General features: G+C 43.2%; 4 protein-coding genes, 2 long non-coding RNA genes and 1 pseudogene across 9 annotated transcripts; 4 read left to right on the top strand and 3 right to left on the bottom strand.

The window, feature by feature from the left end:
- The first annotated feature begins 1159 nt into the window (after positions 1-1159).
- Positions 1160-24214, top strand: Fbp1 (fructose-bisphosphatase 1). 2 transcript variants are annotated; one of them, XM_087589769.1, is made up of 7 exons: positions 1160-1552; positions 13795-13957; positions 16403-16495; positions 17840-17980; positions 20101-20238; positions 21744-21863; positions 23801-24214. In XM_087589769.1, the coding sequence occupies exons 2-7, from the start codon at positions 13877-13879 to the stop codon at positions 24065-24067; spliced, it is 840 nt and encodes a 279-aa protein (XP_087445895.1). In that variant the 5' UTR covers positions 1160-1552; positions 13795-13876; the 3' UTR covers positions 24068-24214. The 2 variants fall into 2 exon arrangements, with proteins under 2 accessions (XP_087445895.1, NP_036690.2); NM_012558.3 differs by lacking the exon at positions 1160-1552 and adding an exon at positions 2177-2562.
- LOC147999928 (uncharacterized) lies at positions 18391-21834 on the bottom strand. Its single transcript, XR_015641385.1, has 2 exons — positions 21345-21834; positions 18391-19140 (listed from the first exon to the last, which is right to left on the bottom strand). It is a non-coding gene; the product is annotated as an uncharacterized LOC147999928 (long non-coding RNA).
- Positions 24215-30478: 6264 nt separating the features above from the next.
- On the top strand, positions 30479-47843 carry Fbp2 (fructose-bisphosphatase 2). Its single transcript, NM_053716.2, has 7 exons — positions 30479-30710; positions 32217-32379; positions 34316-34408; positions 38295-38435; positions 43454-43591; positions 45032-45151; positions 47454-47843. The coding sequence occupies exons 1-7, from the start codon at positions 30541-30543 to the stop codon at positions 47646-47648; spliced, it is 1020 nt and encodes a 339-aa protein (NP_446168.1). The 5' UTR covers positions 30479-30540; the 3' UTR covers positions 47649-47843.
- On the bottom strand, positions 37870-59342 carry LOC134482657 (uncharacterized). Its single transcript, XR_015641386.1, has 7 exons — positions 59284-59342; positions 52946-53049; positions 50101-50355; positions 48646-48785; positions 40001-40144; positions 38267-38534; positions 37870-38133 (listed from the first exon to the last, which is right to left on the bottom strand). It is a non-coding gene; the product is annotated as an uncharacterized LOC134482657 (long non-coding RNA).
- Positions 59343-63258: 3916 nt separating this feature from the next.
- On the top strand, positions 63259-84147 carry Zfp715-ps1 (zinc finger protein 715, pseudogene 1). Its single transcript, XM_087591772.1, is given in 5 exon segments — positions 63259-63378; positions 80819-80942; positions 81137-81197; positions 82422-83931; positions 83933-84147. Coding segments are annotated over 5 exon segments (1893 nt in total). The 5' UTR covers positions 63259-63300; the 3' UTR covers positions 84053-84147.
- Positions 84148-85985: 1838 nt separating this feature from the next.
- On the bottom strand, positions 85986-86367 carry Atp6v1g1-ps1 (ATPase H+ transporting V1 subunit G1, pseudogene 1; annotated as a pseudogene).
- On the top strand, positions 86227-130628 carry LOC147999929 (zinc finger protein 431-like). Of its 3 annotated transcripts, XM_087591776.1 has the most exons (5): positions 86227-86426; positions 94637-94793; positions 114730-114853; positions 115054-115114; positions 116352-118859. In XM_087591776.1, exons 2-5 carry the CDS (start codon positions 94677-94679, stop codon positions 116446-116448), a joined length of 399 nt encoding a protein of 132 aa, XP_087447902.1. In that variant the 5' UTR covers positions 86227-86426; positions 94637-94676; the 3' UTR covers positions 116449-118859. The 3 variants fall into 3 exon arrangements, with proteins under 3 accessions (XP_087447902.1, XP_087447899.1, XP_087447900.1); XM_087591773.1 differs by lacking the exons at positions 86227-86426; positions 116352-118859 and adding an exon at positions 128850-130628 and having other exon boundaries at positions 94583-94793; XM_087591774.1 differs by lacking the exons at positions 86227-86426; positions 94637-94793; positions 116352-118859 and adding an exon at positions 128829-130628 and having other exon boundaries at positions 114592-114853.
- The last annotated feature ends 8003 nt before the right edge of the window (positions 130629-138631 follow it).

Consider the following 138631-nt stretch of genomic DNA (forward strand, 5'->3'; position numbering starts at 1 on the left):
AACCTTGAGAGAAGTAGCTGGAGCCTGGGAGAGGTTGGAGAAGTAGAGCTCAGGCTGACATGTGAAGAGGAACCCAGCCGTGATCAGGGAGAAATTGAGTCCCTGGAGCTGTATGGCAATGCCTGTGGCTGGACATGTAATTTGATGGGGGAAAGAGTAGCTGAGAGTATGAAGAGCATAGGACAGCCACAGGATATAGACAGCCAGGCCTCTCTGTTGGTGATGACAGTGTGTTCTGCAGATACCACCCAGTTCCTCGAGGAGAACAACAACTTCTTCTATAGCTTCTGAGACTGCTGGGTTAAATAGTGCTGAAACTTTGAAGGCAGAGACTGTCACCCCTCCTGTGTCAGGTCCCTACCTAGCGCAACCTACAGAGGATGACATATGAACCTGGTGTGTAGTAGCACCTTGACCTCCCCCGCGTCCCCCAGTGAAGCCAGCTGAGAAGGGTCATCTCAACTTCAGGGATCTCTGTGGTCTTTGTTGAGCTCATTCTTGCTACTGTATTATGGCTCAACATCCTCCATCCCACCCTGATGTGACCATCAGACTGTTCAATATTGTCTTTGGGGATGAGAGGGTAATTTCTTAAGAAAATGAGTCACTGGAGTACAGGGCGGGGCAGGTAGGCAGAGAAGAGGAATTTGAGAAAAAGGGGATGGTAGGGGAGGGCATGCCATGCCAAGAGGGTGTGTCCAGAGAGGGTGGTCCTGAGTGGAAGTGCCAAGAAGCAGTGGGCCCAGGGCAGGATAGGGCAGGAAGCTTCAGGCCCACCCCCTATGAAGAATAACTGAGATTGACAAGTAGTTTGAGGGCAATCAGACAGGGGACACAAACAGGCTAGATGGAAGGCATGCTGCTAGCTCTCCCAGCTTCCGCTCTTGACAGTCTGCCCCTACATCATATAGAATAAAGCAAGTCATCACTTTCCAGCTTGAAATTCTTTAAGCACTATGACTAGAACCCACAAGTGTCCTTGTACGGTTTGTGAGATCTGTCATAATATTACCCTTCTCTCGTTTTTTTTCTTTCCTGGTGTCTGTGTGCCTGCAGGGTACACAGGTGATGTCATAGGACAACCTTGGGTGCTGTTCCTTGGGCACCGACAAACCTGATTTTGAGAGACGTTCTCTGATAAGCTCAGTGCTAGCTGATTGCAGTAGCCTGGCTGGCTAACCAGTTACACAGACAGGTCCTCTTTGACTCCTGCCGGGGCATCCTTCAGTTTTTTGCTCAAATATTACTTTCCCAGTGAACCTTTCCCTGATGCCCCCACCTACCCACCCTCAATTTATTCTTCCCAGCATTCTCTGTTTACCTTTCTGTTTTCGTGTTCCCCTCTGCCAACGTGGAAACAGGAAACCGATCCGTGGTTTGTTTTTGTTTCTTTTTGTTATCTGTCTGTTAAACTCTACACTCAAGGAGGGCAGGAATTTGTCCTCTTTGAGCTCTGGGCTCAAAGAAAGCAGGTGCTCTGGCAAGCACAGTAAGGACTCAGTAATTGTTCTACAAATCAGCCTCTGACTTGTGACAGCTAGAACAGGAACAGGTAAGAATGCTGGCTGTGGAACTGCCTGATCTCAGAGAACAGCTTTGTGTGTGTGTGTGTGTGCCCGCAATAGTTTTCTCGGCGGAACACACACTTGTTGGAAACTAAGGTTCTCAACAGTTCTCCAACTTTAGGAACTCGGAGGAGGCAACCATTAAGGAGGATTCAGAGTGGATGGGGATGGGAGAATCCATTTCTCAGGAGGTGGGTCAGATGAGACTGATGGTGCAGGGAGGTAATGGGAGAGCAGTGGGTAGGGACTGAAACCAGGCCACCAAGGGCTCAAGTGCTGCTTTCCCTGAACTAGTAGTCACTCAACCTCCCTGAATTTGCTCGGAATTTTAAGCAGGTGGCTGGGTGGGATGTGGCGGGGGTGGGGGGTAGGGGGTGGAGGGGTGGGGGATAGGGGCGGTGGGGGTGGGGTATAAGAGGGGGAGTCCATCACGCCATTCTCTCTGGCAGATTATAGCGGGGATTGGGGGGGTATTGAAGGAGATCATCATAGAGGTAGGCCAGAGGCAAGGTGGGCAGTGGGGCAACTGAGGAGGAAGTAGCTATGTCATCTAGGGGAGGGTGCATGGAATGGAGGGAGGGAGAGGCTAGGAGGACCTTGGCCCGCGGGCAGAAAGGCAGTTGGTGGAGGAAGGGCGCAAAGGGGGTGTTTCCTGGGACAGGGGGCGGAGACCTGGAGATTATAGGCTCCCCCAGGACTCAAGTTCACTGAGCTTCTGCAGACACTGTATAGCGTTCAGTCCTCCTGCTGTGACTATCACCTGGGGGACTCACCTGCCTGCACCTTTAGCCAGCACCTACAGACAGTACCTGTGCCAGACCCCAGCAATGGTGGACCATGCGCCCTTCGAAACGGATATCAGCACCCTGACCCGCTTCGTCCTGGAGGAGGGCAGGAAGGCTGGGGGCACGGGCGAGATGACCCAGCTGCTGAATTCGCTCTGCACCGCGATCAAAGCCATCTCGTCAGCGGTGCGCCAGGCCGGCATCGCTCAGCTGTGAGTTAGGCCTCTGGCTGCTGCATCTTGTTCATTAGAGCACCTGGGGTCTGCTTCTCTGGACCCCTGCTGGTAGCCAGTGTGCCCATCTGACACCTAAGATTCCGGTTTCCTGCTCTGCTGCGCACCAGCCCTCATTCCCCTTTCTCCTGGTGCACAACTGTCCCATCTCTTCTGGTTTCAACTCTCCTTTTCGCTCCTCCCAGCTTCACGGTAAAAGTGAGTGACTTACCAGCTGCTCACCTGGGCCTCAGAGAGAAAGTGCTAGCACCGGCACCTTTCACCCCATTTCTCTTTTAACCGCTGTTACTCTCTTTTGGAATTGCAGTCCTAAACTCAGTTTCTAATCCGGTATCATCCTTAACCTAGACTAGTCCCATTGAGAGTATCACATCACTTGTCAGTCTGGGAGGAAGTTGATGCCCAGCGATGTAAGCTGTCTATACAGCGGGCGCTCCCTCTTTCTGGAGCCGGCTGTAGATCACCCCCTGAGCATCAAAGCCTCTCCTTATTTGCATTAATGATAGGAGCAGATCTTGCCCAGTTAATGAAGAGCTCAAAGACAGAGCAGAAGTAGTAGACTGCTTTTTTATAAAGCCGAGGATCCAATCTCCTTCCCCTGAACCATTTGGGGACTTTGTTATGCAGACCCTCCTTAGGGGGCAATAAGGGCCTTTCCAATAAGTTCCCTTGTGGTAGGTTATGCTGATGATGACGATGATGATGATGAATTTTATTATTTTGTTTTGAGACAGGATCTCACTATGTAGATCCTACTGTTCTGGAACTCACTATAGGTAGACCACGCTGGCCTTGAGCACACAGAGATCTGCTTGCCTCTGCCTCCTGAGTGAGGATTAAAGGCATGAAGCACTACACCTAGCATGGTGGGTGATTTTAATGCTCTGATCTGCAGTTTGTACTGTAGGTAGGAGCAAATGAAGAAACATGGAGTCTCAGAACACCTTCATTTTATAAACTACACAACACTTTTTTTTTTTAAACTTTGTTCTGGCCTGAGCACATGTTTGGGACCTAACTGGTTTTCACACAACTGGACGGAACCTGGGTTTTCACATTATCTGTATACTTTCTTAATATTTATCATATTTTTTAAATATTCCCTATGAACAACGAAGAACTGATATGTGAGGTTTGTTGCTAACTTGAACCTATCATCCTCTGAAATGGATTTTTAAATGCTCCTCCAACAGCATGTCCTGTGTTATCTAGGTATGCATTTATTACTGGAAAACCTCTGGTTCTACTGTGTGGCTTGGCTGAGATAATTCTTAAGCATAGAATACCTGGTGACGTTTACTTTTAGATGCCAAGCAGGACTGGGCCTTGCTAGAGAGAGCTAGGAACAGGTATGTTAGAGGTGTGACTCCCTCACTGTTCTTGAGGAGTTGCACCCACTGACAAAAACACCAAGACATTTCAAAGATAAGAAGGAGAACAAGCCCCCCCCCCCGCCATGTCAAATTCCTGGCTACCCACTGTTAATTTTTCTTGGTTATTTTTTCAGATGCTTTTTTATGCAAACAAAACAGGACTATACTTATCTTGTTTTTCTCCAGCTACATAATGACCATTCTGTGCCACCAGGATGTGACAACCTACCACTTTCTTTTAACCTGCTGCATGGTGTTTCCCTGAGCAGATGCCTTATTAGTAATGGAACCCTTCTGCCACTTTGGGGCTTTTAAGTCCTCACTACTATGGCTAGTACAGTGGTAGAACAGGTGTTGATGCTGGCTGGCTATGTGAGTAACTAAGGAAAGAAGTTGGGTTCTTGTGAGACAGGAAGCATCTGACTATTCGCAGGGTGATACCGCAGTCGGACAACTAGCAGCCAGATGAGATCTCAAGTCGGGCCTTTCAATTAGGCTCATTCAGGCTTTGATGTGTTGGATGGAGAGCCAGTGTGCCTGTAAAGAGCTTATTAAGGCTGCCAGTTGGCCTTAGAAGAGCATTCACCCAGAGGGATGGGATGGTTGAAGATCTGCAAGAACCCCGCCAAGACTGGTCTCCTCCCTGATGTCGCACAGGGAAATCAGCAGAGGTGTAATTATGGGTCACGCTGCTCCTCTACCTGGGTCAACCACAATGTTGCCGCTGTAGTCGTTTCCACTGCTCCATATGATGTGACATTGTATGATGTATGATATATGGTATATGATTGATGTAATAATATAATAGTATAAGTATATAATATGATATCTTGAAGCGGCATCTCAGCCCAGGTCAAGTTCTGGGGAAGGGAAGGCTAGGAGTGTGGAATTGGAGAAGACATGGAAAATGGGTGAAAAAGATGAATTGAGCAAAGCTTTTGTAGCAGAGAGAGCAGGGGTATGGCAAAGGTAAGGTATAGATTGGATCTGAAAGGCTATGAGGGTTGCTCTCAAAGAGATGGCTCTATCTAACAAATGAGACTAGAATCATGCCACCCCAAACCAAGGAAATACAAAACTGAGAACGGAATCAAGGAAATGTTGACTTCTAAAGGCTTGGGAGCAATAAGGGGATGTAGCACTTTGGAAGCCTTGGCTAGGCTATCGTAGAAATAAACAGTCATAGTCTAGGGGCATCAAGGCCCCTTGGCATCTTTAGGACTAGGTTTAGAAAAGCAGGGAGATGCAGAACCGAAGAGACCTTCTCAAAGACAAGGAGCTAGGCTTAAATTCCTGGAGCTGCCATTTAATTTAGGTGGTGACATGGGTGGATGGATGGTGAAGCATCTGAGGGCCTCAGTTTCCCCTATGGTAAGATAGGGACAGCTGCTCTTCAACCTAAGAGCTGTTGTGGAGATGAAGGAGCTTCCTAATCACATCCAGATGTCGTCATTGCGTTTCTGGCAACGTACTTATTTCTGTTGTAATCTGTTTGTGCTTCGCTTTGCATTCTATATGCAGCCACCACATGCATATCCGCTGGAATATATTTCAGGTTACAACATCTGGAAAAGTGCGTGCGTGCGTACGTGCGTGCGTACGTGCGCGCATGCGTGTATGGAGGTCAGGGCCAAACCTTTGTTGTTGTTTCCCCAAGGCTGTCTGCCTTGTTTATTGAGACGGCGTTTCTCATTGTCCTGGGGTTTACTTACTGGTTAGGTGAGGCAAGCTGCCCAGTGAGCTCCTGGGATCTGCCTGACTCTGCCTCCCCAGCACTGAGATCACAACTGTGTGCAATCATGCTCTGCTTTTTAAAATGGGTTCTAGGAACTGAGTTCAGACACTTTGCTCATGTGTCAAACACGTTACCAATTGAGCTCTCTTTCCAGTTTCCCAGAAACATTTTCTTTTTCTTTTTCTTTTTCTTTTCTTTTCTTTCCTTTCCTTTTCTTTTCTTTTCTTTTCTTTTCAAGACATGGTCTTCTCCCTCGTTTGACAGGGGAATAAGGAAAAACAGCAGTTTGGGACTGCACATCAACTGATGTGAGCTTATGCTTGTGTGCACACTGGCAGAATTTATGGCACGAAACTGCAGAGAAGAACAGCAGATTCCCATGTTGTTTCTTGGCTTATCTGCACCATACAATACCAGCGTGCAGTAACTCTCATTCTGGGGCAGGATCAGAGCTGGTCCCATACCCTGACATCTGTCCATCGCCAACCTGCACGAACAAAAGCCAGGGTTGGGGTTGTGATCTTGGAAAGAGCTTGACTGACACCTCTTCCACGTATTTTTCAAATAACCCCAGGATTTTCCCCACTGGGTGAATGGTTGGTCATTTGCCACAGGATCAATGAATAACAGGGTGGAGGTAGGTTCACCTAGGACCTCAGTGATAAAGTTTAAACCATAATCATCCTCCCTTTGCCCTTGGTTAGGTGTTCTGAAAACCAGTGTGGGCAACTTGTGTGCTGCCAAAGATGCTTACAGCTCTGGTATAGACACCAGAAGGAGGGAAATAGCCTGCCGGTCAGAAAGTCTAGAGTGTTATATAGGGCTTGTCCAACCAGCAGTCCTGGTTTTAGTCCTGCTGTTCAAGGAAGCTAAGGTTGCAGCTCAGTGGTAAGGTGCTTGTTTAGCATGGAGGCTGAGAAATTCAAGGTCACTCTGGAATACAGAGCGAGCCTAGGCAATCCCCAACCCAACTCCCAGCTCTGATGACCTGGGCTGCTCTCAGCTAAGAAGCTTCTCTATGTAGCAATTGTGGAGAGACACAGAACCGGGTAAACTGCCGAGAGTGCTCAGCCACAAACAAAGCATCTGTATTCTCTTACCTCCAAGGGTCAGGGAAAATTCCGGAAGAGAAGGCAGGCAGAAGGTAAGAGCCCCAAGATGGGGAGGAACGCTGTGAAGAGCTAGGGTCTGGACATGACTTGGTTATAGAAATAATGAACCAGCAGCACCTGTGGTTCCCTCCAGAAGACCCAGCACAGGACCAAGCAAAATTGCAGCCTAGATCTGTTGCCCAGCCCCTCACTGAGGAGCTGTGGGCAGTGGATATCTGCTAGGGGAGAGAGACTTATTCTATTTGGAGAATGTGGGACTGTAAAATTCCCATGATCTGGGGGATGGCCCCACATCTGTGTACATGTGAGTACAGCACTAACTGAATTAGAAGATAGTAATAGTAGTCGTAGTAGTAGAAGTAATAATGATTAATAATAATAATGATAATAATAGTAATAATAATGACATGAAGTCAGAAGGATCATTTTGGGGGATATGGAGACAACTGTAGATATGTTTGTATTTTGTTGGACACATGTATGAGATTCTCAAAAATAAAAAAAAAATTTTTAAATATCAAAGCTGTTCAAGGCCTCCGTTCTTCTGGCTCCTGCCACGATAGAAATCATTCGAGAACCTTGCATAAAATACTAATACTTGACCCAAGCTTTCAAAGATTTAAATATATTGAGCAAATTAACCCACGCGCTAAGGAATTTGATTTTCTACTAATTAATTAAAGTAGTTTATATCTTTAAAAACTTGAGTAAAATGTGGAGTTTGACAGTAAAAGCAAGAGTTGAGATTTACAAAGCATTTTTTTTAAAGATTCATCTACTTATTATATATAAGTACACTGTAGCTGTCTTCAGACACACTAGAAGAGGCATCAGATCTCATTACAGATGGTTGTGAGCCACCGTGTGGTTGCTGGGATTTGAACTCAGGACCTCTGGAAGAGCTGTCAGTGCTCTTAACCACTAAGCCATCTCTCCAGCTCTATGAAGCATTTCTTAATGCTGATTTTAGTCCATGGACTCCGGGAAGAGAATGCTTGTTTCCAGAGGCCTAAGAGCAGGCCCTGGTCTAAGGCTCTTGACAACACACTTTCCTCACTGTAACTGCTTGAGCTGAAGGCCAGATAATTGCAACAGAGCCATAATGAAGTGTCGCAGGACCTCATAGGAGCTGTTTTCTTCCTCATGCCATTCACTTGTGATGACAGTCCTATGTCGGCTGGCCTCTTAGAAGTTGTCTGCCAGCGTGGTTTAGAATGGGTCTCTCACCCACCCAGCAACAGACACTTGCTTAGTGGCTGCTCTGGGGATGTGTTAAGCACAACCTTGGCTGTCATTTTTAGGGAGTCAGATGAGCAAAGGGACACATCTGTAGACCAGGTGTGTCAAGCTCCCTGTTTCTGGCTGAGCTTACAAGGATGAGCTTAGCCAGGGAGTTTTAGACAAATTGACGGCGATCACACACTTGGTAGAAGGAACATAGAGAAGCTGAACCTAGGTCTTTGTGACGCTGACTTTTTTCTAGGACCTCGCCTGCTTCTTAGCACGAATGTGCTAATGTTGACGGAACCAGAGATGAGTGGGACGATAATAGTTCTTAAATGTCTGTCTAGACAGGGGTATTATTTAGAGCCTTTGGCCCCTATCAACTAATTGCCCACCCTCCCATGTACCGTGAAGCTGATGTCTGTATCCCCGTGTTATAGTTGAAGGACAAGATACCAGAGGCGTGAAGTGACTTACGCAGGACTGCCAAGCAAGTAGTGGAACTGGGTTTGCAATCTTGGTTGTCTAGAGTTCCAGCCTGTGGCTTTGAATGTCACCTCCTGTGCTGCACATTGCTTTTGCTGGTAGAGTTAGGGATATGAGCTGAAGGGAACGCTCTGTCATCCAGTCTCCAGAACTGTAAATTCTCAGATGTGCCCCTTCTGCATAAGGTCGGTTCCTTTAATGGATTCCCTCAGCATTTACCTTGCAACCACGAACGAAGCCCCGGTTCTAGCATCCCATCTCGCCAGAAACAAAGCAGACTGCCACCTCCCCAGGAAGAGACCTGCATGGACAGAGTAGTTCTTAGGCTGGCCCAGCCATTCAAGACCAGACACAGATTTCAAAATAGAAATGTTGTGTTATGTTGGTGATCGTTATCTTTCCTAGTCTCGAGAGAGTCCTAATTCTGACTGGGCTGTATGCAAATGCACTAGGGCTTGCACTCAGAGCCTTCTGCTTGCTAAAGCGCTCTAAAACTGAGCACAGGCCCAGGCCTTGTTAGAAACCTTTGAATACAGCTACAATCCACACATATCCAAATGCAGATTTAATGAGCTTGACACCCCTGGTTCAGGGTTGAGTGTTCTGGGTCCTGGTATGTGGCAGGTTGGCTGTGACTGGGTTGGGCAATGGCATTCTATTTGCCCACATTAGTAGCCAGTGGTGCTCAAGCCTGGGCAGGCACCCCTACCCTTTTGCATTCTGTCTACTACTTCCCAGGGAGGCTTCAAGCGATTGCCTCTTTCATATCCACTGTGTTTTGACATTTCTCCTATGAGACTCAACAAAAGAGAGCTGGGGAGCAGCTTGAGATGTTGCCTTTGTTTTCTGAAGTAGCTGCCATTAGGATAAGCTTCCCCTGCAGCTGGAGGGAGTCATGGCTCATGGAAGCAGCTGGTATTGACTCTGGGGTTGGGGATGGGGCTGCAGAAGGGGCTGGGCGGAGACACATCTGCCTGGCTGAGGCCCTTGCTGTCTTCATTCTCTGGGCTCAGGTGTCTCTCACTGGTAGCAGGGCCCAGCTCGCCTCAGGAAAAGCTTCTCTGGTCAGGAAAACTTCATTTTTTTTCCACCTTGTTCTGGTCCCAGAGAACCAAAGTGAGCCAGGTGGTGTGTAAGGGGCTTCATCCCACCGAGGGCAGCTGGTGACATCCCGTCCCTGTTCACAGATGCTGGTGTGGAAGCTCCCTGCAGAATTGGGAGGGGATGGCCCTCTGTCCCACTCCCAAGTCCTCCTGAAGTCTGCCTGATGCTTGAGAGGTCACAGCCAATTCTTTCTCTAAGCCCTGGTTCAGTGGGTCAAACAGGCTCCAAGAGCCACATGTTTTGTGGAGACCCCTGCTACTCTATCCCTCAAGGCTTGAGGAAGGAAGACCAATCCCCCGCAGAGGCTGATGGTTTCTGGGGGAGGAAGTGTGGGTGCAGATCTGGAATTGTGTTGAGAAGATACACCCCACCTGTGTGATGAATAACTTTTTTCTTTTCCCAATAATTCTTTTTACTTTTACATCCCCATCACGGCCTCCCTCCCTCTTCTCCTCCCAATCCCACCCTTACAGGTTCCTTCCCCTATTGCTCCCTCCCCTCCTAAGAAGTGGGAGACCCCCTTTGGTACCACTCCATCCTGGAACATCCAGTTCTAGTAGAACTAGACACATCCTCTCCCACTGAGGCCCAACTATGCAGTCCAGGTAGAGGAAAGGGGATCCAGTGGAGGGAACAGAGATCAAGACAGCCCCCACTCTACTTGTTAGGGGTCCCACATGAACACCAAGTTGCACATTTGCTACAAATGTGTAGGGGAGCTATGTCCTGTTCCTTGGTTGGTGGTTCAGTCTGTGAGCCCCCATTGGCCCAGGTTGGTTGACTCTGTGGGTCTTCTTGTGGTGTCCTTGTCCCCTCTGACTTGCTCATTTCTATCCCCGACTCTTCTACAAGACTCCCTGAGCTCCATCTGATGGTTGGCTGTGGGTCTCTGTATCTGTTTCCATCAGCTGTCAAATGAAGACTCTCAGAAGGCAGTTATGCTAGGCTCCTGTCGGCAAGCATAGCGGATTATCATTAATAGTGTCATTAATAGAGACCCCACGTACTCTCTCATATGGATTGGGTCTCAAGTTGAGGCAGTCATTGGTCAACTGTTTCCTTAACCTTTGCTCCATCTTTATCCCTTGTAGGCAAGACAAATTTTGGGTTGAAGGTTTTACGGGTGGATTGCTGTCCCTCTCCCTCCTCCAGAAGTCCTGCCTGGCTACAGGAGGTGGCCATTTCAGTCTGCATCCCCTCTGGTAGAAATTTCAGCTATCTCTCCTCCCCAATTAGCTCCTCGGTCCCAGGCCTCCAAATAGTCCCAGAGATGCCTCCCACTGATTTCCATTCTCACTTTCAGCCCTCTCCTGCCCCACTTTTCCCACATCTGAATGAGGGATGATTTTCATTGTCAGCCTGACTGGATCTAGAAACGTAGGTGATTGGTGAGGTTTGTTTCTGAGCGTTTGGGGGAGGGCATTTCAGAAAGGTTAACTCAAGAGGATGGCACCGTCCTGTGGCCCAGGGCCTAGGTGGACAGAAACAAATCCAGCTAAGACCTGGTGCTCTTCTGCTCCCTTTTCTCTTGACCTGTAGTGCAAAGTCACACGTTTCTGCTGCCAGGATGTTCTGTCCTGGCTATGGCACATGGTACCAAGCAGTCATAGGCTGGACTTTCTTCTTAATCTATTTCTTGCAGGAGTTTGGTTACAACGACTAACGAGTAGCTGATATAGTGTGCTCTTCAGTTCTTTACTTCCTTGAGGGCTCATTAGTGTGTGTTTGCGTGTGTTCACACACGTGTCTGGCATGGGTGTAGAAGACAGAACAACTCACAGAAGTCAATTCTTTCCTCAGGTTGTCAGTGTTGGCAAAAGCTACCTTTTTCTGCTGAGCCGTCTTGCTGCCCCTTGAGAGTATTTTTGTTTTAGAATCATCTATTTATTTAGTGTATGTGAGAACTCTGTCACTGTCTTTAGACACACATCCCATTACAAATGGTTGTGAATCATCCAGGAATTGAACTCGGGACCTCTGGAAGAACAGTCAGTGCTCTTAACTGCTGAGCCCTCTCTCCAACCCCCCTTGAGAGTACTTTTAAGGGATTATTTTTTTTCCTCTGTCAAACCAACAAAAGCCTTGATTTCTGGCCTTTCACTGGCCAGTTGTTCCTCCACAGCAGCCTTTCTGTGGCTCTTAGAGTGTGACCAGGACTGCTTTACTCTGACCTCACATCACTGGCTCGAGTAAAGATGTGCACAGTAGAAAGGAACAGAGACCTGACTCACTCAGGCACTGGGCCCTGAGGCAAAACTTAGGTCACCTGTGACCCACACATTGCTCCCGTTACCAAGGTAGTGTTATTGGCTGGCAACTGAAAATGTTCACTCCTGAGCCCAGTGTCTAGCTTCAAGACATGTCACTGTGTTTTCTTATGGGGTATCTAAGCACCTGGGCTTCCCTGAGCAAGCCTTCACACGTCATGTCCTACAGAAGTTGTACAGTGCACCTATGAGTTTAGAGGTTTCTGAAAGAGGCAGACCCTCACTGGAGATGAAAAAGAGCTCTGATGGAGGAGCAGTGTCGTCTAGTGGCCACTGCACTAAGGTGAATGGGAGTCCTGGAGGTGTTGGGTGACACTGGTACCTTGGCGGCACAGACCCTGTTGAGTGTTAATTGGGCTGAAAGAGTCTTTTCATGAACAGGCAGCATGTCTCTGTGACTCTTGACTTCCTGTACACTGGCTTCTCTGTGACCCCAGGGTCAAGCCCTCTAAGATCCTGGAGCAAGTGTGGAGTATGAGCTTGACCGATGAAGCCACCTCTGCTGACACCACTGTAACCTCTCATAGCCCAGGGCAGGGTGACAGTCCCAGGGCTCCCGTTATTTACGGTCTGCCCACACATTGAAGCTGAATGCTCAGAAAAATGAGCTGAGTGGCCACTGTCTTTACCACATCTCAGGATCTGGTCATCACGGGAGAAAGACGTCAAAAGTTTTAAAAAGCTATTTCTACGGATGTTTATACAGCACACAGCCCCTTTCTGGAAAAACGGACTATCTCTCCTGAATTGATTATGTAACTTTGCTTTGTAGTCATTGCTGATTGGTGAATTCAGGCTTCTTCAGGGATTTGGGGTATCTTCTCTTTCAAACACAAAAACCAACCAACCAACCAACCAACCAACCAACCAACCAACCACTCTAAATTTCATGCACTTGGAAGTCCAGCATTGAGTGCCTTTCTGACCATCTAAATTAATTACCCACCTGCTACCTGACATCCATAGCTGCTCTCTCACCATCGCACTCATTTGGAAACAGCCATTTTCTGATTTGTCTTTTCTCACAGCAATATTAAGCTCCCTGGGGCCAGGGGTCTGGTCTGCCCTGTTCAGCAATGCTGCCCTAGCACAGTAGGTTCCCAGAAAGTTATTTGTAGTATTTAAGAAGACTCCCCACAAACTCACCTTGCTGCAGTGTAAGTTTCAAGGGATCATGTGCCAGGAGCCTAGCCCTCAGTATGCCGGTTGTGTCTAGCAGTGGTGGTACCTTTAAGAGGTGGGGCCCAGTGGGAGATGGAAAGCTGGCCCCTCCCCCTCGTGCTGGCTTCTTGCCTCACCAGCCAGGGCTCCTTTTCCCAGGCACTCTATTGTCATCCACCACAAAAGGGTTCTTATCAAAGCTGGTGTTTGTAGCTTCCGTCTCTCGTCTCTCGTCTCTCTCACTGGAAGCTCAATACCGGTTCAGGTTCTCCACACAGTTGTGACAAACTGCAGGAAGGTGCCTGTCTGCAGTGCCCCAAAACCTTTGCCTGCCCCAACTCTTAAGGCTCCTCAGAATCAGATCTCCCATCTGTATTCCTGAGGTGCCAAGGGCTGCGCTGAGTCCGTCCCCCCCCCCCGTGTGTGTGTGTGTGTGTGTGTGTGTGTGTGTGTGTGTGTGTGTGTTTTCTAATGGCAGCCTCACTCGCAAGATGCCATTCCTTCTGTGCACACCGGGAAGAGAGGGAGACTCAGAGACCAGAGATTCACAGAGCTGAGGTTTGCACGTGGTGGGGGTGAGGCGAGGCGAGGCGAGGCGAGGCTGTCATTGGCATCTTTAGGCTCCATCTTCTCCTGTCAGTACCGTTCCCCTTCTGATTTAGCAGTGGCCTTGATGGCGGCAACTTTAATCTAGAGGGAGAAAAGCTGTCCTCATGGGGCTCATCTTCTGTGGTTTTTCTTCCCTCTAGCTATGGCATCGCTGGCTCAACCAATGTGACTGGGGATCAAGTGAAGAAGCTGGACATACTTTCCAATGACCTGGTGATCAATATGCTGAAGTCGTCCTATGCTACCTGTGTCCTTGTGTCGGAAGAAGATACACACGCCATCATAATAGAGCCCGAGAAGAGGGTGGGTCTGTGTTTACACCCCTGAAGGCTTGCATGTGGCCATTTTCCTCCTCGGCACTGTGGAAGATCTCATTCACTTTTCTAAGCTACCATTACCAAGCTCCCTTTCTGTTCTGTCTTCCCACCATCCCATCCCAAACCTCTCCTCTGAACGTGGTCCCAGAGGCTCCATTGATCCTGCCCTCCCCATTTCTCCAGGGTGTGTCTGCGTCACTGCCGTGTTTAGGGATCGTAAAAGCCTGGTTCATCATGACCAATCTCCAGCCTTCGTGTTAGACCCACCGCCAAGCTGAGCTGCCTCCATTTTTTTTTTTTTTTCCATCCCTGGCTCAGGTACTGGGATTCTCTGGTGCTCAGATTGCTTTGTGAGGGCAGAGAACAAGCAATAATCTGTACATCCCAGCCTCTAGCTCCACACCAGCATATTGTAGGACTCAATGATAAACCATTGGGGGAAGATGGAGCAACTGCTCGGGATGTGTTCAACACCGCACTCCTGGGGGAATTTGAGAGTGGCATGCTACAGGGTAGGTTTATTCGGCTTCTATTCCAACAGTAGCTAGTCCTACTTACCGTCTTTCCTCATCCAGGTGAACTGAGGGCATGGAAGAGTAGAACTGGGAAAGAAAATCTAAATGCCCAGCTCGTCTTGACCTTAGTGAGAGGCAAGAAGCCAGCCTAAAGTGACCTGCTCTACAGCCCTTGTAAAGCATGACTACATGCCACAGAAGTCCCCCATCTTCTCCGAAGTGTTGGTCAATTCTCCAGCACTGCCCCTCTCCCCCATCCCCTCCACCCCTGGTGATATGCCATCATGGTGGCTGCTGTCTCATTTTCCAGTCTACAGTTTCCTGCACCTGTAGAAATGCTTTGTTAAGAACAGGCAATGGGAGAGTCCCCTGACTCTGGCAGCACACTGAACACCCCTCCACATCTAAAGACGCCGAGTCGGAGATGGGAATTTCCCAGTGATGAGCTGGTAAACTGGCTCATCACTGGGAAATGTTCGGTCTTGGCCTGCAAGCACGCTGTCACTGTAGTGTCCCTGACAGAGCTTGGAAGAGCCTGTTCAATGAGCTCTCGTGAGCTGAAGCTGGTCAGCCCGGGTGCCACAGATGCTGGGCTGACACCATAGCAGAGGGCCACTTCCTACTTCCTCCAGGAGTCATGGCAGGGATTTTGTTGAGAAATCTGTGCACGACAGTGTAGAATATCTGTAGAGAGAGTCAGCAAAAAAGCCGATGGCCAATGAGCTGAGGCGGGAAATAGGAGGGGGGACACTGGCAGGAAGAGAGGATTCCGGGGAATAGTAAGAGATAAAAGAGAGACACAGGGAGAGCCAAGAGAGATGAGACAGGAGACAGACCCAGGAGACATAGACCAGCAGATAAATGAACCTAGGGAGATGAGAAGGAATAAGTGGACTGGGTAATTAACCACGTGGTAGATATCGAATAGTTTAAATGGGTTAAATAAGTCATGAGCTCATCAGGGAATGAACCAAAGCTTATGGCCAAGGCATTTAATAATAACTAACCTCAGAGTCTGTGAAGGAACAATGGATAGAATACGTTTACAAATAGTGCTGAAAGTGAGACGCCATTTGTAATAATTTAATAATCGTTTTTTTTCTCTTTCAATTTCTGCTCCGGGATGACAACTCTGAGATTAAATATTTATTAACAAATACCCAGGCTATAAGCTTTAGCTCCTTCCTGGCTAGCTGATAACTTATTTAACCGTTTAAACTATTTTATGTCTACAACTTGGTTGGGTTAACTATCCTTCAGTCCTGGCCCACTTTTTGCTTCTCATCTCTTCAGCGTCCCCCTCAGCGTCTCTCTGAACTCATCTACCTGCTGGTTTATGTCCGTCTCCTCAGTCCTCCTCCTGTCTTGCCTCCTTCGTCTCTCCCCTCAGCTCTCTTTTACTTCTTACTATTTCCTAAAATCCCCTCTTCCTGCCAGTGTCCCACCTCCTGTTTCCTGCCTCAGTTCATTGGCCATTGGCTTCTCTATTGACTGGTGAGGCTTGTAATAGTCTCTCTACAAGTAGCTTCTACCACACATGAGTGACAACGATGTCTTCTTACAAGCCTAAGTACTAAGAATGGCTTCCAGCGCCTTGAGGCCTTAGAAGTAAGAGAAACAAATGACTAATTCTGTTTTGCTTTTTTTTTCCTTTGGAGCTGCCAGGACACTCTCAAACCAAATATGATTCAGTTATATCAGTGGCATAGGAAACAATGATTTAATTATCTGTTTTCTATCACTCCCTACTTTCTGTTCTAAATGATACGTTATCTCCCTGTCTGTCTGTCATCTGTCCATCCATCTTCGCATACTCCCAAACAGAATATAAATAGATAAGACCACTTTCCCCGCCTTGTCCTTTAAGTCCACTCAATACCTACGCACCGTGCTTGCCTTCTGTTTTCTTTGTCCAGGGCAAATATGTTGTCTGTTTTGATCCCCTCGATGGCTCATCCAACATCGACTGCCTCGCGTCCATCGGAACCATCTTTGGCATTTACAGAAAGGTAAAGTGAACTAAGGTGAAATGCACACAGCCCCTGGCTTTGACCAAAAAATAAGCATAGAGCATAAAGCTGTGTGGCTTGAACAGATGTGCAGCAAAATCTTATGACCTTGCATGTACTGTGCAAGAAAGGTCCACAGAGCTGCTGAGATACAGTGGTAGAATGCTGGTGGACCGAGAGGCCATTGCGCACTCTCAGCTATCTCTCTTTCACAAAAGACAGGGCAGATATTGTGACAACCTCCCCAAACCAGCCCAACCAGTCCCACTGTTTTCTTCTTTAAGCCGAAAGCTTCCCCCACCCCTGAGCTCTTTTCATAGGATACCGAGAACAAAGCCAAACAAGTCTTCTCACTTGGGACGACCCACCTCTCTTAGTTTAGTCTTGCTCTAGTAACTGGCAATATCCTTAAAAAGTATTTGGTTCCCATAACCGAGAATGGAACCGTAAAGGGAATGGTTGTCTGCCCTTGTGAGAGAAAAGCCCCAGGGAAACCAACCATCCAAACCACAAAAGAAAAAAAGAAAAAAGAAAAAAGGAAAACAAATTTTCTTTTCTTCCCCTGCCCGCCCCCCTCCCCCCAAGCCTCTGGTAACCTCCGTTCCCTCTCGGGTTCTGTGAGACCAGCTTTATAATGCCCTGTCCCCAGCACCTAGCTTGTCCTCTGACAACGCCAGAGAGATGCTACAAACTATGTTTCTGAGAATCTCTTTGCCATGGGAGTAACTGACCACACTGCTCAGTGAGCGTATACTTCAACTGACAACAGCTCACAGAATCGATTTTCTCATGAGACGCTCAGCCCAGCAGCCCTTGTGCTAATCTGTTTAAATAAAGATAGAAAAGGTAGGCGAAAGGTGCTGGGGCCTGTAATCAGGTTACATTCGTGGGGCTGGTGATAATGGGCGTTGCTTTTGGAAGCGGTAACAGAGACACGAGGGAAAATCAAATTAGAAAGATGTTAAGATGGAAAGAAAGATCCCGATGCCGGAAGCCAGGGCCCTTCAGGAAGCCCACTGCAATCAGAGAGCTGCTGGTGTGTGGAGAAAAGCAACACCTGGGACATCAGTGGCTTTCAAGGAAGCAAATGGTTCTCAACCTATATAGGTCTCAACCCCCTTAGAGGTTGCATATAGGGTATTTATATTACGATTTAGTACTGTAGAAAAAGCTATGAAACAGCAACGGAAATAATTTCATGGCTGGGGGGGGGGCGGTTCACGTTTAACGGGTGGTAGCATTAGGAAGGTTGAGAACCATTGCATTAGACGGCTGGACTGGAAAAAGAAAAAGGACCCCACGAAGCAAAGTGGAAACGTGCCTTTGTTTTCTCTTTTGCTTTAGACATCTGCTAATGAGCCTTCGGAGAAAGATGCTCTGCAGCCAGGCAGGAACCTGGTGGCAGCAGGCTATGCACTCTATGGCAGCGCCACCATGTTGGTCCTGGCCATGAATTGTGGCGTCAACTGCTTCATGCTGGACCCGGTGAGACATCCCTTAGACCGAGTACTTAGCTAGTAGCTTTGAGCTTGGACCTGGTTGGTGTGTGTGTGTGTGTGTGTGTGTGTGTGTGTGTGTGTGCGCGCGCGCGCGCGCGCGCGTGCCACCTAACCTGGGCCCGGAGAACTGACCCCAAGTCCTCTGGAAGAGCAGGAAGTGCCGAACCATCTCTTCAGCTCTCTCCTCTTTCTCCCCCCACCCCACCCCATCCCAAACAAAACAAAACACAACCAAAAACAACAAAAACCACGCACACAAGGTACAAAGCACAGCATGGCGTCCTCTGTGAGAGGCCTGGGAGAGATTTGCTCGGGGTGTGGCAAAGTGCTGTAAATCAGAGCATGATCTCTACCTTTGATCTGTGCATGCTTAACAAAACTGCACTTTCACCTTCCTGGGGGCAGGAACATTTAATTAATCAACTAATACCGGAGAGGAGGGGTGGCCACACGAATCAAAATCTCGGCATAAGTCCCCAGGGGAAAGCAGGGCAGGTCCAGATGGAACTTTAATCTGAGAGAAGGGCACAGCTTCTGAAAGCAGTGATGACTGCCAAAGTGTCACCTGTCCAGCTTGTCCAGTCCTCTGGATGAGCTCCCGGTGCCCCCGCTCTCACTTTTGAATAGACAGACATTTGGGGGAAAATTCAGTCTCTTGACTGCCGACTGCATCCGGGCTTGTGAATGGCTGGGTTTCTCCCTCCCCAGACACAGATGTTTTTGCTGGATCAGTGCAGCCGCTGGAATGCTCCCTTGCTGATTGCCAGGGATAGTTTCGATTTGCACCCTTTTGCTCGCTCTCTTTGGCCTGATGGAGGCAAGACTACTCCGGGGAGACGGCTAAGTGCCTCTCCCTTTCCTCGTGTCTCCCCTGCCAGGACTGCTAGGCTGAGACCCACCTGTGGCTACAAGTGGGTTTCTAGCAGGCTTCGGCTTTCGTTGAGCTTTTATAGCTCCTGTCTCTCTATGTGGGAGACTCTCCTTCACCTTCTGGGTACTCAGGCTGGGTACCAAGATGGCTGCCTGGGGAGCACGGGGGCCCGAGCTCTGCTGGTAGTTCCGGTTGCTTGCTGTGAGATGGTTTCCTTTTTCAGATGTTTTAGGTAGAGATATTTATTTTGTCTTCCTGACTATACAGAAGTATTCCTGTAAGTTCGTGGCCCAAATTTTTAGAAATAGAAACCAGAAGGCACAAAAGTAAAAATGTGAAGACTCACTTGCAGTGATGCACTCTGTGACCTTGGTTAATTCTTCCTCCTCCTCCCCCTCCTCCCCCTCCTCCCCCTCCTCCCCCTCCTCCCCCTCCTCCCCCTCCTCCCCCTCCTCCCTCTCCTCCCCCCCTTCCTCCCCCTCCTCTTCTTCTCTAGCCCTCTCTAGCCTTAGCACCAACCCACTTTTCTATTTCACATACTTCTTCCATTCCTGTGTCTTAGTGGGTTTTCCATTTTCATTTTTTGACAACTTCATACACATATATAATGATTTCGATCAGTTTCATCCCCTAGATTCTCTCTCTCCCTTGCTAGCCAGTCCTCTCCTACTTTCATGTCACGTTTTGTGTGTGTGTGTGTGTGTGTGTGTGTGAGAGAGAGAGAGAGAGAGAGAGAGAGAGAGAGAGAGAGCACTTAAATAGGATTGCTTGTATGGGCACAGGGCATGGGCAAGGGCTGTTTATTGGGAAATGGGCAACTTATCAATGACCATGACAATGAAGAAAATGACCGTAGGAACATTAACTGACAATTGTCCTTCATGGAGGGGTGGGACCTCATGAGTCCCTCCCCCATCTATGATGTTGGAGGCAGGGTCTCAAAAAGTAGTCCAGGTTGACCCTAAACCCCTAATCCTCTTGCCTCAACCTCTCTGGTATTGGGATAAGAGTTGTGCTCCCCAGTGTCTGGCCTTGTGGAAATCATTTGCACTGTTAAATCCTGTATTACCCTGTGGACATTGGCACTCTCTGACTCTCTCCGTTCTTCTTCTCACCACGGGAGCCTTTGGCTGCAGTCACTATGCCCTGGGATAAGGTGTGGTCATGTCCCATGTTTTGTTCATGCTGAGGGGAGCTTGCTGGTCATCTGTCTACCTTTCTCCCTTGTTTCAAAGTCCATTGGAGAATTCATTTTGGTGGACAGGGATGTGAAGATCAAGAAGAAAGGTAACATCTACAGCATTAATGAGGGCTATGCTAAGGACTTTGACCCTGCCATCAATGAGTATATCCAGAGGAAAAAGTTCCCTCCGGTGAGTGAGACAGCAGGTGGGACTGGTATGGTGTTCGGTCCTGGGAGGAGAGTCCTTGAGAGCAAAAGGAATGCCATTGGGAAGGGTCTGAACTTCACCTGGGACTCCCTCTTTATGAGAAAATCTGCTGATGTGAATTTTATCATGGTGATGAGAGACAGAGAGGTGGGAACCATCGAGCCTTAGAAGCTGAGGCTGAAAGCTTCCTCAGAGATATTAAAACCCGAGTATGATTTCGCTTTTGTCCCCCAGCGTATCAAAATCTGGACAATATCATCAACCAGATGACTTCCTTTACAACAATAAAACATTCCCATTTTGGGGGCCCCTGGCACCCAAGCACTCACTATGTGATGTTTGTACCTTTGGGCCTATGCCTTTTGGTGGATTTCTGTTTGTTGTATCAAGATGGTCAGTGTCAGGCAGGAAGGACAGCTCAATGGGTAAACTGTGTGCTTCACAGTCATGGGGGCAAGAGATTTGTCCCCCAGATCTAGTTTTCAGGAGGCCTGCCAATACCAGTGTGGGGAGGGAGAGATGGGATCTCCTGAGTGAGCAGTAAGCTAGGAACACCAAATCACCAAGCTTTGGATTTGTGTGGAAAAAGCCCGTCTCAATATCTAAAGTGGAGAACGATGAAGAAAGATACCAGACATCAATCTCTTGCTTCCACATGCATTTACATTCCCATAATCCCCTGCACATACAAACATGCATACACAACTGCATGCACACCACCAAACACACGCGCGCGCGCGCACACACACACGCACACATGCACACAGACACAGAGAGACAGACACACAGAGAGAGACAGACAGACGGATGGACAGACATTTGGTGGGCAATGTCTACATTGGTATCTCACTACAGAGGTTACTAATTAAGTAATATGAAGACAAAAATTGGCTGATTGTCCAGGAGCTCTACAGGGGTGTCTGATTCTGTCTTACCATTGATGCTCTGTACTGAGGATGCATTTCACATGCTAACATGGCATTCAGGGTCTAGCCCCAGGCTTCCTCTCTAGTATAGGATTCTCTTCTTTCACAAGCCCAATCCCCGCACAAGTGCATGCCAGCAGGCCCTGTGGCAGCAGCCCTTACCTCTCTGCTGTTAAGTCCTGGCTTGTTACACAAGAGTCTTCTCCCACAGAACATACAGCTTTTCACCTGCCCAGTTCTTTAGCTTGACAAAAGTCCTTGTCAACCTTCAAGTTAAAATTTTCATATGGCCTGTTCCAACCCCATAGCCGGAACCAACCACACTCTCCTTGGAAGCTACTGCTAGAATGTGACCTGCTGGGAGATATTCAGTAGGCGTTGTCCCCATAATCTCTCTCCTTCTCTGGAATGGGATTGTCATTTCATGTCTTATCCCAGCTCGAAGTGAGCACTTGTAAGATCCTTGGTGAGTGGCTGTGGTACAGAGTAAGCATCAGGACAGGAGGAGTTTGCCTTTTTATCTTCCACAGCCCTAAGATTTTGCTCTTGTTACCCTTGTAGGATAATTCAGCTCCCTATGGTGCCCGGTATGTGGGGTCCATGGTGGCTGATGTTCACCGCACTCTGGTGTATGGAGGGATCTTCTTATACCCTGCCAACAAGAAAAATCCATCTGGAAAGGTATGATCATCCCCCAAGGAAGTGAGAGAGAGGGTGGATTTCGTTTCCAGCCTGGGAGGATGATTTCATTAGGAAAAAAGGTCATGGAGCTGATGAACACTCCAGTGGTTGCTAAGAGGTCTGTGACAGTCTCTAGATGTGAGACAAGCCCAGATTATATCAACTAATGTCCCATGAGGGCCCTGCCAAAGGCGATGGCAAAAGAGAATTAATGGAGATCCAGCAGGGGACTAAACGTGCTCAGAGCTTCCAGGGGCACGGGTTTGGCTTGGCTAGAACAAGTTCCATTCATAGAGGGAAATGAAATAGTCCTGTCTCATTACCAAGACAGAAAGTCAAATATGTGTTGCAGAGAGGGGTGTGCCTTGACAGCTCCCAAAAGGCCTAAAATAGATGTAGCTAATGAGCTTGGCACTTGCTACTTGGAAAGTAATGTTGTCTGATGAGGGGACAAAGCTGTGGGGAAAACCCAAAGCTTCCAGGTGGATTTTTCTACTGACTACACTGGCCACGTTATGGCCCAGTTCCCAGCAATTAACAAGGCTATTGTGCCTTCTAATGCTGGCTAGGCGGAGATCCTTTGCTTCTTCACACAAGGTGACAAAAATGCTTCCTTTTCGGATATTCTGTCCTCTTTGCTACCCCCCTCCTGTCTATGTCTGTTTCTCTCCCTCTCCCTCTCCCTCTCCCTCCCCCTCTCCCTCTCCCTCTCCCTCTCCCTCTCCCCCTCCCCTCCCCCTCTCCCTCTCCCTCTCCCCCTCCCCTCCCCTCCCCCTCCCCCTCTCCCTCTCCCTCTCCCTCTCCCTCTCCCTCTCCAGTTGTCTGTGGCCCAGAGTGGTTTGGAATTTTCTATGTAGCCAAGGGTGTTTGAACTCCTGATCCTCCTGCTTCTACCTCCTGAGGGCTGGGTGGTGTGAACCACCACGCTAGGTTTTACACAGTCCTAGGGATCAAATTCAGGGCGAGACAGGCACTCTTAGCAACTGAGCTACATCCCCCCGCACATCTTTCTTTGTATGAAAGAAGAAGCAGGAGGAACAGTGCCCTCAAGATGTCAGGAACTGAGGTTGCAGGTCTGACAGATCTGCTCGGGCTCGTGCATGGTGTGAACGCTTCATTGAAAGTCACAGCCCAGCCCAGAAGTGTATGGCCGGCCTCCTCTCTATCATAAAAGGAAAGTGACTTACTTTCCTTTTCTTCGGTAGAAATGTGGAGATCCCCACCCCGTCCCCCTCTCCCCGCCCTTTTCAGGCTTTTAAGCTCTCATTCCCATATGGAAGCAGACTCAGGAAGCACCGGCACAGTCCGTCTGCTCCATCGACCAAATGCTTGAAAACGTACTCAATAAAAAGAAATTAATATTCAAAAGCAAACACCAAGATATATGGCAGACAAAATCCCAACCTCGGAGCATTAGGAGGTTTTCAAGAGGAGCGCACAGGGCTGGAGACAATAGCCCACTGTTTGGAGGGGCCAGCCTGCCTTCCAGATGTCCGCAGCCAGACACCACTGTGGATTTTAAAAACGCTTTTAGAACAGACAGAGCTCCATCCAACACACACGGAATCACTCATTAAGTCTAGTCTCTGGCTGTAAAGAGTTGGGAACTGTTAGTACTGCCAAAATGTCACTCTGTCCCAAATCCAGGTGGTCTGCCTCATGTTTGCCTCAGGTGGCCGGCTAGGCTCTGGCTCCATGAATGGTTTTATTCAACCAAATATGGGAACTTTCCCAATTCAAAAGCAGAGAGAGAGAGAGAGAGAGAGAGAGAGAGAGAGAGAGAGAGAGAGAGAGAGAGAGGAGAGAGAGAGAGAGAGGTGTTATCATGGAAACTCCCACCAGCTCCTAGGCAGGTCTTTACATTAGAACAAGCTCCCCAACCCTGATGGTACTGCCTTCTGGCTTGAAGATCTTTGGCCTCTGGTCTTGTCTTCCAGCTGCGGCTGCTGTACGAGTGCAATCCCATCGCTTACGTCATGGAGAAGGCCGGTGGACTTGCCACGACGGGGAATGAAGACATATTAGACATCGTCCCCACTGAGATCCACCAGAAGGCACCAGTTATCATGGGGTCCACCGAAGACGTGCAGGAGTTCCTGGAGATCTACAATAAGGACAAAGCCAAATCAAGGCCGTCCCTGCCCCTGCCCCAGAGCAGAGCTCGAGAGTCACCGGTCCATTCTATCTGTGACGAACTTTTCTAGAAACAAACCCAACAGCGCGGATAGTTTCAGGGCCGAATGCCTTGCAATGCCCAAGGTTGCCTCGCCTAGATGCTATAATGCCACTGTATCAGGTACTATATATTTCGAATAGGTGAAGGAGAAATAAACATATTCTTCCTTCATAAATTATTTTTCAGTGCTTTGTGTCAACATAACTAATATGAGACAACTCGTTTACTCCCCACAATGGCAGCTGTGCTGGAACTCCGGGTTGGGTCCATTTTATCCGTGATTACATGGAGATCTGAAGGTCAATGAAACCTGCTGAAGGTTTCCAGCCAGTAGGTGGCAGGCAGGGCTGGGAGATGAACCCAGGCATCCTGGTCACTTATGTCATAAACTGAGTCAATGTCTCATCTTTTACATGCAGTCTTTTTCAGTTCTCGCTGTTTCCGCAAGAATGGCATGGAATAACAAAGCCATATAATCTCCAGGGAGGGTCAAGCTGTCATGATGCAAATGCTTGCCCATAAGAACTAAATTTAATGAAATAGATTGTGTGCCAAGTGGGCACTTTTTGAGTTAGGGGGCTTTCCTAAGAGGACCTGCCACAGCTGTTCCTATGTAGAGGGAGTGGGGTAAGAGATACACCTGGCTTGGTGTGTGGTCTATTCTGCACACAGTTCATCCCTTTCTGGGTCAGAAGTTCCAGATTATGGTAAGTTACATCAGATGTTAGAAACCCTGTACCTTTGTGAGATTTCTCTCTCTCTCTCTCTCTCTCTCTCTCTCTCTCTCTCTCTCTCTGTGTGTGTGTGTGTGTGTGTGTGTGTGTGTGTTCATGTGCAGTGTGCACCCATATCTCTATGTACATGTGGAGAGTAGAGGACCACCTCAGATGTTGTTTCTTTTTCCTCGGGTGCCATTTTTTAAAATTTTTCATTTCATTTTTTTTTTAAATAATGGATTCTGTAACTTGAACTGAGGTCCCCACGCTTCCAAGGCAAGTGCTTGACTGACTTGAGTTATCTCTTCATCCTCCACTTGTCTTTCAACCTGCTTGCAGCACCTGAGGAGGGCGCAGCATCCAGAAACACACACCCCAGTACCACGATGAAACCAAGAAGAGCCAACCAAAGATTCCCTTCCTCTGCTTTTCCCTGTGCGTCCCACCTGGCTTCTTTTGATTGGGAGGTGGGTTCAGTTAAGGGAATGTTTTCAAGAACGCTTGTTTGTATTCCCTGAGTGCATCTAAGTTCTTCGCTATATGTAGGCCCGAACCAGGGACAGGATCCAGAGCAACAACAGCATAAACAACAGCTCTCTGATAAGTCTTCAATACAACCTTGAAGGTTTTTAGATGCAGTCCCTATCACATTCCCTATCACATAAAGATGTATGAGACTTAGTTTCTACAGTGTGGCTTTGCCCTGATGTGGGAGACCCTCCTACTTTCAACATCTCCCCGGCAAATAGCCCTTGAAACCTCCCCCTCACACGAAGGCTGCCAGGTCTTTCCGCTGACTTCTTCAGCATCAGCAGAAGCAGGAAGTGGCAAGCGGCTCCATTTGGTTTGCTTTCAGAGTTTTCATAGATGTGCCTCTTCCAACTTAAATCACATAGCAAACCAAGCAGAGGGCGTATCCATTGTGCACGCAGGAGGGCATCCCTCTGATATGACTGGAAGCCATTCCTGCTCTGACTTTGCCAACAAGGGCCGATTACACTCAGTGCACATGTGACTGAGCATTGGATGGAACAGGTCAGGCACGGTGGAGATTCTCAAAACCCTTGGAGTAATTGCAGCCTGACCCACCCCCCCAGCCTCAGGTTTGGGAATCATTTCCAGATGCCTGTAGTTGGTACATCTCAAGGGCATGCTCACATTCAAATCTCTGGGACTGGCCAATATGACCTTATCTGGGTGAAGGGTCACAATGGATGTGATTAAGCTGACAATTTTGAGATGAGCTCATCCCTCCCCATGGGAGGGCCCTAGAAACACAAGTGACAGAATGAGCGCATGAGTATATGTGAGCGCGCGCGCACACACACACACCACACACACACACACACACACACACACACACACACACACACACACACAGAGAGAGAGAGAGAGAGAGAGAGAGAGAGAGAGAGAGAGAGAGAGAGAGAGAGAGAGAGAATAGTTACTGGAGGAGCTTACATGATGTGGCTATCTCCAACAACAGAAAGGCTAATGATTGAGTTCTCTGAGACTGGATGTCTTTTTTTAAACATGTATTTCTTATATATAAGTACACCATAGCTGTCTTCAGATCTCATGAGCCACCATGTGGTTGCTGGGATTTGAACTCAGGACCTCTGGAAGAGTAGTCAATGCTTTTAAACACTGAGCCATCTCTCCAGCCCCCAAGATTGAATGTCTTTTTGTTTTTAAACTATTCTTTTTTTTTAAAGGTTTATTTATTTATATACATGATTCAGACATACCAGAAGAGGGCATCAGATTCCATTACAGATGGTTGTGAGCCACCCTGTGGTTGCTGGGAATTGAACTCAGGACCTCTGGAAGAGCAGTCTGTGCTCTTAACCGCTGAGCCATCTCTCCAGCCCAAGATCGAATGTCTTAACAGTCCCAATCTGGTGCTAAAACCCCAGGGAGGTCCTAGAGAACTGTAAGTCTATGTTGGTGTTCCTAATAAGTATGTCCTAACACCAGCAAAGGCATGGCTCAGCATGACTGATGAACTTGCCAAAACCTTCCTCCTTCCATGTCTTATTTATATGGTTGGCCACCAGAAGGTATGGTCTGGATATTGGGTGGGATTTCTGACCTCAAATGATTCAGATTTAGGGTAGGCCTCCTACCTCCAATGATCCAAGAAAAATCCCCAAATGCTTGGGGTTTAGTTAATTCCAGATGTAGTAGATGACTGCAATTAGCCACCTCACCAGATGGCAGTGACCAGAGTGATGTCACAAGCCATGGCAACCAGGGAATATACCAGAAGCCAGAGGAGGCAAGGAAGGACACTCCCCAGAGCTTTCAGAAGAAGCATGGACACCTTGGTTCTGGGCTTTGTGCCTCCAAAATGATAAGAAAAATTTCTGGATTGTTGGATGTGGTTGTGTGTAATGGTGTATGTGTATGGGCGTGGGCACATGTGTTCCGGTGTGGGTATATGTGTTATGTACACATATGGAGACCACAGGTTGGTGCTCAGTGTCTTCCTTAGGTGCTCCCCGTCTTATTTTTTTTGAGACAAGGCTTTTCCCACTGAACCTAGAGCTTGCTGACAGTGAGGCTGGCTGGCCAAGGAGTTCCTGGAATCCTGCCTTTGTTTCTAGAGTGCTGGGATTGCAGGCCACACATCTGGCTTTTACAAGGACACTGCGGTTGACCCGTTTACTGAGCCATCTCCCCAGTTGTGCATTCCATCTTTTAAATAACCTGGTTTGCGACTCAGTTTGGCAGGCCTGGGAAGCGTCTTCCCAGCTTGTATCACAAAGCCCCTGGTGACAGCCCAGAGCACTCCTCCTCTACATGGCTCTTCAGAGGGAACCTCTTTATACCGATGCTACTTTTGGTTTCCATGAAGCATTGAGATGAGGAAGGGTCCCCGTGACTTCGCATATAGTGGTGGGAAGGCAGAGATAGCTGTGAACTGGAAAAAGGGACACAGGACATGTCACTAATGTGTCAGCCGTCCCCAAACACCTATGAGAGGCAGCCCTCACCCACCTCATCTCCTGTGTCTCCAAGAAGCTTCTTTTGCCTCTATGTGAGTGCCACCTGGTTGAGAGACTGCTCACAGACTGAGCAGGTATCCCAAAGGTGTCACACGCAAGGGTTCTGGAATCATGTAACAGGATTAGATGAAGCAGTTTTGCCAACAGGAAGGGCCCTCAGACAATGTTACAGAAACATATTTCTATGTCCAGGTCTCTGGTGGGTGGCCTTGCCCAACAAGCAAGCCTTAACTGTTTCAGGATCTGTTTGTCCTGATGCACTCAGACTTGTGTTTTTTTCATGGAACACAACCAGGTCCTCAATAACTCTGTCACTAATGTGTCAGCAGTCCTGAAATACCTGGGAGGGAGGGGCAGCTGTCACCCAGCATCTGGACTGTTACCAGGGCCACTCTATAAGTTTCCACTCTGTCAAGCACCCTGGAAGAACTTTGGCATTTGCAGAAAGGCCAGCAGCTGCTGTCTTGGGCCACTTGGGCAACTTGAACTTCTACCCTTTAAATACGGCTTTGGGTATAGGTCAGAACTTGACATTAGACATTTTTCTTTAGTTTTGACACAGGGTCTCTCATTGAACCCAGAGCTTACTGATTCGACTAGGCTAGCTGGCTGGCCAACAAGACTCTGCTGCCCCGTCTCTCGCCCAGAGCTGAAATCACATGCATGTTCCAATGTGTCTGGGTTTTAACCTAAGTGCTGAGGAATCCGAACTCAGATCCTCAGATTTTCATGGCAAGCACTTCGACAGTTAATCCAGTCATTCAACCTCAGAATGGGCTTTCAAAGGGACCTTTTAACACCCGAAAGGATGTAACAGCCACAGCCTGGAAAACCCACAGTCCAAGAGAAAAAACGAAACACATTCATGTACAGAATGCTCTGGGTTTTCTATGACTTATAGCTAAACAAAACAAAAGCAAAGAACAAAATCATTTTTTTTAAATGTAAAAGTGTTCTGTCTGCAGGCCAGAAGAGGGCATCAGATGCCTTTTATAGATGGTTCGTTGTGAGCCACCATGTAGTTGCGGGGAATTGTCCTTTGGGACAGCAGCCAGTGCTCTGAACTGCTGATTCATCTCACCAGCCCCACTAAACAATTTTAATTGAAATAATTATCAAGGGAAGATAGAAAGTTGTAAGGCAATGTGCACACCCTCAGTTTTGTTGATTGAATTATTTGATACAGAGTCTTGATATATTATTGTCCGGAATTGGGATTCTCTTGACTCAGCTCTCCAAGTGGGGATACATGAAATTATTTATATGTATACTTATTTATAGTTCTAGGTACATTGAAGAACTGGAAGGATATAGGTTTCTAAGACACTGAGTTTGATAACAGTCCCATCAGCTGATTTCTAATACTTAGAGGCACTCTACTAGTTGTTATCTAAATTCACGAGGAAATCAAGGCTTTAAGAGTTTAGCAAATTTTTCAAATTATCCATATAACAGGTAGCCAGCTTAGGCCCGGGAGCCAGGTCTGTCTGCAGTCAGAGAAAGTTAGGATATCACAGAAACAGAACATGGCCAGCTCAAAGCAGTTAATTCTAGGACACTTTTTTTTTTAAAAAAAATTATTTATTATATATAAGTACACTATAGCTGTCTTCAGACAAAGCAGAAGAGGGTATCAGCTCCCATTACAGATGGCTGTGAGCCACCATGTGGTTGCTGGGATTTGAACTCAGGACCTCTGGAAGAGCAGTCAGTGCTCTTAACCACTGAGCCATCGCTCCAGCCCCTAGGACACTTTTTAAAAAGTGTTTCTTTAAACATTTTTATTAGACTATTTCGTGTGTCTGAGAGCTCTCCTACATGTATGCATGTGCACCACTTACATGCTCACTGTCTTGGAGGTCAGAATAGGGTGTTGGATCTCCTAGGACTAGAGTAAAAGCTGGTGCTAGGAACCAAACCCAGGCCCTCTGCAAGAGCAGCCAGTGAGAGCAGCCAGCTGAGGCCGTTTCTTTTCAGATAGAATTTTTTTTTTTTTTTTTTTTTTTTGGAGCTGGGGACCGAACCCAGGGCCTTGCGCTTGCTAGGCAAATGCTCTACCGCTGAGCCAAATCCCCAACCCCAGATAAAGAATTTTTAAAATAAAAATAAAATTCCAGAGAAACTGACAAACCAACCCTGGGAGTATACAGTTCGCTAGGAATGCAATATTTATTTCCCGCATCCCTCTAGTTAAACATGCTTAATAGAAATAAACATGAAAGGACTCTTGTTACAGTTATCCTAGCATTGCCATTAGTTCGTTACATGACCTATGCCCCAGATAAAGTATCTGCCAATATGCCATCTGAGAGTCACAACCATGCAGAAGGAGGCCCAGCAGCAGCTATTTGCAGAAAACCCTCTTGCTTCCGATAACAGGATTTTGTGGGTCATTTTTATTAGCTAGTCTTCTCTCACTGTGACTGATGCTGGCTTTTTAGGATCTTAAAAGAAAAACAAAACAAAACAAACAAAAAAACCCCAAAAAACAAAAACCAGCAAAACCCAGAATAGAGATTGAGGCCAGCCCTTCTCTGTAGCGCTGCTCTATTTATAGCCTCCTTAATGCCCAGAGTCCAGGGAAGTTTCCTTGAGGGTTTGTCCAGCTATCTGAGTCACGTGGCTCTTTTCCCTTGAACCTTGGCACAATCAAGTGTAGGTGTGTCCTCAAAGTGTAGGTGTGTCTTCAACGTGTAGGCGGCTGTAAGGCTGCTGCCTTGAGAGAGCAAGGATTCCTACGAGGAGGAAAGGGAGGCTTTGAAGTTTCACTTGCCACAATGACGGACAGAAGCCCCTTTGAGACAGACATGCTGACCCTGACCCGTTACGTTATGGAAAAGGGGCGACAGGCCAAAGGGACCGGAGAACTCACCCAGCTGCTCAACTCGATGCTGACTGCCATCAAAGCCATCTCTTCCGCTGTGCGAAAGGCCGGCCTGGCCAACCTGTAAGTCCTGGAGAGCATGCGCGGGCAACCCAAACCAGGATGTGGAAGCCACAGACAGGTGCTTGCGGTTGAAACTGGTTCCAAAGCTATTTTGCTTTTTGTGTCCTGAGGATACTGCATTTAAATTCTTTATGCCTGCTTTGATAAAGCAGCCTTTGGCATGTTTTGCCAGGAAACGGCAACTGCTTAGCAATGTAGAGAAAAGTCTGACTACGGGTTACTACGGATTATAATGGTAACACTGTAGCTTGTTGCCTCAAAACATGTATTGAATTCTCATTACTTATATTTGCACAGATAGATTTGTACAGGGACTTTAAAATGGGTTTTGATGCCCTTTTTTCTCCATACAAGTGTGTTCAGTTGCCATGACCCGGCTGTCATGAAGAGAACCTGGTTCAGTTTTCTTCATCTTCATGTTTGTGCTTGGGAATCTGGACAGACTGGGCTGGGGCAGGCAGAGCAGAGCACCTTTACCTGGTTCCCTTTTGCAGAATGGGGCCACATTCATGCCGGAGTTGCCGGTGGCCACAGCCGGGAGTCCAGTTTTAAGGCACAATGAAATCACCTCCTTTGGGCTTCCATTTGGATTGTGGTATTTCCAGTGAAGGGCCTCTTTTAAGTTGAAGAGGCATACATGATTTGGGGGGTGGGGTGGGGAGAACCCCCAAAGATGAGCCAACAGGGTCCATCCACCTACTTAAAAAAACGTTTATTCTCAACCGTGTGGTGCCTTAATTCCCGAACTCTGACAGCGTTGATTTGATAATTGCAATAATAAAACCATCAACAGAGCTTACTATGTGAGTGTTTAGGGACAGGTAGCAGGGTCCAAGTTAAAGATGATGGGCTCTTTCCCCTGCCTGTGCTTTTCCTTAACTGTGCGATTACCTCATTTGGCAAGAACCGCCAAGCGTTCGATGCCTTTAAGAACATGCTTCCAGAATGTGAGGTGCCTGCGTGTGTGACGATCATCCCTGAGTAACATTAGACAGCATCTTTGCTGCTCCTGTGTTCCAGCTCCGCTATAATTAGGGTGGTTCCCTCAGGACTTTTGCCCACACTTTTACCCCTCCCCCATGCAGGCCTCTCGGCTCCACAGCAACTGTCTTGGCAAAGCCCCTTGTGTATCAGCCACAATCTGCTTCTCGTGGTTCAGCATCCGACTGAGGGCCAACAGGGACTTAGAGAATTAAGTGCTTTATTTAACTGATGTCTGATTTTAGGGGCTCCCCCATTCCCTCTAGCTGCCAGTGCCAAGCAGGAGTCTACATATTAGTGAGGCCGAATCTGGTCAACCTCCTTGAAAGACCAAGGAGATATGACAGTATCCCCCAGGTGTAAAGGAAGTAATGTTGAGTATCACTGCTTCGAGCCATAGTTCACCCCCTACATATTTATAATTTGGAGATGGGAGAGAAGGGTAAGTGTACTGTTGGTTTGGGCTCTGCACATTCTTTGCTGGTGTTAAGACTCCTTTGGTGACTTATGTACCTGTCTTCTTAGGTATGGGATTGCGGGAAGCGTGAATGTGACAGGGGATGAGGTGAAGAAACTGGATGTGCTGTCCAATTCCCTGGTGATCAACATGCTTCAGTCCTCCTACAGCACCTGTGTGCTTGTCTCAGAAGAGAATAAAGAGGCTGTGATCACAGCCAAGGAGAGGAGGGTGAGTCTAAGGCAGGCTGCATTACCTCTGATGAGCAGTAGATGGTGCTACTGGGCTGAGAGAACAGGCTAATTTGCTTAGACTTTTTTTTTTTTTTCTGGGATTGTCTTCTATTTTGGGACATTTGTTTTCTGGAAAAAAGGCATCTCACTTCTTTCGTTGGAAATCTTACGTGGTCTCGTGTCCTTTGGGGTATGTGTCATCTAGCGCATCACTAAACAGGCCTTGGCATCATTTGGATGAACTTGGACTTGTAGAGTCCAGAGATAAGGAAGGTTAATTTGGGGGAAAGTCTTCTTTTGGACAAGAGCTGTAGAATGCAGTCTCTGATTCAGCGTCCCCTCCTGCCCCCATGATTTCTTATCTATGGCCTTCACTACACATGTCCTGAAGAGGGCTGCAACTCCTTGGATGGGGTGGCTCTTCCCAGGTGGATTAGCCTGGTAAAAAGACTAATCCAGGGAACACTTCATGATAATCCTGTGGCCTTGGCAGAGTTTGCTAGCGCACGGAGAGGGTTTACATCCAGCAGATTCACAATGACTTATTAAAGACCGAAGTTTGCTGGTGGCCAAAAATTCAGCCAACCTTCAGTCACAATATTGTTCTGGTTAGTTTTTGTCAACTTGACCCAAACTGGAGTCACCTGGGAAGAGTCACACTTGAGGAACGACCTCTATCAGATTAGCCTGGGAGCAGGTTCATTGCATTTTCTTAATTTATGATTGACGTGAGAGGGCCCAGCCGACAGTGGGATGTACCGTCTCTGGGAAGGTGGTCCTGAGTTGTATAGGACAGCAGGCTGAGCAAGCCGTGAGGACTGCAAGCCAGTAAACAGCACTCCTCCACGTCTCTGCTTCAGTTCCCGTCTTGGTTTCCTACCTGGGATCTCCTCATTAATGACTTGTGACCTTGGAGGTGTAAATTAAAATAAACTCTTTCCCCACAAAGATGGTTTTGACCAGAGTGTTTTATCACAGCAAGAAAGAATGGAAAAGCAAGCGCTGTGCTGTGAGCTGAGCTCCTGGTCCCTTGTCCTACTCATTGGGAATTGGGGATGGGGCTGTTTCTTTGTAATTCGCAGGACTGAAAATATATAGAGAAATCAAGTTTATTAAAAGCCCTTTACACCTGTCTGACACAAACCAATCACATCTGTTATCGTTGGCTTTAAACTTCAACTAGAGTGGCTCTCACCCTTCTCCACCTTCACTGACTGCATACTAGTTCTTATATATTTGGTTGTGAGCCTAGCCTTTAATGGCTGAGCCATCTCTCCAGCCCTGCATACTAGTTCTTGAATGTATTCTAGGCCACCTTCTAGGCCAGGAGACTCAAGTATCTTCTTGTCTAGCATTCTTCTACCCAATTCTCTGTGCTCCTGCTTTTCTTTCTTTCTTTTATTGGATTTTTTACATTTACATTTCAAATGTTATCCCCTTTTCCCTGTTTCTTGTCCATACCTCCCACCCCATTCCTCCTCCCCTTCTTCTATGAGTGTGTTCCCCCACCCAACCACCCACCCTTTCCCACCTTCCCACCCTGACATTCCCCTACACTGGGAGGTCCAGCCTTAGCAGTGCCTGATTTTCTTAATCCCAGTCAGGTCTATCATTAGGGTTAGCCTTGCCTGCTTTCTATACACTCACCTGCTTAGGTCATGTACACAGCGTTTGCCTGTGGATTGTGTTTCTGAGTTCCACCACCTGAGCCTTGAGGCAAGTGATTGCTACTGTATTTTTCGGCATACACAAGACACACAACAGATACCTGTTGAGCTATGTCCATAAGCAATGGCTTTTGGCATTGCAGAGTGGAAGGCCCATGGGTCTAAATCTCTTGTTGGGACAGACATCAGTCACACGCAGCTCTAATATAAAACAATTGTGCCAGTAGGTAGGTGTGCTGACTGGGTGCTTTTCTCTCTGTGATTTAGGGGAAATATGTGGTTTGCTTTGACCCACTGGATGGATCTTCAAACATTGACTGCCTGGCTTCCATTGGAACTATATTTGCTATCTACAGAAAGGTGAGTAGACAGGCTGGCATCCTACGATTTACTTCCTAGTCTGAAAACAGAGCCTGGAGGCTTATCTTTCCCTCCACTCACAGGACAAAGAACTTGAGGAAACTCCAGAAACACCATTCCCTTCCCCCTACCTTGTGCTCCTCACTGGGAATCTCCACCTACCTTTTTCCTGGCATTCCCCTAGGAAAGCAAAATGGCAGGGTTCCCACTGGGACCTCGTTCTGATTGGGTGGATGGAACTGAACACCCTTCACCCAAAATGCTAAGGAGCAGAACTGTTGGGATTTCAGATTTTGAAATTTTTGCAAACGCGTAACAAGTCGTCTTGGAGATGAGCACAAATCTCACTTGTGTTACTCACAGACCTTGTGCCCTTCACCTACACGTAACTTATACAATTTATGTTTTAGAGTACTCTAGCCTGCAACCCAGGGCCGGGTATAAAACTTGACCTGCATGAGCACATATTAGTACTTAAACAGTTTCAGATATTAGAGGATTTTATTTATTTATTTGTTTGTCTAATTATTTATTTATTTTAAGCAGTATGTTGCTAGGTCACTCTAGCTGGCCCCGGATTTACAATATTCTTGCCTTATGACCCTTGATGCTGGTGCCACTATGACCAGTAGTAGATATACTCCACTTTCACTAGGCTCTAAGCACACTCGTTCTCTGCTTCCTAGTGAGACTCAATGCTTACTGTCAGTTTTCTGTTGCTGCTGTGTAATTTAAGCCTCTTGGGGGTTTAAAACGCCTGTTGATTGTCTGTTCACTTAATCAGAGAAGGCTTGGAATACCTATTGATTGTCTGTACACTAAATCAGAGGAGAATTTCCAACTTTGTCTGCTTAGATAGACCAGCTAATCTGATCTCTTGAGTATCTAGAAGCCGAAGGGAGGAGTGGGAAGAGCTTGCTTCCAGGTGAGTTTAGGTTAGTATGAGTCTAGGTTGATGGTGGAGTTCAGTTTCATTTTGTGGTACACTGGAAGTATTTCTCTCTTTGCTAGAGAGAAGCTCTAGCTGGAAGCTGCTTGTTGTACTAGGTCTGTGACTTCTTCAGTTTCAAAGCTCACAAGTGTCCCGTGGCTTTCTCTCAGAGTCTCTAAGATAGCCCCTCCTTACAGTGCTTCAGTCTCCTTGAGGTGCCCTTGAGAGCCAAGTGAGTTCAAGCTTTCATTTGATTAGACTGAACTAATATTATCAGAACATCCCAGGGTCATCTCTTCTTAAATCTGTAACCCCTGGCAAAGTTGGTTTTGTTCAGTAATGCAACATGCAGATTTGGGGGCTACTGTAAATTTGGGGCTTTTCTGTTGACCCCACAAAGTTAACAACAGAGGATATCACAAGGGTTGCCCAGTGACCATCTGGCATGATCATAAATTCCACACCAGATTTCACAATCCAGACAACGCTGACCTGTACTCAAGTAATGGAGTCTGCAGACATGTCTTGCTTGTGTCCTTTCTAGACCACAAACTCCCAAGGGAGCAGGAGTCAATCACATGGGACAAGAATAGGATTGAGTGGGCTGGAGAGATGGCTCAGTGGTTAAGAGCACTGACTGTTCTTCCAGAGGTCCTGAGTTCAATTCCCAGCAACCACATGGTGGCTCACAACCATCTGTAATGAGATCTGATGCCTTCTTCTGGTGTGTCTGCAGACATCTGCAGTGTACTCATATACATAAAATAAATAAATATTTTTTTAAAAAAGAATAGGATTGTGTTTCAAGAGTAAGTGATACTGAGAAGAGGCAAAGGGGCTTTGTTTCTAAGAAGAAAGAAAGCAGGCAGTACAGTTTGAGGAGAGTCACCCACTTGTATACTCAGGTGGTTTTCTGTATAGGTTTCTTGGATGTGAATCTTCTCTGCATCCTACTTCTGGTGCTTTTCTATTGCTGTGACAAAACACAATCCAAAAGCAGCTTAGAAGGAAAGGGATCATTTCACCTTACACTTTACAGCCCATCACTGAGGGAAGTTAAGGTAGGAACTCAAGGCAGGACCCTGAGATAGAAAATAAAGTATAGACCATAGGGTAATACTGCTTATTGGCTGAGGAACAGTAGAAGCATAAAGAAGAATTAACTCAGTGTAGATCACTGAGTCAGTAATGGCGGAATAACACTTAAGTGGGTTCCCCAGCTCTATTCTTGCATACTTTAACATCTGAAGACCAATTACGTTGGGAAAAAAAGGAATATTATTATTCATGGCATGTAGCCATCATTTTAAAATAAAGCACAGACTCGGATGGCCAGTCTAAATAGCCATGGATCTCCTCCGATTATATTTCTAAAGAAAAGGCAGACTTTAAATACACTAACGAAGGTGTGCTAGACATCAAAGACATGTTTGATTCTACCACCAGGAATCTGGAATAGCAAATCATAAAGTCAGAATGTTGACGCTGGGGTTTGGGCTATAGTCAGTAAGCAAAGGGTATTAGTTACAAGCATGAAGGCCTGACTGTGTGGACCCTCATAAAAATGTCAGGTATGGTGGAATGCACTTGAAATCCTAGAGTTGGTGCAGTGGAGACAGGAAGATGCTTAGGGTTTGCTAGCCAATCAGTGTACAGTGTAGCCTAATTGGTGAGCTACAAGCCAATGAGAGATGTTATCTCATAGGAGGTGGATAGGGTCCATGAGGACAAACCTCAGATGTCCTCTGGCCTTTACACACACACACACACACACACACACACACACACACACACACACACACACGCTCATGCTGTAAATACAAAATAGTGGGGGAAATGCTGAGGAAGAAATACTCATAGCTTCTAAGTTTCTATCAACCAAAATATTTCAGCTCTGCATGATGTGGGAGTTTTTCAATTACTGACGCTCCAAACTCTTCATATGTAACACGGAGATAATAATGCTGTCTACCTTATAGGCCTGCTGAGTAGAGACCATTGTAGCGAGTTAGGGACGTGGCTGGCTTGTGGCAATTACATGGGAAGGGGTGACTTGAACATCTTATAGTGCTCCTGACAGGACTCAAGGACAGATATTCCCATAGAGACACAAGAGCAGCCTTGGTTCTGGCTCTCAGTCTGAGCTGTTCACGAGCTGGTAACTCACTTCCTTTGGATGCACTCTGCAGATCAGAATTGTTCCCAAGTTATCCCATTTTGTCCACGGTGCAGCATCCCATAACCACCAACATGAAGAACTTTTCAGAATATATAGTTTAAACATGAGATGGCTGTGTTATCTTTTTGCTATAATAAAAGTAACCTGATAGAATACTTTACAGGAAGGAAGGCCTTGCCTTGGCTGCAGATTTGAGAGGATTTAGTCTATGGTTGCTTGGCCCCATGCACTTGGACAGACATTATGCTGGGAATGTATGCTGGAGGAGAGTCTTCATATGATGGAGGACAGGAACCAGAGAGAGACATAGAGAGTGGAAAGAGACAGCCATCAAAGACATAACGCAGTGGCCTCTGTGCCTCTCTTCTGATGTCTTTAATGAAAGGTAGGCTGCAAACACACTAAAATGATGTGCTGTCCAATACTGTAAAGTTTCCAGAATGTCCCCAAACAGTTCCATGAGCTGAGGACCAAGCCTCTACCTTACACACGAGCCTTTGAAGCTAAGGACGCCTCATACTCAATTCAGAACAGCAGCCAAGTAGGTGGAGATTAAAGAGCATATCTCATCTTTCCTTTCGAGAACTAGGGTTGATGATGCTGACTGGCTGAGACCTGTGAAAAGCAATTGCAGCAGGTGAAACAGGGAAGGGCTACAGGCTTTTTGAAAAATTTCCCACTCCATTTAGGAGCTCTGAGGGGCAACTCCTGGTGAAGAAAGGGCTCTACAGGAATAATAATAACGCACCGAGTGCATTTCTTCTTATCTTCCACAGACCACAGAGGATGAGCCTTCCGAGAAGGATGCCTTGCAGCCTGGACGCAATATCGTGGCTGCAGGTTATGCACTGTATGGTAGTGCAACCCTGGTGGCTCTTTCTACAGGGCAAGGAGTGGATCTCTTCATGCTGGACCCGGTAGGCACTGAATATAGTGTTGTTTGTTCTTGAGGGCTCTGTGGGCACCTGTGTTTGAATTCCAGTTCCATGGGATAATTTCCCATTCATTCTGAGTACCTGTTTTTGGAGTTAGAGAACGTTATCACGAACAATCTGAAGGACCTCATGCAATGTTTTGTATAAGTAAATTATTTTGACAGAAACATAAAAACAGAAAATTGTTTGTATCCAGTGGGTCCCATGTAATGTCCTGGATGTATAAATTGTGTTAAATATATCTCTTCAGACGTTTATAATTTCTTTTTGGTGAAAACATTCAGCCTTCTTTTGTATAGCTTCTGGAATAGAGTTTCTTTTCTACAGAACCATTCACCCTGTTTACATGTTTACAGAGCATCAAGAGGTAACATTCCCAGACCAATGTCCAGATGAGACCATCGATCCTTAGAGCAGTATCTTTCCTTAGCCTCTATAAGATGATAGGTTCTATACTCTGGCCTCCCAGCCCAGTTCTGTCATGACTGAACACATGAAGTATGGCCTGTGCACATGAAAGGAGTTTTTACATTACTCACAGTATTAGTTAAAGTAGGGCCCATATGACTAGTGGTTTCCCTTGTGGACTGCAAGGTCCTGGAGAATTTCCACACATGTGCAGGAATTCCACAATAGGGAGAGTGGGTGGAAAATGGTTCCTTCCAATACCGTGTTATTCTCCACACTGTTCATGATGACAGAGTATCCAGCAGTAGGAAAGGAAGGGGCATGGTAACTGGACAGATGGGAACTGTGTCAGCATAGTCCTGACCAAAGGAAGGAAGAGCTGAATAAAGGCAGCCATTTTTAAAAGGAAGGATAAGCTTTTATGAGATGGGCAGATTAAAACAGAGAGAAAAAAAAGTATTTTCCAAATTACAGAATTTCTCCTTTAAATGACAGGAACTCCATCTATCAGTTGCTTTGTTGAAGAGACTGAGTTTTTATGAAAATCCTAAATTATGACCAAAGACTGCTTCAGAGAATTTGCTTTAGTGGGGAGCTCTGCATTTCACTTTAATTCAGGTTTGCAAATATTTATTGAACACCTTCAGTACTCTGAAGTGCCACTCTAGATGGCAGTGATAAAGGCTCCCAGATGAAAATCCCAGAGTCAACTGACAAGGCAACTGTATGGCTCACCCAGTGACATTTTAGACATAAAAGTTTCACATTATTGATCCCGCAGAACCCAGCCCACCCACTGCACCACTTTGCTAATGTCCTGGCTTCTCCTTATTTCTGAAGGAGAAGAAAAGTCCTGAGAAATTCTGTGGTTCACAAACATGACCTCTGGGCAAAATCCTTTTGAAAATTCCTCTACAAGTTAGACAGGAGGCACCTGTTCTAAGCCATTTCCACACACTCATGTCTAAGCGGGCCTACATGGGACTCTCCATCATTCTTGTTCGTTCCAGTCTTCTGAAAAGGCAGGCAAGGCACAGTGAGTGATTGACAGAAAGGATCCTGTTCAGGTCATGTTAGTTACTGGCTGGATTCTAAATCCCTACCCCCCCCCCCCCACCTATTGACTATAAGCCAGATACCTTCAATCATATTCTGAAGAAGTTCTGGAGGCCAAAGGGCACACAGAGCCAACTCTGGGATGCATAGGCAGTCTTCTGCTCTTGCAGTCATGACAGCCTGAACAGAGGTCAGCGTTAGGTCAGCATGAGACCTTGCCTCTGTATCTGAAAGAGATATAGACCATAACACAATCTTCCCAGATCTTTCTTTGAACCACACCGCCATGCTGCTGAAAATAAATTTGTTCAATGAGAAGTATATGAAGCTTTTGAACTCTTTGGGCTGGGGTCCTCAAAATGAAGGAGCTTTGGCAGTTATCCTAGATGGGAATTTTCTCCAGAGTAACCAACAGGTTCTGTGGCAAAGTTTGCGGAAGAGTGCTCTCTGGTGGGTTGGCCAGATTTTGCCAGATGCAAGGATTCAAAAGCTGATAACCTGATTTTGTTGGATTGTGTATCTTTTGTTCAGGCAGAGGGATTCATGTATGTTAACAAACTCTCAACTGAGGAAACAAACTCCAGCCTCAGGGACTTTATTTGTAAGTGGGAGATAGTATGTCTAAGTTGAAAGGGCCTATTGGCTAATAACCAGGTGCTCTTGTTGAAGTGTGTGGCAGGTCATGTGGCCATTAGTCACCATTGGTGACCGAACAGTCAGAATGCAGGAGCATAATTTCTGTAGCTAACTCCTACTACAAGGAATAACATTCCAAGGCCTGAGGGTTCCTGTCTCCAGCTCAGCTTGGATAGACAAAAGCTTTCCATGGGCCAGACTAAAGCAGGACATGGCCTTGTGTACAGCCTGGCTGGTGGATATTCTTGTTTAGATTGCTATGCAAGTGCTAAGCCATGTACTGATGAGCAAGAGAGAAGTGACTTAGCCTCAGTCAAGCAAAAGGTGGTGATGTATTGTTGGGAGAGCTGAGGACCCAAGCCAGACATGAATAGGGCTAGAGAAACTTGAAGCAGGAAGGTTAGGAGTGGATTTGAATTTTGTCTGGCCAAGTCCTGAGCAAGAGACACTGGCTATGTGTTTCTTGCTCAGTTTCAAGGGCTAGGAAGAAATATTCCAACTCTTGGGATATGTCACATCCATGACCTTGGGCTAAAGTGGCTAAAATCAGAGACTTCCTAGACTGGCATTTAAAGATAACACATTTATTTTGAGATGGGTTTTCACTATATAGCCCAGGCTGCCCTCAAAATCATGGTCCTCCTGTCTAAGTCTTCTGAGCACTGGGATTCCTCAGTCCAGCTAGCACCAGCACACCTGGCAGAAGAATACTTCTCTATATAAAGTTAGGGATCTCTTAAAGTATCTTAAAGTTATCTCTTAAAGAAACAAGGGGCTGGATAGATGGCTCAGTAAAGTACTTGCTTTGCAAACATGAAAACTTGAGTTCCGGTCCCTAGCTCCCCTATAAAATATAGATGCAGAGGCACAGGCATCTGTGATCCCCATATAACATCTCTATGATTGTGAGGTGGACACGGAATCTCTGGAAGCTCATGAAGCCAATTAGCCTGGCAGACACAGCAGTGAGCAGGAGAGAATTCATCTCCAGCAACATAGTAGGCAAGGACTGACACCTCAGGTTGCCCTCTGACTTCCATGTTTTGTGGCACATGTGTGTCCACACATACACAAGGTTGCATATACATGAACACACTTGCAAACACACTCAGCTGTGCACATACATGAATATACCCATACACAAACACACAGATATGCACATATATGAACACTCCTGTACACAGGTTCACATATAAATGCATATACACAAACACGCAGGTGCACACACATGCCCAGAAGTGCTCATATAGTTATGCACACATACACACATACACACAGGTGTGTACTCACACAGGAACACACAGGTGGGTACATAAAAACACACATACGGGTTGGGGATTTAGCTCAGTGGTAGAGCACTTGCCTAGCAAGCGTAAGGCCCTGGGTTCGATCCCCAGCTCCGAAAAAAAGAAAAAAGAAAAAAAAACACACATCACTTGAATACACAGGTGTGCAAACACACATACACACAAACTTGTGAACATACATACAGATGAACACACAGGTATACATGCACATGAACACACAGGTATACATACACATGAACACACATGTATACATACACACAAACACCCCTACACATACATGAGTGCACACACACACACACACACACACACACACACACACACACACACACACAAATAAAGGAGTTGAACTAAACATCAGGCTCTCCCAAAATAAAGATGCCCACAGTGACTGGCTGATGTCAGGAACCAAAGACTACCAGGAGTACACATTACTTACAGTAAAAAGAAGTTGGATTTCTTTGCAAGGGGAGAGTGTTATGAAAGGGAGCTGGGTGGGTTTGTTATAGCACTTGGTGATTCTTAGGAGTATTTGAGGAGGAATAGATCAGTTCTGGTTGAGATGCTGTCTAGATGTGGCTGAAACTAGGGACTGGGTATCTTATCTAGCATCTTGCAGGCAGGAACACTGAGGACACAGACAGACTCACTGAGAAGGAAGCAGTTTCACTGCTCATTGGCAAGGGAGAGGAATGGGTACATGCTCTGCTGTTGCTGACTTTCTAGTCTCTGTCCATTTCAGACATGGTTGTCTACATATTTGGGAAGTAAAGCTCATACTCCTTGGGCAGCTTCTAGCCTGACCATCGGCTGTGAACCTTTACCTCAGTAGTTCAGGCTGTCACCAGCATTAATACAGGTCTGGTCTCCAGGTCCTGGAGACGGTGATGTTTAAGGCAATGCCTGCCTTACCAGACCTTAGGGAGTCAATAACCAGAACTAGGTAGACAGTTGTTTGAGGGATGTTCTGCAGGGACTTCGGGACATTGGGCACAGGTTAATAATTAATAATTATGAGGGTTCTTCTTGTTTTGCCACGTATCCCCCTTTTGTGGGGTGAACCCAGTAATGGATTGGAGGCATTTCTTCTTCTTTTTTTTTTTTTCCAGGTAGAAGTGTCCAGGAAACCAGGAAATAGTAATGGATTTTAAGACAGAACCATTAACATAAAATAATTAAACTGTGAACTGATAGTAAAACTGTGTGTCTCTTTTATCTATGTAGCTTCTTTCTCTCACTGTTGGCTCCCTGGCGTCATTAAACTGGGGAAGAGACTCTGGGGACTAGGTTTACTAGGTTGCTTAGAAACGGCATTGAAAACATGGAGGAAAGGAAGAAGATCGTGGCCTCTTTCCCTTGATTTGTTTTATTCTTTATTCTATTACTGCTTGGGCCTCTGCGAAGATGGCCTATCACCTTGTTCTTCTTATGACTTGGAAGAATATAAAGAAACCACATGGTGTTCCAGACGACTGCAGGGAAGCCCCAGGTCCTTCTAGCAGGCTGCAGTCTTTTAATAGCTTACTGTTGTATGATGTGCGACTGGCTTCTGTTCCCTGGCATGGATCATCTTCCTGAATTCCCTTGTCTCTCCAGGCTCTTGGAGAATTCGTGCTAGTGGAAAAAGATATCCGGATTAAGAAGAAAGGGAAAATTTTTAGCCTCAATGAGGGCTATGCCAAGTATTTTGATGCTGCTACCGCTGAGTATGTACAGAAAAAGAAGTTCCCTGAGGTGAGTGAAGACAACCTGGGCTAGTGGCAGGGGGCAGGCTGTCTCTGTGGTGTGCTATGCATGTGACTTCTTTGTCTCTTTAAAGGGGTTCATGTCACTGTTTACAACGCTCATCTGCATGAGTCTGATGGACTCTGTCCTTCTTCATCAATGATCAATCTTCTTTGCATCTGGGAGTGACATATTAAAATGAACACTGCCCGATTCAGTCCCTCTAGGAATTTGTCAGAAGCCACATTTTCAGAATTCATAACTCCAGCCAGAAGCACTCTCAGGTCATGTTTGCTAAGCTGTAATCTATAGATGTTGAAATACCAGTTACTCTGCTTTAAGATGGGATATGATCATATCATTCAGTTTACAAGCTATCTTATCGTGATCTTGCTGTTAACCATAGGTCATCCGATGTTGTCATTATTGTTTGTGATGCTGGGACTCCAAGTCAGATCCTTGCATATATTCTGAAAAAGCAGTGAAGGACTGAGCTGCTCCCTGCCTCCACACCTTCTCACAGTATAGAGAAGAATGGAGAGAAAAGTGTCTACCTGCTCAACAACAAAGTCTTTCTTTGTCTCTCTGTGTGTATTTATAGAGGTGAGAGTGTGTGTGTGGGGTAGTTGTGACAGAAGATACCTTAGTCACAGTTCCTTGGGTGTTATTTATCTGTTTTTCACCAGTCTGGAGCTTGCCAAGGAGGCGAAGCTGGCTGACCAGTGATTTCCAAGGAATCTACCAATCTTTATCTCTATGGTACTAGGATTTCCAGCATGTATCTCTATACCTCACTTTTGTATGTGGGTTTGGGGGATTGAACTTCTGGATGTAAACACTTTCCTAACTTAGCTATGTTCCCTGCCCTACAGGGTCTTAAGTTTTTGAATAATTCTGTTTTAAATTATAATGTGTGTGTGTGTGTGTGTGTGTGTGTGTGTGTGTGTGTGTGTGTGTGTGTGTGTACTGGAGCTGTTTTTAGACACGCCAGACCAGAAGAGGTCATCAGATTCCATTACAGGTGGTTATGAGCCACCATGTGGTTGCTGGGAATTGAACTGAGGACCTCTGGAAGAGCAGTCAATGCTCTTAACCACTGAGCCATCTCTCTAGCCCTGAATAATCCTTAAAAATAGTTATTTTATTTTATGTTAACGAATTTTTTGTCTACACATGTGTCTGTATATCACTTGCATGATTTGTGCCAATGGAGGATAACAAATAGCGTCAGATCCCCTGGAACTGGAGTTGCAGATCTTGTGTGCTGCCATCTGGGTGCTAGGAATGGAACTCAGGTCCTCTGGAAGAGCATGCAGTGCACTTAACCATTGAGCCATCTCTCCACTCCAAGGAGTGCAAAGGCCATGCCAATTTGTCCTCTAACCCCACACTGGTGCAAGCTAGCTGCTGAACCTGGTGGTTCTGATCTCTTCCCCTTTTGCCCTTTAGGATGGCAGTGCACCTTACGGGGCAAGGTACGTGGGTTCCATGGTGGCTGATGTGCATCGCACCCTGGTCTATGGAGGAATCTTCATGTACCCAGCCAACCAGAAGAGTCCTAATGGCAAGGTAACTGTCTGTGTCCACCGGCTGCCATCATAGTGAGCTACGGAGATTCTTCTGCTCCTGGCATGCTATATGGCTACTGAGCTGCTTCTGGGCATGTGTGTCCTTCAGATCGCAGAGCAAGAGAAATAAGATCTCTGTTCCTTTCAGTGAGTTTTGAAACTGTGGTAGCTTTGGAGAAGAAAAGGCTGATACGATTATGACTGACAAGTTTTGCAGGCCTCTCCTCTGGTTTCATGCCCATTGTTTACTACAGTTACCTGCTCATCTCTCTGTAGTCATGTGGTCATCTCTCTGTAGTCATGTGCTCATCTCTCTCTCTCTGCAGTCACATGCTCAACCATCTTTCTATAGTCACATGCTCATCTCTCTGCAGTCACATGCTCATCTCTCTCTCTCTGCAGTCACATGCTCATCTCTGTAGTTACACGCTCATCACTCTGCAATCAGATGCTCATCTCTCTCTGTAGTCAGGTGTCATCTCTTACTTTCTCTAAAGTTGAAGGCTCTCACTCGCTTTTGTAGGCTGTGTCTGATTTTTATCAGCACTGGTTAACCTGGGACCATTGACCCTAGGGAATCAATCCATCTCCCAAAGACAAATATTTTGTAAGCGTGACTTTTGCAACTGTTTTGGAGGGTTTGCATGTGCCCTGAGCTCCACAAGAATTCAGAAAAAGGTGTCTATTCAGAGCCCTTTCCATGACTCTAGAAGAGTAGCTTCTAGAAAAGTCAGCAACAACTTTATGACACAATATTGAAAATAGCCACTATCAAGTGGGAGCCTCATGATCCAAATTCTTATATCATGGCGACAACGTCCTGCCAACGCAGATGTATCTGTGTTTTGGCCAGCTACAGAGATCATAGGTAGATCCTCATGCCAACAGAAACCATGCATTGTCATCTAAGCTGACTTTTGAGATTTTCACTATTTGAGTGCCAGATTCAAATGAAAGATAAGAAATTTATCACTGCCCGTGAGTCTGAATGAAGACTGTCACACACAGGTTTGTGTATTGGGCACCTCTCTTTGTCAGTGTTTAGCTCACATTTACCAACCTGCTGACCTCATGACCACAGAGAAGTCTGCACAAAGAGGGCCACAGGAAAGAAAAGCACAGCAGAGGATCAAGTGGGATTGTGCAGACAATGTAGTGCTCTTGAATAAACTCACACTTGCCACCTGCTTAATTCCAGCAGGTAGAACACAGACATGTTTATTAGAATGACTGTAAATGAACCTGAAAATGTCCACATGTAGTCACATAAATGTGTCCTGAAGACACAGGCAATTCTATGTAGAGATGTGTCCACTGCATCACGACTGTTATCCAGACCCTTGATTCCTGGTCTCCACATTATAGCTCTGTGACCACATGATTGTATGCATGAGTGTGTGTGTGTGTGTGTGTGTGTGTGCGCGCACGCACTCACACACTCACATCCTTATTTTCTATGCTCGACTCATATGGCTGTGATAGATCTTAAATGTTCCCCCGCCGAAGAAAGAGACCACATGATTCAAAGCACTGTGAATTTTTTCCGATGAAGGCTACTTGTGTACAACCAAGGTATCTGAGGTCCTCACCCTCAAAGTCACATTATGTGTTAATGTTGAGCTTTTAAAATAGATCTGAATTGACAAACTGGTTATAGTTAGACTTACAGCCCAACGTCCAAATCCTCCCTGTCAAGACTTCAAGACAGAGAAAGGGAGGAACAAAAGAGCAAACCCTAGAAGTACCTAAGATAAAGATCCTCTGGCTGAACTGTCAGGACAGAGTCCTTCCTATGGATGATAAGGGACAAAATTAGCTCCCAAGTGTGCTCATGTGTGTTAGGTCTTTTGTCAGGTGCCTACTACTGTGAGGGTCTCTGGTGAAGGCATCCTAAGTGATTGGCTGATGTGTTAGTCATTTCCTCTAGAGTCTGAACCTGCTGTGTCTTCAATGTCTCTGGCTCTTCAGCCTTGACTGAAGACATTTTGTTTGTTGTATCCTTGAGACAGCAGCAGCGCAACACCAATAATAAATAAATAAATGCCAGAAAACAAATGAAAAAACCATGCATGTCACATAGGCACAGTTACATTGCTTCAGCTCCACCCGGTCAGTGGTGCCTCCTGAGAGGTTACTAGCCCATGGCATCCAGAGGTGGGTAACAGGCCATGCCTATGCTCACACTCAGGATTCACACAGATAGCTCAACAGTTCACCCTGCTCTCAGTATTTAGGAGCATGCCTTTCAGGGTATCTGACCACTTGAACAATGTATATGCCTGTCCCCTTTTCTTGTTCCACAGCTCCGGCTCCTGTATGAATGCAATCCTGTAGCCTATATCATTGAGCAGGCAGGAGGCATGGCAACCACAGGCACCCAGCCGGTACTGGATGTAAAGCCTGAGAGCATTCACCAGCGAGTCCCCCTCATTCTGGGGTCCCCGGAAGATGTGCAAGAATATCTCAGCTGTGTGCAAAGAAACCAGGCAGGCAGGTAGTGATCCTGAACTCATGAGCCCACTTCCCTTTGTCTTTGACAAATGAAAAACTAGATGAATGGAGATGGGGGTAAAGACAAGCATGCCACGCTCAACAGGTTACCTTCAGAACAGCGCTTAGCTGGCAAGCACAGGGTTAGAAGCCAGAGGTAAAGATATGATTGAAGGGCTAAAATAAAAATATGAATGTGAAAAGAATTCTTTTCTTGGGTCTTCTGTCATGAACAACAACCTAAGTGGGTAATATAGGCCAGGGACTCCCTCTCCTCTAGCTCAGAGCTAGTAGCTACCCATCACATTGCCCCAGGGAAAAGGCACACGACCAATCAAGAAGTGTCTGAAGTTTAACTTAGGTTAAACTTCCTCTGACCACAAACATGATGGCATGTACAGAGGAGGATGCTCCCCTTTATAGACCATCCTCTGCTCTGTGGGAAATGGCAGCTAAATCACTGAAGGGCGCTGGGTAGAATGACAGCTGAGGCACTGAGGTGAAAGGCTCTAAGCACCTCACAGTGATCTATTGCCATCAACAATGAAAAAAGTATTTTGGATGAGTTTATTGACATAATATAGACTCCAGATAAGACTTAAAAGGCGGATCCATTGTTATCAATACTGCTGCTAGAGCAGTGGCTCTCAACCTTCTAACACCTCCACCCTTTCCTCATGTTGTAGTAACCCTCAATCATAAAGTTATTTTAATTACTATTTCAAAATTATAATTTTGCTACTGTTATGAATCATAATGTAACTATGTGATATGTAGGATATCTGATATGTGACTCCTGTGAGACATTCGATCCCTCTGAAGGGATCAAGACCCACAGGTTAAGAACCACCATGCAAGTGGAAACTTCACATACAGCTGCTGCATATACCACTTGTAATCTCCATGGAGCTAAACACTTTAAATTTGTACAAGGAGGACCTCAAGGTGCTATGTTATGTGACATCACAATTATTTTTATGAATCGCTAGGGGGAAATATGCTTACCTCTACTGTAGAACTGGAAGAAATCTTGGCTACAGACAATAGAAGCAGACACAGGTCCCACTGTAGCATGGCATGCACCAGGGCACCCTCATTCTCTGGGATTTACACAAAGTCTGTGATATTAGCAGAGAATTCTCAGGCTTTTAAATGTAAAGGGAGAAGAGAGAGACTGAATTACTTCCACCTATCTCTTGGTGAGCACGAGTTAGAGCTACAACGTCCTGCACTTTGTAGAGCACACCAAAGTCTAGGCTGCTACAAACCATCCCAGGAAGTGAAATGAACTGGGAAACTTGGAACTGAAAATCAAGTTTCATGTCTTCAAGGACACCCATGGATCTTCTAGTCTGTAGAAATTTTCATATGAAGAATCTGTGCTATATGTGGAAAGGTTTGCGTGTTCTCTGTGTGCAGAGAAGCAGAAACAGCTACATGGAACCATCACATCAGAAAGCTGTGCACCGACTGACAATGAGACACTGATAGCACACAGTGATTCTACCTTCCAATGTGAGTTCTGAAGACCATGGATTTTCTGCAATTGCCCCCTTCCCATAACATGAGATGGAATGGCAACATAGACATTGCAGTTACCATTTCTTCATAAGAACAAGACTCCTCAGTGTCCAGGCCTCTGCTGACCTTCATATACAGGAAGGCTGGCCAATCATGCTGCCAGTGCAGCCCAGGTTTCCCTAAGGTTGGAAGCAGTCTAGTAGGTCCTGTAAGCTTGCTAGTATTTCAGAACACTTCTAAGGCACCTGCTACACTGAAAGCCCAACAAGAGCAACAGTTAACAGAGAGAGAGAGAGAGAGAGAGAGAGAGAGAGAGAGAGAGAGAGAGAGAGAGAGAGAGAGAGAGAGGTTTTGTGTATAGAACCTATGGTAGGTATTTAAGCACAGCAGTTTGTCAAAGCAAAGATGCCAATTTTTTCCTGGCTTTCCCAGCGGGCACTGGATGAAAAGACAAGACATGTCACACCTGATCCTTCACAGGAGTCACATAGCTTTCTGTTCTCTAGTCCAGAGCTGGGAACATCATCCAGAAGGTTTCTGGAAAACTCCTTTTCTTGTTTCTGGCTTGTTAGGGAATTCATCACTTTCCTGAATCCTGTACTAGGTTCAGAAGCATAGACTTGACAACCAGAAGCACAGAGTTAAGCCATCCCTGTAATACTCACCAAGTCACCAAAAATGTTCATCTCCATGGTAATGCCATGCTTTCTGTGGCCACTTTTCTCCACTGAACAACTCAATCATGTTTCTGTCTTCTACCACCTGCTTTGTTACAAGCTGGCCTTTAGAACCTATGGTAAACTCCCAAAGCATGGCATGGGTAAAATTATTCCTCTGGAGATGTGGACCAATATTTACTGACCCCAGATAGGGAACCAATGTATGGATATGACAGAAGTCCAGTTTGGTGAACTATGAAGTTCTGCTTGGGTTACTTACAAAAGCAGAAATGATCCAAAGGCAGCTGTATCACTCAAAGTCTACCCAATGTAGGTGACGGCTCAGGAAAGCTGGAATCCTGCAACTCGGCACAAGCAAGCAGCTCAGCAGGTTGGAGAGTGCTGCTTTAAGGCAGCTCATCTCATCTCAGAGTGTTGCCTAGAAGTCCTTACTGTAGGACATGTTTTACCTTCCTTTAGAACGTCCCATGTCTTAATGATCTCACCAGGATGGATGGTGTTATCTCAGAGGCAGCTATAACACAACAAGAGACAATGCAGGAATTTGGTTCAAATTATAGTTGGATGAAGATTAATCCTAGAAGAGTTAATCCTCAAACCAGTGTGTCTAGTTCTTCTTTGGCTTTGCTGGTATATTAGGCTGTCCAAATTTTGATAGCTGGAAAGTGGAAGTTCCAACCCATCAAGTCTCCTTGAGGACAAGGAATGAATTGGAGGGCTGCCTTAGTCACACCAGTTCACACTCTACCCATTCTCCTTTCTTTTTGCCTCTTCTCTTTTTTTCATTTTGTTTCTTTTTTCTTCCTTCCTTCCTTTCTTTGAATCATCAAAGAAAGTTTATCAGTTCTTTAGGACCATCTGACATGGTGTATCCTGAAGATTGGAGTAAACTTGATTCTGAGAATCTAAAGAAGAGAGGCTGATAGTTTGTTGTGTGATGACTTAGGCTCAGATGGCAGGGAATGTTGGGCAAAGAATGAAAATCGAAGCTACATTATCCTATCACTGGACCTATTTTGTGGGGGTCCAGGGAAAGAGTTTAAAGTGCCTTATGTATACTTTCATGGCTCTCACTCAGGAAAGGCACTATCAAACGACAGAACTAAAGGGGACACCTTAGGGATTTTGGATGATGCTAGTTTGTGTTCCAGCTCTCTTTCCAAATATAATATAATGGGCAGTACGCCTGAGAAGAACTATCTTATCCCATGCAGTGATGCTCCAAGCTAACTCCATGTTTTCCCATTACACCAATGAATCAGGAAAAAGGTAAGTCAGGCTGAGTGTGAACAAGCAATGGAGTTTTCCAACACCACCTATATAGAACAGAAGAGGGATCTTTCAATCATTCCCTCTCATATAGACCAGAAAAGGTAGCAGCTCCTGGGACTTGAGTTACAGGTGGTTGTGAGCTGCCCAAAGTGAGTTCTGGGAATAAAACTTGGATCCTCTAGAAGAACAGTAGGTCTCCCTAACCATTTAGCTATCTCTGAACCTCTTGATAAGCAGTTTGGTTGTTTGAGACAGGGTCTTTCTATGTAGTCCTGAAAGTCATGGAACTTGCTGTGTAGACAAGGATGGTTTCAAACTCATAGATATTTTCTTGTCTTAGTCTCCCACATGCTGAGATTAAAAGTGTGTGCCACCACACCTGGCTATAAGAAAGTTAGGTTCTTCTTGTTAGAATATCTTGGGCCATTTCAGATGCTGGGGCTAAAATGAGACTCTTAGGATATTGTAGAATTGGGGCAACATGCACACATGTGGCACACATGGATATACATTTAAATAAAAAAAACAAAAGTAAGTCTTTAAAAAGAAACCTGCATGTCAAATAAAATAGTCACTTAGATCCTACATAAGTTACCCCAACCAAAACCAATACCCACTCAAGATGATTTCCAAGTCATGGCTACCACCTATAACTGAAAGTTTTCTAAAACATGTCCTGTTGATCCCTTACCACTACCTATGAAACACCTGGATTCTTCCATAAGTTGAGCATAGTGGAAACATCCAGACATCGATGATACAAGACCTTACCCTTATCCACTCCTCTGCACTCTCTGGTGGGGAATCTTTTCTATCCTTTCTCAGCTCCCTCAGTCTAAGTGGCATAGAGCATCAGAGATGAAATATGCTTGCCTTTTGCCATTCTTCACACCCACCCACTTAGTACTTACTTGCTTTTGAGGGTCCCAGGAGTACATTTGGAAAGTTCTACTTCAAGGGTCCAGGACCATCCCAAATTTAGGCTAGACCATTATGAAAACATCTTACATTTGCAATTTGCTAGAGAACTGAACAAAACCCTAACAGACCCACTTCTCCTATAAAGAGCCATTCTGTGATAAGAACACGAAATATAAATATGTAGCTGTACTATAAAAAGCCCAAAAAACAGTGCCATCAGAGTCCCAACCTCTCTGTTCTCACAAAGCTTCTAGATTCCTCCCCTACAAGATCCCAGATAACTCCGCATAAACACAATGTTTGTCACATATCTTGACTTCCAGGGCAGGATAATTATCCTTATCTTGATTTAACTAAAGTAGCTCCCCCAAGAACAAAGAGATAGCTTTTATCATTCTTGGGACCAGTGGCTTTTGTCAAATGTGGGATCCTGACTCCACATGGGAGAACCTGTATGTGAGGCCACCAAGATCCCACATTCACAGCTTCTCAACTTAACTCAAATAAAGTAGGCTTTTGAAGAAGCCTCAACATTGGACTCCTCAAATCTTAAAAAGGCCTTCTTTTATTTGAAGAATAAAAGCAAGGCCTGGCTCTTGGCATTTTGACTTAATGTCTGTGATTGAACTGAAACTCTGGCTTACTCTTCACTGGGCAACAGTTGCAGTTGCTATGACACTGCAGGTTGAAGAAATTTGTAAAGTATCTTTGGGGTTGTCATCTAAAAACATTCACATTTTAAAAGGTAAAGGCTGTACCCATTAAAAGGAAGCTAATGTTGCTTAGAATGATATTAACAATACTTCAGGCAACTGTTCTAGGCAACCCAGATGTAGCTATTAAAATGTGTGGAGCCCTAAATCCCACATTACTTATGCCCACTGAAGCTCGTTCTAATGTAGAACACTTACTTGTGTACTGAGACCATCTGCTTCACTTGTGCCTGATAGTGGGATTTAAGCGGCCAACCCGGGACAATCCAGAAGAGACCTGGTTTGCCGATGGGAGTTGTTACCTTTAAATGAAGAACAAGACGTGGTAGCACAGTGGTCAGCCAAAGAGCAGCATTTGATGTGGAGTCAATAGTCAATATCCCCTTCTTCATTGGCCAAGAAGGCTAAACTAATATACCAAGCAAGGGGACTTATTTGGGGGAAGAAAAAAAGGGTTAGCATCTGGACTTCTTCAAAGCATGCTTTCATGGTTTTCAAGCTACCACCAGGAAAGAGGAGGGTGGTTAAGTGCCGAGAGTGCACTCATAAACTATAAGCAAATCATCAAAAATCTATTGGGAGCTATCCAACTCTCCTCTTGAGTAACATTCAGATACTGCAAGAGTCACCAGAAGACATATGTGAGATTGGCCAAGAAAACTGGTTAGTAATTATAGGAAGTATGGTAGTCTTACAGACTCAAGAATTTTAATAGAAAGAAAATTATTTACAGTCAAACTATAGAACTCACAAGGGTTCTGGGAAAAGAAGCAAAGAAGACTGATCTCTGTAGTGAGTCGAGTGTTATGCCCTCAGATTGTAGAATAGAAAATAAATAATACATGACATCCCACTGAGAAAGAGAGGCCTACCTCTGAAATGGCAATTTGACCGTTCCTACGATAAGGGCTGACCATCACAGTAAGAAGTGTTCTGTCAACTAGTGACCTGTCCCATTCCTTGAACCAACACAGAGAAGAGACACCTGCCCAGGTAAGGACTGTCAAATAGACTCTGTTTACAAGTCCTCTTGCACCAGGGTCAGGTGTCTGTTTGTGAACCACATCCTAGCTGGATAGAAGCTGCCCTCATCAGTACTGAGAATGCCAGAGAAGTGGCAACAGCTGTCCTGGAGCAAATTCTCCCACTTGTTATGCAGCAGAAATGGACCATCATTTACATAAGTTATCCAGTATAGATTGATGGTCCTTGGAAAAATACCTATGAGTTTACAGGCTGCAGTCCTGATTCAAAGGGCATCATCAAAAGGACAAAATTATTACATACATTATAGCCAAAGTTTGCTGAGGAACCTCAGGAAAAAAAATGACTAGAGCTGTAAACCATCAACCCATAAGAATCTGAACCTCAGGTTGGAGAGATGCCTTAGGGGTTAAGAGCTCTGACTGCTCTTCCAGAGGTCCTGAGTTCAATTCCCAGCAACCACATGGTGCCTCACAACCATCTGTAGTGGGATCTGATGCCCTCTTCTGGTGTGTCTGAAGACAGCTACAGTATACTTACATACATAAAATTAAAAAATCTGAACATCTCGAAAATTTATAAATAAGTGTAACTATATAAGTTACATAGAAATCACTGCCTCTTGCTATATTTGGTCTTGTACTGTGGCTGGTCAGATGACCCAGTGTGTAACAAAGCTATTCCAAAATGTCCCCTAGGACATGGAAACAAGGTTATACCGGTACAAGGATGGAGCCTAAGCATTGTGGACCCAGGTCGCTGGGTCCTTTTTAAAACACAGAAAGAAGGAATACAGACAAATGGGATCCTGAATAGAAGGAGCCTTCCAGGTTGTATTGAACACTATTACTGCTGTCTGACTGATAGAAATTGACAGCTGAGTTCATATCTCCAGGATAGCCAAAGGGCTGTGAACCCAAGGACACTGCTTATGGTCCTAGAGAAGATTGTCTACAGTGGCAAGCTAATGTAAGGCTCATATTTCTTTTCCAAAGCCCCAGTGACTACTGACTCAGATGCTGATAGCCGGATCAAGGAAATATTACAGACAGCAGGCAAGAAAAAAAACAAAACAAAAAAAGACAAAACACAACCCAAGCACAACCCCCGCTTCTGGTAAGTCTAGCACAAGCCAGACCTGGTTATTCAAGCCTGTAATCCTAGTTTCTCAGGAGATGGCATCATGAGGATTGCATCTGCAAGGCACAGGTCAAGAGTGATTTCACAATGGAGACTCATTTTAAAATATGAAATTAATGTAGAGATACTGCTCACTGAGAGACTACTGGCCATGAATGTAGTAGGGTCTGAGTTCAATTCCCAGTACTAAAATATTAAGAGGAAGGGAGGGGGGGAAGGATGGAAGGGGAGACAATTCAACTGTATTTTTTTTCACTCATCCTGTGGGAAAGTAAACTATAATAACACTAGTGGAAAACGGGTTAGTTGTTCTTCAAAGACTTCTTCATATGATCTATCCTGACATATAGACACTGAGGACAAAACAATGTGATCTTTAATGTGCACTCAAAGCACACATATTCTAGCAGCATTGACCCTACTGGCCACACACTGTAGCAAATGTTCATCAACGGAAGCGTGCATAAACAAAATTTATACTGTGAAATGTCTTAGCAACAATTGGAGATCCTAAAATACTACAATATGAATGCTGGTAAAAACAACATGTGAGATCAGCAACCCAGACATAAAGTTACCTACTTTATGAGCTTTGTTATATGACCCTTTTAGAATAGGGCAACCCATCAGACAGAACACAAATAATGGAACCGAAGGAAGAAAACTGCCAAGAAGAGACATAGAATCTGTTTTGAAGCAAGTGACTATTCTGGAACTAGCTAGCCTTATGTAGAAGCAGAACTTAGCAAATATGGCATAAACATTGATATACTCTCCTTGATATGAGAACTATCTTCTGTCTATCTCTGTAAGAATATGATGAGGATACATATGGAAACAAAAAGTCCAGGTGTGGGCGCACAGATCTTTAATCTCAGTACTTAGGAGGCAGAGGCAAACAGACCCCTGAGGATTTCAGGACAACATGCTTTACATAGTATGCTTCAGGACAGACAGTTCTATATAGACATTGTCTCAAAAGAAAAAAAAACTAAGATGACTAAAACAAACAAAACAAAAATAAACCAAACAAACGTCAAGAAAACAAACAACCCAATGAGTCATAGAACTAAACAGAGAGTTCTGAGAAGATTAAATCATTCCAAGAAACATTTCTTAAGTGTTCAGTGTTGTACATCAGAGGAGAAATATAAAACTATTTTGAGATTTCATCTTATCCTAGTCAGACTGGGCCATTGAAAAAATTTTATCACAAATATTGGTCCATACCTTTGGGGAAGGGGGAACAGTTGTGAAGAAAAAAAAAAAAAAACAAGATCATGACTTTAAAAGGTAAAGGATGGTCCCCAGCTCCAAAAAAAAAAAAAAAAAAAAAAAGGTAAAGGATGGAGCTTGAAACAATAATTTTGAATGGATTAACACATACCACGAGATGCATGGTTTCATTCACGTGCAGATGTTGACTTTGAATTTTCCATATATGTACTTCACTTGGAATAGCTACAGAATTCTGGAAACTGCAAGGATTCCTTTGGGGAAGGCTTTCAAATAGGGTAGAAGAATGCAGTGATATAAAGGCTTAAAGGGGATAATGGGATAGGAAGAGGTAAATTGGGCGGTAGCTGGGAGAACATAGTACAACAGGGACATAGAAAGATCAATAACAATACAGACATTTGAAAAAGTTATAAAGGAATCAACTATAGTAGAAGCTTTAAAGTATACACACGTGTATAGAGTTAAAGTGAACTTACTCTATAGCAGGGAGACAATATTCCCACTAGACATCACAGGCTAACAAAAATTCCAGTGTTGGGAATGGGTTATTGTCATACCTATGGTCTGCCTCTCTGCCGGGAGTACCCAGGAACTATTGACACACAGTTGGCAATAGAGGTCTGCAGTCTACATTTTGTCTCAAGGCATCTGTGCCCTAGGCAGGAGGGGGAAAGACAGAGCCCTGGAGGAACAGGACCTAACCTGATTGGGAGCTGGTACCAGAGGAATTGAAGGGGAGAAAGCCTTTTTTTTGAGAATCTTAGGTGTAACTCTTTTAGGCGAAGGTCTTCTCAATGGTGGTCTCCAATGAAGCAGCTCTCTGAGATGATCTTTGCCTGTTTACATTGCTTTACTTGGTGGTGGATGTAAATGCCTACACTTTTTTTTGGGTTGAACCAGAGAGTATATATGTCTTCCAGGGAAAGAATACCCAGGAAGGGAAGGCCATTGGCTGAAGGATCAAGGCTATCTAGACACCTCACTAGTGTGTAGAACTCCAGGTATTATGTATGCTACATGACTGAGTGCCCAAGTACAGAGACAGGCAGGAATAGGCTGGACTCCTGCTTTCTCAAATCTCTGGGATTCCAAGGTCCGAGCTCACTCAACCTTGCCTGCTCTTGTGCTTGTCAGGTAGTACGGTCCCACATTCCCTGCAGGTTGTCCTTTTGGAGTTTTGGTAGTAAAGTCTCATAGACCTGCAAATACTAAAGGCTATCGCCTTTTTTGGTTATAAAGAAAAGGCACGAGACTGGTTCCGCGCTTATCGCTCCGCACTTTCTCTTCCACGTGTACCGCCCTGTGCTTTCTCTCCTGCTTCTTCCTCCCTTCTAAAACCTCTGTTCTCCCGGCTATCTCTCTGAGCTGTTCCAATGTGGCACCTTGCCAGCTGTTTTGCTTTCACTCACAGTTCCCTTGGCAGGTTGTTACCACGCCGCCAGGCATACACATCCCAACGCTTGGTGCGTCCTGCCCCCACACATTCTCTTGGACTTAACTAAGTCGCCATCACTGCTACCTACACCCATGGCACAAGTGTACATCCACACACACAGTTAAAACATTTTTACATGGAGGAAATGAACAAGGCAAAGAAAATAAGCCAATTTTCATAAAATACAAAACGATTTTCCAGTTTAGAATATTATTATAAAATTTTAGTATTGCTGTTTGTAAGAACCATGAGGGTTCCTTTTTAAACCTTACTTTAACCTTTCATTTTTGGTTCGAAAATGAGTCATTTAGTAACATCTCATCTGGATTTACAGGGGCTTATGAAAGATCCCCGAAGAGATACCCTTTCTAAAGTCTCGGGAAATCGCGGACCCCAGACACAGAGAGACCTTTTTGGATGTAATAAGCAAAGGCGAGGTTTATTACGGAGACCTATTACAGAGATCTCCGGGCTGACACGTATCCCGTGCAGGAGACAGAGGTGTCGACCACGAAACTCAAAAGTCAGAGGGTTATATAGAGAAGGCTAGGGGGTTTTGGCGTGGTTACATATAATTGGCTCATTCAAACATAGCAGTAAGAACAAAGCAGAAAGAGTACGTGTTAGAAGTCCGGGGCTTATCAGGGTCTGGAGGACACCTAGTTGAAATATGGCCCTGAGTGAGCTGGGGGGAGATGTCTTCCTGCCAGACGTCCCATGAATCAGTCCCATTAACTCAGGCTGGTTCCTGCATTCCTTTTCCTAATCTTTATGGCTTGCCAGTCCTGCCTGGACAGTGTTTCCTGTGCTCCTTTATCTTTATGGCCTGCTAGTTCTGGCTGTAGGGCTTAGCCCTCGGTCTGTGGCCTTTTGGGGTTTATTCTTTTAATTTTGTATCTGTGGCCTTTTGGGGTTTATTCTTTTAATTTTGTATCTGTGGCCTTTTGGGTTTTATTCTTTTAATTTTGTATCTCCAAACCTAGAATTCGTCATAATTCTCCTTTCACTTACCTGTAATCCCAACACCTTGGAGGCAGTGGTAGGTCACTTTCTGAGTTTTAGGCCAGAGTGAATTCCTGGACAAATCATGCTATGTGGAGATATTGTGTCTCAAAACTTCCAAAAAGAAAGAGCATACCTCAATTTATTGAAAATTTCCAAATACAGTCTGACCGGCCTCTAGACTCACTTAGCAGCAGTCAAGAATACATGTCAAGTATAACCCTGGTGTGATTTATGCTTCTTGAAAAGAGGGAAAAGGAATATACAGGCACTAAGATTGACTTGTCTGAATGAAATCGTATCCTTCTTCCTTGATGCTTGCAAAAAGTTCACTTAGGTACTCTGAGAGGTAGTAACTGTAGGTGACATCAGGGTTGTTATCAGGGGACCCTGGACCTCAAACAGAAGTCACTCTAAGACTGGGGAAATCAGGCATTTTGAAAGAACCATGGAGTATGGATGTAACTATCTGGGGGTTGGGAGTTTGAAGGTCAAAGAAATAGGATGAATAGGCCAGAGTGGAAGACTTGAGGTAGACCTGAGAACCAGCTTGCTCCTGTTGTACTCTCGGTATCCACTCAGCTGTGGTGGGTCAGTCCTGTCCAATTCTTCCCCTCTTTTCTATCCTTGGCAGCTACAAGGAGCTGTCAGTGATTAACACCAGGCATACCCCACATGGCAGTCTCCAATTATATTGAAGCTTGTCAGTCCGAACCCCATCGTCCCTGTAACCTGCCTGTAGGGAGCAGCGCGGCGAAGTAAAGATGGCGCCAACAGCCAGCCCGGTCCGAATGTGAATAACTTACCGTGCATGCGCAGGCTTGTCCCCTGTCAGGGCAGCTGTATGCTAATGAGGTGAATCTGGCGCCCTCCTGTGGTGAACAACAGTACTGCGCATGCCTGGGGTTTTGCACCTGACATCAGTCTGGCTGGGGCGGTACTATGCTAATGAAGTTCATGCCGCACCAATCCCTGGAGGACAAGTAGTGGGGTGACTCGTGCCCCACCAATCCCTGAAAGATAATTAGCATACTGTTGTGTATATAAGGCGAGCGGCTTTGCTGCTCGGCGGTAACATTTGAAGCTGTAACACTTGGAGCTGTAACACTTAAGGCTGGCTGCTGCCGCCGCCACCTCCCTGTATCAAGAATGAAGGTGTCCTGCAGTAAAGGCTGCTGAGAAGAATCCAACCGTGTTGCGTCTTCCTTGCCGGCCGAGGTGGGCTTGACACCTGCCCACCTGGTAGGAATAGGATCTTCAAAGCAGAATTTGTACTGTAACAGTGGGACCACGAAGGCTGAATTTTACCTGGAATCATGCTCCTGATAAGGGTTTCTATGTTTAATAAATATTTAATCATTGTCTGAATTCCTTTTCAGTACAGAAAGGAGCTAAAATTTGGGAAGGTATTTATAAGAGAAAGAGAATTCATCATATGGATTGGTTAGATTACTTACATGTGCATATATCTTGCCTTTAACATAAGCATGTTAGGGAACCAAGGATTGTTACATTATAACTTCATCGCTGTTCCAAATTAGTCACACAGAATAAATATGCTAATGTTTCATTTTCATTAACAACTTCCTCCTTTCTGTTTATTCCTGTTGTTTTATTTTAAAGAATAGCCTCACTATGAATCTCTGACTGGCCTGAATACATGTGCTTCTGTGCTAGAACATCAGAGAATTCTACCCACCCCTGCTCCAGAGCACCTGCATTATAGGCGAACTTGTCACAGCTAGATGGGTCAGTTCTTTTGAGTCTATCTGGTTAGGGTAGCTAAGACACAGACTGTGGTCTTAAGTCTAGCAATAGATGTCTACCATGAAATGCAGCCCTTCAACCTTCAACTCCACTGTCTTTCAAATTAGGAGCAATATTGTTTTGCTTTATTATAATATTTGTTATAAGTCACCAAAGGACTAGGGCAGAGTTCTGTCCTTAGTCTACAGATCATGAAACCCAGACTCAGAGCGCTATGTCATTACTGAATAGATATGTGGACCTGCTCATTTTGTTCATGCTGTGATTCTAATGACTCAGTAAATGAAGTGGAAGCCATCGATATGGTAGTTTCAGGATTTCAGAGCCATCCAGGGTGAAAGTGGTCAACTGGATTTGGTGCTAGGTAGGCCCAGAGAGTCAAGGCCGACTGTGATTGGCTCAGGTCAATATTTTATAGTCTTCCCTGAAGCTCCAGAAGTTCAGGGTCATGGCACTAGTAAGTGTTAGTTGAGGTATTTACCACCCTCAGTTTTCTTGATAATGTTTCCTGTTTGAGACACCCTGGTTACTTCAGGGCCAGGCTACTGCAAGTGGGAAAATCATCCTCAGGCCAGGATGAGATCCCTAATGGCATATCCAATGAAAAGCGTTTATCCCTGAAACTATGTGCACACCAAACAGAACTGCACACAGCCGGTATTATTCATTTATTTGGGCATACTTTTGCACACATGCTTAACAAGGAAGAAATTGGAAAGGAATAATTTGGGAATGGATAAGGAAAGGGGAAAGTAATACAATATATTTTGGTTAAGACGTATGTCTTAGGGTTTTCTAGAGTCACAGAACTTATGGGTAGTCTCTATATAGCAAGAGAATTGGTTGATGGCTTACAGTCTGTAGTCCAACTCCCCAACAATGATTAGCAGCAGCTGTGAATAAAAGCCCAAGGGTCTAGGGGTAGCTCAGTCCCACAAGGCAGGCAGGTAAAAAAGAGAGAGACTCTACCTTCTTCCAATGTCCTGATGTAAGTCTCCAGCAGGTGTATCCCAAATTAAAGGTGTGTATCACCACACCTGGATCTGGGACTTGTTTTGCCCCAGATGACTTGGAACTCTTGAGATCTTCTTGCCTTAAGCTCCTAGGATTCATAGCCACTTTGCCTCAAGATCTCCATACCAAGTTCCAGGTCAGAAACTTATATCTTCCAGCCTCAAGATAAGGACCAAAGGTGAGCCTTCCAATTCTGGATGGGAGTTCATTCCAGATATAGTCAAGTTGACAACCAGGAATAGCCACTACAATGTATAAAAATAAAATTTAGGGCAGGAGGCCCATTCCCAAAACTCCGTGGTTACTATCTCTGTAAAGGATCTGCTTCCCCCTGCTGGTCTAAGCATATACTGTGCACATGGGGGCAAAATACCCATACATATAAAAAAAATTCAAAAAGAATACCTTAAAACACTGGAATTCTCTGCAGTGAAGTCGTGGTCATGAGAAAGAGAGCAGTCAGGGCTAGTCGAAATGTAATTCTTTATGTCCTGCATTGAGGCATCTATTGCCTTCCTCTGAACCAGCTTGCTCAGGAGGAAAAGCTACTTTACCTTGAGGTTAGAATAGCTCAGCACAGGTGTTCAGGTAAGAACAGTAACCATTGCAGTGTCATGTGACTGTTCTTTGATGTATTCTGTATTTGTGTTCTGTGTCCTTTGTATATGGGAGGGTTGTGGCATTGAAACATCTTTTAAGTCTGTCTTTTTGATCAAAACATTAAGGACTAGTATGAGATAGTTTTGCTGTGTAAATGTCCATCTATCTCAGTGACTAAACTTGCAAGATCCTATTCCCATTTAAATTGTTCAAAGCATCACCTAGAGCCCAAACTTAAAAGAGTCTTATGGATGACAGCACACGTGGAACTCAAACTCTGTCCTAGGATGCCTCTTCTTTGGGCATCAGCCAGAGGTGAATGAGTGATCTCTCCCTGGGAAAGGATGTTAATTCTACACCAGCTGTACATCCAGCCTTTTAGAACATTGTTTCTGAGACAAGCGTTCCCATGGCGAGTCACAGAGCCCTCATTCCACTATGTTATTTCCCACGTCAGTAACATTGCTGTCCTACTGATAACACCAGCTGAATCTTAAGTTAACATCTGTACCACCACTGTGTTTTAAAAGTTCACATTTGAGTCATATAATCAACTGTTTATTGCATCCAGAGGGAAAGGATTTGCATGAGGGGCATAGCCTCTGCATTCAGACCAGAATAGGAGGAAGGTTACTGGGTACACTATGGGGGGGGGGGGGTAGGCAATCAGCTGCTGGAGTAGCCATAAGGAAAAAGAACCTGATCGTGGCAGGGTAATGATTTAGTAATTTTACAGAATTTATTAATTCATGTTGGGTGAATGAAAACAGACTAGATCAGTGGGTGTAGGATTTGTGATGTCAGTTAAGCCCATGAATATTCAAATTGCACTCAGGTTACTGTCCTGGGGAGATATATGGAGTCCTCATTGACATAGTGAAGTCAGCTCAGAAATTAGAAACACAGGCCTTCATTGGCTGTAGCTGTTTGGGTTAAGTTACGGGTCTCAGCAGCCAACAATCCAGATAGAGGCAAGGTCAAACTATATACTTCACTCTGCTCCAAGCTGAATACTCCAAGGTATCCCTCTTGATTGAGGAGGAGCAGCAACAGTAGCAAGATCGGGAGGAAGAAACTCCTGCTGAGTGCTGGAAGGCAGAAAGATAGGTTATTGGAAGACACGCTAACGAGATACTGAAATAAAAATCTTGCAGCTCTCAGAAGGGTAAGCTCCTGGACTAGAATTCTGGGCCAGGAAACGCTATGCTGTGTGCCTTCAGCGCACTCTAATCCTACGGGATGGGTTGATGTCACTCAAGATTCACTGGCCAATCAGGGCCTCCAGGCAGGCCCTCCACTAGTAGAAGAGGAGTGTACTTCCTGCTGCCCTGTTTCCAGCTGCCGATTTACCGGAGTTGCTTAGCGGGCTTGAATGATTGGCCTGATGTGTTTTGATGTCGGCTGCCGGGTGTCTTATGGACGTGCTGGCAATCTACTAAGTCGGGACATGGTGAGTAGGTGACCACTGCCCAAAACCAGAAGGAGCGGGCGGGACTCGGTGTGGTGGGATGCAGGGGGCCAACCCTGGCTGTTCTTTCTTTTTGGTTTCTTTTGAGGCAGCGGAGGGGAAGAATGTCCTCGGGGGCAAGACTTGGTCTTGCGAGATATTTAGGGTTGCCGTTTTACCTATTTTAAGTCTAAGGCGCTTTGCAGCTGTAGCTGACGTTCCTGAGTTCCTCAGAGGCCAGACTGTAAACTGCAATCTCTGGTGTGTAGCCCCTCACCTTAAAACAGCAGGGGGTTAAGTAGCCTTTCTTCTATCTCCAGGGAACTGGGCTGCTCTAACTTCCAGCCTGGTAGTTGAAGTCACAGGGAGAAAAGTGACACACTTTGAAAGGTGACTTTAATGTTTATTTCCAAGTTTTTCTCAAACGTTGTCTACTAAAAGGGAATCGGGTAATTGAGTAAAGGATTGATTGCTAGATCCTTTCCCTCAAGTCCAGATGCACTCACTTGATAGGCTTGGGGGAAGTTTGGAGCAGTAAACTTCTATGAGCCAGGAGAAGAGAGACACCCTCAGAGAAGAAAGACTTTTATACAGGCAAATATGGATAAACTCACCTAAGTTCTATACAAAATCGTATGTTTTGGGGAGGTTGGCTTGATCAATGCATATTGAATTTCCAACTGGAGGGTACCCCTTTGCAGCTGTGTCCAATCCACTTGCACAATTATTTCAGCTCAGTGGGTTGAGGAGAATGCCGTCTCTTCCAGCTGTGTGTTATGTTACATATCTAGCACCTAACATTGCACATAGGGTCCAGGTCAAAGCCATTCTCTCTGCCAGGGAATGGCCTTTACTTATTCCAAATTGGTACGGATATGTGGGGATTTTCTTATTATTAATAATGTTTTTCTTTTGAAAGAGTCAACGATTGATTTCACGTTTTATATTTCATTTCTTATTTATTAATTCGTTCATTTTTATTGGTTATTGGATATATTTACATTTCAAATGTTAGACCCCTTCCTGGTTTCCCCTCTGTAAACCCCCTATTATATCCCTGTCCCGCACCCCCACCAACTCCTGCCTCACCTCCCTAGCATTCCCCTACATTGGGGCAGCGTCTCCACAGGACCAAGGGCCTTCCCTGCTCCCATCGATGTCAGATAAGGCCATCCTCTGGTATGTGAACAGCTGGGGCCATGGATCCCTCCAGGTGTTCTCTTTGGTTGGTGGTTTATCCCTGGTAGCTCTAGGGGAATCTGGGTGGTGATAATGTTGTTCTTGCTATGGGGTTGCAAACCCCTTCAGCTTCTTCAGTCTTTCCCCTAAGTCCTCTCTGCTGTCCTAGTGCTCACTCAGTCCGATGGTTGGCTGTGAGCATCCACATCTGTATTGGTCAGGCTCTGGCTGAGCCCCTCAGGGAGCAGCCATAGCAGGCTCCTGTCAGCTCATGCTTCTTGGCATCAGCAATAGTGTCTGGGTTTGGTGTCTGCAGATAACATGGATCAGCATGGGGGGGGGGCAGTCTCTGGATGGCCTTTCTTTCAGTCTCTGCTCCATTCTCTGTCCCTGCATTTCCCTTAGACAGGAACAATTGTGTGTTAATATTTTTGAGATGTGTGTGTGACCCAGACTCACCTGGGTCTGCATATGGTCTCTACAGGTTCTCTTTCCCCTTTGTTGGGTATTTCAGCTAATGCCATCCCAGTTGTGTGCTGGGAGCCTCTTGCTTTCCTAGCATTTAGGGCTTTCTAGTGGCTACTCCCAGTTCCTCATTCCCCACTGCTACATACTTCCCTTCCATTTCCTGACCCTCTGTACTTCTTTCCTGTCTCTCCCCACAACTAATGCTCTCCACCCCTTGCCCAGCTTTTCCCTCTCCCTATTTCTAACTCCTGTAATTATTTTGTTCTGTCTTCTAAGTAGGACTGAAGCATCCACCTTTTGGTCTTCCTTCTTGCATTTCATATGGTCTATGAGTTGAATCGTGGGTATTCAGAGCTTTTTGTCTAACCTCTATTTATCACGGAGTACATACCATATTTATTCTTTTATGACTGGGTTACCTCACTCAGGAAGATATTTTCTAGGTCCATCCATTTGCCTGTGAGTTTCATGATGTCATTGTTTTTAATAGCCGAGTAGTACTCCATTGTGTAGATGTACCGCATTTTCTGTATCAATTCTTCTGTTGAGGGACATCTGGGTTCTTTCCAGCTTCTGGCTATTATCAATAAGGCTGCTGTGAACATAGTGGAGCATGTCTCTTTGTTATATGTTGGAACATCTTTTGGGTATATGCCCAAGAGTGATATAGCTGGGTCCGCAAGGACTACTATGTCCAATTTTCTGAGGAACAGTCAGACTGATTTCCAGAGTGTTTGTACCAGCTTGCAAACCCACCAACAATGGAGGAGTGTTCTTTCCTGCCCCAGTGTTTGGATTTTTAATACTTAAATGACTGATTTGGTTTGGGGTTCTCACAATTTTCTCATATATTATTGTCTCTGCCTCCTAATTTGCTTATTGTCAGCATTTCAGACCACATGATCATTTGATGGAACTGCAGTTTCGAGTTGAATGCCTCCGAGCCATTCAAGATTCCTCATTTGTTTAGCTCTGTACCCCAAAAGGAAGTTGATAACATCGCTGCTTTGAGAATATTTAACATTAGGAATGAACAGTGCCCTTGTTGTGACGTCAAAAGATAATTTCTAAGAAATGATGGTCTGGTTCCTAGGACTTGAGACCACTGCATTCCACATTTTTGGTTTGCCTCCTACATTTTACTAATTGTTTAGAAATTGATAGAGAGGAGGTGATGGGGAGCACTCTTGAGAGAAAGATCAGTAGCAATTGACAGTAAGAAATAAACAGATTAGAGGGCAGCTTGAGTTATTTTTGTGGTGGCTATGAAGTCTGTGTTTTTTTAAAATTTTTCACACATACAATCATAGGTAATAATGGTCAAGTTGACATTATGCCTGGCAGAGTCTCCTTAAGTGTTTGATGAAAGCCTGACTATATTTTGTGCTTTTGTTCATGGCTTTTTCTTTCCATTCCCTCATTATATCAGCAAGACTGCACACAGTTTTGATTATTGTATCTTTGTGTCTTACTGTGTCTGTGTGTTTTCTATTTCTTTATTATCCTATTGATTACTCTGAATTCTATAATGTAGCACATACCCTGGAATCAGCTTCCCCATCATAAATTGTTGGAATGTTTTTATAAATACATTTTTTAAAAGAATTATTTATTTTATGTCTATGCGTACACTGTAGCTGTCTTCAGATAAACCAGTAGAGGGCATCAGATCCCAATACAGATGGTAGTGAGCCACCCTGTGGTTGCTGGGAATTGAATTCAGTCTACCTGGAAAAGCAGTCAGTGCTCTTAACCACCGAACCATCTTACCAGTGCCAATTGTTTGATATTTTAATTTATAGTATTTTTAAACCTGAGTTGCTGTCTCCATCGTGTCTGAGATTCAATCAGTGAGCTCTTTGGTCTTCGTGTTGCCATGTGCCTACATTGCTGTCATAGACTCTAATCCTTTAGAAGAGCAAGTCCAATTCAATGCTTTCAATAATGATTCCTCTTGGCCATGGCCTATTTTATGATATCAGTGAAAATTAACCATACAGTATGGTTGTGTGGATGATCGGAACACAGTAAATTTCCCCTTCCAACTACACAAACCAGGGAGGATTTTCTTCTACATTAGCTGTAGAGCGGTTAGCATCAGTGCAAATTCCTTAAGGTTGGAGTGATCCCAAGATTGACAAGACTAGGCTGCCGTGAGGAATAATCCTGTTAAGAACATTCTCCTTTACTAATAATGAGACCAACATCAAATGACTTCTCAGCTCTCTCTTCTGTAGAAGATTCCGATGCTAGGAATATTTGTTGAAAGGCGCTTGCTTAAACACAGACTGCTATCTAGTATACTTTTAATATGTGTTATACATTATAGTGTGCTCATCAAATCAAAGTCAGCTGGGGTTCTAAATCAGACCATGTCTCAAACAAAGGAAATAATCAGAACTGTATTTGTGTTAGGCTAGCATGTTTCGGTTTTTCTTTCTTTTACTAATTAATTTTAATGGTAAAATTTGATTCCAAGTTAAAAGTTACCTTTTCTTTTTTTTTTTGACTTGTTCTTCATGTACATTGTTGTGATCTGCATATCATACATGGTTTCCAGTGTTCTTGGTATATTCTAATGACAGGGTGATAGTGAACTAAGTTACTAACTGAAAAAGATTCTATTTTTGTAAGCACATGCTATGTACCTAGGCCTTGAGCTTAAGTATAAAAGCCATCCCCTGCTTTTTAATAAACTGATTTATTTCTTTTATCTATTCAGTTTACATTCTGCACACTGCCCTCCTCCCGGTTACACCCTCCCATAATTGTTCCCCTAGCTGCCTCTCCTTTTCTCCCCTGAGTCGATGGGCCACATTGCATTACGCAGATCTTCTATTTCGTAGGACTAGTGTAACTACAGTATCTTGGTTTCACACTAAGTTCAATGTTTTACTCAGATTCTTGATAGCCTGTGTAGACCCAAAACTGGGCCAGTCAGACTCTCATCAGTCATCTAAAATTGATTACCTCACTGTTCATTCCTAATATTAAGTATTGTCAAAGAAGGGAAGTTATCAACTTCCTTTTGTTCTGTCCCTTTCTGGACTGTGACTACACCACTTTCAAAGTTCCTGGAGTAGAATCCTGGGCATTGTAACTCTCTATTCTGTGTGCCTTCTGCCCACTCTAACCCTAAGGAAGGGGCTCATGTCACTCAAGAATCACTCGCCAATCAGGTCATCCAGGCAGACTGATGAGAGCAATAGGAGGGTTCTTCCTAGTACTTTCTGCCATGCCGGACATTCAGCTCTCAGGTGAGCCTGTGCTTGCTACTCCTGACATGAAAAAGCAGGGGGATGAGCTGTTGAAGCTGGGGTAGTGGGCCCTTCCTTTGACTGGGTGGGAACTAGTGGTTAGATGTGAGCATCTGTAGCGTTCCTTGTGGTCTTAGTCACTTGATGCACTGAACCGTTGCATCTGAGTTCATTATGGGAGATGTGTCTAGATGAATCCCTTGGACCAATGTCTTGTGTGTAGAAATATCCTTGGCAGGAGGCTGAATTTGGAGAAGCCTAGATTCTCTGGTATGTTCTAGAAGTTGTGCCCTTGACATTTAACATTAAATGTAAGTTTCGTTTAGAGTTAATTTTGTGGAGGTTGTAAACCCCATCTCATGTGCTGGGTAGCACTCTGATATTAAGCTGTGATGAAAAGAGTATAGAATCTTTGATGTAAAGGATTTTCCAATGCCTGGGAAATAGTGAATCACACTGAGTAGAGTTTACCTCGGAGAGACTGCCTCCCTCAGGTACGTAGCAGGGTAACCAAGCATCTTAGAGATTAGGATGTTAGGATACACATGGTTTTTCACCCGGATTGTCAGAAAATATGGCTTCAGAAGGTAACACAGGAGACAGCCCTGATTAACCAACAGCACTAGGCCCATCCCCAGATCACAGAGCAGCCCTTTAACAAGCAGCTTCATGGAGCATTGCAGGGTCACAACCACCACTAAGGCCTGGTGTGCCATAAAGGATCGCTTTTCTTCTTGAGAAAAGCATAGATCTGCCAGGTGGGCAGGACACCAGGTGACACCATTTGAAAAGGAAAAACACTGTTGTGGTGAGGACTGGCCTTATTGAGCAAGGCTTTCCCTGAGGACTTCGTGGATAGAGAATTACATAGCTCCTTCTCAAACTCAGCCACATCTTAGAGCCTGTAAGGGCCTGGGGCCTAGGACCTAGGGCCTAGGACCTGGAGCCTTTCCCTGAGGCATTGATGTGTGTATTGAAAAAGCAGAGCTCGTTGTCTAAAGCCAGGCATATTCTTGAGAGGTGTTAATGGTCTGCAGACAGGTCTGTGGAAAGGGGTCGGCTCTGATCCTGAGATTCCAAAAATTGCTACCACATGGGGCTGAAGACATCAGTTCCAAACCAGTACAGGCAAGGTCTTTAATGTTAATGAGATGGCCCTGTACTCTGTGAGCAACATTGTTTGATCAGATCCCTCCTTAATTTGTCCTTTGTATGGTTGATTCTGCTGACTTCATGGAAGTCTCCCATTTCTTTCCATTTCCCTTGTAGGTAGTATAAATGCTGCTGTTGTTCTTAAGAAGCTTCCTTAGCAGAAGCCATAGCTCCTTGCTACCCTACCCCAGCTTTTATACTTTCTATCTCCTACTTTTTCTATCTTTTGTATCCTCTGAAGCCTTCCACTTAGGATTCTGTCCCTGAAGAATGGCCTACTCTTTCAGAGTATTGGTGTAGTTAAGAATGATTGGTGAAATATATTTGCTATGTAAATCTCCTAACTGCCACGTGGCTAAAACAAGCAGTCACCACTCTATCCTTAAATTGTTCAGAATCAAACTTAGGGTGTCTGTGAATTGTTGTCTTTATACAGGTGAGGGCTAAATGAGTCCATTTGTGCATTTGGGAAAGTGAGTCTTTTGTTTATTTTCTGGGGAGTACGGCTTTACCCTTGAGTGTGCCACTGTCTTTCCTCTTCTAAGCAATTTGGGCCCTTTCTTCTGTTGTATATTCTAAATGAGCCCATCCCTTAGTCTAATCCCGGATCACAGCAGGTGTTTCTTGCTGGCCCAAAACCGGGATAGGCTCTTGTATAACCATTTCTGGAGCCACCTGATCTGCCTGGTTATTGTCCAGTGCCACTGAGTCTCTTCCCATCTGATGTCCTGGGCAATGAATGCTCATACTTGTTTCCTTCATCATGTCATCCAAGAGATCCAAGATTTTGGCTTCTTTTTCTACCTTGGTATATAGCCCGGTGGACGGGAGCTGTGGCAAAGGCATCTGTGCTGATGTGCTGAGGGATAAAATGCTAAAGAATGGAAAGTTCCTGCCTATTTGAAGGCCGATTGCTTGGGTGGGATCTTGTGGTCTTTTCTGGATGTCTTGAGGCAAAGTCAGCTGCAAGTCATTGAGATGCTCCTCATTAAAGTTGAAAAGTTGTAAAGTTTTAACTCCCTATAGACTGGACTTGAATCACCCACCTACCACCCACCCCCAAGAAATGAAGTGTTTTAGCCTGCCAAGGGTGTACTGGGGGGAGAGCCTTCTTTTATAACAATTAGATGTCTGAGAACTGTCATGGTGGGCACTTTCTTTGTACTCTAGCTTTATCTCTTGGCTTACAATAGATTCTTGGAAGCAGAAGGGTAAGAAAGAGCAGAACACAGATGAAACAAGATTTGAGGAAAGGGAGCAAAGGAGCTGACTTGGGTTTGATGTTTTCAGGAGAAAGGTAGACTAGGTAGAAGGGCATACACAGAAAGAGATTTCTGAGTGTCTTGCAGTTTAGTTCTACATTCAAGCTTGTCAATATATATGTTACATATAGTTAAAAAAATGAAGTTAGCTCACTAGGGTAGCATGTCTTTACCAAACCTCCCACAGCATTTGTCATTATTGGGAATATATATCAGAAAATGTAAAAAGGTAAAGGCTAGAGAAAGTGACTTATTTTAATTCAATTGTATAAAATCAATTTTAAATGAAAATATGGTAAATACAGAGATGGCTTAGTTATGAGCATTGGATATTGTTATAGATGACACAGGTTGCATTCTCTAAAACCATGTGGCATTAAACCAGCTGCTGTAACTGTAGTCCCAAGGGATCTAATGCCTTCTTCTGACCACTGCAGGTGCTGCACACAAACAAGTGCCAGGAAAGCACTCATATACATAAAATAAAAATAAGGTATAAAAAATGGCGTCTTCCACTGGATGGTTTTGGCTCATTGGTCAAAGATCAAGTGACTATAAGTGTGTGGGTTTACTTCTGCGTCTTCCATTCTATCCATTCCTGCCTGTCTGTTCTCATCACTCTTGCTCTGTAATACTGCTTGAGGTCAGGGATGATGATTCCCCCCAAAATTGTTTTATTGTTAGAAATAGTTTTTGCTAGCATAGGTTTTTTTGTTATTCCAAATGAATTTGCAAATTGCTCTACCTATCTCTTCAAGTTGGAATGTTGATGGGGATTGCACAAATCTGTAGTTTGCTTTTTGCAAGATGGCCATCTTTACTAAATTAATCTTGCCAATTAATCTATGCCAGTCCATGAGCATAGATCTTTCCAAATTCTGAGATCTTCTTCAGTTTCTTACTTCAGACTTGAAGTTCTTGTCATACAGACGTTTCACTCGCTCGCTTAGTGTCACACTGAGGAATCTTATATTATTTGTGACTACTGCGAAGGGTGTTATTTCCCTAATTTCTTTCTCAGTCTGTTTACCCTTTGAGTAGAGGAAGGCTACTGATTTGTTTGAGGTAACTTTATACCCAGCCACTTTGCTGAAGCTATTTATCAGGTTTTGTAGTTCTCTGGTGGGTTTTTTGGCGTCACTTAAGTATATCATCATATCTTCTGCAAATAATGATATTTTGACTTCTTCCTTTCCAATTTCTAATCCTCTGATCTCCTTTTTTTTTTTTTGTCTCATTGCTCTGGCTAGGACTCGAAGTACTATATACAATAGGTAGGGAGAGATAAGGCAGCTTTGTCTAGTCCCTGATTTTAGTGGGATTGCTTCAAGTTTCCATTTAGTTTTATGTTGGCTACTGGTTTGCTGTATATTGCTTTTACTGTGTTTAGGTATGGGCCTTGAACTCCTGATCTTTCCAAGACTTTAACATGAAAGGGTGTTGAATTTTGTCAAATGTATTCTAAGCATCTAATGAGATGATCTTTAGGTTGTTGTTGGTTTGTTTTTTGGTTTTGTTTTGTTTTGTTTTGTTTTGAGTTTGTATATATAGTGATTTATATCCAATGGGAAAAAAGAGAGCATTTTCAACAAAATGCTGGTTCAAATGGCAGTCAGCATGTAGAAGAATGCAAACCAGTCCACTTTTATCTTCTTGTAAAATGCTCCAGTTGAAATGGATCAAGGAGGTCCACATAAAACAAGATACACTGAAACTAATAGAAGAGAAAGTTGGGAAGAGCTCGAACACATGGGCACAGGGAGATATTTCCTGAACAAAACACCAGTGGCTTATGCTCTAGATCAACATTTGATAAATGGGACCTCATAATATTGCAAAGCTTATGTAAGGCAAAGAGCACTGTTAATAGGACAAAACGGCAACCAACAGATTGGGAAAAGATCTTTACCAGACCTACATCCCATAGAGGGCTAACATATAACATATAAAAGAACTCAAGAAGGTAAACTCCAGAAATCAAATAACCCTATTAAAAAGTGGGGTACAGAGCTAAACAAAGATTGCTCAACTGAGGAATATCAAATGGCCGAGAAAGCACCTAAAGAAATGTTCGGCATCCTTAGTTATCAAGGAAATGCAAATCAAAACAACCCTGAGATTCTACCTCATACCAGTCAGGATGGCTAAGATCGAAAACTCAGGTGACAGCACATGTCTTCGAGGCTGTAGAAAAAGAGGAACACTCCTCCATTGCTGGTGGGATTGCAAGCTGGGACAACCACTCTGGAAATCAGTCTGTGGTTCCTCAGAAAACTGGACATAGTATTCCCTGAGTACCCAGCTATACCACTTCTGTGTCTTTACCAAAAAGATTTTCCAACATATAACAAACACACATGCTCCACTATGTTCATAGCAGCCTCATTTATAATAGCCAGAAGTTGAAAAGAACCCAGATGTCTTCCACAGAGGAATGGATACAGAAAATGTGGTATACTTACACAATTGAGTATAACTCAGATTATTAAAACAATGACTTCGTGAAATACTTAAGCAAATGGATGGAACTAGAAAATATCATCCTGAGTGAGGTAACCCAACCACAAAGGAACACACATGGTATGCACAAACTGATAAGTAGATATTAGCCCAAAAACTCAGAATACCCACAATGCAATTCACTGACTATCTGAAGCTCAAGAAGGAGGAAGACCAAAGTGTGGATGCTTCAGTATTTCTTAGAAGGGGGAACAAAATACACACAGGAGGAAATAAGGAGACAAAGTGTGGAGCAGAGACTGAAGGAAAGGCCATCCAGAGACTGACCCACCTGGGGATCCATCCCATATACAGTCACCAAACTCAGACACTATTGCAGATGCTAAGAAGTGCTTGCTTACAGGAGCATGATATAGCTTTCTCCTGAGAGGCTCGGCCATAGCTTGACAAATATAGAGTTGGAGGCTCACAGCCAACTACTGGACTGGGTTCGGGGTCCCCAATGGAGGAGTTAAAGAAAGGATTGGAGGAGCTGAAGGGGTTTGCATCCCCACAGGAAGAACAACAATATCAATGGAGCAGACCCCCCCCAGAGCTTCCAGGGACTAAACATCCAACAAAAGAGTACACATGGAGTGACCCTTTGCTTCAGCTACATATGTAGCAGAGAATGGCCTTGTTGGACATCAGTGGGAGGAGTGGCACTTGGGCCTGTGAAGGCTCGATGATTCAGTGTAGGGCAATGCCACAAAGGCAGGTGAGAGTGGGTGGGTTTTTCAGAGCACCCTCAGAGAAGCAGGGGAGGGGCTATGTGATAGGGGATTTCTGAAAGGGAAAACAGGAAAGGTGATAACATATGAAGTGTAAATAAAGATAATATCCAGTAAAAGAAGAGAAAAGAAAAAAAAAGAAAAAGAAAAGGAACCTTCTACAGAAGATTCCTTGAGACACAGAGCATTCAGGATGAGGATACATGCACTTCAGGTCAAATGACTGCAGTCAGTTACTTAAACTGAAACAGGTGAGCACTCTAAGGGATTTTTCTTATTGGAATATTTACTATGGGAACCCATCCCCCTTTTTTAGTGGAGCTTATGAGTTGGCAAGAAAAATCTTTATCTAGGCCATTTCTTCTGGTGGAAACTTACATATATAAGGATAATGAAGATGGTAAGTATTTTTCTGTTTCTTCCTGCCACACTCTGGTAAGAGAGATCACTTCATTTTTCTAGCATTAGAGATTCTATATTAGGAAATCTGGGATATGCTGAAGACCAGCTGAGTCATAAAGACACGACTGTATTCTTCAACTTGCCATTGTTGCAGTCATTGTCTTACTCGTGGACAACATTCCATGAGACATTTCTCTATATCCACTTCATCCATACATAGAGAGAGCCATGCTTTGGGTTCTGTTCATCTGGAAAACCTCTGCTAATGCAGATATGTGTTTTCACCTCCCACTGAGGAATATGTGCTGGCTACCAATAGTGCTCCACTGTGATTGGCATCCACTTCCTGCTTTTCTCCCAGGGTTGTCTAGAGTCTCATATTGAAAGAGCAAGATAAACGCCATTTCTGGAGAATCATTTTGAAAGGGAAAGATAAACCCCATTTATCTCCACTGAGGCAACTCTTTTGTATCCATTTGTATGACCCGGCCTAATTTAAAAAACAGCCATGGGGCCGGGGATTTAGCTCAGTGGTAGAGCGCTTACCTAGGAAGCGCAAGGCCCTGGGTTCGGTCCCCAGCTCCGAAAAAAAGAATCAAAAAAAAAAAAAAAAAAAAAAAACCAGCCATAAAGCACCAGCTTAAGAAGTAGAGCCTAATTAATATAGAGAAAGTCCTGAGACACCAGCTCTAGGAACAGACCATAAAACCTAGAACAAATTCATAAAACCATACCCCCAGAGACCAGCCAGGGGATAACCACAAAAGATGGGAAATATTCTTTCTCAGGATAGACCATCTGCACTGGGCAGCCCTATTGCATTATATGGTTAGAAGTTCATGACAAAGGCATGCAGACCACTGACAACCTGTGGCTCCAGAGCGTCATTTGTCTGGGGTTGCTATTTCAAATCATGATTGACCCCTGAATGGTGATTGTTTCTGCACAATAACCCTCTTTGTTTTTGTATACTATCAGAGTCTGGGGTCTTCAACAATTTTCAGACCCTTACATCGTATAGAAGATGAATATTAGCTACAATTTTCCTTATGCAAATGTGAAATTACAGAAACAAACATCATATTTTGTGTCCTAAAAGATCTCTTTAATTATTAATATCCTTGGAACCATTCTGCCAAGGGGTCATGTAGTGAATATTGGACTTTAGAAGCTATCCATCTTGATTCAAGAGGGTTTAGCATGAGTGGAGGAGGAGGGGCAGAAAGATGGTGGTAGAAAAGAAGAGGAAGTGGAAAAAGAATAAGAAGAGGAACAAAAATGACAAGGAGTAGGAGAAAAAGAAGATGAGGAAGAGGAGGAGAAGAAATACACCAGGAAGAGGAGGAGCAGCACTAGGAAGAGGAAGATGAGGACAAGGAGTAGAAAAAGGAGGGGGAATAAATTCCTGCTTAGTGCTGGAAGACAGAAAGGTCGGCTATTGGAGGACAGACAAATGGGATACTGAAACACAAATCTTGCAGATCTAAAAAGGGTCATCTCCTAGAGTACACTGATGGGCCAGAAAACTTGCTACTCCATGTCTTCAGCACACTCTAATCCTAGTGGAGGTGCTCATGTCACTCAAGATTCATTGGCCAATCAGAACCTCTAAGAAGACCCTCCAATCAGGAGAAAAGGAGTGTTCTTCCAGGTTCTTTGGTTCGTGGTACAAGTTCCACTCCATTGCTGAGCAGGCTTGAATGGTTGGTGTGACGTGCTTTGAACTCTGCTGCTGAGTGCCTTACCGGAGTGCCAACCCTGAACTACCAAGTCCAATCATGGTGAGCATGTAACCACTGCCCCTAACCTGAATTAGCAGTGGACTGAGAAGGGGGAGGCAGGGAGGTGGCCCTCCCATGCATGGGCTTGGTAGGAACTAGCAGCCATCTTGTAGATTCCGTGTGGTCCTAGCCATTAGGTGTACTCATGTGTTCAGTTTGGGAGCTGCATCTGTGCAAAGCCTTTGGAGCAAGGGGTTTCTGTCAGAAACATCATGGGCAGGATGCCAAATGCGGAGACCTAGCTTCTCAGTATTTTCCAGAACTTGTCCCTTGCCATTTAAAATCAATTTAGAATGAATTTTGTAGGTGTTGTAAACCATATCTCAAAGGCTGGGCAGCACTGGAATTTAATCCATGATGGGAACAGGAGAATCCATGATGTAGGATCTTCCAATGCTTAGGAAATAGTAAGAAGTACTGTGGATTGCTCTGGTGCTGTTTGTATTTTGATGTTAATTCCACTTCCCCCAGAGGGGCTGCCTAGGATGAGGAGTATTTCACATATTCAGGTGACTTCCTTGGAAACTTCTCCCCATTTTAACATGTAAAAGATAGGCTAGAGCAGGTTATTGGGCCTGGAGGGAAAGGTGGAGCTGAAAAGCTTTAGGGAGAAGGAGAGAATTGAAGGAAGGTGGGGATGCTGGAAGGAAACTGGAAGTGAAGCAGGTGGCCTACAGCATGTGTATTGGTCCCCAGAGCAATGGCCTTTCTTTCTTCTTGATTTAAGTTTCTAAATTCTTTTTTTTTAAAGACCAAGCTAAGAAAGTCCCTTTTTTTTTTTTTAAGATTTTTTATTCATTTATTACATATAAGTACACTGTAGCCGTCCCCAGACACACCAGAAGAGGGCATCGGATCTCCCCACAGATGGCCGTGAGCCACCATGTGGCTGCCGGGAACCGAACCCAGGACCCCTGGAAGAGCAGTCGGGCGCCCCCAACCGCTGAGCCATCTCTCCAGCCCAAGTTTCTAAATTCTTAAGATAAAGGGCACTACCGCAACCGAGTTTTAAAAATACCTATTTGGGTCATGGACTGTACTGTGCATTGCAGTAACAGGGAAAGGATTTGTATGTGGAGCAGGACTTCTGCCCTCAGAACACTGCAGGAGGACCAGTGTCCTGTGTACAGTGCAGAGTGAAACAGGGTAGGCAACAGCTAGATCACAGACTAATTGAAGTTTAAAGCCTTCATCTGCAGGGCTCACCTTTATGAATAAAGTCCTGCCTGACTTAGGGTGTGTGATTTTGTAATTTCCTAAGGAGTGTTAATTCATACCTTTTAATGTAAACACACAAGATTGGTGGGTGAGACTCTGGGACCCACTCCTGAAAGACAGTCTTACAACACCTTCCAAGATGTTCCACGAGTGGACAGTAGGAAGGAGAAAGGACCTTTCATTAGTGTTTTCTGAGGTCTCTGTCCTTGGCGTGGGGCGGGGGTTGGGGGGTAACTACAAACAAAGAGGATCCTGTGTATGAATTGACTTCACTGACAACTTCGTGTGGAAGTGTGGATCACAGGAGACCTGTTTTGTCTCAGTTGCTTGACCAGCATACCTCCAGTAGGGGAGATGCTAAGTTCCTAAGACTTAGCTGTGTGGTTCAAGCTAATGAGGGATATGGGGAGGCCGAGCAGTCAGACACACCAGTGGGAGATAGCAAGCAGTGTGTTCTAGGATTCTCCTTAGACACATCCATTAGGAAATCTGAGGGAGATCACAGTCCCACCGTGGTGAGTGTGAGGACCCCAGACCCCAGACGTGGAAGAGTACACTGGTGGATCTATCAGAGTCTAATGTGTTAGTCTAGGATGAGCTTGATCCACACTCTTTTGTTGGTATATGTGTGGATCTGGTGAGATGCACTGGGCTTTCTTTCCTCAGTGAGAGGGCATTCCTTGAGGAAGGGAGAATCTGGATTTCTAGCCATTGCTGTGTTGCTGCTACTTTCTCTATGCAGTGCACACACTGAAGCTTCTAGTGTGTGGTACACGGACTTGTAGGTCCAGTTTGTAGAAGTTCCAAATAAAATAACTCGACAAGTTCCGTAGGAGTGAAATCAAAGTTTGTGGCTTATCCAGAACAAAAGGTAGTTTCAAATGACCATCAAGTGCTGAAAGGAAAGCATAAATTGAAATGCAAGGAGATTATCACCTTTAAAGAGAAGATCCTTTCTATGGACTTGAAATCTTAGAAGATGCCATGAGAGTAACACGCTTTCCTACTAACTCTCCAATTAATGGAAGGAGTAGGCAAAGTGATTCCGAGTCCCAGTAAAAGATTCTACAACTGTTATTCATCTGTGATGGGGTCCAGCCCAGTTTAGAAGCCAGACTCAATAAGACCACTTATTTCTTGTGGGTTGGAAACAAGAAGGATGCAAAGGTCATGGATGCTTGCTCTGTGGTTTCAATTCAGCACTCTTCCAGCCATCTGTGTTCTGCAGAGTCAGAGCCCCAATGATGGGCCAGGGTGAGTTCATTACTTGAGGTCATGAGGATGCAGCTTCAGTTGTATTTCCTGACCACATGATGTTGAGATACAAAACATGAGTCATCTGCTATAGAGAGCTGCATACATAATATAGAAGTAATCAAAACAACAGCTATGTTACAAGTTGCCCCTTAAAATGTAAGCCACATATGTCTGAGACAGAGCCATAGGACTTGCCATTTGACCTGCAGGTTTCTCGCCTTGCTCCATCTACTGATGTACCCATCCCTGTTTATTGGAATGGGAAGTGATATTCTGTCCCATTTTTTTCTTTTGTTGAATACTTTTTGTTTACCTTTCAAATGTTATTCCCTTTCCCAGTATCCCGGATATAAACCCCCTATCATATCCCCTTCTCCTTCATTATAAGGGTGTTCCCCAATCCAACCACCCTCCCTTCCCACCCTCCTGACTTTCCCTTACACTGTGGGGGATCAAATTGATTCTGGGTTCTAGTGCTAAAATCAAATGTGGACCAACATGCCTGGCCTTTTTCTTTTATTGACGTAAATGGGCCTGGAATGTATTTGTTTTTATACATCAAGCATATCCTTTTGTGCTGAGCTTACCCCACATCTTGATTTTTGAAATTTCTTAGACATTCTCATTCTATTTCCTAGGGTGCCACATACTCATGATGTTAATACTTCTGAGTCATCTCAGTCATTGCAGGGCATTCACTGACCTTTTTTCTAACTGTCGTGTTTGTTGTGACTTTATGTTAGAAAGTCTATGAGTCTTTTGCCTATATGCATGAATATACACCTTAGTTGTGTCTAGTCCTCAGAGTAGCCAGACAATGGTCTGACACCTGCTGAAAGTAGAATAATGGATAGCTGTGATCCTGCAGTAAATACAAGCAATTCACCTCACTTATTTGTAGGACCTGCAAGAGCTCTTCCTGAAGCATGTAGCCCTTTCACTACCCGGCCTTAAGTTCCTGACAGGTACACTTCCAGTCCCTGCCCTGGTTCCCTTGTATTGGGGAACAGTGCCACACAATAGAACACACACACACACACACACACACACACACACACACACACTAATATGTTTATCCTGACTAATGTCTCATCCAAGCTTCCCACAGCTAGTGTGTCCTCTCCGTTACTCTTTTCTCGACGCTCTATATCTGCCCTTAGCTTAGTTGCCCAGTTACCTTTTCATTGCTCACCACCATAAAGCTACTCTCAGCTTAATTGCATTTCTAATCTCCAACCTGGGGTTGTGGCCAATGAACACTCCTCTGGACATCTTACATGGTTGTCGGCTCTCTCTCCAAAGCAAGACAAATCTCTCTTTCCTGTCTCCTGCTTCTCTTTCCTCACCTTTGGGAACCTGGATTTCTCACCTTTTCTACCCTTTCCATTGGCTGCTGTCAATGGATCTTGATCGATCAAAGTCCAATTAGAGACAAGGAACTGCATAATTTACATGCAGATTCCCAGTCAAAGCATGAGATCCATGCCCTGTACTTCACTGCTGAGCCCTCCATCCTGCACTGTGTTGTTTACATCTAATCAACTTTCATATAGCTAAGATTTTCTTCTGCCTAATTGTAAATGTTTAAACATATATTTCCTTTTGGTAATATCTTCTTAATGTTATAATTTGTATTTATGGACCTCAGGTTTCTGGAAGATGAATACAGAACTGGATATTATGTATAATTCTCTTAGGAGTTTAAGGAAAAACCTGAGGTCTTTCTATATTTCTGGTTTGGTTAGTCAATTCTGGTAGAGGATACAGGGTCTTACTATGTACCTTTGGCTGTTCTAGAACTCATTGTATACCCTACACTGGCATCCGACTCAATGTGATAATTCTGTTTCTGTCTCCTGACTGCAAAGTTAAAGGCACAGGACAATAGACCCAGCGTTTAACTGATTTTTACAGTCAGTAATTGTTAGTGTTAACACAACTTCTTTGATGTTTGGTAAGCACTATTGATCTTGTAGAGCTTGTGTCCTCTTTACATATGTAGGTGACATTTCACTAGAAAGACTGCATCCTATTGAACAGGCTTTGAAATGACAGGGTTGAACCTCATTAATACGTTTCCTTCTAATATGTATTGGTAGTTACAGTAGAACTTCGGAGTCAGAAAATAAGTCTGATAGGCCCCATAATTATATGAACACATTGTCTATGAAGAATACATGCCCAATGTTGTCTCTATCATGCTTTCTTTTGTACCCATGTATGGGATACTCGAGAAGACAGTGACTTATGAGGATGTGCATGTGAACTTCACTCAGGAAGAGTGGGCTTTGCTGGATCCCTTCCAGAAGAAGCTCTACAAAGATGTCATGCTGGAGACCTACAGGAACCTCAATGCTATAGGTAAGAGTTTAAATTCCCTTTCCTGTTTTAAAATTGGAGAAAACCCTTCTTTCTTTTGAAGCACTTCTGTAATTTCAATTGAGATGGGTACAGAATTTGGTGAGTAAAGCATGCATGACTTTAAGATTCACTGAACATTGTAACTTACATTTTTCATAATTTCCATTCATCGTTTTTCTCTTACTCTATTTCAGGCTTTAATTGGGAAGACCAAAATATTGAGGAACATTGTCAAAGTTCTAGAAGACAGAGAAGGTACTTCTTAAATGCGAGCTCATATAAATATGCCTCTGAAGAAATTTTAATGTGTGCTGAAAGTTTGAAAGTAAAGCAACAGTGTAAATAAGAACTGCTTTAAATATATTGGTGATTGATACATTCTAACAAACCATGGTATTCCATGTGCTTTTATCTGATTTGTTTTTGCAATGCAATTTTTTTAAGAAAGATGACTTGGAAACAATGCCTTAGTGTATATCACCATTTGAAAGACAGCCCTATTACAACTACACTGTACAACTGGCAATACATTTCTGCTAATTTTGTAAAAGCTCCACATGTTGAATAGTTGGCAAATACATGTTGAAAAGCTTCTAATAAGCTCATTCCGATATTAATAGTGACATTGTTAGATTTAGTGAAATAGGCAGATTATTTGTTGTAAGAAGGATGTTGTGCAGTAACCTCAATCCCTATATCACATGTCTATGAAGAACAAAATGTTAAATTATGTGAATGCAATGTGTAGGTCTTCCTTTTATAGATATGTCATATATCATAATGAACACAAACCATGTATATAAAAGGGATATTGAAGGAAACAATGTACCTCTCTCTCTGTCTATCTATCTATCCAATTATGTATCTATCTATATCTATCATATCTATCCATCCATCCACCCTTCCATCTATTTATCTTTCTACCTCTCTTTCTATCTATATATCTCGATCTTTTGCTGACACTCTCCCATAACAATGAGAAGATATATAGTGGGTGGCTGTTATACTAGACTGTTTCAACACGATAAATGTTTACAATTAATTATTTTTCCAACTTCATTAGCAATACATATGGAACCTCAATTTGTAATAAATTCTCTTGAGTACTCGGAATGCCGAAATGCTTCTATTTCTCCTGGATTACTTCCCAAATATAGTATGAAAAACACTACAGTAAATATTGGAATACACTTAGTGTGTTAAAGCTCTGAGCTCTTTTGCTTTTCTTTAAATTTGGGAAAAACCTTTTATAGAAAAAGGATATGTAAATCTGAGGTATGTAATAAATGCTCTGCCATCTCAGGGATCTTGGAAGATGCAAAACAGCCCATAGTCAAGGGAAAGCTTGAATGTGAACGAAGTGAAAAAATTTAAGGCCAGATGCCTCTTTATATTTAGAGAAACAGTAACATTAAATCATCCAGATGAAAGTGTCCATCAGTGTGGTAAACCTTTCACATGTGCATATTATATTTTCAGGCATGAAAGAAGTCAGAGTGCAGAAATTCCCTCCGAATATACTCACTGTGGAAAACCCTTTGCTTTACATGCTCACAGTCATGCTCAAAGGAATGAAAGGATCCATTCAGAAAAGAAGCCCTCTGAAGTTATTCAGTGTGTTGAAGCCTTTGCTCCTTACACAGTTTTCCAAATACATAAAAGAACACAAGCTAGACAAAAACCTTATGAATGTAGTCAGTGTGGTAACGTTTTTTCAAATCACAGTAAACTTAAAAAGCATGAAAGACTTCATACTGAAAAGAAACCCTACAAATGTAATGAATGTGATAAAGCCTTTTCACGACCAAGTAGACTCCAGATGCATAATAGAGTTCATACTGGAGAGAAACCCTACAAATGTAATGAATGTGATAAAGCCTTTTCAATACACAGTAGCCTCCAGAAGCATAAAAGAGTTCACACTGGAGAGAAGCCCTACAAATGTAGGGAATGCGATAAAGCCTTTTCAGACCACAGTAGCCTACGGAGGCATAAAAGAGTTCACACTGAAGACAAACCCTACAAATGTAGTGACTGTGGTGAAGCCTTTTCACAACACAATAGACTCCTGATGCATAGAAGGATTCATACTGGAGAGAAACCCTACAAATGTAAGGAATGTGATAAAGCCTTTTCACAACACAATAGACTCTGTAGGCATAATAGAATTCATACTAGAGAGAAACCGTACAAATGTAATGAGTGTGATAAAGCCTTTTTACGACCCAGTAGACTCCTGAAGCATAAAATGATTCATACTGGAGAGAAACCCTACAAATGTAAGGAATGTGATAAAGCCTTTTCACGACCCAGTAGACTCCAGATGCATAATAGAGTTCATACCGGAGAGAAACCCTACAAATGTAATGAATGTGATAAAGCCTTTTCACAACACAGTACTCTCCAGAAGCATAAAAGAATTCATACTGGAGAGAAACCCTACAAATGTATTGAATGTGATAAAGCCTTTTCAGAACACAATGGCCTCCAGATGCATAAAAGGATTCATACTGGAGAGAAACCCTGCAAATGTCATGAATGTGATAAAGCCTTTTCACGACCCAGTATACTCTATAGGCATAAAAGAGTTCACACTGGAGAGAAACCCTACAAATGTAATGAATGTGATAAAGCCTTTTCAGACCATAGTAGCATTCGGAGGCATAAAAGAGTTCATACTGAACACAAACTGTACAAATGTAGTGACTGTGGTGAAGCCTTTTCACAACACAATAGACTCCTGATACACGAAAGGATTCATACTGGACAGGAAATCTACAAATGTCATATATGTAATAAAGCCTTTTCACAACACAGTAGCCTCTGGAGGCATAATAGAATCCATACTGGAGAGAAACGCTACAAATGTAATGAGTGTGATAAAGCCTTTTCACGAACTGATACCTTCCAGATGCATAAAAGAATTCATACCGGAGAGAAACCCTACAAGTATAATGAATGTGGTAAAGCCTTTTCACAACAAAAAATATCTCCAAATACATATAAGAATACATTCTGGAGAGAAACCCTACAAATGTAATGAATGTGATGAAGCCTTTTCATACCATGGAAACCTCCAGAAACATGGGAGAATTCATCCTGAAAACTAAGCCTATGACTGTCATCAATGTGGAAAGCATTTGTACAACCCAGAAATCTCCTAAAACATAATTGAACCGATACTGGAGAGAAACTCTAGTAAGGTCATCAATGTGGTAAATCCTTTTTACAACACAGTCATAACACATATAGCAGAGAAACCCTACAAATATCATCAATGTGATAAACCGTTTCTAATCTCAGTCATCATAAAAGTAGTGGATAAGTTTATCCTGGGGAGAAACCGTACAAACATAAGCAACGTGATGAAGTCTTTTCACAACACAGTAATTTCCAAATACATTAAAGAACACACACAGGAGAGATACCCTCCAAATGCAATCAATGTGACAAAGCCTTTTCCCAACATAATAGTCTCCAAATACATAGAAAAATACATACTGCAGAGAAACCCTACAGATGTAATCAATGTATCACTGTAATAACAGCTTTACAGTCCACAGTTGTCTAACATTTTTAAACTCTGAGCTACCAAATTACTGTTTGTCACCCACTCTGGGAGTAGAGACAGTCACAGGCTGTGGGGGCCTTGGCAGCAGTGATTGCTGTCTCCTTTTTTGCCTGTTTAGCCTGTTTTTCGTCCTTGGCAGCTCTTATAACCTGCTCTCACTGGGCTTTCCTGACTACTGGTTTCTGATTCTTCTTGGCCATTATATCAGGAAGAGGCACACCAACAATGGCTGCCTGGAACTTGAGTGCACTTTGATTCTTTTCTTTTGAATTTTTTCCGACTGTCCTGTTTTGTATTTTCTTCTGTAGACGACAGTCCCGTATATCTGTCTAGGATTCCTTGTTGAATGGAATGCATACTCACATTTGGCATTAATGAACTAGAAAACCTTGCCACCGGTCCTGGTGTATTGCTCACTGTGTCCAGGGTGGGTCTTGTACCAGCTGAAAGGTTATACATGTCTGCCTCCTGGGGGAATGACAGCGAAGAGCCCAGTCATCTTAAAAGAAATGGAAGCCTACATACTGGAGAGAAGCTCTTCAAATGTAATCTATGTGACAAGCATTTTCTTAACATTATTAATCTACACCTACAAATTTATAAAGGAAGACACACTGGAGAGAAAAATCCCCCAAAATCATGAATGTTAAAAAGCCTTTTTACAATGCCTTCACTGTTAAAAATATATATGAACATGCTGATGAGAAACCCTTTGAATGTGATCATAGTCTTAATCATCATGAACATATTTGTATTGGCGAGAAACATGAATATAAGCATGATGGTAAAGCCTATGCCCAGTACAGTTATCTCCTAATGCAGCAAGGAGCACATCCTGGAAAGAGGGAGGGAAGGAGGGACTGAGGGAATGAGGGAGTAAGGGAGAGACACCTTATGAATGGACATTATATGGTATTCCTTTGCATATCACAGTCATCTTTTTTTTTTTTTTGAAAAGCGAGACAAAATTTAACTTTTAAATGATTGCAAGCACACCAAATAACAAGTTGAGTTCTAGCCTCTAGTGACTTGGGTTAGGATGCAATAACAGCACCCTGAACAAGCATATCCACTGCCCTAAATGCTTCAGGCTGGAGTCCTATAAGGAGAACTGCGTCTCCATAGGCATTACAAACAGCAAGTTATTACTTTTTAGTAGATAACGCCCTAACCTTTAGGAGGGTAGAAGGGAACAATTTATTCCCTTTCTTTCTTTAAAGAATTCTTTTTCTACTAGACTAAAAAAAGAAAAGTCAACATTAATATCCACTACTTGCTAGAATACTAAGGAAAACAGGTGACATATTTCTTAAAGACTCACAAGGTAAGAAGATGAAATTTTACTTGAGTAGTAAGTCTGTGCGAAAAGCTAGATTTGATACTCTCAAAAAGTGACAGTATAGAGAAATAATTTAATGCCTTCCAGAACAGAACTCACACTCTGGGTTGGTTTCCTATTCTGTGGGGGCAGATCCCATGTTAAACCACAGAGCAGGCACTTCCACCTCCTATCAGTTTATGCGGTAGTTTTCATGGATTTCTGGCTGGATGTCATACACAAAGGTTATCCAGGACTTAATCCCTGTTCTGCTCGAAGTAGTTCTGGAGGATAGTCCTCTGCTCCTGGGTCTACTTTTCCACCTCTCTGCTACAACTGCCATGGGTCCCCAGTGCTGCAGCTTCCTTAGCCTTGAACTCCTTCTCCCTCTGCAGGACGTACTGTTCAATTTCAGCCTGGGCTTCTTTGGCCTGCTTCAGCCTCTCGTTTTTTGGCTCTCAGGCCGTGGACACCTTCTCAGCTGCCTGCTTCTCGGCCTGCAATAGCTGCTGGATGCCCTGTGAGTCATTGCCCATAACATATCTCAGAATTCCTAGAAGAACCCACCAGTGAGAGAAACTGTGAGAGTAACGTGGTAAGGACTTTGCAGGTGATATTTACCTTGTATAAAATAACACAGACTTGTAAAACTCCTCATGAAAATAGGCAATGTGGTAAAGCTTGGTACCAGTCATTTTTGAAATCAAGAGAGAAATCCATGCTGCATCAAACCCTATAAATGTAGTCAATGTGGTAAAATTCTGCACTTTGCAGTATTTTTATGCAAGGGTAAAACGTTTAGCAGGTGATCAATCTGTTAGGGGCCACATGTGGAACAAGCTCTGAATGGCCGTTCCTTCAATCTCTGCTCTAAACTTTGCCACCATAGGCACTCCAATGGATGTTTTTATTCCCCCTTTTAAGAAGGCTTGAAGCAATCTGAGACACCGCCGGAACCTGAAGGGACCGACCGGATAAACAGTTCTCTGAACCCAAATCCCGTGGGAGGGAGAGCTAAACCGTCAGAGAGGCAGACACGCCAGGGAAACCAGAAGAGACTGCACTCTGCACACATTACTGATTCCAGAGGAAAACACCAAACGCCATCTGGAAACCTGGTGCACGGAAGCTCCCGGAAAGGGCGGCGCAGATCTTCCTGGTTGCTGCCACAGCGGAGAGCTCATAAGCAACACCCCATGAGCAAACTTGAGCCTCGGGACCACAGGTAAGACCAACTTTTCTGCTGCAAGCGACCTGCCTGGTGAACTCAGGACACAGGCCCACAGGAGCAGCTGAAGACCTGTAGATAGGAAAAACTACACGCCCGAAAGCAGAACACTCTGTCCCCATAACTGGCTGAAAGGAAACAGGAAAACAGGTCTACAGCACTCCTGAAATACAGGCTTCTAGGACAGTCTAGCCACTGTCAGAAATAGCAGAACAAAGTAACACTAGAGATAATCTGATGGCGAGAGGCAAGCGCAGGAACCCAAGCAACAGAAACCAAGACTACATGGCATCATCGGAGCCCAATTCTCCCACCAAAGCAAACATGGAATATCCAAACACACCAGAAAAGCAAGATCTAGTTTCAAAATCATATTTGATCATGATGCTGGAGGACTTCAAGAAAGACGTGAAGAACTCCCTTAGAGAACAAGTAGAAGCCTACAGAGAGGAATCACAAAAATCCCTAAAAGAATTCCAGGAAAACATAAATAAACAAGTAGAAGCCCATAGAGAGGAGTCACAAAAATCCCTGAAAGAATTCCAGGAAAACACAATCAAAGAGTTGGAGGAATTAAAAATGGAAATAGAAGCAATCAAGAAAGAACACATGGAAACAACCCTGGATATAGAAAATCAAAAGAAGAGACAAGGAGCTGTAGATACGAGTTTCACCAACAGAATACAAGAGATGGAAGAGAGAATCTCAGGAGCAGAAGATTCCATAGAAATCATCGACTCAACTGTCAAAGATAATGTAAAGCGGAAAAAGCTACTGGTCCAAAACATACAGGAAATCCAGGACTCAATGAGAAGATCAAACCTAAGGATAATAGGTATAGAAGAGAGTGAAGACTCCCAGCTCAAAGGACCAGTAAATATCTTCAACAAAATCATAGAAGAAAACTTCCCTAACCTAAAGAAAGAGATACCCATAAGCATACAAGAAGCCTACAGAACTCCAAATAGATTGGACCAGAAAAGAAACTCCTCCCGTCACATAATAGTCAAAACACCAAACGCACAAAATAAAGAAAGAATATTAAAAGCAGTAAGGGACAAAGGTCAAGTAACATATAAAGGCAGACCTATCAGAATCACACCAGACTTTTCGCCAGAAACTATGAAAGCCAGAAGATCCTGGACTGATGTCATACAGACCCTAAGAGAACACAAATGCCAGCCCAGGTTACTGTATCCTGCAAAACTCTCTCTCAATTAACATAGATGGAGAAACCAAGATATTCCATGACAAAACCAAATTTACACAATATCTTTCTACAAATCCAGCACTACAAAGGATAATAAATGGTAAAGCCCAACATAAGGAGGCAAGCTATACCCTAGAAGAAGCAAGAAATTAATCGTCTTGGCATCAAAACAAAGAGAAGAAAAGCACACAAACATAACCTCACATCCAAATATGAATATAACAGGAAGCAATAATCACTATTCCTTAATATCTCTCAACATCAATGGTCTCAACTCCCCAATAAAAAGACATAGATTAACAAACTGGATACGCAGTGAGGACCCTGCATTCTGCTGCCTACAGGAAACACAACCTCAGAGACAAAGACAGACACTACCTCAGAGTGAAAGGCTGGAAAACAACTTTCCAAGCAAATGGTCGGAAGAAGCAAGCTGGAGTAGCCATTCTAATATCAAATAAAATCAATTTCCAACTAAAAGTCATCAAAAAAGATAAGGAAGGACACTTCATATTCATCAAAGGAAAAATCCACCAAGATGAACTCTCAATCCTAAATATCTATGCCCCAAATACAAGGGCACCTACATACGTAAAAGAAACCTTACTAAAGCTCAAAACACACATTGCACCTCACACAATAATAGTAAGAAATGTCAACACCCCACTCTCATCAATGGACAGATCATGGAAACAGAAATTAAACAGAGACGTAGACAGACTAAGAGAAGTCATGAGCCAATTGGACTTAACAGATATTTATAGAACATTCTATCCTAAAGCAAAAGGATATACCTTCTTCTCAGCTCCTCATGGTACTTTCTCCAAAATTGACCATATAATTGGTCAAAAATGGGCCTCAACAGGTACAGAAAGATAGAAATAATCCCATGCGTGCCATCAGACCACCACGGCCTAAAGCTGCTCTTCAATAACAATAAGGGAAGAACGCCCACGTATACGTGGAAATTGAACAGTGCTCTACTCAATGATAACCTGGTCAAGGAAGAAATAAAGAAATTAAAGACTTCTTAGAATTTAATGAAAAGGAACGTACAACATACCCAAACTTATGGGACACAATGAAAGCTGTGCTAAGAGGAAAACTCATATCTCAGAGTGCCTGCAGAAAGAAACAGGAAAGAGCATATGTCACCAGCTTGACAACACACCTAAAAGCTCTAGAACAAAAAGAAGCAAATACACCCAGGAGGAGTAGAAGGCAGGAAATAATCAAACTCAGAGCTGAAATCAACCAAGTAGAAACAAAAAGGACCATAGAATCAACAGAACCAAAAGTTGGTTCTTTGAGAAAATCAACAAGATAGATAAACCCTTAGCCAGACTAACGAGAGGAGACAGAGAGTGTGTCCAAATTAACAAAATCAGAAATGAAAAGGGAGACATAACTACAGACTCAGAGGAAATTCAGATCTTACTATAAAAGCCTATATTCAACAAAACTTGAAAATCTACAGGAAATGGACAATTTCCTAGACAGATACTAGGTACCGAAGTTAAATCAGGAACAGATAAACCAGTTAAACAACCCCATAACTCCTAGGAAATAGAAACAGTCATTAAAGGTCTCCCAACCAGAAAGAGCCCAGGTCCAGACGGGTTTAGTGCAGAATTCTATCAGACCTTCATAGAAGACCTTATACCAATATTATCCAAACTATTCCACAAAATTGAAACAGATGGATCACTCCCAAATTCCTTCTATGAAGCCACAATTACTCTTATACCTAAACCACACAAAGACCCAACAACGAAAGAGAACTTCAGACCAATTTCCCTTATGAATATCGACGCAAAAATACTCAGTAAAATTCTGGCAAACCGAATCCAAGAGCACATCAAAACAATCATCCACCATGATCAAGTAGGCTTCATCCCAGGCATGCAGGGATGGTTTAATATACGGAAAACCATCAACGTGATCCATTATATAAGCAAACTGAAAGAAGAAAACCACATGATCATTTCATTAGATGCTGAGAAAGCATTTGACAAAATTCAACACCCCTTCATGATAAAAGTCCTGGAAAGAATAGGAATTCAAGGCCCATACCTAAACATAGTGAACCAGTTGCTAATATCAAACTAAATGGAGAGAAACTTGAAGCAATCCCACTAAAATCAGGGACTAGAAAAGGCTGCCCACTCTCTCCCTCCTTATTCAATATAGTTCTTGAAGTTCTAGCCAGAGCAATCAGATAACAAAAGGAGGTCAAGGGGATACAGATCGGAAAAGAAGTCAAAATATCACTATTTGCAGATGATATGATAGTATATTTAAGTGATCCCAAACGTTCCACCAGAGAACTACTAAAGCTGATAAACAACTTCAGCAAAGTGGCTGGGTATAAAATTAACTCAAATAAATCAGTAGCCTTCCTCTACACAAAAGAGAAACAAGCCAAGAAAGAAATTAGGGAAACGACACCCTTCTTAATACACCCAATAATATAAAGTACCTCAGTGTGACTTTAACCAAGCAAGTAAAAGATCTGTACAATAAGAACTTCAAGACTCTGAAGAAAGAAATTGAAGAAGACCTCAGAAGATGGAAAGATCTCCCATGCTCATGGATTGGCAGGAATAATATAGTAAAAATGGCCATTTTACCAAAAGCGATCTACAGATTCAATGCAATCCCCATCAAAATACCAATCCAATTCTTCAAAGAGTTAGACAGAACAATTTGCAAATTCATCTGGAATAACAAAAAACCCAGGATAGCTAAAACTATCCTCAACAATAAAAGGACTTCAGGGGGAGTCACTATCCCTGAACTCAAGCAGAATTACAGAGAAATAGTGATAAAAACTGCATGGTATTGGTACAGAGACAGACAGATAGACCAATGGAACAGAATTGAAGACCCCCTTGCGGGGAATTAGAGGAAGGATTGAAAGAGTTGAAGGAGCTTGCAAGCCCATAAGAACAACAATGCCAACCAACTAGAGCTTCCAGGGACTAAACCACTACCGAAAGACTACATGAACTGACCCAGGGCTCCAACTGCATATGTAGCAGAGAATAACGTTGTTGGGACACCAGTAGAAGGGGAATCCCTTGGTCCTGCCAAGGTTGGACCCCCAGTGCAGGGGAATATGGGGGGACAGTAAGGGTGATGGATGGGGGGAATACCGGTATGGGGGAGGGGGAGGGGAGGGGATGGGGACTTGTGGACAGGAAACCGGAAAAGGGAATATCATTTGAAATGTAAGTAAAGAAATATATCTAATTGAAAAAAAAAAGGAGTGAAGCATCCTCATTTTGGTCATCCTTCTAGAACTTCATGTGGTCGGTGGATTGCATCTTAGGTAATTCGAGGTTTTGGGCTAATATCCACTTATCAGTGAGTACATACCATGTGTGTTTTTCTGTGATTGGGTTACCTCACTCAGTATGATATTTTCTAGTTCGAACCATTTGCATATGAATTTCACGATGTCATTGTTTTCGATAGCTGAGTAGTACTCCATTGTGTAGATGTACCACATTTTCTGAATCCATTCCTCTGTTGAAGGACATCTGGGTTCTTTCCAGCTTCTGCCTGTTTAAAAAAAAAAAGGCTGCTATGAACATAGCAGTGCATGTGTCTTTGTTGTTTGTTGGAGCATCTTTTGGGTATATGCCCAGGAGGGGTATAGCTGGGTGCTCACATAGTGGAATGTACAATGTTCTGAGGATCGTCCAGACTGATTTCCAGAGTGTTTGTACCAGTTTTCAGTCCCACCAACAATGGAGGAGTGTTCCTCTTTGTCCACATCCTCGCCAGCATCTGCTGTCACTTGAGTTTTTGATTTTGGCCATTCTGACTGGTGTGAAGTGGAATCTCAGTGTTGTTTTGATTTGCATTTTCCAGATGACTATGGATGTTGAACATTTCTTTAGGTGCTTCTCAGCCATTTGATATTCCTCAGCTGAGAATTCTTTGTTTAGCTCTGTACCCCATTTTTTTAATAGCATTGTTTGGCTCTCTGGAGTCTAACTTCTTGAGCTCTTTGTATATTTTGGATATTAGCCTCTATCAGGTGTCGGATTGATAAAGATCTTTTCCTAATATGTTGGTTGCCATTTTGTCCTAATGACAGTGTCCTTTGCCTTACAGAAGCTTTGCAGATTTATGAGGGTGCTTCTTATTTTCAACCCTCTGGAATAGATATTAAAATTTGTTGTATGCATGGCAAATGCATGTAGGGCTGTTTCTTGGGCTGTTCTGGAATTCCTTCTGTGATTTCTGTTCATCTTTAATTCCACTTTACTTGGTAAAAGGTACTTTTCTGCTGCTGTCTATTGAGTTGGATCCCAGTCTTGTAACTGGGTCATTGTTCATTTAAATATGAGGGTAGTGTGATCATACATTCCCAGGAAGGTTGCTGGTGAAACTATGGTGGGCTCTCTTTAGTTTTTCATTATTTCACAAATTCCTTTGAGATGTTGTTTGTTTTACAGCCTGGCTTTGTCAGTAATTATTCAGTGTTGTTTTACCTCTTCATACTCATGTGTCAGCCTTCTGAGTACAAATATGGGGACAGAAGATATATGCTTAATATGCCCTGTTAGCTCAACACATTTTAATAATATTAATGTTAAAATGCTTAACAGATGAAAATAGAACATTAAATGCCTTAGGTATATGCCCAAAGAATCATAATCATCTATCTCACAGAGAAGTAATAATGGACAGTAATCAGCAATCAACTGTATATCTCACAATATACCTTGCTGTGCAATGTGTATGTATTGTTTGGCAGTCCATGCTTCATATCCTGTGAGTTATTCAAATGCACATTATCTTGAAAACATTGTCTTGTAAGGAAATTATCTGCAGACATAGGATGATTTAAGCGCAGTGAGATTTCTTTTAATTTTTTTTTACACTTGTGTGCGTTCAGAATGTGATGATGCATTTTAGATCACTACAGATATTTGGAGATTGGAAGACAACTTTGTGGATTCTACTTTTGGTCATCATTGTATGAAGATCAAAGTCAGGTTGCCATCCTTTCTCAAAACAGACCTTTCACACTAAGCCTTCTCACTGATGCTCAAATAGAATTAGGTGAAAGACTAATTAACTCAGTAAAATACTATCTTCAATTGAAATTGTAAGGTGATTGTCATCTAAGGATAGAAGAAAACAGGACAAAATGAATAATAAGAAAATCAAATACTATGTTTCCCTTTGTAATATGGCATTTCAGTCTTAGAAGGAAACACCTTTTATAGGTGGGCATGTTACTGCTATGTAACAATTTTTTTTTGCCTTAATAAGGGTGAATGGTTCAGCCTAGCTGGTTGGAGTAGTTAGAAAACAGGCTCTAGCTCTAGCACTAGTAAGTCTCCCATCATATGCAGCCCTCCTGCCAAAAACTCCACTGTCTTCCAACTAAGAGAGATATTGTTTTGGTTTTTTCATGGCCTCGGTTATAATTTGCCAAATCTAGGGTAGAGTTCTGCCCTTATTCTACAGACCATGAAATGGAGGCTTGCAGAGTAAAGTTGCTTTTAAATATACTTAAGGGGAACTGTTCATCTTATACATGGTGTAATTCTAATGTGTTTCCAGTTGAAGTGGAAACAATGTAAACCAGGAATGGTGGCATATGCCTATAATCATGGCGCTTTGAAGATGGAGACATTAGTTTCAAGATTTCACAGTCTTATAAGATAGTAACGGACAACAGGATATGATGCTAGGCCTAGAGAGCCAAGGCAGACTGTGATTGGCTCAGGCCAATAGCCATAGTCTTCCCTGCAGCTCCAGAAGTTCAGGATCATGACACCAATAAGTGTTGCTGCAATGTTTACCACCACAAGTTTTCTATTCTCGATAATGCCTCCTGTCTCAAACAGCTTAAGTGACTTCAGGTTCTGACTCTCTTGTAAGTCAGAAAATTATTCTCAGGCTATGATAAGCTCCTTAATGGCCTATTGAGTGCAAAGTCTTCATCCCTGAAACCATGTACACACCAACAGAAATGTACACAGCAGGTTTTCTTCATATATATGTGCATACATTCTCACACATTCTTAACAAGAAAGTAGCTGGAAAGGAAGAATTTGGTAATAGATGGAGAAGGTTGAAAATATTGCAATATATTTTATTGAAGATGTATGAAAATGAATTATAAATAAAAAGGTCACCAGACAGACAGCATAGCACTTCAGTGAACTGGACATTGTTATAACAGATAGAGGTCCAGTTCCCAGGACTACCTGGTTGGTAACTGCCTTTGGGAGAGATACGATGCCCCGCTTGGCCTCTGGGATTAATCTGCACAAAAACAGGCATGAAAATCAACCATTTAACTAAAATAAAACAAAACTTGAACAAGTGTATATCTCTACAGGGGTGTCACGGGCCTTATATACACAGCAGTCAGTGTTAAAATGAACTCCTTTCCAGCCCTACATGGAAGGGACTGTGGCCATCCGCTGAACCAGCTGGCTCAACATGAAAATCTGCCCTATTTCAGGATTAAAATAGATCAGCCCAACTGTTCACATGTGAGTAAACCATGATGCTGTGTTGTTGTAAAAATATAAAAATTAAAAAAAGTATTGTTGTCTTTTACCCCACTTGGTTCGGCACCGCGGTGCCCCAAGATATCTGCTAGATATCTTTTTTTTTCTTTTTTCTTCTTTTTGGAGCTGGGGACCGAACCCAGGGCTTTGTGCTTGCTAGGCAATTGCTCTACCACTGAGCTAAATCCCCAGCCCTTAGATATCTTAGTGGAAACACATCCCAACTCCTCGGAGGCTCAGTGACTCCTGCCTCCGCTGCACACTTTCCTATACTCAAACCATCACATAAAAGAACACAAAACACAATAATCTTAGATACAATTATAAGATATAATTGCTCACTTAAACATACAAAGCCTGGTACCATCCATCCCTTAGGAACATTGATAACAACCTGTAAATACACAGTGCAAAATCTTTATGTCAGCCTCCATTGTCCTGCCACGGCTTCTCTCTCTCCTCTCCTCCCCCCGTCTCTTCCTTTCTCTTCTAGTCTCCTCCTCTTCCTTCAAACTTCTCTCCTGCCCATCCTTCCTTCTCCTCCAATGACAGGACTCCTTCTATCCAGTACCTGCCCCTCACCTTTACTTAACAAATTCAATGGGGAGAAGGTTCTGGTGAAGTCACCTGATTCCTGAGTATGTTACTAGGCAGCTGTCCTTGGGGCAGTGGAATTAGCATTAAAATACAGATAACTTCAGGGCAAACCACAACAATGCTGTTTCGTGACTTTTACTTGATGGTTTTTGACTTTGTATTTCTATTCCTTTGCATATGGCAGAGTTGTATCATTGATAACATCTTACAAATCTATATTTTGATCATATAGTATGATCTTGTGGTGGGAGATTTGCTTTGTAAATATCCATCTCTGTCTGAGGCTAGACTTCTAGGCTCATGTCCCTATTCAAATATTTAAAATACAACCTGGGACCTGTAAACAATAGAGACTTCAGAATGGCAGCATATGTGGAGTGCCAGTTGTGTTCTAGCTTGTGTTGTCTTTGAGCATTAACTGCAGCTGTGTGTAGGTTGTTAGTAAAATGATATTTTAAATCTTTTTAATATGTAGAGTAATTTCTTCCAAGAAATGCATGCTATTTCTAGAACAACTACTTCCAGTCTAGAATGATATTTGTAAGAAAAACTCCTTTAGGTGGACCTTGATTCCATTGTTCTTCCACGGGGCAGTAATGTGTTGTCTCCTAGACTAACCTAGCTAAAATCTTAAATTAGCTGGCTTTACCACCACTCAGTATTATAATTACCTGTTTGAGTCATGTTGTCATGACTCAACATGAGTAAGGATTTTAACTTCAGACCAGAATGAGAGTAGTCTCTTATTGTGTAATTCACAGGAATAAATATTATAGGCAAGGAGCTGCTGGAGTCACAATTATGAAGCAGTACCTCATTGTGGCATGCGTAAGGATTTTGTAATTTCCCAGTATGTATTCATAATTCACATCATGTGAATGAATGCAGACCAGATATTTGTGCATACAATTTGGGGAGGTTAGCTTGATCCAGTGAATATTTAAAAGTAGAGGGTGCTCCTTGGAGATATGTTCTATCTACTCACAGTTAATTCATCTCAGAGGGATGAGAAACAGGCCATTGGTTTTCGTTGTCTGTGTTTCTGATGCTTCCTACATGCGTGGCTCATGGAGTGGCACTTTTGGAAGGTGTGGCCTTTTCCATGTGTGCTTTAATACCCTTGTCCTGTTAGCAGTCTTCAGATGAAGATGGAGAACCTTCAGCTTCTCCTGCACCATGACTGCCTGGATACAGGTATATTCCCACCTTGAAGATAATTGACCGAGTCTCTGAACTTGTAAGCCAGCCCCAATTTAATGTTGGCTTTAAAAGAGTTGCTTTGTTCATGGTGTCTGTTCACAGCAGTAGAATACTAACTCAAACAATGTATGTTTACATATCTCAGAAGTTAACATTGTACCTAGGGGCACAGTACCTTCTTAATGCCCTTCTCTCTGTAGAGGAATGGCTTTCTGTTTTTCAAAGTCAATAAAGCTATGTGGAATTTTTTCAATGATATTTGTCTTTTTTAAGAGTCTAGAATTGATTTTTAAAAATATTATTGATTTTTTTTCATCTTAAACCCTAGTACTAGCTCATCTCGTTCACTACCCTCTTACAGCTCCTCCTCACCTTCTCTTCTGAGATGGAGGAACCAATCCTGTGTATGATCCCCAAACCTACCTGCCCCTCAACCCTTCTACACTGACACATTCTTTATAGGACTCTACACATAGTCTCACTGAGGCCAGACATGACAGCCCAGTTAGGCGAATGGGATCCACAGGCAGGCATTAAATTCAGGAAGCCACATGAAGACAAAGCTGGACATCTGTTCCATATATGAGATGGGGCGTAGATCCAGTTCATCCTCACAGATTTGCTTGTTTTTCAGTCTCTGGGAGCCATCAAGGTTCCAGGGTAGTAAATTCTGTTGGTCTTCCTGTGATTCCCTATCTTCTTTTGGTCACTTAATCCTTCCCCAAATCCTTCCACACAACTCTCCAAGCTCTGTCTAGTGCTTGGCTATTTGTCTCTGCATCTGTTTCTCTAAACTGTTCTTTCAAGCCTCTCAGAAACCAGCATCCTGTTATGTTAGGATCCTGTCTGCAAGCCTAACATGATATCTTTAGTAGCAGGAGGGATTATTTCTTAACCATTGGGTGGATATGAATTTGGCCCATTCATTGGTTCTCCACTCTGTCTTTGTCTAAACCATCCTTGTCCATATTTGTCCTATAGACAGCACAGATTTTAGATGGAAGATTTTGTGTGTGGGGTGATGTCTTTATTTTGCCAGTAGGAGACCTGCTTGAGTACAGTGACCTCTTCATGTTCTACAGCTTCCATTCCTAGGAGGTTTAGCTAGAGTCTTGCAATACTTATACTGGGGGTTCTCCCTCTTCCAGGTACCTGGCTGGTCTAGAGATGCCTTGTACAGCCCTATACCACCTTTATCCTTTAAATCCTCTGCTATCCCTACACCTGTCCTCCTCCCACCCACATCTTGCTTCCCCATTTCTTCTCCTACCCAATTCCCTTCCCCTGTCCACCACTGAAATCGTAAGAGAAAAAAATCAACCAGCCTTCCTTGGGCCATCTTATTTGGGTTTTTTTTGGGGGGGGGTGTCTATGGATTTTAGCATGGTTATCTTATACTTTAATCTCTAATATCCACTTATAAGTCACTACATACTATTCATGTACTTTTGGGTCTGGGTTATGCCACTCAGGATAACATTTTCTTTTTCCATTTGCCTGCATAATGTCTTTGTTTTTAATCCCTGAGTGTTCCTTGTATAATTGAATGACATTTCCTTTATCTGTTCTTCAGTTGAAGGAGAGAAAAAGTTTTTTTGGGGGGGGTTGGGGATTTAGCTCAGTGGTAGAGCGCTTGCCTAGCAAGCGCACGGCCCTGGGTTCGGTCCCCAGCTCCGAAGAAAAAGAAAAGGAAAAAAAAGTTTTTTTTTCCAGTTTCTGTCTATTATGAATAAAGCTTCTATTAATATAGTTGAGCAAGTGTCCTGGTGGTATGGGTGATCATCTTTTGGGTATATGCCCAGGAGTAACATAGCTGGGTCGTGAGTAGAACTATTATTAATTTCCTTAGAAACTGACAAAATGATTTTCAAAGTGGTTGTATCAGTTCGCACGACCACCTGTAATAGATGAGTGTTTCTCTGGCTCCACCTTCTTTCCAGTGTGTACTAATTTTTGAGTTTTTGACGATAGCAATACTTTTAGGTGCAGGATTGATGCTCATACTTGTTTTGATTTGAATTTCCCTGGTGACTAAAGACTTTGAACATTTCCTTAAGTATTCCTTGGCGATTCACAATTACTCTGTATAGAATTCTCTGTTCAGCACTGTGCCCTCTACTTTAATTGGGATATTTCAGTTGTTGGTGTCTAACTTCTTGAGTTTGTTAGAAATTGTGAATATTAACCCTCTGTCAGATGACAGGTTAGTTAAGATTCTGTCCAAATCTCTAGGCTGCTGTGCTATTCCTACTGACAATATCCTTTTCCTTACAATTTGATAGTTCACCCTTCTGCACGTTGAATAATGTACTATGCAAACTATCTACCTTGATTCCAGGAGGAACAAGAGGATATGCCTGCTAAGTGCTAGAAGACAGAGAGATAAGCTATGAGAGAACAGGCACAAGTGCTACTTAAACACATTGTTTTGTGGATCTGGAAAGGGTCAGCTCCTGGTAGAATCCTGAGCCCTGAAACTCTATGATGTGTGCCTATAACATACTCTAACCCTAAGGAAGTGTTCATGTCACTCAATAATCTGATGTGTATACTCAAATTCACCTGTTTCTAGAGGTCTTGTAGAACAGTCAGTCACGTATATCTCACAACATAATTTCAAAGTGATTTTATATATATATGTATATATATAATTCAAGTGAATATATATATATGTATAATCAAGGTGGATAGTTTGCACAGAGCATTATTCAAAACTTGCAGCAGGGTGAACTATCAAATGGTCAGGAAAGGGAAATATATAGATATTTACACACATATGTATATAGTTTGACAATTATATTTTTATAGTATAAATTGACAGTTATATTTGTGTGATGCACATTTGTTGCATGCTTTGTATTTGGCCATTGTTATGTGGTGATCAAGGTCAGTTTCCCACCCTTGCACACCAGAGACATTTCACAATGAGCCTTCTCACTGATGCTCAAAAAAGATTAGGTGAAATATTTCGTCAGAAAATACTGCCTTCTTTTCAGATTGTAAATACCTTGCCCTATAAGAATTGAGGAAAACAGCACAAATTGATAATAAATCTTCTTTGCAAAAGGAAATGATGTACTACTGTCTTTTTTAAGTGTTATTTCATTCGAAGAAATACTTCTTCAGAGCACTTTTCTCAGAACCACAAATGAGTGCCAGACAACTGTCTCAGTGAGTACAGCTGGTTGCTTCTAATCCCGATGACCTGATTTCAATGTCTGATAGACCTATGTTACCTACAAATTCTTTTCTTATTTCTATACTTAGGGTCTGGCATATGTATGTCAGACACCAGCAGTATATAAAATGTTAAACCATATAAGGATCAATAATGTCACTTGAACGTAAAAGCATTCTTGGGTTTTATGTCTAAATCTCACATAGTTGAAGTAGATAATAGACATCTGTGAGGTGTTTTCTCACTGCTACCTACACCCATGGCACAGGTGTATATCCACACACACAGTTGAAACATTTTTACATGGAGAAAATGAACAAGGCAAAGAAAATAACCCTATTTTTGAGAACATAGGAAATGATTTGCCAGTTTAAATTATTAGTATAAGATTTCAGTAGGTATTACTGAACATCAAAACCATGAGGTTTATTCTTTAATTCTTACCTTGTCATTCATTCTTTGATTCAAAGCTAAGACATTCAAAAAACATTTCAGCTGGGTGTTGAGGTGTATACCTGTAATCCCAGGATATGGGGATGGTGATAGGCCAGTCTTAAGTTTTAGGCCAGGGTGGTGTACATTATGATGACATTCTGTCTCAAGAAAAAATTGCAAAAAGAAAGAGCATACCTTATTTTATTGAAATTCCCTAATATAATCTGAGTGTTTTCTGGACTCAGTTGGCAGCACTGGGAGTCCACAACAAGGCATGTCAGGTGTATATCTGATGCAGTTTAAGCTTCCTGTGAGGAGGGAAAAGGAATATGTATGCATGAAGATTGATTGGCTAAATGGGATCCTACTTTGGTTTTTTGTTTCCAGAAAACATTCGTTTAGGAAATCTGAGTAGTGGTGCTTCTAGGTGACGTCAAGTCTGTTATCAGGGGACCCTGGACCTCAAATAGAAGTCACTCTAAAACTGTGGAAGTCAGGTATTTATAAAGAACCATGGGAGCTGTAGAGATGGCTCAGTGGCTAAGAACACTGACTGCTCTTCCAGAGGTCCTGAGTTTAATTCCTAGCAACCAAATGGTGGCTCAAGCCCTCTGAAATGGATCTGATGCCCTCTTCTGGTTTGTGTGATAGCTACAATGTGTTGATATAAATAAAGTAAATAAATCTTTAAAAATGAAAGAAAGAACCATGGAGTATGGATGAAGTATTGGGTGGGGTGGGGCTTCAGATGTTAAAGAAGATGACGGAAAGGCCCTCTGGACTGTAATGCTTGAGATGTACCTAAACAACTGCCTTCTATTGTAATCTCTGTATCTATTCAGCGGTGGTGGGTCACTCCTGTCCAGTTCTGTGGAACTAATGCAAGCATTCCTGAAGCCACTGCACAAAATATAAACAGAAGGAATATTGCCAAACTCATTCTGGGAACCCACAGTCACCTTAATACCTAAAATACACAAAGACTCAGCCAAGAAAGAGAATTTCAAACCAATTTCCATTATGAATATCAGTGCAATAATATTCAATAACATACTTATAAATAGAATCCAAGACCATATTAAAACACCATTTACCATGGTTAACTAGGCTCCATTCCAGGGATACAGGGATGGTACAATATATGAAAATCCATCAACATAAACTGCCATATTAAAAACTGATAGAAAAAAGACACATGATCATATCATCAGATGCTGAAAAAGGCTTTGACGAAATCAAAACATGACTTTATGTCAAAACTCTGAAGGAGATCTGGAATATAGGGTACAATTTCTTTCTTCTGAGACTTGAAGTTCTTGTCATACAGATATTTCGCTTGCTTGGTTAGTGTCAAAACACAGTATTTTATGTTATTTGTGACCACTCTGAAGGGTGTTATTTCCCCAAATTCTTTCTCAGCCTGTTGTTTCTCTGAGTACAGGACAGAACAGCTACTGATTTATTTGAGTTAATTTATACACTGATACTTTGTTCAAGTTATTTTTCAGGTTTAGGGGTTCTCTGGTGGAATTTTTTTGTCACTTAAGTATACTATCATACCTCTACAAATAGTGATATTTTTGACTTCTTCCTTTTCAATTTCACCTCCCTTTGTTGTCTAATTGCTCTGGCTAGGACTTCAAGTACTATATACAATAGGGAGAGAGGGCTGCCTTGTCTAGTCCCTGATTTTAGTGGGATTGCTTCATGTTTCTCTCTATTTAGTTTGATGTTGGCTACAAGGTTTTGGTCTATATTGCTTTTATTATGTTTAGGTATAGGCCTTGAATTCTGGAACTTTTCAAGACCTTTACCATAAAAACATGTTGAATTTTTTCCAATGCTTTGTCAGCACCTAATGAAATGATCATGTGGTTTTATTCTTTGAGTTTGTTTATATGGTGGTTTATATCCAACAGAAAAAAGACAGCATTTTCAACAAATGATAGTGGTTCAAATGGCAGTGAGCAATCTATTCTTATCTCCTTGTAAAATGCTCTAGTCCACGTGGTCTTGTAAAATTTTCCAGTCCAAATGGATCAAGGACCTCCATATGAAATCAGATACACTCAAACTAATAGAAATGAAAGTGGGGAAGAGCCTCGAACACCAGTCCTACCTCCAATAGAGGGTTAACATCTATTATATAAAGAACTTAAGAAGTTAGACTCCAGAAATCAAATAACCCTATTAAAAATGGGGTACAGAGCTAAGCAAAGAATTCTAACCTGAGGAATATCAAATGGCCAAGAAGCACCTAAAGAAAAGTTCAACATCCTTAGTCATCGGGGTAATGCAAATCAGAATAACCCAGAGATTCCACCTCAGACCAGTCAGGATGACTAAACTCAAAAACTCAGGTTATTGGACATACCTGAGAGGATTTGGAGGAAGATGAACATTCCTCCATTCCTGGTGCGATTGCAAGCTGGGACAACCACTCTGGAAATCAGACTGATGTTTCCTCAGAAAATTGGATATAGTACTTCCTGAGGACCCAGGTATACCACACCTGTTCCTATTCTGAAAAGATGCTCCAACAGACAAGGACACATGCTCACTATGTTCATAGCAGCCTTATTTATAATAGCCAGAAACTGGAAAGAACCCAGATGCCCTTCATCAGAGGAATGAATATAGAAAGTGTGGTATATTTACACAAGCTATTAAATACAATGACTGCGTGAAATTCTTAGGCAAATTAACAGAACTAGAAACTATCATACTAAGCGAGGTAACTTAGTCACAAACAAATACACATGGTATACACAAACTGATAAAAGCTCAGAATATCCACAATACACTGAACAGACCATATGAAACTCAAAAAGAAGGAAGACCAAAGTGTGGATGCTTCAGTCTCTATTAGAAGGGGGAACAAAATACTCACAGGAAGAAATAAGGAGACAAAGTGTGGAGCAAAGGCTGAAGGGAAGGCCATCCAGAGACTCCCCCAATGGGAATTCATCCCATATACAGTCAGCAGACACAGACACTATTGCAGATGCCACGAAATGCTTGCTGACTGGAGCCTGATAGAGCTGTCTCCTGAGAGGCTCCGCCAGAGCCTGACAAATACAGAGGTGGATTTTTGCAGCAAACCATTGGACTGAGAATGTGGTCCCAAATGGAGGAGTTAGAGACAGGATTGGAGGAGCTGAAGGGGTTTGCAACCCATAGGAAGAACAATAATATCAACCAAGCAGATCCCCCAGAGCTCATAGGGACTAAATGCTGAACAAAAGAGTATACATGGAGCAACCCATGGCTCCAGCTATGCAGCAGAGGATGGCCCCGTTGGACATCAGTGGGAGGAGAGGCCCTTGGTTCTGTGAAGGTGCCATGCTTCAGTGTAGGAGAATGCCAGGAAGGCTAACGAGAGTGGGTGGGTGTGTGGGAGGACCCTCATAGAAGCAAGGGAGGGGCTATGTGGTAGAGGGTTTCTGAAGGGGAAATTGGGAAAGGGGATAACATTTGAAATGGAAATAATGAAAATATTCAATAAAAGAAAAAAATGGAGTCTTCTAAGGAATGTCACAGTCTTGAGACACACAGCATTCAGGATGAGGTAAAATGCACTTCAGGTAAAAGTACTGCAATCAATTACCTAAACTGAAACGTAGGCACGGTGAGAGCTTTTTCTTATTCGGAATATATAACATCAGAAAACCTTTTTCATTTTCTGGAGCTTTTGAGTTAACAAGAAAAATCTTTTATCTAGGACACAGCTTCTGGTGGAAGCTTGACAATGCCTGCGTCATCACAACACTGAGAACCGGGAGTAGGCCTGCGAGATTTAAGAAGAAACACATACTGAGGTCATTCGTGTTAAGAGAATGCCATCTGGGCTTTACTGAAATCTCCTTGTATACAAGGGGTAAAAGCAGTGGAAAAGTGCTAGACACGTCTCAAAGGTCATGTGCTAGTAAGTGGAAAACCCCCAACCAGGAACCAGGAAATAACATCATGGAAAGTCTCCAAAACAGGGGCCTAGAGTAGCTGCCAAGGGTGTACACAACTTCTTGCCACAGCAGGCTCAAAGGCTCACTCAGCAAGGGGGAAGGGAAATACTCCAAGGAAGGGCCCAACAGAAGCTTACATATGTAAGGATGATGAAGATGGTAACTCTTTTTCTTTTTCTTCCTGCCATACTCTGGCAAGAGAGATCACTTCATTTTTCTAGCATTAGAGGTTCCGTGTTAGGAATTCTGGAATATGCTGAAGACCAGCTGAGACATACAGACACGACTGTATTCTTCAACTTGCCATTGTTGCACAGTCATTGTTTTACTCGTTGGACAACATTATATGAGAGACTTTTCTAAATCAAATTCATCCATACATAGAGAGATGCATGTTTTGGGTTCTGTTCATCTGGAAAACCTTTACTAATGCAGATATGTGTTTTCACCTCCCACTGAGGAAGATGTGCTGGCTACCAATAGTGCTCCACTGTGATCGGCATCAACTTCCTGCTTTTTTCCCAGGGTTGTCTAGAGTCTCATATTGAAAGAACAAGATAAAGCCCATTTCTGGAGAATCATAATGAGAGTGAAGGATAAACCCCTTTTATCTCCATTTAAACAAACCGGAAGACCAGGCCTGACTTAAAAAACAGCCATAAAGCACCAGCTTCTGTAGTAGACCACAATTAACATAGAGAAAGTCATGAGACACCGGCTCTAGGAACAGACAATAAAATCTAGAACAAATTCATAAGCATACACCCCCTAAGGCCAGCCCAGGGATAACTACAAAAAAATGGGAAATACCTTTTCCCAGAATGGGCCATCTGCACTGGGCAGCTCTATTTCATTACATGGTGAAAAGTTCATGACAGAGGAATGCAGACCAATGACAACCTGTGACACCATAGCATCCACCAATGAAATATTTGATTAGTCTAGAAACTTCCCCTAAAAGAAATTTTGTTCCTTTTTCTAGGGTTGCTATTTCAATTCATGATTGACCCCTGAATGATGATTGTTTCTGCACAATAACCCTCTTTGTTTTTGTATACTAACAGAGTCTGGGGTCTTCAACAATTTTCAGACCCTTACATCGTATAGCAGATGAATATTAGCTACAGTTTTCCTTATGCAAATGTGGAATCACAGAAACAAACATATTTTGTGTCCTAAAATCTCTCTTTAATTTTATTATGCTTGGAACCATTCTGTTAATGGGTCATGTAGTGAATAATGGACTTTAGATGCTATCCATCTTTATTTAATGAGGTTTAGCATGAGCGGAGGAGGAGGGGAAGGAAGAGGGTAGAAGAAAAGAGAAGAAGAGGAAAAAGAAAAAGAGAAGGAACAAAAACAAGAAGAACAAGAAGTAGAAGAAGGAGGAGGAAGAGGAGGAGAAAAGGAAGATAAGGAAAGAGGAAGAGGAGAAGAAATAGAACAGGAAGAGGAGGAGAAGCATGAGAAGGAGGAGCAGCAGCATGAGGAAGAGGAGGATGAGGGATGGGGGTGGAAGGAGGAGAGGGAAGAAATTCCTGCTTGGTGCTGGAAAACAGAAAGGTAGCTATTGCAGGAGAGGCAAATGTGATACCGAAACCCAAATCTTGCAGATTTGCAAAGGGACATTTCATAGAGTACAATGCTGTCCAGAAAACATTCTCTCTGTGCCGTCAGCACACTCTAATCGTAATGGAGGTGCTCATGTCACTCAAGATTCATTGGCCAATCAGAACCTCTAAGAAGACCCTCCAATCAGGAGAAAAGGAGTGTTCTTCCAGGTTCTTTGGTTCGTGGTACAAGTTCCACTCCATTGCTGAGCAGGCTTGAATGGTTGGTGTGACGTGCTTTGAACTCTGCTGCTGAGTGCCTTACCGGAGTGCCAACCCTGAACTACCAAGTCGAATCATGGCGAGCATGTGACCACTGCCCCTAACCTGAATTAGCAGTGGACTGAGAAGGGGGAGGCAGGGAGGTGGCCCTCCCATGCATGGGCTTGGTGGGAACTAGCAGCCATCTTGTAGATTCCTTGTGGTCCTAGTCATTAGGTGTTCTCATGTGTTCAGTTTGGGAGCTGTATCTGTGCAAAGCCTTTGGAGCAAGGGGTTTCTGTCAGAAACATCATGGGCAGGATGCCATATTCGGAGACCTAGTTTCTCAGTATCTTCCAGAACTTGTCCCTTGCCATTTAAAATCAATTTGGAGTGAATTTTGTAGGTGTTGTAAACCACACCTCAAAGGCTGGGTAGCACTCGAATTTAATGTGTGATGGGAAGAGTAGAGTCTATGATGTAGGATCTTCCAATGCTTAGGAAATAGTAAGAGGCACTGTGGATTGCTCTGGTGCTGTTTGTATTTTGATGTTAATTCCACTTTCCGCAGAGGGGCTGCCTAGAATGAGGAGTATTTCACATACTCTGGTGACTTCATTGGAAACTTCTCCCCATTTTATCATGTAAAGTAAAGGCTAGAGCAGGTTATTGGGCTGGGGAAGGTAAGATGGAGCTGAAAAGCTTTAGGGAGAAGGAGAGAAGTGAGGGAAGGTGGGGAAGGAAAATGGAAGTGAAGCAGGTGGCCTACAGCATGTGTATTGGTCCCCAGAGCAATGGCCTTGCTTTCCCCTTGATTTAAGTTTCTAAATTCTTAAGATAAAGGGCAGTACCACAACCGAGTTTTAAAATTACCTATTTGATTCAGGGAATGAACTGTGTGCATTGCAGTAACAGGGAAGGGATTTGTATGTGGGGCAGGACTTCTGCCCTCAGAATAGAACAGGAGGACCAGTGTCCTGTGTACAGTGCAGAGTGAAAACAGGGCAGGCAACAGCTAGATCACAGACTAATTGACGTTTAAATCACTGAGCTGCAGGGCTCACCTTTATGAATAAAGTCCTGCTTGACTTAGGGCGGGTGATTTTGTAATTTCCTAATGAGTGTTAATTCATACGTTCTAATGTAAACACATAAGATTGGTGGGTGAGATTAGGCTGATCGAATGAATATTGGATTTGCAGGTAGGGCACTGTCCTATGTGGCTATTTGCTGTCTTCATTGACATAGTTTAGTCACCTCAGATATTTGAGATACAGCCCATTCATTAGCTGAGGCTGTGTGTCAGGTTACAGGACTCAGCACCTACCAGTCCACATAGGGGCAAAATCAAATTAAAAAGGATTTTATTGATGCCATTGCCTCTACCAGGGAATGGCCTACTCTTTTTCAAAGTTAATTTACCGATGCATTTTTGCTGTTGTATTTATTTTCCATTTCCAGAAGTCCATTGTTGGCATTACTCTTTGAATTTCTTTTTTTAAAGAATGGCAGACAAATTTATTGCTTGTTTCAATTCTCCATCGATTCCCAAACACTAATATTTTCAATTTACTTGCCAATTGCTTTGATTATTTGTCTGTATTTATAGCAGTATCTTCTTTAGCTCAGGCTTGCATTATTCTATCTCATTGATTACTGCTTTCAACACTCAATCTTGACTCTGCAACCTATTCCTGGAAGATACTCTTGCGAAACCTTCCAGGATGTGTCAGGAGTGGACAATGGAAAGAAAAAAAAACCCTTTCATTAGTGTTTCTTTGTCCTTTGGTGGGTAATTACAAACAAAGAGGAACCTATGTAAGAATTAACCTCACTAACAACTTCGTGTGGAAGTGTGGATCACAGAAGACCTGTTTTGTCTGAGTTACTTGATCAGCATACCTCCAGTAGGGGAGATGCTGGTCTAGCTGTGTATTCCAAACTAATGAGGGACATGGGAAGACCGAGCAGTCAGACACACCAGTGCGAGATAGCAAGGCCTTAGACACAGCCATTAAGAAATCTGAGGAAGATCATAGTCCCACCGTGATGAGTAAGAGGACCCCAAACCCCAGACCTGGAAGAGCACACTGGTGGATCTATCAGAGTCTAGTCTGCTAGACTAGGATGTGCTGTTTGCCACACTGTTCTTTTGGTTCATGTGTTGATCTGGGTAGATGCACTTGGCTGTTTTTCCTCAGTGACTGTGCATTCTTTGAGGAGGGGCGGCTCTGCAGTTCTAGCCATTCGATGGTGTGTTGCTGCTCCTGTCTCTGTGCAGTGCACACAACAAGCTTTTGGTTTGTGGTACCAGGACATGTAGGGGAAATTCAGGTCTGGTTTGTAGAAGTTTTAAATGAAATAACTCAACAAGTGGGATAGAAGTGAAAGCAAAGTTTGTGGGTACCCAGAACAAAAGGGAGTTTCATATGACCCTCAAGTGCTGAAACAGAAACAGGAACTGAATTGCAAGGAGATTTTCACCATTAAACAGAGGGCCCTTGCTATAGACTTGAAATATTACAGGATGCCATAAGAGTAGCACACCTTTCTGTTAACCCTCCAATTAATGGAAGGAGTAGGCAAAGTGATTCCTAGTCCCAGTAAAAGATTCTACAACTGTTATTCATCTGTGATGGGGTCCAGCCCAGTTTAGAAGCCAGACTCAACAAGACCACTTATTTCTTGTGGGTTGGAAACAAGAAGGATGCAAAGGTCATGGATGCTTGCTCTGTGGTTTCAATTCAGCACTGTTCCAGCCATCTGTGTTCTGCAGAGTCAGGCCCCAATGATGAGCCTGTTGAGTTCATTACTTGAGGTCATGAGGATGCAGCTTCAGTTGTATTTCCTGACCACATGACGTTGAGATACAAAACATGAGACATCTGCTGTGGAGAGCTGCACACACAGGGTAGAAGTAACCAAAAAACAGATATATGAGAAGTTGCCCCTTAAAATGTAAGCCACATATATCTGAGACAGAGCCACAGGACTTGCTTTCTGACCTGCAGGCTTCTTGCCTTGCTCCATTCCTGTTTATTGGAATGGGAAGTGATATTCTCTGCCATTGATTTTCTTTTATTGGATTTTTTTATTTACATTTCAAATGTTATTCCCTTTCCCAGTTTCCCCGATGTAAGCTCACTATCCCCTCCCCCTCCCCTTCTTCTATCAGGGTGTTCCTCTCCCTATCTACCCTGTTTCCTACCTTCAAACATTCTCCTACAGTGGAGAGTCCAGCCTTGGTAGGACCAAGGCCTTCTCCTTCCGTTGATGCCCAGCAAGGCCATCCTCTGTTACATATGTAGCTGGAGCCATAGGTCTGTCCATGTATAGTCTTTGGGTTGTGGTTAGTTCCTGGGAGCTGTGGTTGGTTGGCATTGTTGTTCATATGGGGTTGCAAACCCATTCAGCTCTTTCAATCCTTTCTCTAATTCCTCCAACAGCCATCCAGTTCTCAGTTCAATGGTTTGCTACTAGCATTTGCCTCTGTATTTGTCATGCTCTGGCTGTGCCTCTCAGGAGACAGCTATATCCAGCTCCTTTCAGCATGCACTTCTTAGCTTCATCAATCTTATCTAGTTTTGGTGGCTGTACATAAATGGGATGCATACCCATGTGGGCAGGCTCTGAATGGCCATACCTTCAGTCTCTGCTCCAAACTTTGCCTCCATATACCCTCCTACGAATATCCGTTTAAGAAGGAGTGCAGCATCAGCACGTTGGTCATCCTTCCTTTTTTTTAAAGATTTATTTATTTATTAAGTACACTGTAGTTGTCTTCAGACACACCAGAAAAGGGCATCAGATCTCATTTCAGATGGTTGTGAGACACCATGTGGTTGCTGGGATTTGAACTCAGGACCTCTGGAAGAGCATTCAGTGCTCTTAACCACTGAGCCATCTCTCCAGCCCTGGTCATCCTTCTTCTTGAACTTCCTGTGATTTGTGGATTCTATCTTGGGCAATTTGAACTTTTGGGCTAATATCCACTTATCAGTGAGTGTATACCATGTGTGTTTTTCTGTGATTGAGTTACCTCAGGATAATATTTTTTTTTCTTTTTTTCGGAGCTGGGGACTGAACCCAGGGCTTTGCGGTTGCTAGGCACTAAGCACTCTACCACTGAAGTAAATCCCCAACCCCAGGATGATATTTTCTAGTTCAATCCATTTGCCTGTGAAGTCATGAAGTCATTGTTTTTGATAGCTGAGTAGTACTCCATTGTGTAGATGTACCACATTTTCTGTATCCATTCCTCTATGGAAGGGCATCTGGATTATTTCCAGCTTCTGGCTATTATAAATAAAGCAGCTATGAACATAGTGGAGCATGTGTCTTTGCTGTATGTTAGAGCATTTTTTGGGTATATGCCCAGGAGAGGTATAGCTGGGTTCTCAGGTAGTTACAATGTCCAGTTTTCTAAGGAACCTCGAGACTGATTGCCAGAGTGGTTGTACCAGTTTGCAACCCATCCAACAATGGAGTAGTGTTCCTCTTTCTCCACATCCTGGCCAGCATCTGTTGTCACATGAACTTTTGAACTTAGCCTTTCTGACTGGCATGAGGTGGAATCTCACGGTTGTTTTGATTTGCATTTCCTGATGACTAAGGAAGTCAAACATTTCTTTTTTTTTTTTTTATTTATTCATTTATTATATATAAGTACACTGTAGCTGTCTTCAGATACACCAGAAGAGGGCATCAGATCTCTTTACAGATGGTTGTGAGCCACCATGTGGTTGCTGGGAATTGAACTCATGACCTCTGGAAGAGCAGTCGGATGCTCTTAACCGCTGAGCCATCTCTCCAGCCCATAAAACATTTCTTTAGGAACTTCTCAGCCATTTGATACTCCTCAGCTAAGAAATCTCTTTTTAGCTATGTATTTCATTTTTCAATAAGGTTATTTGGCTCTTTGGAGACTAACTTCTTGAGTTCTTTGTATATTTTGGATATTAGCCCTCTATCAGATGTAGGATTGGTAAAGATCTTTTCCCAATCTGTTGATTGCCATTTTGACCTAATGACAGTGTCTTTTACCTTATAGAAGCTTTGTAGTTTTATGAGATCCCATTTGTCGATTCTTGATCTTGGAGCATAAGCCATTGGTGTTTTGTTCAGGAAATTTTCCCAAGTGCCCATGTGATTGAGACTCTTTCCCACTTTTAGTCTATCGTTTCGAGTGTATCTGGTTTTATGTGGGAGTCCTTGATCCACTTGTACTTAAGCTTTGTACAGGGCAATAAGAATGGGTCAATTTGCATTCTTCTACATGCTGACCTGCTGAACCAGCACAATTTGTTAAAAATACTATCATTTTTCCATTGAATGGTTTTAGCCCCTTTGTTAAAGATCAAGTGATCATAGGTGTGTGGGTTCATTTCTGGGTCTTCTATTTCACTGATCTACCTTTCTGTCTCTGTACCAATACTCTACAGTTTTTATGACTATTGTTCTGTAATACTGCTTGAGGTCAGGAATCGTGATTCCCCCAGAAGTTCTTTTATTGTTGAGGGTAGTTTTCACTATCCTGGGTTTTTTGTTACTGCCAATGAATTTGCAAATTGCTCTTTCTGACTCTATGAAAAATTGAATTGCATTGAATCTGTAGATTGCTTTTGGCAAAATGGACATTTTTACTATATTAATCCTGCCGATCCACAAGCATGTGAGTTCTTCCCATCTTCTGAGATCTTCTTCAATTTCTTTCTTCAGAGACTTGAAGTTTTTGTCATACAGATCTTTCACTTGCTTGGTTAGAGTTACACCGATGTATTTTATGTTATTTGTGACTATTGTGAATGGTGTCATTTCCCTGACTTCTTTCTCAGCCTGTTTATTCTTTGAGTAGAGAAAGGCTACTGATTTGTTTGAGTTAATTTATACCCACCCACTTTGCTGAAGTTGTTTACCAGGCTTAATAGTTCTCTGGCAGAACTTTTGGGATCACTTGAGTATATCAACTGCAAATAGTGATATTTTGACTTCTTCTTTTCCAATTTGTGTCTCTTTGACCTCGTTTTGTTGTCTGATTGCTCTGGCTAGGACTTCGAGTAGTATATTGAATAAGTAGGGAGAGAGAGTGGTCAGCCTTGTCTAGTCCCTGATTTTAGTGGGATTTCTTCAAGTTTCTCTCCATTTAGTTTAATGTTGGCTACTGGTTTGCTGTATATTGCTTTTACTATGTTTACGTATGGGTTTTGAATTCCTGATCTTTCCAGGACTTTGTCATGAAGAGGTGTTGAATTTTCTCAAATGATTTTTCAGCATCTAATGAAATGATCATGTCTTTTTTTTTCCTTTGAGTTTGTTTACATAGTGGATTATATTGATGGATTTCCATATATTGAACCATTGCTGCATCCCTGGGGTAAATCCTACTTGATCATGACGGATGATCATTCTGATGTATTCTTGGATTAGGTATGCAAGAATTTTATTGAATAATTTTGTGTCAATATTCCTAAGGGAAATTGGTCTGATGTTCTCTTTCTTTGTTGGGTCTTTGTGTGGTTTGCGTATAAGCATAATTGTGGCTTCATAGAAGGAATTGGGTAGTGTTCTATCTGTTTCAATTTTGTGGAATAGTTTGGGCAGTATTGGTATGAGGTCTCCTACGAAGGTCTGATAGAATTCTGCATTAAACCCATCTGGACCTGGGCTCTTTTTGGATGGGAGAGTTTTTTTTTTAACTTCAAACATATTTTTTATTGTTTATTGATTTTATGAGTACAGTGTCACTGTCTTCAACACACAAGGAGAGGATTCCATTACAGATAGTTGTGAGCCACCATGTGGTTGCTGGGATTTGAACTCAGGATCTCTGAAAGAGCAGTCAGTGCTCTTAACCACTGAGCCATCTCTCCAGCCCGGATGGGAGAGTTTTAATAAGTGCTTCTATTTCTTTAGGAATTATCGGGTTGATTAGATGGCTTATTTGATCCTGATTTAACTTTGGTACCTTGTATTTGTTTGGAAAATTGTCCATTTCCTCCACATTTTCGAGTTTTGTTGAATGTAGGCTTTTGAAGTAGTTATCTGATGATTTTTCGAATTTCCTCAGATTCTGTTGTTATGTCTCCCTTTTCATTTCTGATTTTGTTAATTTGGATACATTCTGTGCCCTCTGGCAAAGGATTTATCTATCCTGTTGATTTTTCTCAAAGAACCAGCTCATGGTTTTGTTGATTCTACTTGGTTGATTTCAACTCTGAGTTTGATTACTTCTTTCCTTCTACACCTCTTGAGTGTATTTGCTTCTTTTTGTTCTAGATCTTTTACGTGCACTGTCAAGCTGCTGGTGTATGCTCTCTCCTGGTTCTCTTTGGAGGCACTCAAAGCTATGAATTTTCCTATTAGCACTGCTTTCATTGTATTCCATAAGGTTTGGTATGTTGTGCCTTCCATTTAAACTCTAAAAAGGTTTTAGCTTCTTTCTTTATTTCTTCCCGTATCAGGGGGCCAAAGTCAAACAATACACACACACACACACACACACACACACACACACACACACACACACACACACACACGTTAATATATTTACCCTGACTTATGTCTCACTGGCAGTGGTTTTCCAAGCCTCCCACAGATAGTGTGTCCTTTCCATTATTCTATGCTCTATGCTCTATATCTGACCTTAGCTTACTTGCCCACTTATCTTTTCATTGCTCAACACACACACACAAAAAAACCTATTCTCAGCTTAATTTCAGGTTAATTGCAATTCTAATCGCCAACCTGGGGTTGCGGCCAATGACCACTCCTCTGAACATCTTACATGGTTGTCGGCTCTCTCTCCAAAGCAAAGCAAATCTCTCTTTCCTGTCTCCTGCTTCTCTTTCCTCACCTTTGGGAACCTGGATTTCTCACCTTTTCTACCCTTTCCATTGGCTGCTGTCAATGGATCTTGATCAATCAAAATCCAATTAGAGACAAGGAACTACATAATTTACATGCAGATTCCCAGTCAAAGCATGAGATCCATGCCCTGTACTTCACTGCTGAGCCCTCCATCCTGCACTGTGTTGTTTACATCTAATCAACTTTCACATTGCTAATATTTTCTTCTGTCCTATTGTAACTATTTGAACATAGATTCCCATTTGGTAATATCTTGTGAATGTTATAATTTGAACCTGGGTACTACAGGTTTCCGGAAGATGAAATGGATTATGTGTATAATTTTCCTAGGAATTTAATTAAAAACCTGAGTTCTTTCTATATTTCTGGTTTCGTTGGTTAATTCTGGCAGAGGATGCAGGTTCTTACTATGTATCTTTCGCTGTTCTAGAACTCACTGTATACACCACACTGTCATCTACCTCAAATTGTACTTTTGCTTTTGTCTCCTGACTGCAGTGTTAGAGGCATAAGACAATAGACCCAGCTTGCTTACTGATATTTAAAGTTAGTAAATGTTAATGTTAATAGAAAATCTTTGATTTGTAGTAAGCACTATTGATCTTGTAGAGCAGTGTCCTCTCTATACAGGTAGGTGACATTTCTCTAGAAAGGCTACATTGTATTTAACATGGTAAGAAATGACCAGGGTGAACCTCATTATTAAGTTTCCTTCTAATATGAATTGGTAGTTACAGTAGAACTTCGGAGTCAGGAAATAAGTGGGACAGGCCCCATAATTATACCAATACATTGTCTATGAAGAAGACATGCCCAATGTTGTCTCTATCATGCTTTCTTTTGTTCCCATGTATGGGATACTCGAGAAGACAGTGACTTATGAGGATGTGCATGTGAACTTCACTCATGAAGAGTGGGGTTTGCTGGATCCTTTCCAGAAGAAGCTCTACAAAGATGTCATGCTGGAGACCTGCAGGAGCCTCAATGCTATAGGTAAGAGTGTAAATTCCATTTTTCTGTTTTAAAATTGGAGAAAACTCTTTCTTTCTTTTGAAGCACTTCTGTAATTTCAATTGAGATGGATGAAGAATATAGTGAATAAAGCACGTATGACTCTATGGTTCACTGACAATAGTAACTTACATTTTTTTTTCATATTTTCCATCCATACTTTTTCTCTTACTCTGTTTTAGGCTTTAGTTGGGAAGACCAAAATATTGGGGAACATTGTCAAAGATCTAGAAGACAGAGAAGGTAATTATGATGTGCAAGCTCATTCAAATATGCCTCTGAAGAAATTTTAACGTGTACTCAAAGTTTGAAAGTAAAGCAAGTGTAAATAAGCACAGCTTTAAGTGCGTTGATGATATTTACATTCTAACAAAACCATATTCTTCAATGCCCTGTATCTGATTTGTTTTTGCAATGCAATTTTTTAAGAAAGAGGACTTAGAAACAATGCCTTAGTGTATATCACCATTTGAAACACAGCCCTATGACAATTACACTGTACAGCTGGCAATACATTTCTGCTAATTTTGTAAAAGCTCCACACATTGAATAGTTGACAAATACATGTCCAAATTCTTCTAATAAGCAAGTAGTCTATAGTAAAGCTAGTGTTACTCATATATTAGTAGTGACATTGTTACATTTAGTGAGATGGGCAGATTGTTGGAGCTAAGAAGGATTGTTGTGCAGTAATGTTAATCTCTATATCACATGTCTATGAAGAACAAAGTGTTAAACTATGTGAATGAAATGTTAGTCTTCCTTTCATAGGTATGTTATATATCATAATGAATGCAAACCATGTATATAAACTGGATACTGAAGGAAACAATGTATCTCTTTCTCTCTGTCTCTCTGTCTCGCTCTCACTCTTCCTGTTCCTCTGTGTGTGTGTCTTTGTGTGTGTGTGTGTGTGTGTGTGTGTGTGTGTGTGTGTGTATCTATCTCAATCTCTTTCACTCTGTCCCATAACAATGAGAAGATATATTGTGTGTTGGTGTAACAGTAGACATTTTCAACATGATTCAAGATGACATTTAATTGGTTTTCCAACTTCATTGGGAACACATAATCAACGTAATTCTGTAGAAAATTCTCTTGAGTACAAGGCATGTAGAAACGCTTCTATTTCTCCTGCATCAATTTGCAAATATAGTATTAAGAACAGTACAGTAAATATTGGAATACATGTAGTGTATTAAAACTCTGAGTTCTTTTCCTATTCTTCAACTTTGGGAAAAACCTTTTATAGAAAAAGGATATGTAAATCTGAGCTATGTAATAAATGCTCTGCCATTTCAGGTATGTTCCAACCTGCAAAACAGCCAATAGTGAAGGGGAAAGCTTGAACGTGAACAAAATGAAAAAAATTTGAGGCCAGATGCCTCTTTATATTTAGACAAACAGTAACATTAAATCATCCAGATGAAAGTGTTCATCAGTGTGGTAAACCTTTCACATGTGCATATTATCTTCTCAGGCATGAAAGAAGTCAGAGTGCAGAGATTCCCTCCGAATATACTCACTGTGGAAAACCCTTTGCTTTTCATGCTCACAGTCATCCTCAAAGGGAATGAAGAGATTCATTCAGAAAAGAAGCCCTCTGAAGTTATTCAGTGGGTTGAAGCCTTTGCTCCTTACACAGTTCTCCAAATACATAAAAGAACACAAGCTAGACAGAAACCTTATGAATGTAGTCAATGTGGGAAAGCTTTTGCAAATCACAGTAAACTTAAAAAGCATGAAAGACTTCATACTGGAGAGAAACCATACAAATGTCATGAATGTGATAAAGCCTTTTCACGACCAAGTAGACTCCAGATGCATAGAAGAATTCATACAGGAGCAAAACCTGTCAAATGTAGTGAATGTGTTAAAGCCTTTTCACAACAAAGTAGTCTTTAGACACATAAAAGAGTTCATACTGGAGAGAAACCCTACAACCTTAAGCAATGTGATAAACCCTTTCACAACACAGTAATCTCCAAATACATTAAAGAACACACAGAGGAGAGATACCCTCCAAATGTAACCAATGTGACAAAGCCTTTTCCCAACATAATAGTCTCCAAATACATAGAAAAATACTTACTGTAGAGAAATCCTACAAATTAATAATTGTGATAAAAGCGTTCCAATCCACATTTATCTTTTTTTGTTTGTTTTGTTCTGCTTAGAGTTAAAGACAGATTTTATTTTAAACTCTGATTTACCAAATTAGCTTTTTTTTACCAACTCTCAGAGCAGAGACCTTCACAGGATTCACAATCTTTTGTTTATTGGCTGCCTTTGTGGGGGCCTTGGCAGCCACCATTGCTATCTTTGATATCCGCGTAACCTTTTTTGCTTTTTTTGTCAGTCCTTATAGCCTCCTCTCAGTGAGCTTTCCTGACTCCCGTTTTCTGATTCTTCTTAGCATTATATCAGCACAAGACACACAGGGATGACTCCCTGGAACATGACTGTACTGTGGGTTCTTTTCTTTTGAATTTCTTCAGCCTGTGTTTGTGTGTGTGTGTGTGTGTGTGTGTGTGTGTGTGTGTGTGTGTGGTGTGTTGTGTTTCTGTAGAGGACAGTCTAGTTCATCTGCCTAGGATTCCTTTGGAAAGGAATGCAGACTCACTTTTGCCAGTAAGAAAACTGGAAAACCTTCCAATCTGTATTGGTATACTGCTGCCCATGTCCCAGGTAGATCTTGTACCCGCTGAAACTGAACAGCTCAGCCTTCACGGTCATAGATGCTCACCTGCCAGGGAAAGACAGCACAGAGCACAGTCATCTTAAAAGGCAAGGGGGAGTGGGTGATGTCATTAAGCAGGTGAAGGCAGGTACAAGATAGGACGAGGCCTGTCATTGGATGAGAGGGAAGGATGAGTGGCAGAAAGGTTTGAGGGAAGAGGATCTTATCAATTGGATCAGAGGTTATTGTGTGTTGTTTCTTGTGGGGAATTAAGTTTCATAGAGTATGTGTCAGCTGGGACTCTAAGCCATGATGGAATTGAGATGTATATTTCTGGCATGGTTACAGCCTGCCTTGGGGACTGCATTGGTAGACAGATTGTTGCCAGGCTCAGAGAGAGGCCTTAGGAAGTGTTATAGGGGCTCGAGCAAAGCCAATGAGAGGCTTTGCTGACTGAGATTAAGATATCTACCAGATATCTAGGGGCACTGTGGTGCTGACCAAGTGGGGGTAAAAGACAGCATTCCATTTTTTATAATTTTGCAGCAACACATACACCTGGAGAGAAGCCATTGGTGTTTTGTTCAGTAAATTTTCACCTTTTCCCATGTATTTGAGGCTCACCCCCAAGTTTTCTTCTATTAGTTTGAATATCTGGTTTTATGTGGAGTTCTTTCATCCACTTGAATTTAAGGTTTGTACAGGGTGATAAGAATGGGTCAATTTGCATTCTTCTACATGTTAACCTTCAGTTGAACCAGCACCATTACTTGAAATGTTATCTTTTTTCCACCTGATGGTTTTAGTTCCTTTGTCAAACATCAGTTGACCACATGAGTGTGGGTTCATTTCTGGGTCTTCAATGCTTTTCCTCTGATCTGCCTGTCTCTGTACCAATACCACACAGTTTTTATCCCCATTGCTCTGTAGTACTGCTTGGGGATGATGATTTCCCCAGAAGTTCTTTTATTGTTGAGTATTTTGTATGCTATTCTGGTTTTTATTTTTTTTTTGTTATTCCAAATGAATGTGCAAATTGCTCTAAATCTTTGAATAATTGAGTTGGAAATTTGGTAGAGATTTCATTGAATGTTAGATTTCTTTTGGCCAAATGGCCATTTTTACAATATTAATCTTGCCAATCTGTGAGCATGGGAGATCTTTCCATCTTCTGAGATCTTCAATTTTTCTTCAGAGGCTTAATGTTCTTGTCATGCAGACATTTCACTTGCTTGGTTAATGTCACAATGTATTTTATGTTTTTGTGACTGCTGTCGAGGGTGTCATTTCCCAAGGACACATGCTGCTCTATTTTTATCAAAGCCTTATTTAAAAGAACTCAGATGGCCTCGAACACAGGAATGGATACAGAAAATGTGGTAAGTTTACACAATGGGGTACTACATGGCCATTAAATACAATGACTGCATAAAATTCTTAGGCAAATGGTTGGAACTATAAAATATCATAGTAACTGAGGTAACTCAGTCACAAACCAACACACATGATATCCACAAACTGATAAATGGATATTATCCCAAAAGCTCAGAATACCCACAATAAAAGTAACACATCCTATGAAACCCACGAAGAAGGAAGAGCTAAGTGTGGATGCTTCAGTCCGTAGAAGGGGAAACAAAATACCCACAGAAGGAAATAAGGAGACAAAGTATGGAGTAGAGACTGAAGGGAAGACATCAAGAGAATACTCCACAGGGTGTTCACCCCACATACAGTCACCAAACACAGACACAATTGCAGATGCCAAGAATGCTTTCTGACTGGAGCCTGATAAAGCTGTCTCGTGAAGGGCTCAGCTAGAGCCTGGCAAATACAGAGGTGGATTTTTAAAGCAAACCATTGGGCTGAGTACGGGGTCCCCAATGGAGGAGTTAGAAACAGGATTGGAGGACCTAAAGGGGTTTGCAACCCCATAGGAAGAATCCCACAAAGCTGATCCCACAGAGCTTCCAGGCACTAAACGCCCAACAAAAGAGCACACGTGGAGCCACCCATGACTCCAGCTACATCTGTAGCAGACGATGGCCCTATTGGAAATCAGTGGGAGGAGAGACCCTTGGTCCTGTCAAGCTGCAATGCTTCAGTGTAGTGGAATACCAGGAAGGCAAGCAAGAGTGGGTGGGTTTGTGGAAGCACCCTCAGAGAAGCAGGGGAGGGGCTATGTGATAGTGGGTTTCTGGAGTGGAAACTGGGAAAGGGGATAATGTTTCAAACGTAAATAAAGAAAATATCCTATAAAAGAAAAAGGAAAAAAAGAAATGGAGTCTTGTTTAGAATGTCACAGCCTTCGACACACAGGACTCAGGATGAGGTAAAACGCCCTTCACGTCAAATTGCTGCACTCAACTACCTAAACGGAAACAGGTGGTTAATGTGAGGTCTTTTTCTTATTTGGAATATATAACATGGCAAAACCCCTCTTTTTTTCTGGAGCTTTTGAGTTGACAAGAAAAATCTTTATCTAGGCTATATCTTCTGGTAGAAGCTTACATTTGTAAGGATGATGAAGATGGGAACTCTTTTTCTTTTTCTTCCTGCCATACTCTGGCAAGAGAGATCACTATTTTTCTGGCATTAGAGGTTCCGTGTTAGGAATTCTGGAATATGCTGAAGACCAGCTGAGACATATAGACACGACTGTATTCTTCAGCTTGCCATTGTTACACAGTCATTGTTTTACTTGTGGACAACATTCCATGAGACATTTCTCTATATCCACTTCATCCATACATAGAGAGAGCCATGCTTTGGGTTCTGTTCATCTGGAAAACCTCTGCTAATACAGATATGTGTTTTCACCTCCCACTGAGGAAGATGTGCTGGCTACCAGTAGTGCCTTGATTTGACTATTAAAAGGCTCTACTACTTTTAGTCAGGGCCACCTTATATACTGGGAATGAAATCTCAATGGTCTGATAGAACGTTTAGGACTCTGTGTTTGGGGGGTACATTCTATCCTAGGTTGTCTATTCTTGATCATGTTTCTCATCATATGTGTGCTAGGACATGTGGGGGGAGGTCATGATTTCCTAGATGGGTCCCTGAAGAAAGGAAAGGAAATCTTGGGAAGACATGAGAATGAAAACCTCATGAAAATTGTCTTTTTCAACCTGGATCAGAATTCAGGGCACCTAACACCAGGCAAATCATTGCCAGCATACCTAAAACATATTACAATAAGGTAAAAGTTTTCCAGGCAACTGTCAATCCAATCAGTCCAATTCCAGGGCCAAAATACATCCTAGGGAGTACCGAGACAGAAACCCTTTTTCCAAAAGCATATTACCAGGGAATAGATTGTCTAGCTTAAAGATGTATGATCAAATGTGGTCTCTGACAAATAACAAAGAGGACGGCAGACCATAAAATACATGTCACATTTTACATAAGGTTAAGTGACAGTTCTGAGTGGGCAAAGCATGGTTTAATCATTCTTGGGAATTTGGGTGACATCTACCTGTATATCAAGGTAGGGGACTTCTCCCCCCACAAAAAGCAAAAAGCTGAAAATGTAAATAAAAAAAAATACATTTGTAGGTTTTAGATTCCAGGCAGGCACTTGATCTCCATCTCTAAGGAGGGAGGCCCCTTCTTTATTTTCCTAATAATTGGTGGATGCATTGTGATCTGCAAATCCTATTGCTTATTAAACTTTGGAACTCCTCCTCAAGTTGGAGAATTAGGCTCAAGCAGTGAATTTCTTTTTGGCTAATCAGTGCAACATGGTCAGTCCTTCAACCATATACATATAACCAGTAGAAATGCAGTCAAAAATTTATTAATATGTTTGAGCATTTATATTGACACATACATAACAAAGAAGAAATTGGTGGGGAAGAATCTAGGATTGAGAAAAAACAAAAAGAAGAGCATAAATTGTTGAGGATATTTGATTATGGTTCCTAGAAAGAGTAGTTGTAGTAAAATACCAAAGCTTAGGAAGATATTGCCTTTTCAGATGCAGCTGGGTGTGTTCTGAAAATATGTGGTTTGGTTGTGTGTCTGAAAGTCTCACTAGAGAAGAATTCTAAAGAGAGGAAAGTTCTTGCCTATTTTAAGACAAATTGCTGGAGAGGGATCTTGTTTCTTTGCTGTCAGACTTGAGGCCATGTCAGCTGGATGCATTGAGGTGCTCATCAGTTAAGTTGAAAACTGTTGACTCCCTACAGACTGTGCTTGGATCCTCACAGCAGAACCACTAATTGCAATGACCTGCTACAGCCTGACAAAGGTATAGTGAGGAAGATAGAGTCGTCTTTAGCAGCAATTAGACATTCGAGAGCCCTCTTGGTGGGCAGTCTCTTTTGACTCTATCTCTGTCTCTTGGCTTAGAAGAACTTCTTGGAAGAAGAGGGGTGAGAAATAGCAGGACACAGATGAAACAGGATGTGAGGAAAGGGAGCAGAGGAGCTCCCATGAGTTCTGATGACCTCAAGAGAAAGGTCGCCTACTTTTCTTTCAGTGATTTTCAGACCATCACAACATGTGGCTGGTGAATATCAATTCCTCCTTTCTTGACATCTGTGTGAAATCACAGAAACGAATACCTATTGTGTCCTACAATAGCCCTGTAACTGTCACTATCCTTGGAATCTTTCTGCCTGTGGGTCCTATACTTCCCTCTGCTAAAAGGTGAAAAATAGACTGTGCAAGCAATTCACCTTGATTCAAGAGCAGGAACGGAGGACGGTTGGGGGAGGGGCGGAGGAGGAAGAGGAAAGGGAGAGGCAGAAGCAGCAGAACCAGGAGGCGAATGAAGAAATTCCTGCTGAGTGTTGGAATGTAGAAAGATAGGTTATTGGAGGACTGGCACAAGTGACATTGAAACAAGAGTCTTGACCATCAGAAAAGTGTCAGCTCCTACACTAGAATCCTGGGGCAGGAAAGCCTTTACTGTGTACTTTCAATGCACTCTAACCCTAAGGGCAGTGCTCACGTCACTCAAGATGCAGCAGCCAATCAGGGTCTATAAGAACACTTTCCACTTAGAAGGGGCAGGAACTTCCGAATGCTTTCCTGCCTGCTGTAGGTTCCTCCCATTCTTAGCCTAACGTTGGTGCACATGTCACTCAAGATTCACTGGCCAATGAGGACCTCCAAGAAGACCTTCCGATCAGAAGAGCAGGTACTTCTGAGCACTTGGGTCTCTGCTGCAGGTTCATCTCCATTGCAGAGCAACCATAATGGATTGGTTTGATGTGGTTTGACCTCTGCTTCTCTGTGCCTTAGCAGAGTTCGGACGGGTGAATTGCAAGTGAATGGCAATATGGTGAGCCTGGGACCACTGCCCCTAACCTGAAGAGAAGGTGACTTGAGAAGCGGGAGTCCGGGTGGCAGGCCCAACCCTTGTATGGAGTGGAAACTAACAGCCCCCTGTGTGGTTCCCTATGATCTGAGCTGCTAGATGTACTCAGTGGTGGCATCTGGATAACTTCATTTTGGAGCAAGGGCTTGCATGTAGAAAAATCCTTAGGTATATGCCAAATTCGGAGAGGCCTGGTTTGTCTGGTATGTTGTAGAAGGTGTGCCCTTGCTGCTTAACATCCGTTTGGAGTTAATTTCGTGGAGACTGTAAAACCCATCTCACCCACTGTGTAACGCTCCAAATTTAAGCTGTGATGAGATTAGAATCTGTGATTTAAAGGATTATCCAAAGTTTGGAAAATAGTAGGTCACACAGAGTAAAATTTAGTTGAGGGAATGACTCCCTTTAAAACATCCCACATAGAAGTAGTATGTTAACCAATCATGTCAGAGATTAGGGTGGTAGGATACACATGTTTGTTTCTCAGGGTTGTGGGGAGATATGGCTCCAGATCATATAAAAGAAGAGAACCTTAATTACCAAACACCCACAATGTCCATGACCGGGTCAAAGACCAGCCTATTAAAAAACTGCTCAATGGAGCATTGTGGGGTTGTAACTAACACTAAGGCCTGGTGTGCCATAAAGGACTGCTTTTCTTCTTGAGAAAAGCATAGTTCTGTCCCATGGACAAGACATCTGGTGATACCATTCGAAAAGGAAAAGCACTGTTGTGTTGCAGAATGGCCTGATTGAGCAAGGCTCTCCGTGAGGCCTTCATGGATGGAGAATTACATGGTTCCCTCTGAAAATGAGCCATATCTTTGGCTGAGCATGTAACAGCCTGGGTCCCAGAACTTGGAGCCTTTCCTTAATGCCTTGATGTATTTGTTAAAAAAACAAAAACAAGAAATAGAGCTCCTTCTGTAAAACCAGCCATGTGCTTGGGAGAGCTGGTAATGGTCTGGGGCCAGGTCCTTTGGAGAGGGGATATCTCTGATCCTGAGATTCCAATTGAAAGGAGAATTATACGAATTCTAGGTTTGGAGATACAAAATTAAAAGAATAAACCCCAAAAGGCCACAGATACAAAATTAAAAGAATAAACCCCAAAAGGTCACAGACTGAGGGCTAAGCCCTACAGCCAGGACTAGCAGGCCATAAAGATAAAGGAGCACAGGAAACACTGTCTAGGCAGGACTGGCAAGCCATAAAGATAAGGAAAGGAATGCAGAATAGACCAGGAGTACCGGATCTGACTCACAGGCCACCTGGCAGGAAGAGATAAGCCCCCAGCCCCCGACATCCAGGACGCCCCAAACCTGCCAATGTGTGTAGCTATGCCTTATTACCTCATCATGTGAAATAGCCAATCATATGTGAACATGTCTATGTGCCTCGTTTGAATCCACCAATCCCTGTAACTATGCATCTGCTTCTGTACGCCCGCTTCTGCTTCCCCAATCCCTATAAAAGCCCCATGCTGGAGCTGCTGGGCGCGCAAGTCCTCCGAAGAGACTGTGTGCCCGCAGGTACCTGTGTTTTCCAATAAACCCTCTTGCTGATTGCATCCGAGTGGACTCGGCTCGGTCATTGGGCGCTTGGGACTCCTCCTGAGGGAAAGGTCCTCTTTGGGGGTCTTTCATTATGGGGGCTCGTCCGGGATTTGGAGACCCTCCGCCCAGAGATCACCGACCACCCACCGGGAGGTAAGCCGGCCGGTGTTTGTCTTGTCTGTTGTGTCTTGTCCTGTGAACGATCGATCAATAGGCTCAGATCTGGGGACTATCTGGGTGGGCCAGAGAAGGAGCTGACGAGCTCGGACTTCTCCCCCGCAGCCCTGGAAGACGTTCCAAGGGTGGTTGGAGGAGAGGGAGATCCGGATCCGTGGCACCTCCGTCCGTTTTCAGAGGGATCCGCACCCTTGATGACTCCGTCTGAATTTTATTGGAGTAGAGGATCCAAGACCCTCACTGACTCCGTCTGAATTCTTGGTTTCAGTTTGGTACCAAAGCCGCGCGGCGCGTCTGTTTGTTACTTGTTTGACTGTTGGAATTGTTTGTCTTCTTTGTGACCTGACTGTGGTTTTCTGGACGTGTTGGTGTCTGTTAGTGTCTTTTTGACTTTTGTTTCGTGTTTGAATTTGGACTGACGACTGTGTTTAAAATCTTGGACCGATGACTGTGTTTGAAATCATGAAACTGTTTGCTTTGTTCGTCGAAGAGTTTTACTTGGTCCCCTTAACGCTTAGTGAGTAAGAAACTTAATTTTGTGGACCCCGCTCTAGTGGCGGTGTGTTGGTTGATAGCCAAAGTTAATTTTTAAAACATAGTGTTTTGGGGGTTGGGGATTTAGCTCAGTGGTAGAGCTCTTGCCTAGCAAGCGCAAAGCCCTGGATTCGGTCCCCAGCTCTAAAAAAAGGAAAGAAAAACAAAACAAAACCATAGTGTTTTATCTGTGCTTGTGCTCCCAGCCAGCTGTGATGAGCTGGGAAAGATTTAAATTTTCCTTGGGAGTAAGGAATCTTTTTTTTTTTTTTGGTTCTTTTTTCGGAGCTGGGGACCGAACCCAGGGCCTTGCGCTTCCTAGGTAAGCACTCTAACCACTGAGCTAAATCCCCAGCCCCGGGAGTAAGGAATCTGAAAGGCGGAGTTTCAGCCGGTATGGCACTTAGTGCGTAGCTGCCTAAAAGATCAGAAATGCTGTCAACAGGCTATAAAAAAAGGGACAGGCGGTGTTAGAAATGCTACGGGAAGAACTATCTAAAAAGGCTGAGAGCGAGGTGGGAGAGGACTATAAGGAAAACAAAGGAATTTCTGACATTTGCTCACAGAAGGAGAGCGCTCATTAAGAGAAGTTCTTTAAGGAAGCCTGCCTTATATGCTGTCCTTATTCCAAGGGAGGAGTCGGTCTCCAACATTAAATTACTTTTCTCGCTGATCATCATTAACATGGAGAGTGCCTTTGGTCCTATCCCCACAGCAGCCAGTTCCTGCCCCTATGGTTAAAATGCCCCAGGCTGGGGGACAAAAAGAGCCCCTAAAATAGTTTCAAAGAATCTACAACTGTGAAGAACTTTGTTTTGCCAGTCAGGATTAATGTTTTCTTTTCCATGGGCTTTTAAACCCAGTGAGACCGTTTGGTAAAGGGCTGCTACTTAGGTCCTGATAGCCCCAGGTGAACTGGTTATGATTCTTTTTTCAGCCACCTGGCATCTAGCAACCAGGTTCTAACCATCTCTCCATCCTTTTGTTATTAGTTGTTACTAAAAGCCTAGTGTCATTTGGAGGCTAGTTCTCTTGAGAGACAAAGCCACCAAGCTGACACTGAAGGGAGGTAGGTACTCCTTAAGGGAAAATCTAAGCCCAGAGAGACAGCTGGTAACAGCTAGGCTGACTCTCTGCTCGCCTTTCTGTTTCATAGACAAAGCTTGTGCTTATATTTACAGTGGCCTTTTTGTCCAGAAAAAGGCCTCCTGGTTTAGCTGTGTGACTAAATGCTATTTGTCCTCTTCAGTGGACCTCTCTCCTCTTGTTTTCTCACCATCCCACGTGAGATGCTTGTTAGTAACTGTTACAGATCTTCTTTACCACCAAGGAAAGACAGAATCCTGCTAGAGGCCAGAAAGAATGTTCCAGACATGGATGGAAGGCTCCTGACTGTTGACTTCAATACGCCTGAAGGTAGGGAGTGCTCCAGGTCTGCCCCCAGGCTCCAAGGGTGGGTCTCCTAGGGGCTGGAAAATGCCCCACCAATCTGGCTAAGATAAGGAAAGGGTATGAAGAGAAAGTTACAGAAATTTGAAGGGTTAAGCTAAGTTGCTGAGAGTTAGTATAAGTTACAGAGAAAGTAACGTTAAACAAAGAGAAAGAGAAAAGAAGGTAAAAAGAGCAGAAAGCTAGGGAAGAAAAGAGACAAAAAGAAGAGGAAGCTAGAGAGCTAAAGAGAGATAAAAGACAAGAGAGGAACATATACTGGCCACAGTAGTTAGGGAACCTAGGAAGACAGTACCTGGCAACAGAAGAGAATTCCTGGCTAAAGATCAGTGTGCCTAATGCAAAGAAAAAAAAAAGACACTGGGTCAGGGACTGCCCCAGAAAGAACAAGAGGGGACACTGGAGAGCCTTTCGGTCCTGGAGTGCTGGCTATGTGCAGAGATAGGAGGGAAGCCTACCCAGTTGTTTTATGGATACAGGGACCCAATGCTCTGTGCTCCTATGCTCCAGTGGGCCAGTATCCAAAGACCTTGGGTACAGGGGCCTACTGGCAACAAACAATACTTATGGACTGCCCGAAGAACAGTGGACCTTGGCGTGGGCCGGGTAACCCACTAGTTCATAGTCATCCCTGACTGCCCCCATCCCTTGCTCATGAGAAAATTGCTCCCCAAAATGGCTTGCGTGGGCTGAAATGGCTGGGTGAGGCCATGTGTATGCATATCTACAGACTGTGTATGCGGAGCTTAAGACCTGTCTCAGTGCACCAGTACCCGATGCTGGGAGATGAATGGCTTAGTGCTGTTCTACTTGGAACATATCACTGCTGCCAGCTGGGCACTAACAATTATCACCCAATCCAGGACTTAAACTGTGATAGAGTGGCTGATGTCTTGCCTTTGAATAGTGTCCCAAAAGATGGGACCACTGGTCAGCTGCCATGGACTAGATTCTCTACCGGTTGGGGACAATCTGGTCACCTTGCTGCCCAATCCGGATCTGGAGTCACTGCAACACGAGTGTCAAGCACTGGCAGAAGCCCATGGGTGGAGGAAAGACCTCTGCGACTGGCTGATTGACCCCTGCTGAAAGCCGAGGCTACCTTGTCCACAGACGGGAACAGTTCTCTTCATGAAGGTCAGAGATAAGTGGGTGCTGCCATGGTGGACAACACAATGTCATCTAGGATGGCTGAACCTCAACCCCCCAGTACATCAGTGCCACAGATGCCTTTGCCATCTCTTAGATAACCTGGTGAAGCCAACAACTATGAGTACTATTCATTGCTCAGGATATCAGGAGGGAAGAGATTCAGTGGCATTGGGCAGTAACAAAGCAGATAAAGTGGCTTGGGAAATGGCTATGCAGGAGCCTATCCTGGTTGAAGGCCTGCAAGAGACAGCCACTGAGAACTAGGATCGGACTAAGGGATGGCCTCACTTAGAATGTAAAACAGAAGAAAAGGCCCAAATTGCTTAAACGAAAAAAAAAAAAAGACAATGACGCACTTGAGGGGAAAGCTATACTCCCCAGAGAACAAAAAAAGACTCACTTTACCAAATACAGAAATGGACTCATTTAGGAGATAAAAAGTTTGTCCAAGTAGTTAAGTGTATGTAATAGACTTTAAGATTTTAGCCAGAGAGGCAGTAGAAAGTATAAGGTATGACAATAAGTGAATGCTTAGCAAGCAAACAGGGCAAAGAGACCTAGAGAGTTTAGTGAAAAGTCGAAGTGAACTTCATTGAGATAAAACCAGAAAAATATAATCACAAGTATCTCCTAGTGCTTGTAGATACTTTTTCAGGAATAGATAGAAGCTTTCCTCACCAAACGAGAGACAGCCTCTGCAATCATCAAGAAGATACTGGAAGAAATCTTCCCCAGGTCTGGAATGCCCAAGGTAATCTGGTCAGACAACGGCCCTACTTTCGTTGCCAAGGTAAGCCAGGGTGTGGCCAAGTATTTAGAGGTCGATTGGAAATTACATTGTATTTACAGACCTCAAAGTTCAGAACAGGTAGAGTAAATAAATAGAACTCTAAAAGAGACCCTGACCAAATTGACCATGGAGACTGGCACAGACTGGGTGGCACTCCTTCCTTCTTGCTCTCTTCAGAGCAAGAAATACCCCTTCCAGATTCAGCCTTACCCCCTTTGAGATCTTTTATGGGCCCTCAGCCCCCCTGACTGTATTAGATGATGTTACTGAACCAACATGTCATAGTGCCATAGTAATAATGATTTGTGTGCCAGGCTAAAAGACCTACAGGTGATACAGAAAGAAATCTGCTCACAGCTGACAGCAGCCTATGCCCCGGAGACCCCTGAGACATCTCATCAGTTCCAGGTCGGAAGCAGCTACACTGAGCCCAGACACTTGAGCATCGCTGGAAAGGACTGTACCTGGTGCTACTGACCACCCTGACAGCCGTCAATTCTCAGCCCTCACCAGCCACATACTAGCTGTTGGGGCTGAGAGCTGAGACCTAGAGGGACACTCAGATCTTCAAAAAGCTCCCTAGATTACACATCAGATAAGTGGATACATCAGAAACTGACTGGGAGGTTGCTATAATGCTCACTTGAGGAGTGTGCTTTAGAAACAAGAATTTCATGTTTGCCCTCGTTCCATCGGGATAGGTGTGGAAATAGGCTTGATTTCTATTGCAAATGATGTAACATTGCATATGTTAGTACTCCTAACACTTCTTGGGACTGTGCCTCAGGGATCACAACCTGTATGAGTTTAGAAGTTCTGAAAGACAGTCATGACCTTGGTGTATAGATTCAGATAGTGTCCAGATTGGAATCCTGATGCTAAAGACTTAGTAAGACACAAAAAGAAGGAGTTGAGAATTACTTAGGGCTAAGGCTATCTAGGTGCTGCAAGGGCAGCACAAGGACATCTGCTGTTGCAATGCAAGGCTTATAGAGAATTCAGAACTGCCATTCAGGAGTGATTAAAGACTCCATGAATAAATTTAGAGAAAGGTTAGATAAAAGACAGAAAGACAGAGAAGCACATCAGGAATGGTTCGAGAGCTGGGTTAGTAGATCTCCTTGGATAACTACTCTGATATCTTCCCCTATGGGACCCTTCTTAGTTTTGCTTCTGCTCCTGATTATAGGTCCATGTATGTTAAAGAAACTAGTTAATAGGCTTGACTCCTACAAAAAGATAGAGACGCTTAACAAGGTTGGTTTGAGTCTTGGTTCACTCAGTCTCCCTGGATGACTACCCTACTCTCTGCTACAGCTGGGCCATTATTAATAATTTTCTTGGTTTTAGTTTTTGGACCCTGTGTGACTGAGACAACAGTACCAGTCAGTTAGGACAACTGGGGAGGCCAAATACAAGACTTGATATCAAAATTCTAAGATTAGAATTATTTAGTAGAAGGAGAAGGGAATGAAAGGAGAATTATACGAATTCTAGGTTTGGAGATACAAAATTAAAAGAATAAACCCCAAAAGGCCACAGATACAAAATTAAAAGAATAAACCCCAAAAGGTCACAGACCGAGGGCTAAGCCCTACAGCCAGGACTAGCAGGCCATAAAGATAAAGGAGCACAGGAAACACTGTCTAGGCAGGACTGGCAAGCCATAAAGATAAGGAAAGAATGCAGAACAGACCAGGAGTACCGGATCTGACTCACAGGCCACCTGGCAGGAAGAGATAAGCCCCCAGCCCCCGACATCCAGGACGCCCCAAACCTGCCAATGTGTGTAGCTATGCCTTATTACCTCATCATGTGAAATAGCCAATCATATGTGAACATGTCTATGTGCCTCGTTTGAATCCACCAATCCCTGTAACTATGCATCTGCTTCTGTACGCCCGCTTCTGCTTCCCCAATCCCTATAAAAGCCCCATGCTGGAGCTGCTGGGCGCGCAAGTCCTCCGAAGAGACTGTGTGCCCGCAGGTACCTGTGTTTTCCAATAAACCCTCTTGCTGATTGCATCCGAGTGGACTCGGCTCGGTCATTGGGCGCTTGGGACTCCTCCTGAGGGAAAGGTCCTCTTTGGGGGTCTTTCACCAATAATTCCTACCACGTGGGGCTGATGTAGTCAGTTGCAAACCACTGTAGTCATGGTCAGTAATTTTGATGAAATTACTCTGTTCTCAGTGTGCAGAATTGTTTGATAGAGCCCTCTTTCTTTTGTTCATTGTATGGTAGTTCCTGCTGACTTCATGGGAGTGTTGCATTTCTTTCCATTTTTCCCTGTAGGTAGTCTACAGCTGCTGTTCTTCAGAAACTTCCCTTAGCATCCGCCTTAGCCCCTCAGTACCCCACCCGAGGTTTTATACTTTCTACCTCCTTTTTTTTTTTTTAATTAACTTCAGTATTTCTTATTTACATTTTGAATGCTATTCCGTTTCCCGGTTTCCGGGTAAACATCCCCCAAATCCCTCCCCTTCTCTATGGGTGTTCCCCTCCCCATCCTCCCCCCATTGCCGCCCTCCCCCCAACAATCACGTTCACTGGGGGTTCAGTCTTAGCAGGACCCAGGGCTTCCCCTTACACTGGTGCCCTTACTAGGATATTAATTGCTACCTATGAGGTCAGAGTCCAGGGTCAGTCCATGTATAGTCTTTAGGTAGTGGCTTAGTCCCTGGAAGCTCTAGTTGCTTGGCATTGTTGTTCATATGGGGTCTCAAGCCCCTTCAAGCTCTTCCAGTTCTTTCTCTGATTCCTTCAACGGTGGTCCTATTCTCAGTTCAGTGGTTTGCTGCTGGCATTCGCTTCTGTATTTGCTGTATTCTGGCTGTGTCTCTCAGGAGAGATCTATATCCAGCTCCTGTCAGCCTGCACTTCTTTGCTTCATCCATCTTGTCTAATTGGGTGGCTGTATATGTATGGGCCACATGTGGGGCAGGCTCTGAATGGGTGTTCCTTCTGTCTCTGTTTCAATCTTTGCCTCTCTATTCCCTGCCAAGGGTATTCTTGTTCCCCTTTTAAAGGAGTGAAGCATTCACATTTTGATCATCTGTCTTGAGTTTCATGTGTTCTATGCATGTAGGGTAATTCAAGCATTTGGGCTAATAGCCACTTATCAATGAGTGCATACCATGTGAGTTTTTCTGTGATTGGGTTACCTCACTCAGGATGATATTTTCCAGTTCCAACCATTTGTCTATGAATTTCATAAAGGCATTGTTTTTGATAGCTGAGTAATATTCCATTGTGTAGATGTACCACATTTTCTGTATCCATTCCTCTGTTGAAGGGCATCTGGGTTCTTTCCAGCTTCTGGCTATCAAAAATAAGGCTGCTATGAACATAGTGGAGCATGTGTCTTTTTTATATGTTGGGGCATCTTTTGGGTATATGCCCAGGAGAGGTATAGCTGGATCCTCAAGTAGTTCAATGTCCCATTTTCTGAGGAACCTCCAGACAGATTTCGAGAATGGTTGTACCAGTCTGCAATCCCACCAACAATGGAGAAGTGTTCTTCTTTCTCCACATCCTCGCCAGCATTTGTTGTCACCTGAGTTTTTGATCTTAGCCATTCTCACTGGTGTGAGGTGAAATCTCAGGGTTGTTTTGATTTGCATTTCCCTTATGACTGAAGATGTTGAACATTTCTTTAGGTATTTCTCAGCCATTCGGCATTCCTCAGCTGTGAATTCTTTGTTTAGTTCTGAACCCCATTTTTTAGTAGGGTTATTTGGCTCCCTGCGGTGTAACTTCTTGAGTTCTATGTATATTTTGGATACAAGCCCTCTATCTGTTGTAGGATTGGTAAAGATCTTTTCCCAATCTGTTGGTTGCCATTTTGTCCTAACCACAGTGTCCTTTGCCTTACAGAAGTTTTGCAGTTTTATGAGATCCCATTTGTCGATTCTTGATCTTAGAGCATAAGCCATTGGTGTTTTGTTCAGGGAATTTTTTCCAGTGCCCATGTGTTCAAGGTGCTGTCCTAGTTTTTCTTCTATAAGTTTGAGTGTATCTGGTTTGATGTGGAGGTCCTTGATCCACTTGGACTTAAGCTTTGTACAGGGTGATAAGCATGGATTGATCTGCATTCTTCTACATGTTGCCCTCCAGTTGAACCAGCACCATTTGCTAAAAATGCTATCTTTTTTCCATTGGATGGTTTTGGCTCCTTTGTCAAAAATCAAGTGCCCATAGGTGTGTGGGTTCATTTCTGGGTCTTCAATTCTGTTCCATTGGTCTAGCTGTCTGTTTCTGTACCAGTACCATGCAGTTTTTGATCACTATTGCTCTGTAATACTGCTTGAGTTCAGGGATAGTGATTCCCCCTGAAGTCCTTTCATTGTTGAGAATAGTTTTAGCTATCCTGGGTTTTTTGTTATTCCAGATGAATTTGCAAATTGTTCTGTCTAACTCTTTGAAGAATTGGATTGGTATTTTGGTGGGGATTGCATTGAATCTGTAGATCACTTTTGGTAAAATGGCCATTTTTACTATATTAATCCTGCCAATCCATGAGCATGGGAGATCTTTCCATCTTCTGAGGTCTTCTTCAATTTCTTTCTTCAGAGTCTTGAAGTTCTTATTGTACAGATCTTTTACTTGCTTGGTTAAAGTCACACCGAGGTACTTTATATTGTTTCGGTCTATTATGAAGGGTGTCATTTCCCTAATTTCTTTCTCGGCTTATTTCTCTTTTGTGTAGAGGAAGGCTACTGATTTATTTGAGAAAATTTTAAACCCAGCCACTTTACTGAAGTTGTTTATCAGCTTTAGTAGTTCTCTGGTGGAACTTTTGGGATCACTTAAATATACTATCATATCATCTGCAAATAGTGATATTTTGACTTCTTCTTTTCCAATCTGTATCCCCTTGATTTCCTTTTGTTGTCTGATTGCTCTGGCTAGAACTTCAAGAACTATATTGAATAAGTAGGGAGAAAGTGGGCAGCCTTGTTTAGTCCCTGATTTTAGTGGGATTGCTTCAAGTTTCTCTCCATTTAGTTTAATGTTAACAACTGGTTTGCTGTATATAGCTTTTACTATGTTTAGGTATGGGCCTTGAGTTCCTATTCTTTCGAGGAGTTTTATCATGAAGGGGTGTTGAATTTTGTCAAATGCTTTCTCAGCATCTAATGAAATGATCATGTGGTTTTGTTCTTTCAGTTTGTTTACATATTGGACCACGTTGATGGTTTTCCGTATATTAAACCATCCATGCATGCCTGGGATGAAGCCTACTTGATCATGGTGGATGATTGTTTTGATGTGCTCTTTGATTCGGTTTGCCAGAATTTTATTGAGTATTTTTGTGTCGATATTCATAAGGGAAATTGGTCTGAAGTTCTCTTTCTATGAAGGTCTGATAGAATGCTGCACTAAACCCGTCTGGACCTGGGCTCTTTTTGGTTGGGAGACCTTTAATGACTGCTTCTATTTCCTTAGGAGTAATGGGGTTGTTTAACTGGTTTATCTGTTCCTGATTTAACTTCCATACCTGGTATCTGTCTAGGAAATTGTCCATTTCCTGCAGATTTTCAAGTTTTTTGAATGTAGGCTTTTATAGTAAGATCTGATGATTTTTTGAATTTCCTCTGAATCTTTAGTTATGTCTCCCTTTTCATTTCTGATTTTGTTAATTTGGACACACTCTCTGTGTCCTCTCATTAGTCTGGCTGAGAGTTTATCTATCTTGTTGATTTTCCAAAGAACCAGCTTTTGGTTCTGTTGATTCTTTCTATGGTCCTTTTTGTTTCTACTTGGCTGATTTCAGCTCTGAGTTTGATTATTTCCTGTCTTCTACTCCTCCTGGGTGTATTTGCTTCTTTTTGTTCTAGAGCTTTTAGGTGTGCTGTCAAGCTGCTGACATATGCTCTCTCCTGTTTCTTTCTGCAGGCACTCAGAGCTATGAGTTTTCCTCTTAGCACAGCTTTCATTGTGTCCCATAAGTTTGGGTATGTTGTACTTTCCTTTTCATTAAATTCTAGGAACTCTTTAATTTCTTTCTTTATTTCTTCCATGACCAGGTTATCGTTGAGTAGAGCATTGTTCAATTTCCACGTATATGTGGGCATTCTTCCCTTATTGTTATTGAAGAGCAGCTTTAGGCCGTGGTGGTCTGATAGCACGCATGGGATTATTTCTATCTTTCTGTACCTGTTGAGGCCCGTTTTTGACCAATTATATGGTCAGTTTTGGAGAAAGTACCATGAGGAGCTGAGAAGAAGGTATATCCTTTTGCTTCAGGATAGAATATTGTATAAATATCTGTTAAGTCCATTTGGTTCATGACTTCTCTTAGTCTGTCTACGTCTCTGTTTAATTTCTGTTTCCATGATCTGTCCATTGATGAGAGTGGGGTGTTGAAATCTCCTACTGTTATTATGTGAGGTGCAATGTGTGTTTTGAGCTTTAGTAAGGTTTCTTTTCCGTATGTAGGTGTCCTTGTATGTGGGGCATAGATATTTAGTTTTGAGAGTTCATCTTGGTGGATTTTTTCTTTGAATATGAAGTGTCCTTCCTTATCTTTTTTGATGACTTTTAGTTGAAAATTGATTTTATTTGATATTAGAATGGCTACTCCAGCTTGCTTCTTCCGACCATTTGCTTGGAAAGTTGTTTTCCAGCCTTTCACTCTGAGGTAGTGTCTGTCTTTGTCTCTGAGGTGCGTTTCCTGTAGGCTGCAGAATTCAGGGTCCTCATTGCGTATCCAGTTTGTTAATCTATGTCTTTTTATTGGGGAGTTGAGACCATTGATGTTGAGAGATATTAAGGAATAGTGATTATTGCTTCCTGTTATAATCATATTTGGATGTGAGGTTATGTTTGTGTGCTCTTCTTCTCTTTGTTTTGTTGCCAAGACGATTAGTTTCTTGCTTTTTCTAGGGTGTAGCTTGCCTCCTTATGTTGGGCTTTACCATTTTTATCCTTTGTAGTGCTGGATTTGTAGAAAGATATTGTGTAAATTTGGTTTTGTCATGGAATATCTTGGTTTCTCCATCTATGTTAATTGAGAGTTTTACAGGATACAGTAACCTGGGCTGGCATTTGTGTTCTCTTAGGGTCTGTATGACATCTGTCCAGGATCTTCTGGCTTTCATAGTCTCTGTCGAAAAGTCTGGTGTGATTCTGATAGGTCTGCCTTTATATGTTACTTGACCTTTTTCCCTTACTGCTTTTAATATTCTTTCTTTATTTTGTGCATTTGGTGTTTTGACTACTATGTGTCGGGAGGTGTTTCTTTTCTGGTCCAATCTATTTGGAGTTTGTAGGCTTCTTGTATGCCTATGGGTATCTCTTTTTTTAGGTTAGGGAAGTTTTCTTCTATGATTTTGTTGAAGATATTTACTGGTCCTTTGAGCTGGGAGTCTTCACTCTCTTCTATACCTATTATCCTTAGGTTTGATCTTCTCATTGAGTCCTGGATTTCCTGTATGTTTTGGACCAATAGCTTTTTCCACCTTACATTATCTTTGACAGTTGAGTCGATGATTTCTATGGAATCTTCTGCTCCTGAGATTCTCTCTTCTATCTCTGGTATTCTATTGGTGATGCTTGTATCTATGGTTCCTTGTCTCTTTGTTTGGTTTTCTATATCCAGGGTTGTTTCCATGTGTTCTTTCTACATTGCTTCTCTTTCCATTTTTAATTCCTTCAATTGTTTGATTGTGTTTTGCTGGAATTCTTTCAAGGATATTTGTGATTCCTCTCTGTAGGCTTCTACTTGTTTATTTATGTTTTCCTATGTTTCTCTAAGGCAGTTCTTCATGTCTTTCTTGAAGTCCTCCAGCATCATGATCAAATATGATTTTGAAACTAGATTTTGTTTTTCTGGTGTGTTTGGATATTCCGTGTTTGCTTTGGTGGGAGAATTGGGCTCCGATGATCCCATGTAGTCTTGGTTTCTGTTGCCAGGGTTCCTGCGCTTGCCTCTCGCCATCAGATTATCTCTAGTGTTACTTTGTTCTGCTATTTCTGACAGTGACTAGACTGTCCTAGAAGCCTGTATTTTAGGAGTGCTGTAGACCTGTTTTCCTGTTTCCTTTCAGCCAGATATGGGGACAGAGTGTTCTGCTTTCGGGCGTGTAGTTTTTCCTATCTACAGGTCTTCAGCTGTTCCTGTGGGCCTGTGTCTTGAATTGACCAAGCAGGTCGCCAAGTTTGTCTTACCTGTGGTCCCGAGGGTCAAGTCTGCTCGTGGGGTGTTGCTTATGAGCTCTCAGCGGGGGCAGCAACCAGGAAGATCTGCACCGCACTTTCCGGGAGCTTCTGAGCACCAGGGTTCCAGATGGCGTTTGGTGTTTTCCTCTGGAGTCAGAGATGTGGGCAGAATGCAGTCTCTTCTGGTTTCCCAGGCGTGTCTGCCTCTCTGAAGGTTCAGCTCTCCCTCCCAAGGGATTTGGGTGCAGAGATCTGTTTATCCAGTTGGTCCCTTCAGGTTCCGGCGGTGTCTCAGATGCAGTGGACTTGCTGCTCTTGTGCCCTTATCCCCCTTGCTTTCTTCTTGATTAAAGTTTCTAAATTCTTCAATTTAAGTGTAGTACCACAAGAGAGTTTTAAAATTACCTATTTGAGTCATGGAATGAACTGCATTGCAGTAACAGGGAGAGGATTTGCATGTGGAGCATGGCTTCTGCTCTCAGACCACAACAGTAGAAACAGTGTCCTGTGTACAGTGGAGAGTGAAACAGGATCAGTAATAGCTAGCTCACAGACTCATTAATGTTTAACGTACTCAGCTGCAGGCCTTGCCATTTTAAAGAAAGACCTGATTGACCAAGGCTTGGTGATTTTGTTATTTCCTACCAAGTGTTAATTCATACGTTTTAATGTAAAACACACAAGATTGGTGGGTGTACAATTTGGAGCGATTAGGTTGATGCAATGAATGTTGAATTTCCAGTTAGGGTACTGTCCTATGTGGATATGTGCTGTCCTCATTGACATAGTTCAGTCAGTTCGATGTTTGAGACAGACCACTCATTGGCTGCAGCTGTATGTCTCAGGTTATGGGACTCAGCCCCTAACAGTCTTCATAGGGGAAAGATCAAAAGTAATTTAGTAATGCCACAGCCTCTGCCAGGGAATGCCTCTTCTTTTTCAAAGTTAATTTATCTTTGCATTTTTTCAATGACATTTATTTTCCTCTAAAGACCATTCTTGGCATGACTTTTTATTTTTCATTTTTCTTTAATTTTTTATTATATATTTCTTTACTTACCTTTCAAAGGTTATTTCCCTTCCCGGTGTCCTGTCCATAATCCCCCATTCCCTTCCCTCCCCATCCCCCATACATGTATTCCCCTTATAAATCCTTGTATTGCCCTCCCCCATATTCCCCTGCACTGGGGTTCCAACCTTGGTAAGATCAAGGGCTTTCCCTTCCACTGGTGCCCCACCAAGGCTATTCTCTGCTACATATGCAGTTGGAGCCCTGGGTCAGTCCAGTAGTGGTTTAGTCCCTAGAAGCTCTGGTTGGTTGTTGTTTTTATGGGGTTGCAAGCTCCTTCAACTCTTTCAATACCTCCTCTAATTCCTCCAAGGGGGCCCTATTCTCAGTTTGGTGGTTTGCTGCTAGCATTGACCTCTGTATTGGACATGCTCTGGATGTGCCTCTCAGGAGAGATCTATAGCCAGTCCCTTTCCGCATTCATTTTCTAGCTTCATCAATCTTATCTAGTTTTGGTGGGTGCATATATATGGGCCACAGGTGTGTCAGGCTCTGAATGGCCATTACTTGAGTCACTGCTCTAATCTTTGCTTCCATATCACCTCCTATGAATATTTTCCCCATTTTAAGAAGGAATGGGGTGTTGGGGATTTAGCTCAGTGGCAGAGCGCTTGCCTAGGAAGCACAAGGCCCTGGGTTCGATTCCCAGTTCCAAAAAAAAAAAAAAAAAAAGAAAAAAAGAAAAAGAAAAAAAAGAAAAAAGAAAAAAAGAAGGAATGGGAACATCTGCATTTTGGTCATCCTTCTCCTTGAGCTTACTGTGGTCTGTAGATTGCATCTTGGGTAATTTGAGCTTTTTGGCTAATATCCACTTACCAATGAGTGCATACCAAGTGTGTTTTTGTGTGATTGAGTAACCTCAGTCA

This window comes from Rattus norvegicus, chromosome 17, assembly GCF_021556685.1.
Source record: "Rattus norvegicus strain SHRSP/BbbUtx chromosome 17, alternate assembly SHRSP_T2T, whole genome shotgun sequence".
NCBI classification, from domain to species: domain Eukaryota; kingdom Metazoa; phylum Chordata; class Mammalia; order Rodentia; family Muridae; genus Rattus; species Rattus norvegicus.

What these genes read in the sequence shown, in the direction of transcription:
- Fbp2 (NM_053716.2), top strand. Translation starts at nt 30,541, where the DNA reads ATGACGGACAGAAGCCCCTTTGAGACAGACATGCTGACCCTGACCCGT. An exon ending in AAGGCCGGCCTGGCCAACCT is followed by an intron (nt 30,711 to 32,216) that starts GTAAGTCCTGGA and finishes CTGTCTTCTTAG; the next exon opens with GTATGGGATTGCGGGAAGCG. An exon ending in AGAAAAAGAAGTTCCCTGAG is followed by an intron (nt 43,592 to 45,031) that starts GTGAGTGAAGAC and finishes TTTGCCCTTTAG; the next exon opens with GATGGCAGTGCACCTTACGG.
- Fbp1 (NM_012558.3), top strand. Translation starts at nt 2,393, where the DNA reads ATGGTGGACCATGCGCCCTTCGAAACGGATATCAGCACCCTGACCCGC. An exon ending in TAATAGAGCCCGAGAAGAGG is followed by an intron (nt 13,958 to 16,402) that starts GTGGGTCTGTGT and finishes TTCTTTGTCCAG; the next exon opens with GGCAAATATGTTGTCTGTTT. An exon ending in AGAAAAATCCATCTGGAAAG is followed by an intron (nt 21,864 to 23,800) that starts GTATGATCATCC and finishes CTTGTCTTCCAG; the next exon opens with CTGCGGCTGCTGTACGAGTG.
- LOC147999929 (XM_087591773.1), top strand. Translation starts at nt 94,677, where the DNA reads ATGAACTCCTTTCCAGCCCTACATGGAAGGGACTGTGGCCATCCGCTG. An exon ending in ATCAGCCCAACTGTTCACAT is followed by an intron (nt 94,794 to 114,729) that starts GTGAGTAAACCA and finishes ATACTCGAGAAG; the next exon opens with ACAGTGACTTATGAGGATGT. An exon ending in AGATCTAGAAGACAGAGAAG is followed by an intron (nt 115,115 to 128,849) that starts GTAATTATGATG and finishes TTTGTGTGCCAG; the next exon opens with GCTAAAAGACCTACAGGTGA.